This window comes from Leuresthes tenuis, unplaced genomic scaffold (genome assembly GCF_036924035.1).
Source record: "Leuresthes tenuis unplaced genomic scaffold, fLeuTen1.0.hap1 SCAF_21, whole genome shotgun sequence".
Taxonomy (NCBI): Eukaryota; Metazoa; Chordata; class Actinopteri; order Atheriniformes; family Atherinopsidae; genus Leuresthes; species Leuresthes tenuis.
The window spans coordinates 29,269,878-29,414,056 of NW_027325375.1; the positions used below are offsets into that span (position 1 = coordinate 29,269,878).

The window sequence follows — 144,179 nt, forward strand, 5'->3', positions numbered from 1 at the left end:
GCAATATAACTGGAAGTTTGGTCTGTCACAGTCGGCAGATCTTTTATTTTGACAACGCAGTCTCAACACAAGGGTATTTTTTGCGTGCCTTGACTTTGATACAACTATAAAGTCCATCCCACTGCAAGCACAGACATGCTGTTAAACAGTAAACTGTCAGCAAAGACCAAACCTGCAACGACTTATATTGTTTTAACCACGACAATCATATTCTTCATGTTGGTCTGAGCAGCCACATTTCTTTTTTTTGCAGACAATAACTTCCTGTGTACTAAGTTTGATACTTTGAGCAACTCCTAATCACAGAGCAGCCACCGACAGTTTTCTGGTCGTCAGGGACTCCGGGGATTTGAGCATGTGCAGTATGTTGGACTCCAATTAGGGTCCAGAAAGCTGAGGTGTGTGTGACGGAGCAGCTCATTGCTTTACCTGATTCACGTGCAAGCCTTTCGGATAGCTGTTTTAGGCAGACTGAAGTACATTCTTCAACTCTGTGGGGGGAAAATGGATTTTACGTGATTAGCATTGATTACATTATACACTGGTTATGATGCATTTCTGCTACTTCAGTCGCCATTTCGAGGTTTGAATATTTTATGACATCTCCCCCTAAAATGTGAATATTCCTTCTGCAGCCAGTCATTCTGACCACATTATTCTTTAATGGCAGACATAACATTACCGATTCATTACATCAGAGTTGTACCCCAGCCTATTTTCTCATTTAATTAATGGATGTTTTCTTGGGGGAACTGAATGGAATTCCTTTTTTGAAGAAAATCTGAGAAAGTCACTGGCATGAATAAGAAAAAAATGCTAATTTTAAGTCTAAATGACAAAATGTAAATAAGACATTTGCAATTCAAGCCGACTAACAAGGCCGGACTGATGTTTAATTTGGAAGAGGCACAAACGGGACTTTTCTGGGGTAAAATTGTGTTGCCATGTTGATTTTGTAATATCTGTAAAGCATAAGAAGTGATTGAATGGAGCTTGCATCCTCAATCTATCCTGTTATCCATCCTGCTGACATCACCACAGGCTATTGCACAGAGGATATTGTACTTCTCCAAGTTCTACTCATCCGAGTAAACAATGAATCTCAGAAAGTGAAACCTGAAAATGAACAAACATCAGATTATGATGGATTCTGTATGAAGGAGATAACAAACGTTTTATACCAACATTTTACACAACATGCTTGTCCCTGCTGGGAATATTTTTCTGTCTTTTCTGAGAATCAGAAACCAATTGCATCAGTTGCGCAATAAATATTGCACAGCAACTATTTGTAATACCTTTTGCACTCTTCTGTAACAACCGTCGTTCATTATTCTTTCCATTAGATTGCTCATAAGTCAGTGTGATGTATAAACAGACAGAGTCAAAGCAGCATTATTTAAATTGTGCTTAGGCTTATTCAGCTCACCAAAGCTGTCACATATACTGTATGCAGAGTGGGAAAAAATCTTCTTTATAAGCTTTAATCATGCTCTGTCCTTCAGCTCTGGGAAGCTGCAATAGGAGCTTCAGCAGGAAATAACTGTGAAACAAATGAGACTGAGAAATGTCTTCAGGAGGTTCTTTTCTTTTCCTTCACACTAAGTCTACAATTTGTCGAACCACGTGTGTGTGAGATAGATGAGCTTTGGGATCAGAGTGACCTGCTAGTGGGAGCACAGAAGGCTATTTGTGAGCTGTTTGTGCACACTTACTGTATATATTTTTGCAGCGGTTGTGTTATCAGATCCCAGAATGTCATCCCTGTTTTACTGATTGTCACGTAATGTTGAAAGCCTGTAAGAAGGTACAGCTTTGTGAGGTCGTGTGCAATTCTGTTGGTTTGTTAGCTTTAGGTGCAAAAAGAAACCTGGAAGTGGTTCTTTTGGAGTCACCAGTGGATCACTCTGATTACGGTGTTGCTCTTACTCTTCCTTTAACACCACATTCAGATCGCTCCTTTCTCTATCAAAAGCCATTGATGCCTGGTGGGTGTATCGCAGTGAGTTTGCTAAGCTCCTAACTAACTGACATCAGCATTTAGCTAAAAGAACTGTTCTGCCTGAGTGAAGCTTCAAAGAGAAACCAACACAGTTTTTCAAAGCATTTCCTTTGACATTTGGGTTTCGGTGTTTTGCTAAAGCATGCTCCGACACAATGGGCCAGCCACTGCACCGCAAATCATCCTGTAATCAATGGCCCATCACCTTCTAGTTGAGCTACAGCTGGCCCATTAGGGTTTGACCATGTTGCATAGAAAGGTGGCTCTGTAGCTGTAACAGCACACTGATTTATATCTCAGCGCATGGACCTTTAACAACCCTAATTTACAGACAGAGAGACATGATGGCACAAGGCATGTAATGAGCTGAGTTTGCAATTTGCACCTCTGGAACAACTGGTACAAACAGTCATTGACAATCTCTCTGCTAAGATCTTCTGGCAAAGTGATGCAGAAGCTCCTATCTCGACTTATTACAGTCTCCAAACAGGTTAACTTCAGCTTCCATTCTGTTCTTTTTGCTCAGAGACAGCACAGTTGCTCCTGTTTCAGTATTTTTCTTGATCTATTCTTTTCCAGGAGCGCTTATTATTCCTTGTGTCTTTGATTTTTGGAGGCATACCAGTGCTGACGAAGGTCATCACCCTAATTCTGGGATGATGATACCTTTGTCACTGCTATGAAATGAAAGTATGCCTTTTGCCCTGGTGACATTATGAGTTGTCATGGGTTAAGCTCTCTTTTTGCACATCCAGCTTATAATGTGACTCTCCAAGGTTGCCTTTAAAAATCGCAGAGATTCTCTCAGATGATGTAACTCTGATGTACAAATAGATGAATGGATACCTCTTTGAAATGTAATTTTTGATTGATTCAAATACATTTAAAGGTAAGAATGAGATAACATTCCTCTGTGTGAAACATGGATTTCTTTATAGAACTGGCATGTGAACAGAGTTTTTTCATCAGACATAAATCACAATCCATTTTATTTCCTTCTTACGAAATGTTCTTTTACAAATATTTTGTTGGTGTTGCTGTCTGCAACATGCTGCTTCAGTAAGCCTTTAAGAGTCAGAGAAAAGCTGAGAAACCCATTAAATTTATCCACGGGAGCAGTATTATCTTGGTTCTATGAATTTAAGAAGACAGCTGTTTTCATACCAGCACAAAGTGGCATCTCCACAGCAGACTCCTGCACCACACCCTGCCGAATACTGATCTGAGGATGCATAGTCTTATCTTCATGCAGTCAGTCTGATAAGTGGATAAAGAGCAGGAAAGCAGACAAATTGTTCAAGTATGTGGTAACATATGGATCCTTTGAACAGCTGGGCAGCCAAACAAGGTTGTCCAGCAAAAATAGCCTGATGTTAGCCAGGGGATGGGGAACTAAAACAAGGGGAGAAAAGAATAAGAGAGACGAAGCCACAGCAGGCTGAGCTGAATAATAAAAGATGAACGTTGGAAAGGAACCGTGTTTGATCCTCCACTTCAGGCTGTAGCTGTCATGTTATAATTAAGGTAACAAATGACACTGACATCTCTTCTGTCTGTTGTCAGTTTGGCAGTGAGACAGACAAATCTTGGAGAGTCTGTCACTGCCTAAATATATTCTGTGAGGTTTGTGAAACTCCAAGGTGGAAATATCCCTGCTGGATAATCATCCGCTTGTAAGAGGATTACTTCAACCAAAGAATTAAAATCTGCACAGAAGAATACAGGCACACCATTCTTATAGCTTATGCAAAGGAAAATATAGATTACTTTTTTTGCAAAGGCAATGAACTGTGAAAAAGTATATAAAGCAACTGACCAAAAGTTTTCCTCCGTGCCACTGCTACTACAACTATGATCATATTTTCAACAGGGCCACAATACTTAGCTGAACTGAAGTGAGGTCTGAACGAGAAGTTCAAAGAATGCACCAGGTAATGTGCCTTCAGGTCCACTGACAATACTGGCTTTGAGTTGTGTGAAAGCTTATGTTGTACTGAAATGCCTCACTGGTTCCTCCGCACAAAAGACATAGAAGTTCTGAAATGTCGAGGCTGCTTTGAAATCAATCTGAGGTGAGTCTTCTTTTCAACACTCACATGGCACACATGTCAGCTGTTCTTTCATCCAGATCCAGCCCTGTCTCTGCAGCTCTGGACCCCAGCAACAGGAAGTAAGAGGTATTGCTCCAGTGTTAGCAGACTGCCATTGATTGCTAGTTATACAGGACCAGGACAATTACTTAGATCCCATCAAGACTTGTAAGATCAAACAGTTTGACAATTAATCTCATTCTGCCACTTTTCTCCTTCATATCTGAAGTGAAATTTGATGCTTATCACTTGTATAATTAAATGATTCTATGAGCGTTCATTCCTAATTCCTCTTTCATTCATAATGACTGCCCTTCCTGGCAAAAAGAAAGGATGAGTGAGTCTTTGTACATCTGTGAAATAATCAGGTTCAAGATTCCCAAAACACGAATCACTTAGTGATCAAAGACAAAATTTAGAATTTTAATTTAGGAGAAAGGATATTACTTTGGCCATTTTCCCCCCAATAATCCATCTGTCAGGCATCTGTCTTGCTGAAGGATCCAACTGTACGGTCTTTTGCCAGCGTGTAGGAAGACGCATTGCAAGCCCTGGTACATGGGCTGGACATAATGATGGATAGGAGGATAACGGGATTGTGTGAGTGGGAGAAAAGCCCCACCAGTGTGTGGGTTCTGATCCTATATAGGACCTATGATGGATGTTCCCCATTCGTCCCTTCTGAGTCTGTATGTCGCTGTCGGTTATTACAATGCAGCATGGATAGATCTCAAACAGATGGATGATGTTCTGATTTTAAGTAGCAAAATAACTCAGCCTGCCCACAACAGAGTAGTTGGCAGAAAAGTATACGGCTGATCTTAAGTCATATAAACAACCAGACATACCGCAGATATTTTTCTATGAGTGAAAAGTATCTCTTCCCACTGTTCAGAGCCTCTGAACTGAAGCTGCATTGTGTGAGCAGAATGAAATGTTCAAACCCAAGACAAGACGATGTGCCGACATGTTTGTTCAGTCAAGAAGAAATGGGGGGGGGGGGGGGGCTATGCGCAACCAAACAAAAGTTCAGTGGGTTGTTTGGTGGTAGGAGTTGGTTACAACATGCCCACATCTTAAGATCAGTTGTAGATTAAAAGAAGAAGAATTCCTGAGCGTATAAATAAGAAGTCAGTATAAAGAATTTAAAGACTTCAGGTTAGAGATCATTTTATAACACGGATGCAAGCAGACAGCCACAGAGATCCTTTGCTCAACTAGACCTGGTATTCAGAGAATAATGATTTATTTAAGTTTGAATGATAGATTTAGGTTTTAACAATTGTGCAGATTGTACAAATTTGCTTTAGGCAATTTTCCAGAATGTAGGATCCCAGAAGCTATAAGCACAGCCTGAACGCCTGCACATCCGCACGCGTGCACACCACAGCACGACGCTATCAATCGAAATGATCCTCATGACTGTCTGCTTTCCTAACAAGAAAATGGTTCCCCCAATGAGGGGTGGGGGTTGTGGGCGCCACCAGCAAATAACAGCCCGAGCAAGTCTGTGCAAGTGCGGCTGAGACGAGCTTGTGTAAGCGGCTGAAAATGGAGAATGAGCGCCCTCCTCTGGTCGTGTTGAGGCGCTCCACCTGTGGAGCTGCAGCGGGGCACCAAATCATTAACAAGGACAAACGAAGAAGAAGAACAGCAACAAGAAGGCAGCTGAGACCATTTTCAGAAAGCATTTTTAAATTAATTTTATTATTTTATAGCTAATTTACAACAAGCGCTTCACTGAACTGGAACATCTTATTTTGCTTCATATTGTCATTATTGAATATATTTTTCTGCATCAGTTGACTTTGTTGTAACTTTGTAATTAGTCTTTTCTGTAAAAATTCATATACTTTATAAGGAATATCACACTATGATACGGATGGCTGAGAGAGATATTAAGAAATACACTGAATCCTCAAAGAAAGAAATCGAAAACATGTTATTCAATTTATGAATGTGTTGTTGTCGTCTCTGTGGTTCCATCAGTGTGGAAATGTTCGTGTGGACGTGCTGATATTTTGTGTGTGTGTGCATGTGTGTGGTGCCCAACCAGAACCAGAACAGTGTTGGAGCGGTTAGACTGGGCTGTGGCTCCAATGAATTCCTGGACTTCAGTTTAGCGGCGACTGATCTAAAGCCACACGGCACCCCAACATCCGTATTATATTTACAGCATTTGTGGCCAAGACCCAAGAGCTTTCTCTGTGTGGACGATTAAAAAAAAACAAAGGAAAGAAAAGAAAAACATAAATGGACCCGATGACAGCTCTGAATAAATCATAAATCAGAAAGCAAAAACAGAAATTGATGCTTGTCATTCTCAAGCCTCAGTTGTTCCACCATGAGCAAAAATAAACAAACAATAAATATGAACGGTCACTTCCATCAATACGTCCACCTTCACTCTTATAATTCAGAACATATCATAAGTGAATACAAACACATGCTCTGGAAACCTTCATCTTGACTCACTGTCGCCGTCCCACTGATATCTTGAGCATATCATGCTGTCAGTGCAAACTTTATATAGATACTGTCTTAATCTTACACAGAAAACCATCTTCGTTGCATAACATCATAGCAGTATTGCACTACATCTTCATGTGCGTGTCTCACTCTCTCACGCATGCGCACGTTGCCCATTTATGTATTACACATGATAACTACCATAAGCTGTTATAAAGTATGGATATCCTCATATAGTATCATCTATATTTTATACATTAATACACACCTTCTTCCACACAAACGCACGCACGCACGCACGCAGTCAGACAGACACACAGCTGCATTGCACGTGTTTTTCAATTGATTTTCGAGCATAAACATGTCATATACTTGAGTTCAAAGCTCTAGTATGAGGTCTGCTTTACATCAGCTTGAATCTTTTTGCTGCGGTTTACAACAATAAAATGGGAATGTGAGTAAATTCAACAACCAAAACGCAATATTACCCAAAGAAATCAATGGAATATTGTTTGGAAATGCTGATTTTTACAGACTTAGTCCCGTTAGAAATTGTCATAAAAAAGATATATATTTATATATATATATATATATTTATATATATAGGCCATAGATTTTTTTCTTTAAACATGACTTTGTTTTATTTTTGTGTGGACTCAAGAGGGAGAAAGAAGCAGAGAAAAGTGGAAGAGAGAGAATAAAAGAAGACCTACCCCCCCCAACACACACACACAGAGGAGTTCCCACACATGAATGTGCACGCTTGTGCAGAAATACGCACACACTTACACACACAGACACATACACACGTGCCATGGCTTTTACCACCGGAAACAGTGTGTACGTCTGCGGCTGAGGGGATCATTTGGAAGAGTGACCGGTGCGTTGAAGCTAAGAGCTCTGCTGTTTGTGCCTGGAGAGATAACATTCATCCTGGATTCTGACGGGCAGGCCAGAACAGCCAGTTCCCCCCCGTAGAGGAGTGGGTCAGGTGCACAGCTCGGGTTACGACTCTACGTGTGTGCGTGTGCATGTGTGTCACTGGATGGGTGTGAAAGTGTTTGTCTGTGCATAAGAGAGTAGAGGCTAAACTGTAAGTCAGAGTATCTAGTTTGCTCGGGACCAACCTCTCACCATCATTTCTCTCTTCTCCTCTTTCTTCATGAGACATGCTAAAACACTCCTTCACAACAAAGAGGCGGAGAAGTAGAACACACCTCACTCGCTTTTTTTTGTCTGAATTTTCCATAGTTTCCATCTCCTGGCTTCATTGTCCTTGAGGATGCATGCACAAATTCAGCATAATGAGTTTTTAATCATTATAATTATTTGAACTGCCTTTAAATTATGCCTCGCAATATTCAAGATGGGTGACAGAACAAATGTCAGTCTTGGTCACTGAGGTGCTATTCTGAGTTCACACCAGGAACCAAGAGGAGAGTCCCAAGAATCTCAAGAGTCTGCTGAGAAAAGACTCCGTGTCAAGAGGGACTCAGCAGGGTCTGAGCCACCCCCCGTTCTCAGTCTTACCCTGTTCCTGTCCTGAAAGAAGGCAGAGCTGACAGGAGGAGGAGGACAGAGGCCGAGGAAGCAATAAAAAAAGAGGGGCCAGCGTCTTTTTGAGCACCTCCATCTCAGGGGGCGCATGGAGGTGTTCGCTGGGGTCATGAGACTTGAGATAGGTGGAGAGGAAGAGGTCTTACTACCTCTGGGTCCATCCCTGCATCCCCTGTGACCCACACCCTCTGCTCTCTTTCAAGCCCTGTTCCGTTATATCTGGACTGTGTGAAGGTCCAGAGGACACGGACTGCAGTTCACACCTGGCATCAAAATGGTGTCAAAAATGGCTTCACTTGTGATTGAATTTCACTTTGTTTGCTATTTATCTGGTGGGAAAATACATCGTAACATGTGCTGAACACACACTCAGGTTATGTAGCAACACCAAAATGTTTAGGGCTTTTGTTCCTGCACGTTTGGAGGCGTAACAGCTTGTATCCAAAGTGCATTTTAATGCTAAGTGTGAACAGGGCCTCGATATTTAGTCCTGCTTCATAAAAGTGGAATACTGATTAGATCTTTTCTCTCCATCTCAGTTTAATTACACATCACTGTGTTTACATCTGTCACAGAGTCTCTTTTTTTTGGTATCCTTCTTTGCCTCGCTGTGTCACTTCCCGTGTTTGTCTCTGTCTCTGTGTTTGTACGCATTCATCTCTCTGTGTCATTTGCAGTGATTGCCTAAGCACTGACTTCGCTGGAGGACAGACAGCCAGGCGAGGCTGGCTTGGCTGTGAGGGTGAAGGGTGGTGTTGGTTGGTGGCGGTGAGGGAGGGGTGGTTGGAGGGGTGCAGCATCACAGCCTCTCTCGAGTGGGGATCCAGATGTAAGGCCCAGATTGCTCCTCAATCACTGTCTTTACTTTGTGATAAACCTCCTCAAAGCTGTCCCCTTCCACGACAGCTGCAGCAGGAAACAGCATGCATGAAGGAAGGGGGAGAACACAGCGAGGGATGAAGAGAAAATGGCACAGAAAGCAAAGAAGAAGGAGACAGGGGAGACAGTAGGAGGCAGAAATGGAAACATTGGGTGGGAAGATAAAGAGAGACAGATGAAAGGGTGGGTGTTTATCAGAAATGTTTTCTCGACAGTGTGGGGAATAATCAATTATGAACATTTTTTGTGATACATCAAAGAACAAGCACATTTCCTTTGTGTAAGCATTTCTACACATTCTCCCACATATTTATCTTCTCAGTGCTTTATAAAATAAACCACAGCTGTTAGGAATTGTTGACAGCACCAGATTTGGGAGGAAACCTGGCATTCATATTTTGTCTACTGCTGAGATTTGCCCTAATTGCATCTCTTAAACGTTCGAATGCTCCGAGTCCTCCCAAAAGGCATTGTTTTTCCCATTAAACTCATTCAGTTTGCAGAGGAAGCTTATCATTAGGAGGAGGATTATTTTGTTATCGGTGCATGTTGGCATCAAACAGTGACAAACAAAAAAGGAGAAAAGCCTGAAATACTGAAATTATCAGCACTTGAAGTGTCAAGGAGAACACAAGCAACAGAAATATAAACAACTTGTTTCTGAAATACCGTTTAAGTGGAAAATGTACAATTACCACCGTAAGGTTTACGCCTTTATGGTCATCAGGACATCAGAAAATTAAAAACCTTGTTCTTTTAGGACATGATTATTGCACCGTGCCATTATCTATTCAGCAAAGCCTAAACAACATTGTGTGAATAACTAATTACCCCCCCATGATTCACCTGACCATTCAACCATTCAACCAACCACAGTTGGCAACAATAACTTGAACTAATTATTTTCTGTATGCCTCTCATCATGGTGGAGGAATTTTGGACACTCTTCTCTACAAGCTTGTTTAATTTAATTGACATTTGCATGTGCACTTTAATGCACATCTGCCCTAAGGCCCTGCTACAACATTTTAACCTGGCTGAGGTTTAGGATCATTGAGCTTTAACGGTCCATCAGATACTTTGGCAAACAGAGGAGTTCCTGGTCAACTCAAGGTGCCAGGTCCTGTAGCTGCAGAACAAGCCCAAATCACCCCCCTTCCACCACTCTGCTTCACAGTTGGTGCGCGGTGCTTGTGGTGATCTGCTGTGTCTGGTTTAATCTGTCCAAAGGACATTGTTTGCTTTGCAAACCTAAGCTGTGCTGCCATGTTCTTTTTAGAGAGAAGAGGCTTTCTCCTGCAGCCCTTCCAAACAGGCCATCCTTGTTCAGTCTTTTTCTAACTGTGCTGTCATGACCTTTAACCTTTAACATGCTAACTGAGGCCTGGAGAGTCTGAGATGTAGCTGAGCTGTGGATGTTTTACAGTTTCTCTGAGCACTCAGTGGTCTGACTGTGGGGCTGAACTTGCTGGGATGCCCACTCCTAAACTATGTTTAATGTTTTCCTCTTGTGAATAATCCTCATAACTCTTCCCAGATTGATGCATAGTAACAACTGCTTGTGTTAACACACACCTGAAAGCTCCCCGACACTCACACTTGCTGATGATCGGTTACGATAAACCTCCTGTGCTTCTGACTGCTTCCACCTCCTGTGGAAGCAGTCAGGGTGGACTTCGGGTGCACATTGGCTTAAATTTAGTTAAATAAATAAAGAGATTGTATTTACCTGTAAAACCTTAAAATCAAGAGGACGGGATGTCTTTTTATACATAGTTGTCATTCCATTTCGAAGGGAGCGTGAGCTTGTGTTTGCTAACTTGTGCTGCCATAATTAGAATATAAATCCCTGTGTACTGTGCAGATACAGTGGTGCTTGTAAACTGTTTACAACTGTCTGTGCTGCTGCGTCAGCGTTTTCAAAAACACGAGATTTTAACACCAGTCCTGAAAGTAGATGATCCAGCAGTCCATATCTGATGGTGGAGGAAGTATTTCAGGTGATGTAACGCAGCGCTGCTCAATAAAATGTCTCTAAAGTGTTGAAAAAACATTTGAAGACAAAAGAAAACTGCGTTTCACCACAAGCACCTTCTTTTTCCAACACGTCAGACATAATTAAAGCCTGTTTAGCTGCAGGATGGTTTGCCATCACTGATGGCAGGATTTATTCTGACTCATACCAGGGAGTTAGAAAGGAAAATGTCAGGGTATATTTGAACTGTGACTCAAGAGAAGTGGGTCAGGCAATAAAACAAATACCCTCAGTAATCTGTTCTATAGCTGAATTCTTGAATATATTCAAGTTATTGTTTTAGAAAAACATGAACTTTATCTACTGGAACCCTTAATGTAGAAATTAATCTGAGGAAACCCGCCAACGTCTGAAAGTGGAAGCTGTCCTTTTTCGAGGAATGACTTAAAAAGCTGATGTGCACAACTGATCAGCAGCTACTATTTGTTTAATTAGAAAGAGCAGCACATGCAGTTGAACCGTATGTGTTGCTGCGTAGATTTCCTCCCCTTTAAAGACATGTATGGAAGGTTAATTAGTGATTCTAAAGGAATTATTTAGACCCATGCATAGATATACTTTTCTCTGTGTAAGCCCTGTAGATGACAACCTGTCTGGAATGTACAATAGACTGGGTATATATGGGTATATATGAGTATATATGGGTATATATGGTATATATGAGTATATATGGGTATATATTGGTATATATGGGTATATATGAGTATATATGGGTATATATGGTATATATGAGTATATATGGGTATATATTGGTATATATGGGTATATATGGATATATAGTGGTATATATGGTTGTGTATGGGTATATATGGGTATATATTGGTATATATGAGTATATATGGGTATATATTGGTATATATGAGTATATATGGGTATATATGGGTATATATGGGTATATATGAGTATATATGGGTATATATGAGTATATATGGGTATATATGAGTATATATGGGTATATATGAGTATATATGAGTATATATGGGTATATATCAGTATACATGGGTATATATGAGTATACATGAGTATATATGAGTATATATGGGTATATATGGGTATATATGAGTATATATGGGTATATATGAGTATATATGGGTATATATGAGTATATATGAGTATATATGGGTATATATGGGTATATATTGGTATATATGAGTATATATGGGTATATATGGTATATATGGGTATATATGGGTATATATGGTTATATATGGGTATATATGGGTATATATGGTATATATGAGTATATATGGGTATATATTGGTATATATGAGTATATATGGGTATATATGGTATATATGGGTATATATGGGTATATATGGGTATATATTGGTATATATGAGTATATATGGGTATATATGGTATATATGGGTATATATGGGTATATATGGGTATATATGGTTATATATGAGTATATATGGGTATATATGGTATATATGAGTATATATGGATATATAGTGGTATATATGGTTATGTATGGGTATATATGGGTATATATTGGTATATATGAGTATATATGGGTATATATGGGTATATATGGGTATATATGGGTATATATGAGTATATATGAGTATATATGGGTATATATGAGTATATATGAGTATATATGGGTATATATGAGTATATATGAGTATATATGGGTATATATGAGTATATATGGGTATATATGAGTATACATGGGTATACATGAGTATATATGAGTATATATGAGTATATATGGGTATATATGGGTATATATTGGTATATATGAGTATATATGGGTATATATGGGTATATATTGGTATATATGAGTATATATGGGTATATATTGGTATATATGGGTATATATTGGTATATATGGGTATATATGGGTATATATGGGTATATATGAGTATATATGGGTATATATGGGTATATATGGGTATATATGAGTATATATGGGTATATATGAGTATATATGGGTACATATGGGTATATATTGGTATATATGGGTACATATGGGTATATATGGGTATATATGAGTATATATGGGTATATATGGGTATATATTGGTATATATGAGTATATATGGGTATATATGAGTATATATGGGTATATATTGGTATATATGGGTATATATGGATATATAGTGGTATATATGGGTATATATGGGTATGTATTGGTATATATGGGTATATATGGGTATATATGAGTATATATTGGTATATATGGGTATATATGAGTATATATGGGTATGTATTGGTATATATGGGTATGTATTGGTATATATGAGTATATATGGGTATATATGGGTATATATGAGTATATATGGGTATATATGAGTATATATGGGTATATATGGGTATATATGAGTATATATGGGTATATATTGGTATATATGGGTATATATGGATGTATAGTGGTATATATGGGTATGTATGGGTATATATGGGTATATATTGGTATATATGAGTATATATGGGTATATATGGGTATATATGGGTATATATGGGTATATATGGGTATATATGAGTATATATGAGTATATATGGGTATATATGGGTATATATGAGTATATATGGGTATATATGAGTATATATTGGTATATAGTGGTATATATGGGTATGTATTGGTATATATGGGTATATATAGGTGTATATTGGTATATATGAGTATGTATGGGAAACTGATGAATATCTTATTTGGTTCTCGGTGCATTCAGAGTCTTTTACAGACTTGTGTGTAAATCCACCATTTTGTTCATATAATTCATTCAGAAATATAGAATACTCTAAAGAGTTCCCAAACTTTCAAGCAGCACTGTACCAGTTCAGTACCCTGATTTTCCCTCTGTAGTCAAATGACATCTCTGTGCTTTTACCTGAGAAACACTCCAGGAAGTCTTGCTCTAGTTTGAGGGCTCGGTCCATTCCTTTCCTGGCCTGCTCCTCTGTCAGGCGAGTGTTAATTTCTCTGTAATGTCACACACAAAATACTCATTACAACACCTGTTTTCCTGATATAGAGGAAATCCACTGTCTGATAAGCACACATTTATCATGAAAGATATTTCAGTACATACAGAACATTCTCCAGAGACTTGGGACGGACGAAGATGGCGATTGGATGAAGCTGGGCTGCTTGTAGTCTGCGGACAGCGTTGGCCGACACATCCAGGATGCAGTGTTTCCCCTGCTGCTCGAACACACGTGCAAAGATAGAAATTATGTTAAAAAAAACGTTATTTTAGTAAGAAATAAATCTACAAGTTAATTAGGTTATAAGTCACAAGAGGTTGCAGCTTGTTAATAGTTTGTTGAAGCGTTAAAGACAACATTTGCTGTCTGTAAATCCCATTATGACACATTTCAAGAATTTAGGATCACTAATAACACATCATACTTTAATTATATCCATGGGTCTCATCTTACTGTATAATGGATGAACAGGCAGCGGGTAACTTTCCCAGTTTTTATGACGGATGTGAAAGCAGTTTTATCATTTTCTAATAGAGGATGTTGCTACCCACTTGCTCAGCCACCTCGCGGACACTCTGGACACTGGTGCCGTACAAGTGACTGTTGTACTGGCCGGCTTCGATGAATCGATGGCTCTGGATGTCCTTCTCCATCTGTTCCCTGGACGACACAAAATGATAGTCTCGCCCATCCACCTCGTATTCCCTCTTGGGTCGCGTGGTGTCTGTCAAATGAGGAAAAAAACCAAGAAAAACAGAAAGCAATTAAATCCGCGTAGACGTCGCCGAATTGCTGCAGGTGGCAGCAGTTAAAACCAGAGAACAGATCAGTCTCTATGAGTGACAACGTAATTACTCACGAGGGACACAAGATCCAAACTTATCAGGGAACTCAGACAACAGGTCATCATTTATCCTGTCCTTCACGGGACCCAGAATGATGATGGGTCTCGCATAATGCACTTAAAGTGAGAGGAAAGAGAGCCGGGTCAATCACAAAAGAGAACCAGGAAAGAAATGGATAGAAATTTGGTCGTCAGACGTGGTTTTGTGCGCTCTTACCTTCCACTTGTGTAACTATCTCATAACTGTGTGAGATTTTATCTCTCCCTGGTGACAGAACAGAGAAGCGTTCAGCCACACGTCTTTTCACATTCCAGCATGAGATTCAGGTTTGTGTCTGCATGTGAGCATCTGTGTGAGTCTGAACTGAGACTTTAGGGTTTTAATGAATAAGTAACAGCGTCAGAGATGATTTTAGTTACACTCTGGAGGAAAATATCAGTGATGTTTTAATCCATCTCACATGCAAAACTCTGTGACTATCTTTTTTTATTCATAGAAACACATTATGTAATTAAAACAATATACTTCTTGTGCTTTGAGTGTGCAAACTGTAAAAAACCTTCTGTCAGGTTGTTGTTTTCACGGTATTTTGTGAAATACGTTGTGTTTGTGGCTTTATTGTTGTGTTTCATCGTGTATTTTGTACCTCTGGGTCAACACAGTAATCAGTTTAAGTCAGTATGTGCTGGATTTTAGTGTCATCTAATTACCTTGAGTGCTCAAGCTGTCTCGACCGTGGTCCTGAAACCGAGATGAGATCAGAAATGAACACACTTGGAAACGCTTTAAAGGTAGCAGCCTTACTTAAACAGTCCCAGTGAATGAACATACCCTCTCTTTGGTGTTACCACGAGACCACTCTTTCCTTTCCACCCTGTGCAAATGACATGAAATTATAAAAAAAAGTTATATTTACGCATGTAACCAGAAATGAAAAGGTTTCCCTTATCAAACACAGTTTTCTTCTCACAGATAGAGTTGTTCCGTTCAATTGTGTTTATCAGAGCCACAGAAATACCCTTCCCTCACACATATTCACAGTGTCTGACCTGTGTTTGCTGGGGATAAAGCCAACCTCTTCAGCCTCATTCTGCGGGCTGACCTTACGGGCCTGCCACCACTCTTCATCCCCACAGTCCAACACGTGCAGCACGTCCCCGAACTTAAAGCCGAGGGCCTGACTGAGGAAGCCACAGTCCTCAGTCTTGTCGTAGTCGAAAAGAGCCCTGAGTGATGGAGAGATGGAAGAGTTCATGACAGTCCTTTAATAAACTGACTTAATCCAAAAGAAGATTCATGAGGAGATTCCCTTTTTCCACACTGGCTGAAAACAGTATGTTGTGGCTGCTATTAATGCTCTTTAAATTGAGCACATTTTGATCAAATTTGAACAAAAAAGTATAGCTCAGCTCATCAAATAGAAGGAATGGGGCTTGCTCACATTTCATTATTCAGTGCTGTTCATAAATGTAAAAGAAACAATTATTCTACTAAAATAAGACAACATACAGGGTTGAAATATTGGTTACAGCCACACATAGAGCTCAGAGCTTCTGTGCCACACTTCAGTTAATCAATGGATGAAAAAGGAAGACTCACAGAGTTTGGTTTACTCGTTATGAAATGACAGCTCCTGGTTTCCAAAGCATGGGCTGTGAGCTTTACATACTTCTCACACTGTTGCAAAATGTGATGAATTATTTATTGAAAGTGTCACTGTTTGTTTCTGGAACTTCTGTTCAGCAAATTTGTCAGTGGTTTCAGCGCCAAATGCTCGTTATGCAATGGCTGCTCCTTCGCCGCATGTAAAACTTATTAATTCTTACTTCAAACAACTGACACTGTCAACAAAGACCCTGACGGAGCTCTGAGCCAGAGAAAAAACTTGACAAACACAGCAGCAGGTGATAAAAATGGCTGATTGATATTTACTCGCATTTTGACACACTTAGAGGAGCCGTGTGCACAGAAAAACTCAGTATTTTATTGAGCCTGTCATTCGATTCAAACGTCATCCCGCAGAATGCATTCACAGACAGCTATAAGGGCAATAAATGGGCTATAAATGGACTTTATATGGACTTTATATGGACTTTGATCACACATGGTGACCTGGTGAATCTGGTTGATCGTCAGTTTATGTATGAAAACAGTGAAGACGCTCATCTAACGGTAAGACCCACGTCTCTGTTATTCTGTTCTGTGTAATATGTTTAATTCAATTCAATTTAAAAAATGTTATTTATATAGCGCCAGATTACAACAATTGTCATCTCAAGGCACTTAAGTAATATTCAAGCCAATTGGAATTCAATTCATTGTAATGTTTAGCTCCTTGAACAGATGAATGCAATTTTTCTTTGGATAGACCTAAGCTGGGAACCTCCCATCAACTTGTAGCTGGTGGCAGGTTTGTTGGTGTAATGACTTTGTTTTAAAGTCGATGTGATGGAGGGGAAGACGCTGCATTATCATTAAAATGTACTGAGTTGTATATATATATATATATATATATATACATACTCTCAGTGATTACGTACAGTGAACACTAATGTATTTAATGTATGTAATCAATTGCAATGTTGCTTTCTAGTTGTCACAGTCTATGCTCTGTCACAGTTTACGTTTTGTTTTCAGGTTATGTTCTGGTCATGTTTTGCCACCTAGTTTCACTCACATCACCTGCTTCATTGTTCACAGCTGCACCTCGTTCACTAATCACTCCCTCCACAGGATTTAGTCTCCTGGTTTCCTTTCATTCACTGCAGAATCCTCACCAACCCTTCAGGCCGCAGTCACTGAAGATAAGGCTGGTTTCCTGCCTCATAGTCCTGTTCATAGTTATTTATTCACAGTTAATCATAGTCTTGTTTTGTTTTTCATAGTCTTGTTTTTTTTGTTAACGTCAAGTATTTCTGAATCCGGCTCTGCCGTGACTTTTGTTCTTGTTTTTGCTCCCTGTTTCTTGGAATAAACCTTTTTTTGAAAATCCAAAGAGCTGCATCTGGGTCCTACCTCTCCACCAGTCCGTGACACTAGTGTTGACAGTAAAACTAATAGTAAAACTGTAGATAAACACACCTAAAGCCACACTTTGAACATCTTGGTAGGCCTGTATAAGATGTCCTCAGCTGTGTTGGGACTGGATATTAGTTGGCATTTACAGCATTTGCATTTCTTTTGTAATTTTCTTCCATACGCTTTTGTGTCTTTTCATTCTTTTCTCTCTTGGTTCACATACGTAAACACTTAATGTATTTTTTCTCATATTAAAGCTCCACTGTGGACAAATCGAATTCCTGCCTCCAAAAAGTCATGATTTTAAACAGGAATATTACCTACGATGTGAATACAGCAACCACGGTTGCCCCCTAATGGGGCTCCAGTAGATGGCAGGCTGTGCCAAAATGAAAGCTACATGCTGGCTTTTATGCACGTGTGCATGTGCAACATGACTGTTAACAAGCTTTCATCAAAAGTCTGATTCAATAAAAAGAAAAGAAACATAAACACACATTGTTCATTAAAAGCGAGGGACTTCTGCTTTGTTGAGTTCATTCGAAAAGGCTCGTCTTGGAGCATCTTTAACTTATGCATGAGAGAAACTACTTAGACCTGATGTAGAAGCCTCTCTTTGGGTTACTCCGTAGCGTTGTGGTCCCAGAGCCCATGCTGCTGTTCATCAGCTGTTCCCTCAAGTCATGGATTTTGGCCTCAAAACGGCTGTACTCTGGAACAGGGAAAAGACAAAAATGTGAAGACCTACCGGCTCACAGAGTGACGCATGGAACCTTGCAATGAAAACAGAATTATACAAAGTGCCTGGATTAAAAACTAGAAAACTGAATCCTGAGTCAGTGGTTAAACTATGGAAGACTGACTGTAGCTGTAGGTTTCCAACACTGTCCAGATTACATAAATATCCACCTTATATTGCTGTAATGTGTTTGGAGATAACAGTGTCAGAGGGAATAAACCAAAATTAGCACTGGATGCTACTCCTCTAATGAAACTATGAAAAAGAATCTTAATAATAAACAGGTTTTAGAGGAAAATTGCTAGAAAAACCTGCTGTAAATGTGTTTAATCTGTCAAATGCTTAATATGTGTGAGAACTTGTGCGATAGTTGTGGTTTTACCATCGGGTCTGTACTGAGCAATGATGGTGACAGTCTGGCCAGCGTTCTTCAGAGCCGCAGCAGCCTGTTCATGTGTGGCCATACGTAGATCCACGCCGTTTACCTGAGTCACACACACACAGCAGTCTATAACCACATCTGAAGCCACCCTGAAATACGTGTGTGTGTGTTTCTGCGTGCCAAATTTATGATGAAGAAAGTGTCATTACACTGAGGATCTGATCGCCCTTGTGAAGCTCTCCGCTAAGGTCGGCTGGTCCTCCTGCCAGGATGAAGGAGATAAATATTCCTTCTCCATCTTCTCCTCCAACAATGTTGAATCCCAGACCCGTAGATCCTCGGTGGATCAAAACCCGACGAGGCTCCCTAAAAAGTTGAGTCATTGTCACCAATAATGCAAAGTGAAAAACAAAGTAATACTGACATTTATTCCACTGACTCTACAACTTCTGCCGTTACTGATAAAGCTGCTAGTACAACTAATGAAAAGTCATGCTTCAGGAAAAATGTCAAGTCAAGGATCATTGCTAACAAACCTGGGGATGTCATCATCTCCCATCATGCCGTGCAGAACAGGGGAAAACCGACTTGGTGAGGTGGGAGTGAGGGCTTGTGGGTAATCTGATCCAAGGTAGTTAGGGTGGCTGAGTTCAGTGTCCATGTGGGAATATGCTGGAAAAATGAACAAGAAACCAAAAGAGGTGTAACATACCAGGGCTGTACTGTAGCGATACATTATTAATCAGATTTCTAGTCTTTTCTTTTGAGTTAGTGCACTCATGCTGTTTGCTATAATAAAGTCTCTCTGAGTATCTGAAGAAAGCCAACAGCAAAAAGAGGGTCATATTCCCCTTTTTCAACCAAGGGCAGATATTCATCAAAAGGCTGATTCAGGTCAAAGGAAATGGAAAAAACAGCCCTGATCCTGTGCTATTTAGCTCTTGGTTTTCACAGTGCTCCCAAGCTAACCTAAAGTGGATTTCCCTCTATCTTTGACCACATAATCCAAATTACTTTAAACAGAAAGCCATTGTGGGGCCAGACCTTTGGCTTTATTTGGGCCAAACCTAAAAAACAAACAAGAGAGAGAGAGGCTTACTGCTCGTGAGGTCTGGAGGGTTGTAGGAGTTGGTCAGAAACAGGTTGTTAGGCTTGGCCACCCTGAGGTACACCACTTCGGCTGTGTTCTTCAGTGCCCCCACCGCATCCTCATGCATCACATCCTCCAGACATACAGTGTTCACCTGATCATTCACGACGAGCGGGGAAACACAAACAGGACAGAGCGGTTTTGACTCTTTAGCACTGAATTTACAGTGTTAAAAGTAGAAAGTAGAAGTGAAATTGTATTTATGTTAGCTTGTAAACAGGGAGCCGTACACACATGTTGTAACTGTATTAGACTTTTTCCCTGGGCCCAGAATGGGAACATGAATTACCAAACTTAAATCTGCGTTTAGCTGTAAAAGAACAGGTCTAATTAATCATTCATCCCTAATTATCACCCCAGGTAGAGCTGAATATCAAACTAAAAATAAGACTAGAACTTTAATTTGCTACATCCCACCCGTAACTGAAGCTGTGCATCCAAATCATGGACACCTACAGGGAGACAGATGTGGAATAACATGCAGCACAGGTCCAGCTGAGAGTTTTGCACTGAAAATGTAAGGTTATCACGCACCAGGGTGACTGATATATCTATAACAGATTTGCTGTAAACGAAGGGATGCTGCCATTGTCCATTTAAAGCTAAAACCTTGGTTCAGACACCATTTAGTGACTATCAAGCACCATTTTGAAGTCGCTGCTACGAGGTTCTGGTGTTGCCCAGCAGATGGCAGTAAAGCCTCTTGGGAAACATATTTAATCCATCCTCCACATGTATTAACCTGTTAGTGAAAGTAATTTCAGACCATGAAAATTACAGCTGTAATTATCTTGGCCCTTGATACAGCTTTCCTGCATAGACACACAATATGCGAGGGTGCTAATGTGTGAAAATGTGTCCTCGTGCGTTAAAGGTGAGAGTCTGAAGCTGTCAATGACATGTATGTGTGGGCGCTTTTATCTGCATTCGAGTGTTTTTTTATATTCTAGTGACCGACCGCTAAGATCTTGTCTCCGATCTGCAGTCGCCCGTCTTTATGAGCTGCCCCGCCTTCAATGATCTTGGTGACATAGATGCTGTTATCTCCTGGTATGTGCTGGTTTCCCACCCCTCCAGCAATGCTGAAACCTAATCCTGAGAAACGGAAGAGATGAGAGAAACTGAGAGTGAGCAAAGGAGGTGCCTGTTAACATGGAGCAGATTTGCTAAATCCAGAGGGTACAGCTTAGCTGGCTACAAGGCATCAGTAAGCCCACACAAAAGTATTGATGCTGTACACCAGCACACACTTCTACATACCTTTAGGCCCTTTGATTAGCTTGATTTCAGTGACTTTTTCAGCTGCTGGCTTTCGGCGAAGAACATAGAGGCGGACAATAGCACCTGCCTCCTTGAGAGCCTCTACAGCTTGGCTGTGTGTCACCTCCCTCACATCAACATCATTCACAAACAGGATGCAGTCGTTCACACTAAGAAACAGAGAGAGACAGTGGGTGGGAAAGAGAAAATACAGCATAAGCTGTTGTTTTGGTGGAGATATTGGCTGTGGTCCTCCACCAGTGGAGGTCAGAAACAGTTAATTTCCTGCTACAGCTGTTTTTGGGATCCATTTTCACCTCACACATCTGGCATGCCCCCCCAACTCTGTATGTAAGCATAAAGCAAGTAAAATTTCTCCCTGAAGTGAAGCTAACACCAGAGGAAAACTCCAACTCCAAAGGAAAGCAGTCCACCGTCTGAGCTTCTTCTTCTTTCTCTCTTTTGCACGCAGAGAATAACCTATCATAGGATAACATTTCTTTATTACAGGGATACTTCTATCATGCACTGACATTTCTGTAACTCTACTCATAAACTCTCAGTCTCTGTTAAACCAGAATCTTACATGCTGGATAAATTGTTTGAAATCAGCTTCATTAAACCACCACCTCAGATACTCCAGTCTCTTTGTTCTCATTTTCAAAGAAATATTTTTAACAAATTTCTGGAGTTATTAAGACTTTGGAAATGGACGTATAACCTCGACAGAGGGCATATTTCTCTTTAATTCTTCTTATAATCAAACAGAGACTGGAAATCTCTGAAAGCAACGTGGGTTTTATGCACACACATTGAAGGTTTTTATCAAGTTTTTCATTTTCATACATGAGGAATTGAAAAATTCCGAGTATTTTCCCTAAAGGTACCTGAGATGTTTTGTTTACAGAATACAGGAAAGTCCAAGAAAGAAATACAAGCATTTTCTACTTTTAAACAGACATTCTGGGTGGACATTTTTAGGTTGGCTGTAACACACAGAAAGGCAAACCTTTCTGCATTTGCACAAGTAGAAATAAAATGATATTTTATCACACTTTCCCGTAAAGGACTGATATGTTTTCCCTCCTTTGGATTTTGAACCAAGATCTAATTTACCACGGTATATTTGGTATTTGTAAGTAAAATCTAACCTCTACACATTTTGTTCAATATAAGACTCACAGTACAACCACAGCTTGGAGTTTTGGGTCAAACAAAACCAAAGGTATTAACTTTTATTTTCATATTGTCTGAGGAGGGACAGAAACAGGTTGTTTCATCATCTTTGGCAGACTGTAGAAACAAAACTTAAAATCAGATGGAAACAAGCCTTTTACACATTTTAAGAAAAAAATCTCCCACCTGCTGAGCAGGATGGACAGTCATTGGCTGTATTTTGCATTTACTGATAGGGATGAGAATCTCCCAGTAGTTCGATTTCGTGGAATCGTTCGTCCGCCTGCTTAACGATCCCGTTTATAGGTTCTGCTCACGTCTGACGCATTTGCGCGATGACGTCATACGCACGCTTCGTATTTTGGCTGAGAATGTTTCCAACATGGCGTCGAGGCGGAAGTGCACTAAAGTTTGATTATATTTCACCAAAAAGGACAACACTATGGCCAGTTCCAACACATGCAGAGCTTTGATCACATCAAAGGGGGGAAATACCTCCAACATGCTGAAACATTTGACCACACAGCATGCAGTTACTCTGCACCCATGTAAAGTCTTTGAAAGGCTCTTGCAGGGGAGCCTGTGGCAGAGTATTTTCCGTCTGAAAAGTCCCAGGTAACGCAAGGCTCTCACGCATTTTCGGTCTTTTGTCACGCACTCCCGCCACACATTGTATTTCTCACCCTGAAAAAAAAAATTAATATGAATTTCTCTGGTGCTGCTATCGCTATGGAAACGGCAGGAAACAAGCACGTGTCCCATGAGTCTGAGCAGAGCAGTTATTAATAATAACAATACTAATGATATTGGCCGCGTTTCCCAGATTCGCTAAGAAGCTCTAAGCGAGATCGATAATGGAACCGGAATTGCTAAATTCTTAACAATTCCCATCCCTGTTTACAGATAATATGGGAGGTTCTACTGTGAGCTGGTACAGTTCAGGTTTACTGTGGGACCTTCTCTGTGTGTCCAGCTGCAGGGACATGCATGAATGTGAGGTTGCTTTGCGAGTGTTGGAGCTCGGTGGCAGTGAGTTTACCTCAGCCTTCCATCCTGAGCTGCAGCACCTCCTGGTATGATTTTGGTGATGAAGATGCTGGGGTCGTCGCCCACATGAGGGTTGTCTGTTCCTCCTGCTATGCTGAAGCCCAGGCCTGAGTTACCCTGCAGCAGCAAATGTAAGTAAAGCGCAGTAATCATTTATCACATCTCGGGCACCTTATGGCTCCTTTAGGGACGAGCCACAGAAATTACAACACATAATTGGATGTTACCACATGCTGTTAACGGAGAATAGAACATAGAAAGAGCTGCTCAGACTCACTCTTTCCAGTGTGATCTCTTCATACTCGATTTCTCCTTCTGTCCCATTCACCTGTCAGAGTACGAGGTTAGCTTGGTCAAAATCAGGAGAATAGGTCATTATATCTAGACAGTTTAATACAATTCAAGAAGTCTAGTCAGCTCATTTTGTTCAGCATTTCTCAGCTGGGCTCGATGATCACATGTAGAACATCTATCTGGTCGATTATGGCAGCACTATTCTTTTAGCCTAACCTGACCTCTTGATGAATGACTTAGCGACGCATGTAAAGCTGACATCTGCAGTTTAAGAAGTCCCGGAGGAGGAGAGAATTGAAGGTGCTTCAAAGTTTTAGTGTCTGACCCAAAAAGCAACTATTCTTAGTCCTGTAGTGGTGCAAAAACTGTGATGGCAGGCTTTTCCCTGCAAAGCCTCATTCTCTCATCCCACACAACTCATGATAATGTGTTCATAACTTTGGTCTTTGGAAAGGCATCGTTATATATAATGTTTCTTTTATGTCAACTGCATATCAAACAGAGAAATCTAGTTTAATTAAAAATGAGTGAAAGTAATTACTGTTGCCATTCATACAAGATCTACCTGGTTTCCTGGGAAAGAAATAGTACTGTACTGATAATACAGGCTGCATATAAAGTCTCTCCTAATAATTCTGGAACAGGAAGATTAAAGTTTATCCTTACGTATGGGGAGCCATCGAGTGTGTCGGTGTTCACCACCACTGGAGGAGTATTTCCCTGGAAGCAGAGAGAAAAGACACTCAGCAATCACGTCTTTAAGGCTAAAAGCTTCAGTCAAAGCCAAGACTGGTGGTAATTTTAGCTCTTAGCTGTGATAACAGAGTTCTCACTGAGCTATAGTTGTCACCCTGCTAAAGGATAGAGAGAACTAATCCAGAGCCATTAGTTTTTATCCATCCATAATGAACACAAACATAATTTGTGCTGTTTTTCCAAACTCTTGGTGGTTACTGTATTTTCCTCCCGCTTCAAGCGTAATTAGAGTATAGCTTGTATTATTAGTGCTATAAATGACCACCCCGTGAGTGCTGTGGATGTTAACGTCCGCCCCCTGCCCAGCATTTGCTTCAAAACCTCTTAGTAAATTATATTCAGCCACACTGACATATGCTGGCACTGGCCCAGCACACTCCAACCAGAAGGACACACAAACTCGGTAACATGATAGTGACGGGCTGTGAGTATAATGAGCCGATGGTGATTTACCCTCGAAATTTTGTCCCGAACCACAATGTTGCAACTGGAATGATGCAAAGTAAAGCCAGACTGAATGTTAGCATTTGATAAAGTTATTAATCAGAAACTGAATGTTACAGAAAAGGCTGTAAGTCAGTGAAAGGACAGCGTTTTTGGCACTGAATTGTTCAGGTTTACTTGCCAAGACTTCCTCTGCCAGCTTGTTTGCATTAGGGTGCTTTTCATTGTGCTCATTTCTCTCACTTAAAGCTCCTCCCAGTGAGGACGAGAGGGAAGAGTGTGAGGCTGCATAGACTTGTGTCACTGCTCCAAGCTTTTCCAGGGGCCTCTGTTTCTTCTGGAAGATGCTCCATGATTGCAGGGAGGGAACAATTTACAGCAAGTCATAGAATGCAAGGCTGCACAAGCGCTAGCATAATAAAAAGGAACGCTGCACACCAGTCTTAGTCATCCTCTTTTAACTCCCTCTTGTTGCATTTTTTCATTTGTTCAAACCTCTCTTCAGAATTTGAAACATCAAGGTAACTGATGTTGGAAGATGTCAATACAGTCTTACGTACATTGCTCTTTAGAGAACACAGTCTGCTCTTTACCACGCTGATTTGCATGAGAAAGACACAATGCATCCGAAGCGCTTACAGCAGCAATAAGTAGTATGAAGTCAGCCCGTTGACCTTCACAGACCTGACAGCTCACGACACACACAACCACAGCCATTCAGAGCTCATTTTCTCATCTTCTTAGGAGAATAGTTTTACACAAAGGCTGAATAACACTGTGTCTACACCAAAGTTTGTGTTTTTAAACTTTTTTTTACTTTAAACTAGTCCAGTATACCTTCACCTCCCTGAAGACAGGCGTGTGGCTACACAACATGAAGGTATGGGGTTTAAGGTCCAGCTGTCTTGACTGCAGGTCAGAAATATATGTGTTGTTCCCTTTAATCTCTTTCTAGTTTCATAGCCTCTATGTGAGACGTGACAGTTGGTAAATGGCTGCTTCTCTAAAGTAAAAATGAGATGTGGACATTATCGTTGGCCCGACCGCATCATTTTAGTGAAAATGAATGCGTGTATCAGGGTGTTGTGTTGCAAGTTAAGAGACCTTTAAAACCAACGTCTGCAGTCTTCCTCATTCAACTCAAGGTCTTAAGTGACACAATGGCAAGGCTTCCCACACAACTGTAACACCTGGGTGGGAGAAACTTGTAGACATCTTTTCTGAAGCTTTCAGCATCTTTTGGCCAAAAAAAAGCACCCTTTGGACAAACCTTATTTACTTTCTGCCCTTCGTGCTGCACTTCTCTGCTTCAAGCACAGATTGGGAGAATTTATATTACCAATCATTACCAATCAAAAATACGGAATCTCTTCATGGCAGATTTTGCAGTGCAGAACAAACATTGGCCATTAAGGAGGAATCGTGAATATGAAACAGTAGTCAAGCTGCATTAATATCTGCACTTCCAAGTTCTGAAATGTCATAAAGAATAGTTTTATGTGGAACATTATGTCCACAAATTGTTGAACATAATTGGGTCGAGCAGCATCTCACTAAGTTAGACGTATGGCTTGTGAAGCAAGAGGAAAAACAGGGAAAAGAAGGTAATTTCTCTGCTGTTAAATGTGCCTCCCCTCTAGTGACTCCAAACCAGAAAATGTGGGTCCAGTTTGAGATTTTCTGTCTGTGGCATAACTAGTTCATTCTGCATGCACAGTGGAAGTGTCGCCTCAGCAGTTTTGTGCTTGGTACAGTGTGGGCTAACCTTCAGATACATCCAGGATAGTCTGATTCACCACTTCTAGCTGACTTCAACTCTGAGAAGCAGATTTATTTTCAAGTCTAAATTTCCAATTATTTTCAGATAGAGTCCTCTTTCAGTGATGCACTGAGCTTGTCCATGGGGCCACAGCTTGGGTCAGACACCATCACCCCCCCATAGAGGGCTGGGATGATGCTTTTATGGCCTGGATTTAAAGTAAGGAGTTATGTCAGCCAGTATTTGAAGCATAACCTTCCTGTATACCCTTGAATTGATGGTTTTAAAAGGGCTCAGAGGAAAACCCGTATCTAAGATATTTGAATTAAACTGGAGAAAGAAACTGTCCTTGTTGTGTCCAGATTTACTCTGATCAAACACAACATTAAAAGCACCTGCCTAATATCAGGGTTGGTCCTTCTCCTGCAGCCAAACAGCTTTGAACGGTTGAGTCATGGGGTGCTTTGCATATGTATCTACTCGCTTCCCTCAACTGAATCTTCCTCGTGAATTAGCTCCTCACTACAAGGATATAAGGGGCACATCCAGAGGCCTCTTCTTTCCTTATCTGCACAAAGTGCACGGTTTTGGAAGATCCTCCATGATGGGAGAAGGAAGGAATCAGAAGCTTGCATACGTAAATCACTCCACAAGATATCAAGCACCAAGATCCTCTAACTCCTGTAACTTTTAGGCGGCGCCTCCATGGATCAGATCTTTTGTTTAGTGTAATTTTGCTATTCAATCAAGCACATCCCACAGATGTCCTTCAGCATGTTGTCAACTGCCAACGTCATCACAGAATACGATGCTTTAGAGCTGTGTTTATAGCCTGCAACAATGTCAGAATAAGAAGTGTTTTCCAAAGTAGCATCAACACAAATGCAAATGTGCACCTAGAGCTTCACCCTGCTGTCTCTTCTCAGTCCAAAGGCCCTGGTGCTAGTTAGATGTCCTTCCTTGGACTGCTTATAGTACTTTAGGAACTTTGACCCCAGTAAAAAATTGTAATGATGAAGGAAAAGCACAGCTGCAGCTAGATATTAGAAGTTATTACCTCTTCACTACACATTACCACAATCCTATGCTTTCAGCTCCCTTTGATATTAGAAATAATGATAAAGTATATCCACTGTTATAACGTGAAAGCTGCCACCCTTGTGCCACAGGATGCCAGAGTGCTTTGACAGCACTCCGTTCGATTATAACGGTACATGTGCAGAGCTTCAAAGCGTAGCTGTGTCCAATGTGTGGTGTTGCTGAACACTTTGTCAAATGCATCCTTATCTGGAGAAAGAAATAATGAGTACAGCCAGCAGAAATCTAAGCCTCGTGCAGACAGTTTCCCTGCAGGGAATTTGACAGAGCCTTCTCTCCCACTCTCTGCACTGTGAAGTCTTTCAACATCAGGGCTGTGAGGATTTATTGTATTTGGCTGCACTTGCCCACCTATATTTTAGCACCACCTATTCAGCCAAGCTGTCCTCTGGCATGTCTCTACAGGCAGCACCGATGTTCCTCTACACCCAAACCTTAATAGATTTATACACTAAGCTTAGATCCAGAATTCACACAAACAAAACAACCAAGAAAAGGCGTTTGCAGGATTTTATGTGGTGCTAAAATGCTATTTTCTTAAAAACAAAATCTTTATTCTGACTGTTGAAAATCAATTCCCTCTCTCTGCTGTTGCATGTGCATTTTCAAGCTAATCAGATGGGATCGTTGTAGGTGTGATCTGGCAGAGGATACAAAGCAGACGTTGCATTAAAAAATCTGTAATGTTGTATTTCCCCTTTAAGATGTAAAACCCATCCATTTGCAAGATGGTGACCTTGTCTTAAACACACCATAATCAACTGTAGTGTGTTTCTCTCTGAGGTATAAACAATAAACCAGACTGAAACTGAACCAGACAAGACTTCTGTGAGTGTTTTATAGTAATTAGCTGTTATGGGAGTGGAGTTGGATGAATGGTGATTTAACTACTTATGCTATTGTGTGTGTGTTTAATACAAGATGTGATGAGTAAATCTAAAGGCCGCATTATGCACGTTGCTAAATTATTGACTTCTTAGTGAATCCCATGGTTATGCATTAATAAACTAGTGATACTAAAAGAAAAATCACACCATTTGAGCAGGGTTTTAGCATCTATTCCCAAGTACTCAGACTGGCTGTATTTAAAACAGCAGCCGTAGGCTCGGTCTGAGCTCTCTACCAGCGCAGACCAAACAAAACAGTCACAGTACCACAATGAGATTATTCAACATATACTGAAGTGGTAAAATAAGTCAGTTGGATGTATTTAAAGCTTGCCTACCGTCTTATGACGTCGATACTTCTTGGCTTTCCGTACATTGTTGAGGAATCGGCAGCCCATCTTTTTGGCATACCACACAGACATGAACATTTTGCCTCAGTTCCAATACTTAAACTGCTGTGAAGCAAACTCTGATGACCTCCCAAAATAACGTGCACAACCACAAAGAGTGTGCTAGAGTTCACTTCAGAAGCCTTTCGAAACTCCACAAAGTACCACAAAAGTAAGATTGCAAAGGGAGCCATTAGATCTTGGCCCTGCCATAACTTTTGGTCTGAAACCACAGAGAGCCCCAGCTGCCTCATTTAAAAGTTATCCGCTTCAAATAAGCTCGTTGCCTTTGAGCTTCTACTCCGTCTAAATAAAATATATGACCAAAAAGAACATGCATTAAGACATAGGAAACTATTTAAACTCCAGAATCACAGAGCACATCCCAATTAGGCGTCTTCTTCGTCCTGAGATGTGGCTGCAGACTTAGTTTGAGAAAGCCCCGTCTCATCCAGCAGTTTCTGAGTGATTAAAAACGACCTGTTGCTGATAAGTCTCATAATTATCTGAGACGCACACGTCCTTTCTTAGAAATGCCCCATCCAAGTCTGTTCGTTCCTTCGGTCTCTGGCTGGGCGCAGCGATGAGGGTGCCTCCCTGCTGCTGGTCTGTCCTCAGTGAGAATGCAGTTCATATTTTCTGCTGCCACTGTACCGTACCCCTCCCATCCCTGCTGCTGAGGGAGAGAGGAGCGAGCAGGGAAGTTGATGGTGAATTAATTAGCTGTCTCTCTGTATAATGTCTGCGCTAGTGATGGGGGGGGGGGGGGGGGGGGGTTGTTCTTTGACTGAACTTCGAAGGACGGGCAGCTCAGACTGGCCCGACTCATCCAAGAGAGCATTTGAAACTGAGGAGGGACAGGGGGCTCGTAAGCTCCAGTTTTACAGTGGAATTTCAACCACTGGACTGACAGCGAGTGCTGAGATTCTGATCATTTTCTTCTTCATGGTTTTGGTTTCAGGTTTCCGAGTTTGTTTTTTATTCCCATTTCTTAATTCTCCAAAAACAGTTGATAAAGCCAAGAACAATTGTAAAGCTGCTTCAATAATTCGATGTGACCGCAGGGATGTTAACCCCAGACCTGCATAGATCTTCATGTGCTCAGCTGCCAGTGAGGTCGGCACCAACAAGAGCAAATCTCTTTAAAGACGTGGTCAGAAAATGGGTAGGATGGTCAACGTTTAAAAGTTTATGGGTTCGGTTATTTTTACCTTGAAAAAATGTTCAATGATTAATGGTGCCTGGCTGTAAAGGCACACAGTGAATGGGCTGGGCGAAAAGCTCACTTTTCAACAGAGCTGTCCTGCAAAACAGATTGATCGACAACTATAAAATACATATTCACAGCACACACAAGCATGCTGACAGGCCTGCACAGCAGAAAAGCCTTATGTAAGGACTTGCTGAAGGACGAGCCTGTCAGCTGATGCTCTCGTTCTGTTGAATAAAATCATTCCATTTAACCCACGGTATCTAATTTTGTCAGCCGTCCAACTGCAAGGATCTCCAGCCGGCACTGCGTCACTTAGCATGAAACGCTCTCTCCTTCTCTATCCGAGTGCATGGTTTTTCCCTCTTTCTCGCTCCCTGCTCCTTCCCAAGAGACCTGAGCTGCGGCTGCACGGTAATTACACCAAAGCTGCAGGGATATATTTAAACATTTATTAAAGAAAAGTCAGGAGGTTAGAAATAAATGGAGATTGAAGCCAGATACCGAACACAGAAGGAAGGCTATCTATGGAGAACTCTGGGGGAAACAGTACTGGAAACACTTCTTTTTGCTAAGTGTCAAACATCATCTCAAAGGGGCTTGTCTGAGGAGGATTTGTGAAAAGAATGCAGTTTTGTGGTTGGAAAGAAAAAACATGATATTCATGAGACTGAGTATGAAATATAGAGGCTGGTTTAAGTTCTCCATCAACTCTTTTTGCATGCTGGTTCTCATCCACCATGTGAGTGAAAAGAAGCCCTGATGACAGGATATACCTTTCACATAATTACAAACAGTCCTAATCTGACTTTTTTTAGACAACTGGCTGAAACATATTCGCCGTTGCTGGTAGCCTGAAACTGATAACATAATGTTGGCATTATATTGGCCCTGCTTCCTCACAATGAGAGCTGTAAAACCCGAAAAAAAAACGGTTTAGTTCTGCCTCTGGAGAAGTTAACATGTCAGTGATCTTCACCCAGAATATGCAGAATCGGGGCTTGACAGTAATCACTGCCTGGGGCAAATGAACTCTGTCTTTGGGCAAGTTAAACGTCTCATACAGTTGTCTGATCGGGAGGGAAAAATAAATGTGATGCCTAAGTCTATCTACCAATCACAAACTGAGTTAAGGAGCCTGTTGTTTTTTCACTGATATTTACGGTCTTTAAATTCTTTAATAATAATAATGAATTTTATTTGTATTGCACTTTATATTGAAACATTTCAAAGTGCAATATAAAAGATATTTTAGCAGTAAGCTTTCTTAAAAAGGTGAATTTTAGGTCACGTTTCAAAGCCTCTGCAGTCTGTGGGGCCCTCAGGTGGTCGGGGAGGGTGTTCCACAGCCTCGGAGCTGCAGAGGAAACGGCCCGATCACCCATAGTGAGGAGCACGAGGGTGCATGAGGAGGTCTGGAGGGTGAATAGTCCTTTTAGGTATTTGGGGGCATTGCTCTGATGAGTGAGGAGGGAGAGCTTGTCCTCAATTCTGAGTGGGATGGCGAGCCAGTGTAATGGTTTCAGAACTGGGGTGATGTGGTCGTGTTTGCGGACTCTTAGCAGGATCCTGGCAGCGCTGTTCTGAATGTTTTGTCTGGAGGAGACAAAGGCGTGGACGAGCTTCTCTGCATCTGTCAGGGTGAGTGCTGGACGGAGTTTGGCGATGGTCCAGAGGTGATAGAAAGCCGTCTTGCAGAGGTGTTTGATGTGGGTGTCAAAAGTGAGTTTGGGTCCATTTTAACACCGAGGTTGGTGACGGATGTGGAAAGAGGGATGTTTTGACCAGAGAAGGCGATATAGGTGATGGTGGAAGACCACCTGATGTGGTGTGCCAACTGACTTCTGTTTTTTAGCTGTTTTGCTGAAGAAAATTGAGTTTCATCCGCACCTCTATCTCCTCCAGGCAGGTGGTGAGTGTGGATGTTGAGAGGGAAGCAGGAGAAGTGGGGGTTGTCCTGAGGTAGAGCTGTGTGTCATCAGCATAGCAGTGATAAGATACCCCATGCCTGCTGATGATATTACCCAGGGGAAGCAGATAGAGCGTTGGGCCCAGCACTGAGCCCTGAGGGACGCCGCAGGTGACGTTGTGGGTGTATGATTTTGCTTTGCCCAGGGTAACATATTCCGTTCTGTTGGTCAGATATTGGCCTGAATGATGGGGTAGAAAGTTATATCCCAGTATTTTTATACAAATTGGCTGTGACATTCAAATATGACTTGGGCAGTTATGCTATTAGGCTAACGATTTGCATTTTGCCTTCTGTGAAGCTTTACAGGCAGTTGACATCTGTTTGCTTCTCTCTGTCTCTATTTTCATATACAACTGAATATCTAATAAAGTAACTGTGCACAATGACAAACACCCCCAGAGTCAATTGTTAGTCTGGTTTGTCATCCGATGGCAGCTGGGATAGTCTGCAGCCCCCAGCAGAGCTCTTAGATCCAAGGACTCAGGTCAGCTGGTCCAGTCCAGAGTCCAAACTAAACCTGGAGAAGCAGCATTTAGCTGTGATGCTAAATTAAGGAGATGAAACTGTCACCAAATGTAGAGATTTTTAAATCCAGGTTAAAAACATTTCTTTTCTCATGTGTCTATGCATGAAATCTGCAGGATATCTGTTAACTTATCTCAACTGTTGCCTGTTTTTATTAATTCAAATGATTTTATTTCTTTCTATTTATATTATTTTACATATTTTAATGCTTTTTCTGCTACCTGCTGCAATGCTTTTATTTTATGTAAAGCACTTTGAATTGTTTTGTACACGAAATGTGCTACAAATAGATTTGACTTTGACTTTGACCCTGAACTGGATTAAGTGGGTATAGAAAATGGATGGATGTCTCTGTTATCAGTCTGCAAAACTGATCGGAAAAGGCAACTGAAAGTTAGAATAACGAGTTAAAAGCAAGTTGTCTGAGAAAATCCCCATTTTTTTTATTTTGGATGAAGTTATTGTGAGAATGTTGGTTCAAGCTAACTGCCAGGCTGCAGAGAGAGGTGAAGCTGATAAACCTGAGGAAGCATGGACTGAGGAAGGGATTTCCATTAAGGTTCCCTGACTCAACAATCTGCACAATGACACAAACTTCTTAATTACTCAACATTAGATCAAAATGAAGACAAATTAATCAGCCAACATATTTTGGGACTTGTCAGGTGAATGATGGAGTTTACATGATGTTATTAATAAACTTATTAGCAATAAGCTTTGTAAAAACAGCTTTACTATTTCAGAAATAACCAGAAATAACAGACAGGTTTGGTGTGAAATACAGAGGTTGTAGTAGAAGTTAAGTGTAAGGTATTAGCATAATGTTCATAAAATAGCTTCACTTCACCATCAGAACTGCAGTCTTTAAACAGGAAATATACCAACCTGCTTTTTAAAAAGCAGAGTTGAGCCTCTTCTGAGGTTTAAATCAGGTGAAATATTTCTATCGGCCTTCCTGACACTGCTTTGGTTACACAGATAGAACCCGATTGATATGCCTTTATCTCCTCTATAAATAAAAACATCTACCAACTTCTGGATAAATGCAGGTTTTATAAATGTCCAAATGCTCATGTTGATGGTCTTTTTTTAGTACAATGTACTTGCACAAATGATCCAAATCTCTTTTTGTTCAGTCCTATATTGATTTGTTTGTTTAAAATGTTGCCTACTGGGCAGGCTGCTGTGTTAATGAACCCACTGTATCACACTCGCACACAAAGGGAAGCCACGCTTCCAGAGGTCTGTTGCATTGAAAGGTGAAAGGTTTCTAATTATTCCTTGTGTGGAAATCTTTGTTTTACATATAACACACAGTGGGACATTTTCAACCTATTTCTTCTGAACTTTGAGACAAATAAGAACAAAACTCAGCACATAATGTCATATCAACTGTAATTATTCAGACTTAAAGCTTATGAGCAAGAGGAGGATCAATATCAAAAGTTCTAATTGCATTACATGACCAGTTTTAAAAAGAACTGATGTCATACAAAGCTAAAGCAACTCTTTGCTAAATCATGTACATAACCCAAAGACCTCCTTTCACTTGCCAAGCCTTTGCAGTGCTTCCAGAGACAATCCTACCCATAAATCAATGGGGCCTGGAGTGGTACTGGCAAACCCCACACCATTAAAGCAATAAAGAGACAGACTGACGGCACCGCCTACACATCAATGACATCCACACGGGCACTGTGCTGGCTGCAAAGAAGTCAGGCACACACAAAGGCATTACTGCAATGCATCTTGCAGACAGTACACACTTTACCCAACCAGTGTGGAAAATTGAATGCACACATCTGCAGAATGAAATAATTCAGTGTGTGTGATGGCAACGTGCATGAAGTTTTCTTATGGATGACTCTATGCTGAAGGAGGCAGGTTCTCACATATGTAAAGCAGTTCAGTTATAAGCGTGCACGATTAGACGGCATCTGTCAAAGTTAGGCCAAGCGCACAAACACAAGAAATGATGCAAGAGTTCAGACTGAAACCGGATCCTGTGGCCCGCTCACTGTAATGATCTCTCTTTCTCGCTGCTTAAAATAATTCTGTTCCAGCGCACTTCCACTTTGCTTTCTGTTCAAACTTGAATATATTTATCAATGCTTTCTTCCTCAGGTCGTTACAAATAAGTGATAGCATGGCACAGCATGCCATTAAACACATTTGGCTTTGCAACAGACACACAGTCGCAGCATATGATGCCAACGCAACCTGTCTGATCAGAAAGTTATTACTGATGCAACATCGCCGTCTTCTCAAGGTTATAAAAGTCACTCAGTGCAGTCTAACACTGACACCTACAGGTTTCAGGCTGTGCTGCAAAAAGAAGGCATTTTTCCACCGGACCCCATGCAACCTGAAGGTTTATCAGTGGCACATGTAAGGATTAGTTTCACCCCGGAGACTTTTCAAATTGGAAGGTAGGTTTTTGTGTGTACAGCCTGAGAAAACTGTGAGAAATGCACAAGTGCAGAGCTACCGCTTGGCTTTAGAACATGTGAACAGCAACATAATCACAGTGGAATTGAATGAAATTGGATATTCAAAACATTTCAGTTTCAGTTATGTAATTTAAGACAAACATTCATCACAAGCTGAACGAATCTGCAAGACGAAGGAGACTCGGATGGCACTGAGAATGAATATGATGGGCAAAAAAAATCCAAGGCATCATAAATCTGAGAATACAGACTGAATGGGCAGCTGTCTTTGTGAAGTGAGACAGAAGCCACAAAAGGACGAAAAACGAGGGTAAAAATCACACAGTTGATGATGATTGATGATGATGATGCTGCAAGCTTTAAAGTTGACGGAGCAACATGGATCGCTGTGCTCTTACCAGAGTGGAAACAGCGGAGGTGTACATTGGAGTGTGTCCCGTAGACATCAACACAGGCTGCAAAACAACAGAAGGGAGAGGGGTAAATGTGCAGGGGGGGCAGATAGGCATGAGAGAGCAACAGTGGGTACCACTTTAGTTTGTTCCTTCAGGTGTGAGTGCTGCTGGTGCACATTGAGATCCGTGTAAAAGGGAGTAACCAGATACTGACACTGACTGTACATCGCTGTTCACTGGCTATATCACTTACTGCAACATCACTTCAAACATTTAGAGCTACCTTATCATTATCTTTTTCATCACCTCATGCACTAAACCACACATTTACCTGATGATTGATGAAACAGATTGAAAAGACAACAAAGATTGCTGAGGTTTTGTTTGCCTCGGTTATAGATGAGGTAATGGAAAACTGATTCCGAGACAATAAACAGTAGGACTGTTTACGCCTGTTAAATCTGAATGTATCCCTCTGCACAGCTGGCACTGTTGCTCCAAATAAATCCTGCGCCTAATGAATTTTAGAAAGGGGAGCAGCGCAGCCTTTTCACTTGACATGTTTCTTCCATTAGAAATAAGATGCTAAAATCTAAACGTTTAGACAGCTTTGTTTTCTGAGTCCAGTACAGTATCTTGGAGGTGAGAGCATGCTGATCTTTCTATTTACAGACTAACTGTGCACTCCTCTCATGTACAGACATGGCCTTGTATCGAAGGCTCCCTTGGAAACATTTCCTATCCTGGCAGCTCGTGACTCTTTGTGGCAAAGTAAAGCTTTTAACTAGTTCTAATACACTAAGCCACACCATCTGTTTTAAGACTTCCCTTGGAGCTGAAGAGTTTAAATGGGCCAATGTTGTGCTTATAAGTCAGCTTTGGTGAAAGTTCTGCTGCTAGCACCCAAACACAAGCAGGGAGAGGGGTGCTGGGGGGGGGTGTGCAGGCTGGGTGGGGACAGGAGGCGTAGAAGCATTGAACTAGTTAGAGATGAAACAAAAATCATTTTGGAAATTGGTTTGTGAGGTTCAAAAAAGAAGGGAGCAGTGTTATAAAACATCAATGTGAAAACTAAGACACCATGAAGTCTTCATGGTACTGCGTGGGGGGGGCAGTCCAAGTGCAAGCAGCAACACAAAGTGTGGAAAACCCAAGCAGAATGATAGTAGTCATTATGACATCATCATCATATTCATCATCATCACTGACAATATTACTCTCAACATATTCATCATAAATGTCAACAGCTCAATTATCAAGTGATAATTAACAATAAATAGCAAGGAAAAAGAGAAAAAAAACCCCACTTCATCTTTCCTCTGGATGAACAGCATCTGTTACTCATGTGTTTGGTAATAACACAGAAATAAGGATGAGTGCATGGCTGCAAACAAGATGGCGGACCTCAGTGGTACAGCCAGCAGGGGACTCGTCACAAATGGCAGGAAATGATCACTGCATTAGTGGGACTTTATCTCCTTTGATTAGCTTCTGCATGAACTCTGCCGGGTGCGTGCACGTAGTGCACTGGTGGCAGAGGGAGCGTAAAGACTACATATTGGTGGGATAAAAGAGTCCTTCAGAAAGTTTGTCCAATGATTTATTCAGCAGCCTAATTAATCTGCAAAGTGGCTTCAAGCATTTAAGTTTGAAATAGTTTCCACGCTGCTGAATACAAATGTTTTGAATCAGCAGAATCTGTAAACTGTTCAGATTTAACTACTGCGTGAATGCTGTTAGTGTTAACCAGTCTGCAGCAATCATGCAATAATCATTTATCACTAACTATCTCATGAAACAGGCTGTTTTTTATTACAGGGTTACCACTTCAATCCTGAAGGACCAACCCGTTCTCAGAGATTTGACTTGGGATTAATTCTACATCGTTCTGTCAGCTTTCATTACTAATGACTAATCTTTGTCATTTCCTTCCTCTTGTGGCAGAGCCGTCGGGATCCACCATCTTGTTGGAAGCAACAACATAAGCATTTCTTGTGATCTACGTCACAGAGTCGGAGGCTAACTGTACAGATAGCTTTCAAAACGGTGTTCAGTTGCAACAAATCATCTCCATCTTTACCGACACCACAGAAAAGCATGACTCATTAACCCTGGAAGCAGTTTTCCTACATTTTATTTTTCATTGACCCAAAACTCTGCTTGGTTGTGTTCAAAGTCTGTGGGACAAAAGCAAAGTGGCTTCGAGTGTTTATCCGCCGTCCTCCATCCATCCGCCAGGATTGAGTTACGTTTTTTTCTATATTTGTTTTTAAGACCATTGAAGGATGCAAACCACTTATGTTACATGATGCAGGCAATTCACTTTGAGCTGAGTGAGTCCAGACCTTTTTCACCTCATAATGCATTCAGCTCTCCCTGATGAAAAACACCAAACTTCATGAATAATAGCAGTAATCCAGAAATAGAAATAGGGCCAATCCTGGTTCCCCAAACATCGTGAACAACATCAACATCCCTTTCATGTGAGGGAGAAAATATCCTCACAAAAGAGTTTTTCTTGTCTTAAAAACAATCTTATTTCTTTCCACCGCCTCACATGCTGCCTGTAGCTTTTTATAAGACTGTGTTTTTATGCCACATAACTTTGGTTCTCTGTCTTGTGCTCCTGAATTTAATTTGTGGGAATCCAGGTGTCCACGGGACTAATGGGGGACAGTTCTCTCAGATGCAGTCGAGCTTTACAATTTAAGTTTTTATAGAGGTATAACACACTATTTGTCTGAGGAGATAATATGAAGATTTAGATCACATATTCCTCATAAAACAAGTGCTTTTGGTAAAAAAAGGCAAAAAAAAAGAGGAAGTTTCGAGATCTCATGATTCTCTTCACAGTCAAAACTGTTGAAACTTGTTTTTCATTCGTTGTGTCAGATTTATCAACATATAGATAATGCAATGCTTTAGATTTAGACACGGCTGATAATACAGTATAGTCACCAAATAGATGAAATGAACAGCGCTCCGCTGGAAGTAAAATAAGTACATTGTGAACAGAAAACAAATAAATGACTCATTATTGTGCTATAATTCAGGCAAACAACGTCAGAGATTGAGAGAGACCAAGATAAACTAGATAAACATGAATATTATGGAGGTACCTAAAGGTATAAAGTCATGTTATGCAAATAGGACTGACTGATGTGCAAACAGCCATCCAGCAAAATGAACTTTGTGCTGCAGGGTTGGTGGCTGTGTAAAGATGTTACGTTGCTGTCATGTCAGGGACCTTGCATCCTCTGCATATTTACAAAGCCTCTGCTTTCGATGCCAAGTGAAGGTCCTTGACTGAAGTCTTTGCCTCCTGCTGACAGATTTAGATGCAAAAAACAGCAGACTGCCCACCGCCTGTATTATCAAGATCAACTGCAGTGTACATGTCATGTGCCGTTAGATTAAATGACCAGGAAACCAATCTGCAGGAGCCCTGAAAGCACAACACACGGCAGTTTAAGAGCATAGGAGCAAGGAGAGGAAAGCAGGAAACCATGTTAGTCATATCAAACCACACACAGAAACACAGGAATTATAGATTTATTAACTGGTTATTAACTGGTTAACACGTTTCATTGTAACCGTAAACATCTGCTGTTAATGTATTAAGGTATCTCAGCATGTGTTTCTGTTTGTATTTGGGACTTTATATTTTCTAAATGTTGTGGAATAATGGCTGCACACTGAATAGATTTTTTTATCTGGAACATGAAAAATAAGTGCTCCGCCAATGGAAATCAGTGCTCCCTAAATCCCAGTTTGACCCAGATGTTGCCCTAAACTTTCTCTCCATCAAAATGACGAACAGTAGAACTTTTAATTCCACATAGCCCAGCTACTTAATAGCGTTTAATTGTCAGAAACAGTCAGATGAAAACAACAATTATCTATTTATAAGGCCTTATGAGAATAAATGAACAGAGACACTGACTGCGCTCTCACTTTTATGCCAACGTGACACAAAGCAGATGAATGATATATATGTAGCCTGTATTTTTGTTCCTGCAGTGGCAGCAGAAGGCTCAACAAACACTGCAGCCGTAATGCCTAAAAAGGCAAATATAGCAATGGATTGTTTTCAAAATGGCACAATTACAACCAAATATGAACAAGCAGTTTACAGGTAATTAGCTGAGACTCAGTTAACCTGCTGTGGGAGAAACTGAACTCAAACCAAACACATGTGGACAGACGGGTGCAGAGGTCTTTGCCTAAATCAGATGGCTTAGCATGGCTGTTTTAACAGGAGCTACCAACACTTTGTGAGTGATTTCCTGACTCTGTAAGCACCCTCTTCACCTACAGCAGATCCCACAGCACACACCCCCTCTGCATCCTCCTGTGCACAGCAGTCCCAGCGGCTCCAGTCCATTTATGTTTAAAGTGCAGTCAGCACCAGGTAGTGAGATGTGGCCTAAGGTGGCACGTTTAGCGATAATGTCCACGTGGGCCTATTAATAGCTAATGATAAAAATGCCAACTCACGATCTGGGTGTGCTTTGCATAACACTATGAGGATTTTCTGGCAGATACTTTTATCCACAGCGACATTGTGCAACAATGTGAGGTTCAGTGGTTTGAGGATACATTGACATGGAGATTGGAGAAGTTGAGAGTTGTACCAGCAACCTTCCTACCCCTCATTACAGTTACAGCCGTCCACATTAGCAAGAATGTAACACAACACAGATGTGGAAGAAGCCAGTTAAAATAATCACAATAAACAAACATGATTTCTGGTAATCATTTTCTTCTTCTATTAGCACATGTTGAGCTGTCGGAGCCACAGTACAAATCATTTGGAAAGAACAATACTGAACAACAAGAAGAAAACATTGACTCATTTCCTCATTCCTCCCTGTTTCTGGATGATATTCACAAGCCTCTTTTTTCCTACTGAACACACACATCTGTGGAAGCAGGTCACATGTACATAGCTCAAGCTGGAGAGAACAACACATCTGCAACAGCAGCCATTTTATGGCAGCCACAAAGTTTTCTCAGGATTTACAGTGACTGAAGATAAACTAAGCTGATTGTGATCATTATAATGACAGGACATATCACCACCTGATCGTAGACGGAGAGGCACAAACCCAGAAAGACTTTGGAAACTTATTTGGAGCTTATAAGTACATTTATTGTTGGTGAACTTTTCAAGATATTTGTCAACAGAAACAAATTATAAATTTTATTATATCTTAGATACTTTAGAATGTGGAAGTGCTAAATGATGTTTCCCTCTTACACAGATTCATTCCACAGCTGTCTGGATGAGCCAAATAAATGATCTGAAACACTGAATAGACCTCATGAAGACTGAATTTAGAGAAAAGAGTTGGTCTCTGGCCCTATCGCCTTAATAAACCTGACTAATGACTCCCCCATCAGCTGGGAATAGGGGCTCCTTGGATGACAATAATCAAACCAACAAGAAAGAATAAAAAAGGAAAACAGATGTTTTTACAGATGTGGTTGGTGCATCTGTGTAAAATATCACCAAAACTCTGGTTTAACAGACTGGCATGCGCCACATTTCTGCTGACATCCACATTTTGTCTGAACAATAACATCCTAGCAGAAGCTAACATCAGCAGAGGCTAACATCAGCAGAAGCTAACATCAGCAGAGGCTAACATCAGCAGAAGCTAACATCAGCAGAGGCTAACATCAGCAGAGGCTAACATCAGCAGAGGCTAACATCAGCAGCATTGCTCGTCTCCTCGGGCTCACTGTGAAGTTCAGGCTGCTGTTCGTAAAGCTGATTTTTACATGCATATAACCTGAAAGCAGAGAACGTAGTTGCACAGAATTCGATGTACGGTCACATTTGTCTGTTAGCCAGGTGAAATACTGAGTTGATGCTCGTTAAAAATCTGTCTCTGGAATAATTTGTGTGCACTTTGCCTTCTAATCAATTGTTTGCAGTGCCTCATATGATGACTGTGAGTGCACTTTAAGGCCTCTGCGCAGGGTTGCAGTTTTACAGTGTTCTTAAACTCTGCACCCTCTCAGCATCCTTAAGGAGAATTCTCCCAGCCACTACAACTCATACTGAAGAGGAAGCTGTATATTTTAAACAGCTGCAGTAAAGCACAATAACTCAGCTTCTCCTCTTTGCTTGTTAAAAGACGGCGTTTTAATGGGCATATCTGGGGACTTCAGTCTACACTCATGTGGGAAATAGAGACACCTCCAGCCTCAGAGCAAATAAACACAGGAGCTCTGGAGTCTTAATAGCCAGTAAAGCTGTTGAATAACATATGTGGGCATATGAGACGGCTCATCGTTAAGTGGCCGTCATAGCTTACACCTTTACATTTGTAGCTGCAGTAGGCAGCTGTTAATGCACTTCAGGCGGGATGCTCATGTTCCTCCTGATGTCAGCTGTGACTGGTCGCTCTTGTGCCGTCGGTCTCAATGTCTCCTCGTGATTGAAACCTGCATTAGAGCTGCTGAATACTCTTTCCACTTCCGACTGTAACCTTTGTCTCATCGTAGCATCACAGCGGCTTGCCGCCGGCATCAAATGGGGGAGTTGTTGATTGAACTTTGCTGGTTGGAATCCTTATTGGCTCCGGTTCCAGTGTTCAATCCTAAATGGATCTCGTGTTCACTTGCACTTTGATTGCCTTTCTGCTCAGCACTGATATCAGATTGCCCGACATCCATATTCATACAGGTTTAAAGTTGACTCTGAGAGGTGTAAGGGCCCTATGTTTTCCTCATTATTACATTATACTCCCATTAAACGCACTCATGTGGAGAAATTAGGACCTCAAGCAGACAACTTATGGTGTTAAGTACAAAGTTATAATGGATAATGTGTTTGTATGTTTTAAGTGAAACTAATATGATAAATATAGAGCATAAGAAGAAAGCTACATACGTTACCATGACTTTATACTTATAATTAGGATTGCTGGTTTGCTTACTGGTAACACATAGTCTGAAATATGTTTTATGTATTTTTATGAGCCTTCATTATCAAATGTATTCGTATAATTATCCGTTTCCACAGCAGATGCACTTTGTGTAATTAGTACTGTGTAAACTGAGGTTTTTTTTTAAGATCTCTTCTTTTCCACTGCTCACATTATATCACCCACAATGTCACAATTACTTCGAATGTGAAGCCAAGTTCATCACACTGGTGTCACATTGAATATTCAGGACTGTAAGTATATCATTGTGATCCGCTGGCTGTGGAAACATTAGGCCCTGTGCTCTTCTCTTGGGCTCAATCCTGCATGTTGACAACAGAGAGTATTGTGCTGCAGTAATGATGCTGCATATTGATCAGCCGTGTCTGTGCACGTGTCCTACCTTAACAGGAGAGATATGTGTATGTGGTGTGTAGCCATGTATGGCCTCCATGGCAGCAAGGTTCTTGTCGCTCATGTGAAGCATCTCTGCACTTTTCCCTGGAGCCAGATGTGCCGGACTGTGCTCCAAGGGGGGCGTCTCCTCATCCTGGTACCTGTACTTCTGCAAATACACACACACACACAGGAACAAATAAGGTAAGTAGTCTTTATTGGTATGAGCAACAGCTACTGAGGGAGTGTATTTCATTAAAAGGCATTCAGGGTTGGTAAATTCATAAATTCTGTCAGCCTCTTGTTCCCCATTTTGACCAAAGTGGTTCCAGTGCTGGTTCAGGGCTGGTAATAGAGTCAGCTCTAAGTTTTAAATTTTAAATAGTCTCTTCACAACATGCTTGAACTAGTGTGGGACAGTTTATTTGCGCTGGTCACAGAGTTTCTTTGGTCTTTCCTGCAAACTGAAGTCTTAATATCACCATTTTAATTATAATCACTGTTCTGGACAACAGTCGGTGATTGGGAACACGGAGTCGCATTTCCAAAAGCTTTCAGCTGTTTTCAGCAGAATACATAAATGCCAGCTGACAATATTAAGACATAGAAATTCAGTTGCTGCTTATGAATTCAACCTTAAATGGCGATTGTGAATATTCCTGTCTGTGGTGCATTGGGCAGTGTTCACAACCTCCATCAATCAGCAGGGAGAATGTAATGTAAGCTCATTTCCCTCCTCTGCTGCTTTAAATTCAAGTCAGTGCTGGAGAGAAGTTTTTAATTGTCCTCTCTTGGATTATGCAGATTAAATGCTACACTGGGTCGAAACTGGTATCCGAAACTCCACCCACAGCCCCTGATGTAAGCAGTGCTTTGCTCTGGCCCAGTAAACAGTTAATACAAGTGTAGTTTTCAGCCTCAGAGTCAGCAGCGCTCTGGTTTGACGACCATGTCAGCATGAACAGATTGATTGATTTAGGCTGATTTTTCTTTGCATTTGTGCGTATCGCCCACCTGCAAATTTAGATTATTTACTGACTCTGACTTACTGTCTTTACTGACTATTTACCTTTGTTGACATGGCAACAGGAATCTTTCTTAATGCCGCTTTTTCCATGTTTGCACATAAACATAAATCTACCCTGCAGAGCCACAGCCACCACTGTCCCAAGGCTGAATTAAACCTGCAGTTGCCAAAACAACTTTGTGAAGACAGATTTTGTAGAGACTTGCTTTGCCTGTACACCGAAACAAAAATGAAGAAATTAGCTGTTGGTGGTGCGTCAGGCAAGCAAATATGAGAGACTTTGGAAGTATTTCCGCTTTTGCCTTTAGCACATGTGGATCTTGTGGTGCTCTGGTTGTATTTTGCCTTTCGGTTTGGATGAGACTCTCTTCTGCAAATGCTGTGGATGTGATTTATTTACATTTTTTAAGGAATTGAAGATGGAAACACCCCGTTTTTTTAAAAAAATCATGTGTTTGTGTCCACGGCCTAAGTTTAGCTCTGGCTCTGAATCACCACTCGAACCGCATTGGATGAAAAATCCTAATTGATGGCTCGTCAGTTCGTTTTTGGCCTATTTCAGACGTAACCTTGTAAATCACACGCCCCCCTCTCTTACTTAACACACGAAGCAGATTGGCCTGTCCAGCCAAATGTGGGCAATCTATATGCACGGCTTGTATATCATATAGCACATGTGACGCCTACGAGTGCAAAGCAGAGTAATCATAGAAACAAAGGCCTCAAAATGTTGCCATTTTGAATTGCAAAGTTAACGTCCCCCACAGCCACATGGAACAACTAGAGCGGTGATTCATAACGGTTTTGAAGTAGCAGATCATGCAGCTTCTTCCTAGTAACCTCACTCCCCTACTGATATCCCACACCTGGGCAACCCGCCAGCAGCCCACTGTTTTAACCACACATGGCAGGTTTCATTCTAGGCGTGATGACACCAAATCTGCATACAGCATTTTCCATCACAATCACATGAGAAGGTGGGCAGCATCACAGTGGAGATCTGCCATGCCGTCCTGTGGCTAAGAGCTTGTGTTTTCTACAAATTTGCAACCCCTTCCCCCAAAGCCCCCCAGGCTCACAAAGCACTACTGTGCTGCACTGCAGATGTGAAGCAGCTCATTCTGAAAAGAGAGAAATTTGGATGGATCCTCAGAAGATTGGCTGGTGGCTTGACAGCCAAAACCTGCCACCCTCACTCTTTAGTTTTTAGGGAGACAGACGGGAAGAGGGAGGTGCATCACCGAGCCCCGTCTCAGACAGGCTGCCTAGCAACCAGAGCAGAGCAGAGATTGCAGTGCCACAGTTGGGGCTGGCAGCATCGGTCCTGGATCACATTACACTGAGACAGCAAGAAGAAGCGGGAGTGAAATAGAGATGAAGATAGAGGGAAAAGTGAGGGGGGATGGGTAAATATGAAAAAGTGAGACCATCGGTAAAGAGAAACAGAAAACAGCAGCAGGGAGCAGAGCAGAAAGAAAATGAATCGCTGTTGATGCCACTGGTCTTAAATTAAAGGTTAATACGCAGAAGTGTCTCCCACCAACTACATACATGCTGTATAATTCTGATTAATGAATCTTAACCCTAATGAATGGCAAACTCAATCTATATAATAGGATTTGCATTCAGAAAAAGAAAACATCAATCTAGAACCTGGAAGTATTCGTACGGTTAACAAATCACTGCTGAAAGTAGCCCTGAGCTCTTCGGTGTCCACTGCCTCCTCTTTTCCTGCATGTCTTGCTGCCATGCCGCCTTCTGTCCTACTGGTGGGGGATGTGACTTTCAATTCATGTGACAAAACGTCCTTCTGGAGAAGGGCTTAGGGAAGTGTGATGCTTGATTGAAAATTAGGTTTAATTATTCAGAAGCCGATAGGTACAAATGACACCAAATAATGGTTAAATACAATGTAGTATTGTAAGTGTACTACAGCGCCAGCATGACTGAGGGGAACATTTTTAAGTTCACAAGCTGTAAATATAGCCACTCATGACTATATTTACCTGCTGTTCCTGATTAGCTGATCCTGATATCAGTCCCTGATTAGCTACTGAAGATGAAAGCCGGCAGTTCTCAATCCTGAGTATAAAAAAATGAACTTTTGCTCGAGCTGCTGTAGAGCAGCAGTTGTCTTTTTCCAGTTCACGCCTGAGGCCTTTTACACAATTTCACACACTCTGACTCATTATAAAATACTTTCTGAATGCCTTTTTAAGAGAGCAGCACTGTTTCAATCTGATGTATCCGTATTTGAGTCAGGCACACCTTATAATATTTCCACTAGTGTAAGAAACTCGCTGAAAAAGCTTTGTCTTACATGCTAGTGTTGTGCCAATAGTGGGTGACCTGAGTTAATTCATTAAAATGCAATTACTCACACTTCTCCTAATGTCTAAAACAAATTCATTACACAGTGCAGATCATATAATTATATTTAGCTGGTAATGTGTTTTGTATGACCTCAGTTCTTCCTGAACTGTGACATTTCTGTGTACTCCATCTGAATACTTTAAAGTGCCTTTTCTGATTGTTTGAGACAAATGTTTCAATGAGCCTGCAGTAATATTTATTTAGTCATACAATGTGCTGTGCTTTGCCTCAGTTTGGTCTCATGTAACCCTGAAAAGATCACACTAAATAGACTGGTTTCCAGTAGGGGTGTGACGAGATCTCGTGCCACGAGATCTCGCGAGATTTAATTTGACGATATTTCGTCAAGGCGAGATTTGTGAGCTATCTAAACTTCTATTTGTGACCAGTGGGGGCAGTAATGTGCCTTTGCTACATCTAGCCTGCCAGAACCTAAAGAAGGAGAAGGAAAAGAAGAAGAAGAGGAGGAGAAAGACGGGAAGCAGCCAGAATATACCGGTATTACCATTGAAGAAGCCCCTGTCACTTTCAAATCGTTTGTTTGGCAGCATTTTGGGTACAGAAATGATAAATGGCAGCAGAGTGACTGATAAGGACAATATGCAAGCATTGTATGAAAATAATGTCTTACTCCGCGGCAATTTAGTTTTTAATTTGTGGAAGAAGAAGTTTATTAAAAGCTCATGCTTACATAAACTCGGTTAAATAAAACTCTGTTGGTCCAGTCATATATTTTGTCATGGTAGTTTTCTTAAAATCGTGTCTCGTCACACCCCTCGTCTCCAGTGTTTTATATGCAAGGCAAACATAACAAGGGTTAATGGTGTTAAGTGTAAATCATTTTCCTTTTTCATCCAGTGTAGGATTACTGAAAGTATACAAATACATGCAAAACCTAAATGGCATCATCTGTTTTAATGAAGATAATTGGACAGCATGTCACTTAAATGAGCTTTCCTCGGTAAAGTTATCACAGGCACTAGGTGCTGCAGCTAATCTGTTTCCAACTGTAGAAGAAGCAGTCCAGAAAAAAATTACCTTACAAATTCCCCCGAGTTCCTCAAGTTTTATTGCATCAGTATATCATAAGGCAAAGAATCCACCACGTCTCTGAGAAATTACTCTGTTGCATAGGTCATTATAACGAGGGCCTCATCAATTTGCAGGAGGCCGTCTTGTAGAGTATTAAGAACTGCACAGCGTGCAGCTGCATCAGATGTTCCTTTAATGGCAAAATGACCAGTTAATGTGGACCAAATTATCAAATGCTATTGACCATCATTTAAGTTTGTAATTCACGGACATAGCTTAACATTTTTAATAACTCTTCCTTTGAATAATGCAATAAAAGCAAACCATCTCTCAGGCATAAATATTCCAAGAACCTCAGACTCCAGGCCCATCAGGTGTAGATTAAAGGTAAGAAATCCTAAGAATTTGAGAAAGTTCATCAGCTTACATCTGCTTTAATGATGATAAATCCTTAATTTTTATCTGTAATGCTCCAAAGAATAACCCAGAGGCATTTCATGCTGGGTGCTAAATCTTTGAGACATTTTGCAGAGCTGTAAGTATGAACTGCATGCTGGAATTTAGTCATGTGCAGCACAATCAATCTCATCAAATAAACCCAGAGAGGCAAATGTGTTTGAATTTAATCAGTTTCTTAAAGGAACACATAGACAAAGACTTACTCAGGCAGCCGCTAATTACACCTCGTTTCCAAGCAGACCTCTTATTCGAATAATAATCCAATATATGCAAACTTGTCATAACACATAAATGCTCTTTTTTATAAATGCTCCTGCGGCAGACAATCTAGCCTATATTTTACCTTTGAGCTGCCTCGTGCTTACTTTGTAATGACATAATCCGCAGTCACTGCAATTAAGATTCACTGAGACATATTTTTGGTAAACAAAATACTTTCACTGTACGCTTCATCCTCTCACATGTTTTAACAGTGGCCCAGGCTTAAGAATTAGCTCTTCTATCAGCACAGCTGCAGAAATGACACGTAAAATATCCCTACACATAAAATATGTTGGCCAGAACACCTGCTGGATGTTAGCGAGCAAAGCCCTACACCAACCCACTGTAACCTATAAACCAGTCACAGTTCTGCTGTGGCTTTTACTGTCTTTAAAGCCAGACTGATGACATATGAGCAACATAATAGGAAATGCTAAATGAAACATTTTCTGTCTGGCTTTGTCACTGTAACTTTGATCGATCATAGAAGTAAAAATAATGTTTTTCTTTCTCGGTCATCTGAGCTTCCTTTTCCCATGACAATCCATCAAAATGCAATCATTGTTGCCTTCTCAGTTGATTTTCACTTGGAAGTGTCTTCACAAGTGATAAACCTCAAGCACAGCTTTCATATCATCCGCAGTTTCACAATTGATGGTGCCAGCCAACACCTACCAGTGTAGCTGTTTATTTCACGTATATGTAAGCCTCAGAAAACAGAAGAATTCACCCATCCACTGCCAGCGATAACCTAAGGCTGTTCTCCAAGGTGTCTTGGCACAACACTTTGACAAGTGTTAGTACCCTGTAGCTATGTTCACTTCAACAATAACAACAGACTTTACATTTTCCATGGGGCAGAAGGCTTAGAGCTGCAGCAGGATGTTAATGTAAGACTCCATCTAGCCTGAATCTAAAAAAGGAGCTACAACAAAGAAGAGCTGCTTTATCCCCCCATGGAGACGGTCTAGATTCACCATCTTCCCCCAAATTTAAGTCATATTTCAGGCGGAGTCATTCATCTCTTTGCAGTGCTGGAATTCGAGAGCAAACACAAAGCTTTTACACAAATAGTTGATAGCGTTCCTTAACTATGTATAAAGTATGTGTCAAATTAAACAAAGATGAATAAGAAGTAGAAAGAGTTCTTCTGTGCAAGTATCCAAAAGAGGCTCCTGGACCGCAGAGTGAAGAAGCTTCACATTGAGCCTCACCTGGACTGCAGCTGCTCCACAGGGAGATGGAGTTGGTGCTCGTCTTACTGTGTGAACGATACCCAACTAAAAACTTTGAAAAATGACCTGCAACAGCATATTTTCTGAGGCTTATTAGTGTCCCAGACTTTCTCTAAAAATCTATATTTCTAAAATGGCGTTGGGCTTTTCTCAGCACCAGAAGGCTTGTTTTAGTTAACACAAAAAGTCACGAAGAATAAATAAAAGGTTCCTTTTCTTCTACTCGGGGTACAGATGCTCAGTCCTGTTCTACGTGTCCTTGCATTTCAAGCTTACATAGCCATTTGTTCATTTATGTTCTTCTTATCTTAATGACATTCTCAATCCTCTTTCTGTGGGATGACTCATCATTGATAAGAGACCCACAGATGCATCATCCTCAAATTTAATAACCAGATTAGAGTCATAGATACAGTAAATGGTTACTTAGTGGGTGCTTGCCTGTTGTTCTTCTGCTGAGGGTTGGGGGGGGGGGCAAGTTTCCATCCATCTCATGTGTCTGGAGCCACTTTTTCACAGGAACTTTATACTTGAGGCAAGAAACATTTTTAGGAGATGCCAAATCACCTGAAATAGACTATCATATAAATTTATAAGAGGTAAAGAATAACACACCAGTTGGCCCGAGCTCAAGGGAAACATGAAGTTTGGTTAAGTAGGAAGAAAAGATACAGAATATGTGATGAAGACATACTCTTAGAGCCTAAAGCTGACTAGTTTGAGATCACTGACAGCTTAAAAACACCACCTTCAAATGTGATGTTTCACTGTAGCAGCAGACGGAAATCTTAGCCTGATTGAAGGCTTTGCTTCATAATGTGTCAAAACCAGAAGAAGGTTGTTTAGTTTAAATGAATGAATACGTAAGGGAAGGAATGAGGGGATTTGAAGTTCAGGTGCAACCTCAGCCGAAGCCCAGCGGCCGCCATCATTTCATCCCCTCCCCCCCTGTCCGCTGAAGCATGCACACACCATTTTTATGCTGAGTACATACATTTTTATGTATGTTGCACATGTAGTGGGGGGGGGGGATTGTAGTGTTAATCCTCACCAGTCGTCTGTTTTTTTTATTCACAAACACAATCACGCAAGCAGAAGCCATTTCTTGCCCAGTACTGCAAGACTGTTTAGTGGTTTCAAAGAAATGAACATGCAGCAGCAGCAGTGGGTCTTCCATCATATCAAATGATCGTCAGCCTGGCTTGCAAACACAGCCTTCCAGATGCAAAGGGGTGAGGGATGTGGCAAGTATTTTAAGTAACTATCATCTTCTAATTATCTTGCCTTGCAATTAAAAGGTGAATCAGGGATCTCTCAGGCATTACAGCAGAATCAGATAGTGTTGAAATTGAAAATGAATATATTTTATGGCTGATACTGGTGTTTGGCTTATGGAGAGAAATACTGACTTTGAGCATATTTATGTGTTTTCTGTTCTTATGAACAACCAAGACCTGGAGGGTAAGTAACTGTGACTTTGTTTGCACTTGACTGAAGCTGAGAATTGATTAAATTTCAGAAGTTGATCATGCACATCTGTGTGCCAAATGCCTACTGAGGTGACTTCTTGATATATTATGCTCCACTCTGCTTCTGACAAGAAAAGGCAATTAACAACCAGTCCACTATGGACCACTGTGTGTAACAAAGACCTGTAATGGTTTCTCTCATGAAGCACCGCCATTTATGTGGCTATGACGCGCTCAGTAGGTAATCCATGTTGCTGTGGTGTGGAGATCTAACTCTGGTGGCTTTGGCATTAGCAAAGGATCATGTTGGTGAGTTCTTTAAATTAAGCCAAAGTCTCTCTTGTAAAAAAAAACAAAAAAAACATATGTTTTGCTCTGTAATGCCACAGGAAAGACATACAGCTACTTATAACTTGCATCTGTTTTCTCGTAGCTGTAATGTGCCAAGTTCTGTGTAATTACCGGCAGCTATAAGCTGCACATCTTTTGCTCTCAGGTGCAGACAAGCAGAGAAGAAAATGTAATCAAGGTAGTATGGACCATAAATGGTTTTAACGTTAAAGAGCATTAAATCCCGGCCACTTCTTATTGTTGTTGCAGCATTTCTCCAAACTTAATGTCGGAGCTGAGGTTCAGCTGAGGGGAATTCTGCAGCCGATCCCCCAGATAAACAAAGGAATACAAGCACTGCCCTCTTCTTCGAGAGCACACTTATTTTCAGCCATCTCATTGGCCAGCTGTTAATGACCGACAACAGGCTGTCTGTTTACAGTAAGAATTGATTCTTGGGATGAGGTGATTATCGATCTTGATATTGAGATGAAGGCACACTGATCCCTGAGTCCTAAATCATTCAGTACATGAAGACTCCCTTTCAATGTGAGCTCACTGCTTTGGATATGGTTCCGTGTTGCACGGCCTTCAGTGTAAATACTGCACTGAATCATAGCCTGAAGACAAACTCCAGCAAGGCAAGCTGTTCTGATTAAATGTTGTGAAGCCGTCGATGTGCATTAAGCATAAAGCACACATTAAAGCACTGATGAATGCTTACAAACACATTAAGAGATTCTTTAATTAAGATTTTGAATTTAGGATGACAAAGTGGAATTGTGCTGGGCTTTCTCTAACAACAAAGGTTATGCAAATGCAATACCTTTGACAATGACCTGGGGAAATAACCGGGTGTGCTGTAGCTCTCGTAACATAATAGTTTAGTAAGCACGGCCCTCTCGAGAATAATAAGACCTGGAGGAAAGAACCTGTGATATATAGCGAGGCAGGATATACACCAGAGGTGTGTTAAAAGTACAGTGTTGCACTGTACGGTTCATTCTGAACATCCAAATGAAATACTACCAATAACAACCTCCCATTAGACTGCGAGCGACTGAACATAAGCTGCCGGGGCTCCATGAAGCTGTGTGCAAAAGGAAGAAGAATGCAGAGGCTGATCTTGACTCATTGGACATAATTGTAGCATCACAGAGTGGTACGGCTGTTGTAAGAGGCAGGGAATGCTGTTCTTATTACAGAATACATATATTGTGTGGAGTTATATTTCAGTGGTGTGTCATGACGACTTTAGAAGCAGCTTAAATGCTGGAGAAGAAAATTCTGATGTCTTTCATAATGAAGTGTCTCAGATTAATATAGTGAGGAACATGGTAGGCAGGGGGGGCGGTGCAGGGGACGCATGGAACAATCTCTGCTCGTAATATTGAATACTGAGCACAGCAGGACCACCCTCTCAGAAACATAGAAAGCAAACACCCCTTACAAGCTGCTCCTTTCACATGCAGAAACTCGTCTCAGAGATGTCCAGCTGTGTCAAATTTAGTACATAACTGATCAAATGCAGGAAGTAGAGCAGGCTGTAGCAACAAAACTGGACACAAACCAAAATGTTGCGACTGAATCTACAACCACATTAGCTGGAGCTCCGTATACGTGTGCTGAACGCATCATTTTGGCAAGTGTAGCGATGATTTCTGGCCAGAGATTACCACTGTGATCAAATTTGGCTTTTGAGTGCAAACAGACAAGAGTGCCATGTGGAGGGAAACTCTGAGCTGGCTGCCATGGTGGAATCACCTGAAGCTGAGCGGGAGGCAGGAAGAATCTGGGATGTGATGGACAAACAGTGAATGAAATCTCATCATGACGAACCCCAACCAAACACAAATCACACAGCTTAACATAAAAGCCTGTTTTTTTTGCTGATAAGCAGCTGACAGCTTGGTTCTGATTCAGCTGATACAAGAAATCAGCGGGGCACAATTTATGTCCCCTAATTTCAAAATGGGATAAAGCCTCTGGTTTCTCTGATGATGAATGATATTTAAGTGGCCCTGAACAATAAAGTGCATTCCCCAAGGTCAAAACCATCCCATGCAGCTTGATTTGCTGGGTTCAAAGTAAACATATAAACCTATGGTATTCTTAGCTCTGCTGTGACCAGATAAGGAGGAGAAATCTGATAGCGACCAATGTTACTTGTGGTAAACATTAATAGTAAAGAATCGCTCCCACTGAACACAGCCATGCCTGCCAAGGATGAGGTAGCCTGCTGTTTTTAAATCGAAATCACTCATCTATGAGCATGAAAACCCGACTTCGCTATTTAAAGGTAATACGTTATCAATCCGACGGTACCTGGAACATATGGACAGCAGAGGAAGGCGAATGAGATCTCTGCGGGTCATTAATTACAAAACTGAAGAAAGCCGCGGTTCAAATGAGCCATGGGCTAATCAGCCCCAGACAAAGGCAATATTACCAAAAACTGAAACAAACCCAAGAGGCCTTCTTCTCGTCTCTTTTTTCTTCTATACTCGCACAAATTGCTTTTAGATTACAGCCGCATCTGCATCCGCCACAAGCTTACCTTGCACCCGAACATAAGAGACAGCGTCCGGTTGCTGCAGATGACCTTACACTGGCACATGACCGGCGACAGACACTTCAAATTCCTGATAGGCAGAGACATCAGTCCAGAGCCTCACACCGGGCAGACAGCACAGAGCAAAGCTCGTCGGTCCGCCGCCACTCTCACTCAGAACCACGATACAATCAGACGCGAGCCGCGGAAGCTGAGCATCGTGGGAGTGGGAGGAGGGGGTCTGTGGTGCCTGTTAATAGGCCGGCTTTGAAATGTGACCGTAGTGGAAGCGCTTCTCAGATCCACTCTATGTGTAATTGTTTAACTTCCTTTTTTCCACGCTGCAGCTGTCTGTGCACTGCCACGCTGTCCTCAGGTTTAACACCGGCAGCACCGTCTCCGGCTCTCTGTTACCCCGCTGTCTCTGCGAGGCTGCCCCGTAAAGTTTGTACCCAAAGCGCAGGTGTAATCGGGCTGAGGAGAGAAAAGTTGCCAATTATTCCGTGAGACTGCTGAAATTATGCTGAAAAATGTCTAAAACAAAACAAACATGACATTAAAAAGCAGTGGAAGCTGCAAAGCTTTGCTTGCTCTCCACCACATGTGACCGTGTGATCACTGCGCCCCCTGTTGGACTGTTAGAAAAGCGCTGCTGGAGCTGTCTGAGGTCCTGAAATCTTTTAGTGAGGGGGGGGGGGGCGCTAAATGTCTTCATGTGAGGGTCACTAGCAGACACGTTATTTTAATTTTTGGTATCTTGCAGCATTGTATGACTAAGGCCCACAGTCAGATATGTGCAGAATTCCTTCATTCATTCAAATAAGGGCAAAAATGAATGATCCACATGTAAAAGAAGCACATTCAGCCTTTCACATACTGATAGAAACTGAAATAACATGCTGGAAAGGGACGATCTCAGTGTTTGTGAGTATCATTCAATCTGATAAGCTTTCCATATTTACTAAATCACTTCCAGCTGTGGTTCACTCTCACCGTTGCTATGCAGGTCAGTGACAGAGGATCTATTTAAAATATTCAGCGTAAAAACAGATCTTTTAAGAATTTAGAAGCCTGCTTCATAGGAAATAGATTTTAGGAATACATTTAAACAGCTATGTTGAACAGAAAGAGTTCAGTGGGAAGCTTATTTTTTCCTATACATTTCCTAGCTGTTCAAAGAAAATCTCAAAGAAAACCACTGAACAATGGCTTTAAAGTATCGTAATTATCTTGGAAAATCTCAGTATTTCTTTGACTTTCATGTAATAAATGCCTCTTTTGATGGAATTTATTTATTTTACCAACATAAATGCTCTTTTTATAATCACTGCTAGCAATTCTCATCAGTTATACAGGATATTACGTGTCTGTTCATTTAATATGTTGATGTCCCATGAAGAAAGTGATTCTTCTACTCTTAAGACTTCTTACTGGGATGCCATGTATCTCCACTGGTTGAGCAGTCATGTGTGGAGGCTAAAGTCCTCGCTGTGCTGCTAAAAAAAAGATTCTTATCACACCACTGATTCTGTAAAACTGTCAGACTGAAATGTAATTGGTCTGGGACTCAAAACAAATGATAATGATGATGATTATGACTGTCTTGACGGGAGCCAGCAGCTGGGTGAGCCACAGTGATGAGACCTGTGTTGATAAAGACTCCTGCTCACAAACATTCTCCAGACTGAACCTGATATACTGCTGTGTTGTTCTGGTTTTCTCCGGAAGGCCCTGCTCGGTGTGTTTTGTTACTGTTTGTGATTGTGCTGCCACGCTGAGCCCACAGGGTGGAGTGAGAGAACCAGGTAGGCCAGATTTAAATATTGTGCATTCATCTCAGGACCGACTGCGGCGCAGGGCTCAGTGCTCCTGGGTGACGTCAGCATTAAACCGAATACAGAGACCGTTCCCAGCACACCAGTGTCCTGCTGATAGTTTTCTTTTGATGCTAGCACCCTCCCAGAAGGTTGGGGGATATCCTGGGAAACCTGCACCAGCAGATTTATCCCGTAACTACACTGAAATTTAAACGCCACGTGAAGCAGAGGAGCTTTGGTTTCCTCTGAAAACATTTGAAGCTTCTCTAAAATAACAGAAAACCTCAGGTAAAAAATGTGGTAGAACAAGCCTGCATATACAGTAGGACCAGATGTTTTTATTTAACTACATTAAAAATGTACACATCTGTATTCATTCCTCTGTATAGATTCTTATAACATCCTCTGTAACATCTTTGACCACCACACACGCTGTAAAACATGCAGTTATGATTTACAGTAAGTGGTTTTCCCCTTCAATCCTGCATTATGTAAGTGTGGGAGTCACATGGAAACCTGAACTGTTGTGTGCTGAGCGGAGCATTAACATCCTAATGCTGCATTGTATGAGAGAGAGCAAGAGAGAGACAACCCCAAAAGAGTGTTTCCATGACAACATCTGCAGGGGGTGGCGGTTACCTTACGAATAGCCCACTTACCAGCAGATTTCTGGTCACTGTGTCTGTAACAGGACTGTCTACATAAAATCGGTGTCTCATTTTACAGCTTCGTGGGACTCAAGTGACTCCAGAAAGATGTTTTTTTTTTCTCAAAGAGAGAAGAAATATTAGGAAGCTACTTACTAATCCTGCTGTTGTCAGAAACTGTGTCGTGTTGCTTTGTCTTAGCATTCCCATTAGCTCCAGTAGCCATTTTTCATGCCTGTTATTATCAGCGATGGTTATTTATCACAGTTAATCATTGGATTAAAGATAAGAAACTAAAATGTAAGACCTAAATGTAAATATTTGGCTTAATTTGGCTTTAATGTGTATTGATGCTACATATCTTATTATACATGTCTTATTTCTGATCTGGGCCCCTTTAAATCAGGGCTAAAAACATACTTATTTCAGATGGCTTTTAATATCCAGTAGTATGGTGACACTTTTATATTATCTTATTCAATTTTGCTGTATTTTATTGCATTTACTGTTATTTTATTGTTTTATACTTATTCTTTTCTTTATTTATTATCTGCTGTAAACCGAAATGGATTGTTGTAAAGGGCTGTATAAATAAATTACATTTACATTTATATATCTACATATGCATTTGAGTGTTGTCTCCCAATAGTTTTAGATGATCTAAGTTGATTCTTTTAAATTTAAAGTAAGGAACTGACCAAAATTAAGGGTTAAATGTTAAATTACAGAAATATAACCCTCATTTTAACCATTTAAATGCAATTTAACTGGTCGTGCTCGTTATACCAGGGGAACTTACCAAAAAGATTTGATTTTACGGTAAATCGATAATCATGGTAAACATTTCTTTGCAAACTCACTAAAACTCACTAAAAATGAGATCCCAGTTCAACCAGTAGTGATCTCCTTTGGATACAGAACAGCCAGTGACTAAATGACCCTGCATGTTCATCAGAGCACACTGTTTCTGCTTATTCTGTCTTACTGGACAGTGTGAACAGCTCAACGATATATTAGATTACTCTATGGACACAGTTTTGAGCACCTGTTTTACTTTTTACTTTTTATTTATGTGGATTGGCTCATTGACTAAGATTAACAATTCAAATTATGATTGTAAAGGACTGTCATTGGATGAAAAAGAGACACAGCTTGCTTCCATGTTATGTGACTCCATTCCCTGACATTTTTTACAGGAACTGCTGCCACAGAAAGAAAGCGAAACAGCCAGAAAATCTGAACATCTTCCTTGAATTGGGGGAAAAAAAACGTGTATCACACTTACGCAACAAGTCTCAAGACGTCAGCATTCTGTTACCTCCGGCACTCAGTGGAGTTGACACTGAAATAGTGTAACTAAAGACACCTGGGAGTCTCCCGAGGCTCCTGAGAGTGCCTTAGCTCTACTTGGAAAACACCAAAGGTGAGAATTATTGTATTCACACCTACACAGAACCTGCATTATCTGATTTTTGCTTCTGTATCGATTTAACTTGTACTCACTACTCCTCCAGATTAACTAGAAGTGGTGTCCATTCCTCATAGAACACGGCCAGCTCCATTAATTAGCTGCCTTTAAACTAAAATCACTCTTTATAATGTCTGGGAAAAGGTGCTGGACACATGTTCGTGGTTATAAATAGTTTCCTCCTTCCCTTGAATTGGTTAAAGGTTATTTCCTCCCACTACTATAACCAAAGTAATATTATTATGAAATATGGATATGCTGGATCTTTTGGAAAATGATAGCCCCAGATCAGCAGCAGATGCTGTAACAGCACTCATTTGGTTCTCTACATGCAAACTGTAATGTTTCACATTGGATATTCCTGCTCTGTCTCTGTCAAAATCAGCCAGCTGTGTAAATTTTACATCCCCAAATGGAATCCTCACCATCAGAGAAGACTGGGAGGGCTGCATTATGTATGAAGTTTGGTTGCAACGTCACAAATGCACTTTCTTTCTTCTTTTGTGGGGGACGGAGACAGGCAATAAATAGTTAAACTGAGCTTTTGGGCTTTATTAGCTCTACTGCCATGGAGTGGGATAAAAACATCTTCACCAATCACACTTATCACGAAAGCACACAGATGATTCTCTCTCTTTGCCAAGCAAATAACGTTCACAGTAACTATTGGTATGATTCTTTATAGCCGTCACAGATGGGTTCTTCTGAGCGTCCTCCCACATTAAAGACAACAATAGTGAAGCAGGCCTTTGTCAGCTGTCCTCCATCTGAGACTGAAACATGCATCGAGTGTGAAAAATGTGGACAAAGTGCCACCGCAGTCTGTTAACTTAGGCTTCAACCTGTACCAAAATCTGTCCATTACATGATCCAGAACCACCCACAAAATAAAAAAAGCCTTCTCTCAGCCTGTCTCTGTTAAAGCAGCCATCATGGGCCTTCACTTTTAACCTCATCAACATGCTACCACAGTGTCAGGTTCTGCCGCATAAGCCATTATATAGAGAATGTTAAGTTGACGTCTTTTTTTCATGCATCATATTTTCAGAGCCTTAAGAGCACACAGGCTGTCTTTTGTGTGCCGAAACCCTACACTCTTACCGTAAGAATCATATTTTCATGCACATAGCCTCTAAAATAATGTCTCAGTTAAATTAGCAAACATATGTCAAGGAAAATATGAGCATATCTGCTCAAAAAGAGATGTCTCCAGATTGATTTACTTGGCTGAATTAACAAAAAAGGGGGGGTGATTTTGCAGTGAATCAGATTCCAGTCTGTTGTTACACACAAATTTTGCACACAATCATTGCAAATTGTTATTGTGAGTTTCTTTGGATTTTTAATTTTCAAATTCACACAAAGTGCATCCTCTTATTCCTAAAGTATAGTTTGTAATGTGAAGAGAAGTCTGAGTGGAAGCATTGCCTCAGGGTCAATAATCCAGACCAGCGTATGGCTCTACAGCCAAAATACACTACAACACTATATGAGACACTGCAACATGTTATTATCTAACTAAAACAAGCCAAAAATACAGACGTGGTGGGTTAAAAACTAAGTACATCCTTAAAAAATGAAAAAGCAGAAGTTTTTGCTGGTCTGGAACATTCAGGTGTGTGTTAATGACACGTTAAGGAGGAAAGACATCAGCAATGATCTTAGAGAAGCAAATGTTGCTGCCCACCGAACCAGGATGGGCTGCAAGGGCATTTAGAAATAATATGGAGTCCATTCGTCAATAGTGGGAAAGATTATTCATAAGTAAAAAAGTATTTAAGACCACTGTCAATCAAGTTCACCTCGAGGTCAGACTATACAACCCCAGGAGCAGCATCTCAGACTCTGTAGCCCCCAAGCACCATGTTTGGTGGAAAACAATCACAGCATATCAAGAACAACACTTGGTATTAACTGTCAAACAAAATGATGGGGGGGGGGCTGATGATCTGGGCTTGTTCTGCAGCCACAGGACCTGGGCACCTTGCGGTCATTGAGTCCACCATGAACTCCTCTGGATACCAAAGTATTCTGTCCCAAAGCTGGGCTGAAACTGGCTCATGCAACCAGATTAGTATGAATACATCCATTTTTATCATATTATGATGCAAGAAATGTTCTCTGTTTACGTTATAGAGCTTAATAAGTCTTATTTTTGTGTCTCACAGGCTCTTTAAACAATGTCCTTTCAGACCTTAGTTTAATGTCATGAATGCAGTGAAAACACAACTATCTCTGTAACACACAAGCATGTCACCGTTTGAGAAGGATGTTAACGATTTTAGACTATTTTTTGCTGTTTTTTCCTTTCTACTTTTCTCTCCTAACCATTGAAAACATGGAACATATTTTCATACAAACATGATCGAGGGTTTGAGAGATTTGGCCATTTGATGCAGCTCCATCTATCAGTAAACATTTGTTTACTCTAGTTTATCTTATTCGCATTTAAGTATTTCAATCATGGGGATCAGTCATGATAAAAACTACAATCTGAGAAAATGCCGGCTTTAACTAAAAAAAGACTTGATGAAACACTTTGTCCATGTAGTGGTTCAATAAAGCTTTGTTTTCATGTAGGTTTCTATAGAGTGTTGCTGTGGTTACTGTGGCAACTGTAGCAGTAAGATTCATAACTCTCTGTACTATTCTGGTAGCAGTAGATAGTAGTGAGACTGCAGTTTGATTCAAACTAATTTGGGTTTTCTTCGCCTTGGTAACCGACTGCAGTTCAGCTTATAATGAGAAGATAAGTGTGCATTGTTGGATTGTGCAGACTTTCTCGCTGGATCATGACCAGGACTCTCCAGAGTTCATGTGGTGAGCAATGCATCAAGTGTCAAAGTATTTTTAATTTCAGCGTGACGACTAGCTTTATCTATTCAGACAACATTTAAAGCTGGAAGCGCCAGTGTATGACTTTATATTGAAGGCTACCAGTATTTTCTGGCCAAGGTGCCATCTGCGAAGGGCCCTTAAACCAACTTTTGTTTCTATCTAAGATGTTTGTTGTAAACTGACTCTGGCCCATAAACACACAAGCTCAAAGAAATCATTTCCAACCACATCTGCAGGATTAATTGAGTCTGCTCATCTGTCCTCTGGTGCTGACTTTCAGACAACTTTCAAGCATAAATAAGCAGTTGTCATTATGGGCCGTAAACACCTGGTAAATAAAGCATTGTGTATGCGAGAGGAGTCTCATGCCCGACTTGAAGCTGACGCAAACAACGATTCATTCTTTTAGCAGTCAAAGCAGTTCTTTTGAGCCACCAGGCTAACACTCATAGATAGTCTAGTATAGTTAGTCTGGCCTGAAACAGTGCAGGTAGATCTGACCGGATGCTTTAAGGCTTCAGTTGCCCACCATTTCCATTTAAATAGCTCGTGTGAGTCACTGGTAAATTGCAGTAAACATAACTGACATAACAGAGAGGAGCTGCCCCAAGAGAGTTAATGCACATCTGATAATATAATACTCTATATCTGTGTGGTGAACTGCATATTGAGCAAAGCTGGTAACAGTAACCAGTAAAATATTGTTCTGCTTGTTCCCTTAGAGAACCTCACATTCTTGCTGGTGCTGCACAAGAAAGCTCCGTTTGTTTTTTAAATATAATTTCAATGTGCAATATTAATTATTTAGACAGACTGAAGTAAGTTAGCTGCCTGCCTAACAGTCACTTACGAATGCTGGTAATTAAAAGCTTGCTGTAATTGCACAGCACGGTAAGTAATGTTCGATTCAGCGTGGGTCATTATCACAATTGCAGAAAGCAGAATAAGAAATAAACTCAATAAAAGGAGTTATTCCTTTATGAAATGGTAATTAACTGAATTGATCTGCTTTATGGGGGTTATAAGCATTTTATAGAAAATTGAAAGCTTTAGTAAAATGTAAATAAAAACAAATCATCTAAAACCTTTATTCGTTTAAAAAGATAATTTAACCAATTTTGAAATGCGAAATGTTGTTTAATTATGCTCATTTTGAATATTATAGCAACTGAAAATGAAAGCAACAACAGCCTGAAAGAACAAAGCAAAGAGGCAGTGGAATAACACCCCCGACCACTTGAAAAGAGGCCCTCTTGGTCGAAGGTCTCGTATTGGGTCCGCTCTGCCATCCCCACCTCCTCACTCTGAAAGAGTTGGAAGGTTTTATTCTTCCCGAATAGAAGGACAGAATTTGTTCAGCACAACTAAGCTTCTAAAAGATTTTTCATGCACTTGTTTTTGGTTTATTTTTCGTGGTGCTGGCATGTAATTTTAACTCATTACATGTCATAATGCTGCCGTTATGTGCCGCCACCACGTGATGTGGTGAAAGAGATGGCAGGAAGTCTTTTCTTTTACCAGCAATACTTCTTCTTCCAGCCTCTCTCTTTTTCAGGGGTCGCGCATCATGAATTTGACACGTTTTTTACGCCGGACGCCCTTCCTGACGCAGCCCTCACCATTTATCCGGGCTTGGGACCAGCACCAGAAATACACTGGGGGGGGGGAGCCGGAGTATCCGGATAGAAGCCACACATAGACGGGGAGAACATGCAAACTCTACACAGAAAGGCCCCAGCCGGGAATCTGGGAGTCAAACCTGGAACAACATAACAGGATAACATCACACTGGAGCCACAGCTCTCGATAATCATGGCTCTCCGATATAAATAGGCTAGTTTGCCACATTTCCCCTCTTTGTGGGGCCAATGTCTTGCTGTGAGGCGACGGTGCTAACCACCACACCACCGTGCCGCCCTCTTTTACCAGCAAAGTATCCGAGTTTCAACTCTTCATGTTACTTTTTAATGTTTCTATTCAAAATGGCACCAAAGTGATGTGTAAATCATTCCATTTTTACTTGTTTTTTACACCGCGGCACAAACACCAGCATGTTCAGAACATCGGACCCGATGAATACTGCGCAATATTACAACAGCAATACGTAACCATGCAGGGACATCAGCATCCCTTTTATCTAACAAGAGTTTAGACAAGTCTGCTAATCACACAGAAATAAGTTTTAGTCTAAACATCAGATAAAACTAAATATCAATGCTGTCAAGACAGGATTGTTACAGAAAGATAAATTACTAACAGAAAGTCATTATTTTATCTGCCAAGCTCACATTTCGCGTTCTGCTCAGAGACTGACCATTAAAGCAAGAAAACGTGCCAGTAGGAGTTACATGGGCCCCCTCAGTTATTACTCAAAAAACAACAGCCAGTGTCACATAAGTCTCACCATGAACCAGTTTCCGATATTCAAATGTGTTGAAATGTTATTTTTACAATAAATATCAACAGACGTTACCTTAACGGCAGCAAAGTACTTTCAGCCACAACATCTGGGGATTAGCATCTACATCAAATGAACCATGAGGGAGTTACAGTTACTTCTAGAGTAGTGAATTAAAGGGAAATATAACCAAACAAAACCCACTTAATTCATGACTTATGGCTTAAAATCCTTCATAGTCGATGCATGACTGATGATAATGACCCAGAGACCCCAACAGCCTCTTCCTCGGTGGTTCTCTGAGCTCCTATCTTCACTTCTGGCTTGTTTGGGTTTTTTTCTCTGTTGACCTGAGGTTAATGACTCAGTTTCACCGCCATGTTTGGTCATTTTTGGTTGGGAAGATAGAGCATTGGTCATTCACTTCGGTACTTAGTCAAAAGCCATTTTTACATTGGCCTAAAAACCCACCAACATCCAATGACTCTGCAGTACAGAAACAAATGTTTAGCTGCCACAACGTCTCATGTGGAGGCTCAGCAATAACTTATGAACAAAAAAACCAGAGACTGACTTATTTTACCTGGCTGCAAGCGAGCTGGCAGCTCACTCTTCGTGGGGCCAACGTCTCGGTCTCGTGAAAAGTGGCAAACTAGCCTATTTATATATCGGAGAGTCTTGATTATCGGGAGCTGTGGTCCTACATAGGCTGCAGTGTAATGTTATCCTGTTATGTTGTCATACAGTCCTTTCCCCCGGGAGGTAATTGTATACTGGACCAATAAGTAACCCTGAGAGCATCAAGGATAAACACACTACTCCTGGCAATGGGAGAGATTTAAAGTGGCTTGCTTTGGCAGGTGTTTTCAGTATTTAAAAACCTGTTTAAATATGCTACTTTTCCTACCTTTTCTCCTCCTCTTGCAAGAGGAAACGACTACCACGAAGCTAGCAACCTACCCACTAAAAATGGCAGTTTTTCTATGAAAGTCTGAAGTAAAGAACCTTTTTTTTACAACATTTCCTCTCTAACAATCACTTTCTTGCACGTTTAACTTCCAAATGAAAGTTTAACATTGCAGATGTTGCAGTAGCATCAGGCTTAGTGCTGTATAAGACAACAGGGACTGTTTTAAAGAAGCAGAAGTCTATCTTTTGCTTTAGATTAGGGCAGTGCAGCCAGACCCTGGATATAGGCGGGGCTTATTCACCTTTCTGCAGCCAGTATCAATTAAATTATCACTAAACTCCAGGACCTGGCGTCGCCGTGTTTAATAGGTGAGATGCCTTGGATTATGCGCAGGTCAGTCTTCTGTCTCGTGTGTTTGTTACGCTTTGATCCCAAACTCTAAAGGCTTCCTGGAGTGGTTCTGAGGTTTGCAGCTTGTGGTAAAACCATGTTAGGTGATACTGACTTGTCCTGTTAGCTGTCTTATTTTGATCTGTTGCACGGTCTGACAGGCACTTCGTTATTCCTCACGCTACCCAACAAATGCAGATGTCACAAATAGCATCAACTACAGATCAAACAAAATCACTCTTTTCTGCTTTTTTTAAAGAATGTTTTACTGAACTGGACAATATTTCTGTAAACTTCCTTAAATTGGAAAAGAGAGTCAGATCTTTGACTTCTGCCATTGTTGCCTCACAACATACAAGTAGACAGAAAATAAAGAGTTTTTTTCCACTGTTTACTGACTTTAACACGGTTTGTTTTCATGAAAATGATGATTCTCCTTAATTCTCCTACTTTCATATTAATATTCAGTCTAACATCACCCCTAATAACCCGTTCATGGAGCTGTTTGACCACAGACACACACACTAATAAACATACACCCTGTCATTGTTTCTGGCTATGGAGCTGCATTAAGCCAGCCAGAGTAGATGCTCAACATCTCGGCTAATTAGGGCTGGAGGATCTTTGGGCTTCCTGCTCTGTGTTTTAATTTTCACTGACATGAACAACTGCTTTTTTATTCTGCATTCAACATAACGTGACTAACTATACATTAGACATGGAAAGGAAGCTCATCCATTTGTCTCTCACACCAATCTGTGTCCCTAAGTTACACTGATCCGAAGCATTTGCTGTGACCCTAAAAATTAATCGACGTTCTTCAAGTGATGAATACTCTTTTCTTCCTATAAAGTGGATGATTTTTCATAATATTGGACACTGGTCTTGTGCCCTATGGTCCTTAGGATGAAGGCACACAAGCATATTAGTTATGATAAATTGTGTAGAGACAAAGCGAGTTCTAGCAAAATCCCTGCATACACAAACCTGTGATGCTTTAATCAACAAGTCTGCCAGAGTTTTACTTCTGCTGCATTTCTGAACATGCTCCCTGACACACACGCACACACATGTGCTCGGCCATGTTCATACGTAATACCCAAAGTAGATGATTAAACCTACCCAGAGCACACAAAAAAGGAGGGCAAAAAATCCTCATCCACATATTTCTGATTTATCCTTTGCAGTGGTTCAGATCAAAGGCACGTTCGATGAAATATCCACAAATGTAGAGACAGACCTCCCCTTAACCTGCCTGAACGATTAGCAGACTTTGAGCTAACATGCAAAACAGAGGCAGCAACAGAGAGATGGAAGGAGAAGAACGACACAAACACAGAGGTGCATTTACCTACCACACACGGGCAGAGAGAAGGGAGCTTAGTGCGGCCCTTCATGAGCAAGAGACAGAGGAAAAACAGCCACCCAGACACCCGCAGTAGAGGAGAGGGATGGGGAGAAAGAGAGAGGGAGAGATGGATGGGAGGCTGGGGAAGGGGACGAGGAAATAAAAAAGAGGGAGGGGGGGAGAGAGGGTAGACAAGGGGGAGGGGGTGTCGTACCAGACGAGGAAAGGGAGTTTTCCTGGAAGCCAGAGTTGTTGGTGTTGGATATATCTTGATGTTAAAGGCAAGAAAAGAGAGGATGTCTGCTCCAGCCGTGACTCATAAAATATGTTTGCCGCTGTCGGTGAGTGAGGGAGGGAAGAGGGATGGAAACGCAGAGAGAGTGAATCAACCTCCTATAGTATAATGCTTTTTTGCGTCCATCCACGCTGGTTTATGCTCCCTCACTGATATGTTGTCAAACACTTAGTCTGCAGCAAAAGCACATCAAGTCAAGGTAAAGTGTATTATTCTGACACAGATCATCAGATCGTTCTCTGTTATGTAACCTCTTATGTATTTTTATTTTTATACACACTTCTTCGCAGCAAGTATTTTAACCGTAAGCAGGACATGTGTTCATTTTGTAGGTGAAAATTCCTGCCTGTGATGCTCCCTAATAATCTGAAACGGCTGCAGCGTAATGCAAAGGAACAATTGTCTGCAGGTTTTGCCACTGACAGGCACAGCAAGGGATTCCTGCAGACATCTGCACGTCTAACGTGTAAAATAAGTCACGGAGGAGTCTCCCACTAAAATCTCACGGGGGGTGGGATTGTTGAGGGAGGACGACACGGCGAACGTGAGTGACGGAGTCGTCCAGGGAAAAGTGGAGTAAACATGTTGGAGCTAGTCTGCTCGTAAGTCACAAAGTCTGGCTTACTGTTATTCAAATGACTGAAAATTTCTCATTCGTGACAACAAACGTTGGCGCGTTTCATGTAGTTTTTCAAAAGCTACATTCGGGGGGCTGGGACATGCTGAGATTGTGGCTGGTTGTGTTACAAACAGACGGCAACACCGCCGCTTTTATATTTCCCCTTGAAGACGATTGAGTTTGCCGCAAACATTTTTTCCTGGAATGACTACTGCCAGTCAAATAGGAGCACTTTAGGGGGTAATTTTATCAACAAAAGCAATTTTGTTGACCTGGGATCAGTAGACAAGAAAGAACGGCAGGATAACAGAAAAAACAAGCACTTTTACTCTGATGCTGCCACATGAAAATGCCTTGTATCAATGTTGCAGCTGTTGGATGTAGCTTCCCTGTAAAGCCTTAATAATGGAGAATAATATCAGATTTATTTAGCAGACCCTTTTGTCCAAAGCTTCTAACAAATTACTAACACACTGAAACAGTGAGATGCATAGGTAATTAATTCTGCCTTTCAGTATGTCTTTCAATATTGACATCCTGTAAAGTACAAGCGTTTCAATGTCAGAGCGGATCTCATTCTCAAGTATTTCACATAAGAAGCCATGATGTCCCAATAGGGGGGAAAGAGTAGGGTTGGATGTCACATCTCTGCACTGTGCTTTCTGTCATTGGCCTTTGTGCGACATGAGATCAAGACCCACATCCTCAGCATGGCAACACTTTACTAAAACATGTATGTGTCGCTTCCTGGTTGGGTTTAGACAATAACAATACTTTGTTAGGGTTAGAAGATGATTAACGGGTCTAAAATACTTGTCTCTAGATCGTAAACTAAACCTCTAAATTTGTTTTTTTGGTTTTTTTTTGCCAGTCCCAAAACAGGCGTGTCCTTAGTCATAACCTGTTTCATCATCTACTTTACTTTGAAAATAATAATTATTTATAAAAAGAACTTCACGTTTTATTAAAGAATAGTGGAAAATAGCAATTTAAAGCATAAACCGATGTATCAAATGTTCTTTGTGGTTATAAATCAGGTGAAAAAAGTAAATTATCTTGAGGAGAATCTGACTTCTTATTGCAGTTAGAGGAGATGTAGCCCCCTGCTGGCCACGAGGAAGACTGCATCCAAAGGTTCAACGCTGCCATACACTGACTTCACTTTTCAGACTCAGGGGTTACGTCCATCTGTAATATACAGTCTGCAGAGCTACACACTGCCCAGACAGGGGCTCCATTAACATCAAAAAGAAAAGATTATGGTTTATGGTGTTACTAGTCTCCAGCAAAAGGAAGAAAACAAATGCTAATGTAATGTGGAAAGACATTTAGCTAAAGCAGCCTGTCTGTAGTGCTCCATACGAGTTGATCTGTTGAAACAGCGTCACCAAATCATTTTCAGTCCAGTTAAATCAGCCAAATTACTGGATATTAAACACAATGTTGTCTGCTTGGGCTGATAATGTGTTTAACTAATTAAGGTTTTAGGTCAGGTTTGGCTTTATCTCTGAGAAGAGAACAAACTTTTTATTTAACTACATATATTACAAGTATTTGTATGAATATTTATCAATTGAATTGTTTATTAGATGGGTATATTTATTGATTTGCACCACTGATTTTTGTGGTTGAACTGAATAATGGAAACACCTTATTATTTGATGTTGAATTGAGCCATTTGCACATCAATGATTTCTCCTTTTTGAAATCAGTAAGTTTTCACCATTTGACACAAACTGGTGCAGAAATTGGTTGAAAAAGCAAACAAACTAAAAATAAAATCCAATATGTGATGCATGCATGTATAAAAGATGTCATTAGTATAAGTAAAGGGTGTGAAAGGGTTTACTGCTGTCCATCCCCTTATATTATTCATATATATTTGTTTCCTTAAAAGGCAAACCATCTTGAAAAGGCATCAGCGATGTGACATTATAGTAAAACTCTGTCAGTGAGCATAAATGATGCTCACCAGGAAAGATCATCATACTCACAGTTAAAGAAAGGTGTTTTAATTTCACTTTAAACGTTTTAAAAGGCCTTTTCTATTATTTTAAATGAGTTAGTTGACAAATTGTCAAGAACACAACACAACACTTTTGTCTTGATTTCCAAGACTAAATGCCAAGAAAAAGTCCATCCATCCATTTTTTATACCCTCTTATTCCAATTTTACAAACGAGACACACAACCATGCACTCACTCTCACTCTTTAACATTTAAGAGACACCAGTTAACCTAACAGGCATGTTTTTGGACGATGGGAGAACCCAGAGAGGACCCGGCCGGGAGTTAAAGCCCTTTTACTGTGAGGTGACGGTGCTGACCACCAGGAAAACGTCTTAATATCACCCTCTAACACTGTTTATGCCCCGTAAACTATTTACTTCACTATTATGCTCCGTTACCATGTTACCTTTGTAAATGCAGTTCGTGCTCATTTTCTCTAAAAAAAAAGATGAAACATGTGATGTTAGAGTGGTTTGCATTCATAACGCACCTATGACTGATATTGTTCTCTGTAATATTGGTTGGATGCTTGGTTTTCTCTCTATAAAAGAAGTCTTCTATCCTTTATGCATTTAGAAAATTGGGAATCTGGGACAGCCTTTGGTTCAAATGAGTTATATAGTCTAGTGTATTTTTCCCAGTTCAAATGACAGCTTGTAAAGTGGCACATTGAAAACACAGGCGATAAAAGAAATGTTCTTTTTTTAATGCACTAAGTTCTTGTTAAGGTTACACAATGTTCTATTGTTTTGACAACAATATGCTTAATTAGAGCAATTAATTACAGCAGCGCATGTTTCTCACGGTGAGGCGTCACCTCTTCTTTAAACATCTTTCTGCCAGTGTGTGGGAACTGAGGAAAGCAGTTGGTGGCTTTCAGCTTTTCAACAAATCCAGGAGTCATTTGTCAAGTTTTTCATTTCAGAAAACCAAAGATTCTTGCTGTGGTTGACAGATCTGTGGTCGTTTGGCCGCTGGACTCTTGCACAGAGCCTTGCTAACTGTATGATGTGCAGATGTTAGTTTGGGATTGTCTTGCTGAAAAGAATCAAAGCCTTGCCCAAACAAAACATTGTTGCTCCTAAGGCTTTAATTGATTTCAGCACCTTCAGATGTGGAAGTTATCCAAAGCACCCCGTTAACTGTGAGCTGATAGCAAGACAAATCAGATCCAAAAGAAGTTGGGTCAAGAGAAGGTTGTGTTATTAATCTCTAAACAATATTATTATTCAGCGTTGGTGATGAAATCCTCCAGATTATTTGGTTTTATGGTGATTATTCTTAGATTGTTGAACCCTTCGTGTATGATGTTTGAATCATTTTCTTTGTAATAAATAAATTTTCATTTTACACATTGTTTGGATGCAAATTGTGTCAGATTAGATTAGATTAGATTAGATTATGGTATTGCTTTTGTTAGAGGAGTGCCGATGGAGCTCTCACACTTCCTGTGTGGTCCTGATAATCCCTGATTATTGATGAATAAAACACTGTACAGAAGCCTGTGTGCAACAGAAGTCCCTATTTCCTGTAAAGCCACTGGAATTCCTGCCCAGTAATTGTCATTGTAATGAGTGTATTTTTGTGCAGCTGCAGCACTTCTGAGGCAGTGTCTCCCCCTGCTACATGGATGTATTAACAGGAAAGTGGAGCTGAGAAGGGAATAAACAGTAAATGCAGCATGACCCCATTGGACTGTTTTACAGTGGACTGCTGTCGGGTGATGGATGGGTTATGACACCTGCAGAAGATAGGCCCAAAGCCCTCTGGACCTCGGCGACACACTGAGCTGTGGCTTCTGCTGCAGCTTCACTGTGAGTAACTAAAGAGAACTGGAGCACGTCGTGACATTTCCATCTGGAATGAAGCCTGTTAGAACAGTGTCAAACGCTGGGTAACCCACAGATCCAGCCACATAAGACCAAACACTAATTTTCTATTCTCTGCATTCATGAGCATTCTCTGCCGCCGCCCACTCAGAGGTCATCCTCCTACCTGCACGCTGTGGGCTTCACATTATCAACACCCTTCAATGGCAGGACTCGCTCTATCTCTCCCCATCTCTCTTTTCCTCTCCTCTCTGCCTCCCTTCCTCCTTTCATCTCTATTCTCTCCATGATGATACCCCTGCCATGTTGTCATGGCAACAATCCGGCCCTGATTGCTTGGTTGCCAGGCAACTGACATCACCTATAAGGGGAACATGAAGATACAAAGCCAGAGACAAACAAGTCGCACACAGAATCCGTGCGCTTGTACATTACTGTGTTGAGTGTGATCTGTATTCTCCTGGTGTCATTAGCCTGTTGTCAGTCCTCACAGTTTCCATGATTTCCTTGATACAGACATCAAGGTGCGCGTTATCAATAGAGATGCAAAGCGTGTCATTGAAATGGTGGTACTCTGGGTTGCGTTGTGCTGCCTGCCGAAGATGAGGCGAAAAACCTCTGAATCTGTGACCTGAATTTCAGATTAGAGCACTAAAGGTCTGTGACAAGGGGAGGGGGGGGTCATGAATAACTGATACAGTAATTCAGCTGCATGTTTCCTGTTGATAATAAGGAATCACACAGAGATGTGTCCCTCGTGAACACAGACCACGGCACTAAGACATTCAAGCACCAAACTGTTTGCATGGCTGGCAGCAGCAGCTGAAATCTCAAAGTATCCCAGAGCCAGGTTGTCTTGAACTGGATGTGCTGTAATTTTAACTATTTACCACAAGGTGTCATTGTGTGCTGTACTGGGAAAAAAAATGATCACAGCTCTCTATGAAAATATGATCCCATTTTCAAAAGCAATGCAAGTGCTATTCATATTAATGATATCAGCGGTGCCATTCTAGCTTTGGTGCTTTTCTTCTGCTTTGTGCTTTTCTAGACTACATCACATCCAACCCCCCCACACATGACACAAGCTGGTGAGGCACCAATAGAAGATGGCCTGATCAGATACTGAACTTCTTGGCCTGATGAGATTGATTGAGCCTGCTGCACTGAAACTATCTCTACCTTTAAACACACATCACTGTGCTACAGACTTAGATATTTCATTGTCTCGTTTACAGAACTATTTGTTGTGTTTCTAGTCCATTTAACGCTCAGTCGCTGTCAGCCACCGTCCTCCAAGTGTGCCACCACTGCAGGCCTGTGTTTTGCCATTAGCCTTCTCACTCAATGTGAGACGACAAAGTCTCCAGCCCAAACAAGCCATGATGGATCTAATTTGTCACCTGTCATATGGGCAGTTTCAGACTGATGCTGACAGCCAAAACACTGAAAAACACACTCCTAGCAGGCTCTGCATCCTAAGAAAGAGGATTCAGAATGATTTGGAAATCATTTTATTATTATTCCTGCCATCTACCTCACATTTTGTCTTCATTAAATCAGCGACAAGATAATTGAAGATCAGGCTCAGAGCAGAGGGTCAGTTGAAGCATTTTGATGAGTAATAGGTCGAAAGATGCAGAAGGAGCGGTGAAGATACAAATGGAGCAACAGGCCCTTTTCCCTCAATACTGTGGATCAGTGTGAAGAGAAAGACAGCAAGAGAAAATGTGTGTTGTGTGCATTTGACAAAGAGAACAGCCTCCTCAGTGGCTAAGGCGCCTGCTGGCATTATGAAGCAGCTGAAACATTCACACATAGCCCAAATATGAAGTGAGCCTGTGTTGACTCTGAAAGCCCAGACTGATGAGCATGTATGACGGAGAAGAAGTGTTGTGAAGTGATTTGGCTTTCTTACTCATCTCCATTTTGATAAAACTGTCTGGTGTTTAACAGTAACACCACAAAGCAATCTTCTACCTCCTCTTTATCTGAGCGTGAAGAGCTTCCCTGCTTGAACTCTCACAATTTTCTTTAATTGAGTAAGGCTGCAGTCACAATGCGCAGCACAGAAACCACTTGTGCCAGAGCAAGATGCTCTGCGGTTTGTGTGGATTCTGGCGGATCGTGTAGGTGTGCGCCTTTCTTTTGGGAGAGCGTTTCAATGTGTGGGTGAGTGGTGCAATTTGTACTTAGAGAAGAAGCAAAACCACGGCTAACCCCAGTCATTACCAGTGTTCCTTTAGGAGCCCCGTCATTTGAGCCGAGGTGATGACATAGAAATGAGGAAGGAGAAGAAATATTTATTGCTTTTGTGCATTTGTGAACCTCAGCACTGTGCAGCCATGGCATCAGACTCGCACTGGGGGTAAGCCCTGCGTCTCCTATTGTGCTCTGGGAGTAACTTGGCAGGATCAGTGTCTCTGTGGCTGCATACAAAAGCCTGATGGATGTCCATGCCCTTGAGTGGAGATCATTTGAGCTCTCCACTGGATCACTAATCCGAAAGCAGAGCACACTGTTCTGTATGTCACACACTCATGCAGAGTTAAACGAGAATCGAGAAGGCCGTGCACATGGTTTAGTGTTGGGGAGTCTGAACACTACAGCAAGATGCAGCAGCCACAAGCTTCTCCTTTTTGTATGCACACGGCAGCATTTACATTCAGCAGAAATAAATATTCATAGATGTTGAGGCAGAAACTGGGCTGACAGCAGGAAATAAGAGGAAACGTGAAATTCATTCCAGCAAGGAGCATGTTCATGCTGGAGCATGTAGCCATACATGAAGCCAGTAATGTGTGCACAGGGCTGCTGACTTTGACTACATCTTGTCACATGTATAATTCATATGAAGAAGCTCTAACCAGAGTAGCCTAAAAAGTGCTGGAGAAGAGGGCAGAAGGCGAGCCACAGAGTGGAGAGTGAGCAGGAGGAAGTGAAATGAGATAACGGAGTGATGAGGCTGGAGAAGAGGAGCGAGTGAAGAATTACAGAGGTGAGGGAGGCAGGGAGGACAAAAAATTGCTGGAACTAGAAACGTAAGAAGAGAGGTGTGGAAGAAGAGGGACATCAGGGAGGAGAGTGATAATCAAAGGAGTGTAAGACTAGCTGTGCAGAGCACAGAAGAAGAAGGAAGCAGAAATCTACTTTACGCCCTCCTTTACACACAGGAAGACTGGATTTTGTTGCTAGACTTTCCTCTAAGATAGAGTTAAGATGAGTGGCCGTTAGTGTGCCATATTTGTTATTTCCTCTCAGATATTAAACCACCCTTCTGTGGCTCAGCAGGGAGGCAAAGTCAAAGGCACAAATATAAATCCTGTGACGTCTCTTCAACTTGTCCTAATATTTCAGCTCCAAATGTTTGTGATCCACTGGTCTCATACGGTGAAATGATTGTTTCTTCTCTCTTAGATTTTAGTGTAGGAAGAAGCAGAATTACATAAGCTGTTATAAAGTCCAGTTTAAAGCTCAGGATGATCTATTTTCCGGGTGTTGAACAGTTCAAGGTGGCTCCGGAGCACCTTCTGCTCTGCTCCAGAGACGATTGGAGGGGGTTTTCTGAGTTTTTTCTTTTCTTTTTTTGCTTTAAAGCTGTTTTTCAAACGATAACAGACAAAATAACAAATATCTCAGGGGTATTTTAAAAGCTTTGGAAGACTGAAGGCTATCTTGCGTAAGATTTTCACCACGCTAAATGTAGGGGTAGCAAAGAGTAGGCAGACGTGTGAAGATACAAAGAGCAATATTTTTACAATTTTACCTCGAGGGTGAGAAGCTATTATTGCTTACCTTAAATTATTTTTAGTTTTCCTCACTTATTCTGGCTCTATTCTAAAATAAGTCCTCACTTCGAAATTAGAGTGAATTTATCAGCTGAATACTCAACACAGTGGCTCAGCGGGAAAGCCATTTAAGCCTTGTGGACAGCTGGAAACTCTCCGTTGTATCACATTCATTTGACCGAAATCAGCTCTTAGCACAGTTGTGCTTTAATTTATTTGTCACTCAGAGGTTCACTGTGGCTTCACCCACACAGTAAAACTTTGTGCAGAGACCTGCACAGGAAAGCATAACCTGTTATACAGTATGTGGGTGTCAGGCAGAAGCTCACTCAGGGAGCTGCTCGACCATCATCTGCTACATGATGGCAAGCCACAGTCTTCACCTGCAATGCAGCCAGCTTCGATCAAACTTTAATGAACCATGTCCAAAACAATATAGCAAATATTTGGCAAATCCAGCCAGAATTCATGTTGACTTATGTGTCTGCTCATCTGAATGTCTTGTTCTCTGAACGGTGCTGAATATCTAATCCTTGGCTCAGTTTAGCCCTTAAATTGGCCATGATAATGTGTTCACAGTTGCATGCCGGCACTGCATGAAATTGCAGCCGCTCATTGCATTGGTTGATCAAAGAGTCGCTTGTTAACTCGGTTTATGTGCGCTAACTTTCCCTATTATAAACTGACCATCTGTCCCACAAGTTCTTGGCAAAAGTCAGAGCTTCTGTGCCAGCTTTACAGTAAGTCTTTTCTCACTTTGAGAGGGACGCAAGATCCTGGAACAAGTCTGGTGAAAAATCTTTAAACTTTAAATCACGGCGTTGTGTGTTTTTAATGTGAATTTAAAATTCTTTTAAGCTACATCCGTGAGTCACACTCAATGAAAGCAAGTCAAGGATTCTCACACTCCAATGTGTTGGGTGACAAAAATAGGTTAGCAGAACCAACTGACACCTACGATGGAGTCGGCTCATCAGCAAAAAGATGTGAGATCATTTATCTATGAAACACAAATACTGTATTTAACTGTGAAGCTCTACAATGTGTCTCCAGCCTCGTCTGACTGCACCTACTTGTCTGTGTTTAAATGACCAATAATCTCCGTTGCCACGGAAACAGAGAGCTTGATAAGCAAATGACTGTGCCACAGTTAAACACCAATTTACGTAATGCATCCGAAAGCACCAGCTGCACTCACGTCTGTGCCACAAACAAAAAATAAGTACAAAGGAAAAATTTATGACGTAAAACTGTAAAACTTGCTGTGTGTTTGTGGATCTTTCTATTTGTTTCCAACTTTTTTGTCATCACTTCCTGCTAAAAATGGCATTCGGGCGCAGGTGCTTCAGTATTATGTTCACCTGCTTTTTAATCTGTGTGTCAACGGGATATTTGAAGGTCTAGAATAGATTGTAGCTGTCTGAACAAACAGGCTAAGACCCCCAGAGTGCGTCAGGTGTCATACTAAATTAAAGCTGTATTATTTTCTCTTTATTTGCCAATTTTGTCTCTAGGACTGCCTCCACGTACAAGTGGCCTGACTGCTGACGGTGAGCACATGTGCGTGATATAACACGTCGCTCTTTCTCTGTGTGATAGCAGCAGATGTGTGCAGTGGGTAACTTCACTGTGAGGTAAAGAGAAAGCAGAGGAGAAGATGAGGATATATTAGCATGCTGGGTGTCCTCCCATGGTCTCTCCCTGACATATTCTGCAGCCCTGGCATGACACAAAGCCTTGCACTGGCAACCCAAGATCTGGCTCTCTCCCCGCTATTACTACATCCACGCAGGTCAGCCAGCCTCTGTTTATACGCTCACAAAGCATGACACAGAGTAGGAGATGCTGAGAGAGTGGGAGAGGGGGTCATGCAGAGAGGAAGATATCAAAGAGTATTCAGTCCACACACCTCTTACTTAGCTCACCCCTGAAGATTTTCCTGACTGTTTAAATCCCCCAAAAACGAGCTCAAATGTTGAAACATTTTCCCATCATACAATAAAAGAGATGACATGGCTCTAAAATGAAGAGATGACAGAGAGAAGACGGCTCATTTCTTCTGTGTTCATGTACAGTTGTGGCACCCAACAGCTCATACACACCAACACACACATCGAGCTTGTGCAAGGAACAACAGATAGGCTTACCTTTGTAGTCACAATGCAGAGGCAGTCCATGGTACTTAGAACAAAATATTGGGGTGTATCTCAATCCCCCCAACCCCCCACGACAGAGGGCTGAGACCCCACACCCCTCTCCCCAGCCTGCCCCACTCCTGCGCTCTCACTCTCGTCCTGCCTTTCCCCCCTTTTCTCTCCTTCCGTGAATCTCTTCTTTGACTAACTGAACCAGCGAGGGAAAGAGAGGATGGAGGGAGGGGGAAACATGAAAAGGGAGGGGGAGGGCCACAGGGAAATAGAGAGAGTGAGCAAAGAAAAGAGTGATGAGAGAAGAGAGGGTGGTCTTGGAATTTAGTATGAGAGGGAGAAAGAGTGAAGAGATGGGAAAGTGAGAGTATGTCCACAGAGGAACGGTGGAAAAGGAAGACAAAAGATGGGGTGAATATGAAAAGAGATGGAGGAAGGGGAGGATGGAGGTGGAAAGCAGAGGTGGTGGGATTACCAAAAAAAAAAAAAAAAAAACGGGATGGGGGGGTCTTACTGTGGAAAGGAAGGGAAAAAGCGAAACAGATTAAAACGGCGAAACAGCAGAGGATGGACAGGAAAAACTGAGGGAGGGGACAGTTAAGGAGAGAGAAAAGGAGAAGGAGAGTGGGTGAGTGAGCGTGCGCGCGCACGTGCGTGTGCATGTGAAGACAGAAGGAATTAGACCGAAAGAAAATGTGTTGAGTAGGAGAGTGTGAATTACATATGCATCACAGAGAAAGACACGAAGCACCGCGAGAACGTCCTGAAAACCAAAGAGTTTCTATCAGCCGGATGTGATAACGAGACTAAAAGCACATCAAGGTTTTTCTGCTTGTTGTAGCACTACTCTGCAGCTGTTGCCTTAGCAATGGTGCAGTTGTTGCCACGGCAACGGTGGGAGGCTTGTTGTTGTCATATGATCAGCCCCAGCCTCACCGAGAGACTGAGTGAGGAAATCTGCATCGGATTAACGCTCACGACTGCGCATCCGTGCAGGAGTCCAGCTGTGCGTGTGCAGACGTCCGTTCAGTTTCAATGACAGAGGCCGGGGAACCATGATGGGCAATCGGATCTGAACAAGTTATCATTTAGCTGAATGTGCACATCGCTGTAACTTTCATAGATAATATCACACTCACACGTATTTTAGATTTCTAGTGCGTTTTATCAGTTTGTCGCGTGTTTTCTTAAGTTTCACCAAGACTATTTGAAAGAAAAAATAGAATATGGATCCTCTCAGTGCACTCTACCTTTAAGACTTTGGACTGTACCACTCGGATCTGTTTAAGGGGGAATGTGTGCTTTAGTGTCTTTACATCATCAGTTCTATAATTGTACAAACCCACCCCTCGCCCCACCTCGTCCCCACTTTCCAGCTCCCAACAATGCCGAGCAATGGTGCAGCAATAAAGCAATTCTAAATGATGAACACACATTCATTCCCTGGGGTGAAGAGTAAAAGCTTTGATCAAAATGTACAGTGCAATGCAAACATACTCATCCACAGATGGCCACAGCCTACAGATGGACACAAATACACTCACCAGTGACTATTAGAGATGGAAAAACTCAGTTATTCCACTAACACTCTTTTAAATATGCCTGTTAGCATCCACTCAAACACCTGATTGTCAACATTTGACTCATTCTGAACTTTTTAGAGACAGCAGCCGGTGTTTTAATGAGGCATTCAGGGGAGATTCCAGCAGAGGTGGCTGAAGTAATATTTCACATCATCATTATATAGCATTTAATGATTCCCACTAGCTTTCAATGCTTTCTGACAACTCCATTTATTAAGTATTTATGCATTCAACGTAGTGCATCCAGAATTCTTCCTAATTGATCTTCAGAGAGAGCACCTGTGTCTGTTTTAAATGCGTTAATTCAGAAAATTCAAGGGCAAATCACATCTTAGGAAATTAACGTGAGGTTGTGTTTCGTCATCTCAAACAAACAAACAGTTGGGAACATAATGTAAATGTAAATGTTGGCTTATAAAGAGAAGAGAAGAGAAAGGACAGATGCTGATCAGCCACAACATTAAAACCACTGACAAATTAAGTGAATATAGAATTGCATCACAATGCTGTGCTCTCTCACAAAGCCTCCTGGCATTCATGTGGATACCAGTGAGACTCGAGCCACCCACCTACACACTGTTGCAGACCAAGTATAACCCCCTCATGGCAACAGCACTTCCTGATGCCGAAGAGCTCCCCTAGAAGGACACGATGATTCCCTGCAACGCTCAAACAGCTTTGAAACAGCTTGGGGAACACAACCGAGTCCAAGGCTTTGCCCTCCAAACCCTCTCCAGATTCCAGTTCAATTAAGCATCTGTGGGATGTGCTGGAACAGAGTAGATCAACAGAAGGCCAGCCCCAAAACTAAAACTAGCCCACAGCGCCCGGAGGTTATACCAGACACCACAGGAAACGTCCAATGTTCCGTGTCCACGCTGCAAGGCCCAGTGCCGAGCAATAGACTTAAGTCTCCTCATTTCTTTATGTATTGCCAGGAAATGGGAAACAGATGCAGCTATTTATTGGAATATGTATAGATATTAAAAGAAATGCAGAATATCAGGGGATAAAAGGGGATATTCCAGCTTCCTCATAGATCATGCTGTTGATTGGTGATTCAACAGCATGGGCCTTTAGCCCAGTAGCAGCTGGGATAAGCTCCACAGATGGCTAGAAGTCTTGAGTGATAGTTATCGAAGCTCCTTTAAGGACATTTTAAAGCTCTTTTTTTGGATGTTGGCTGCCTTTTTTTCTCTTCTTTGTCAAGAGGATCGTACACTGCTTCAATAATGTTGAGGTCCGTGTTTCATGGGTCAGTTTTAAGTAGCTTAACAAACAAAAAGACACATTCCTCTGTAAAGGGTCAGGTAAAAGGACTTCACTGGAAATATGTGAAAAAGTTGCCAATGTCCAAAGAAAAACTCCGAAAGGCGATCAGAGATCCTGGAGAACTGTTGTTCAAGACCGCTTTAGGCTCTTTGGGAGCGAAACGTAAAGAAATGAGGAGTCGCTCGAGACTTTCACACAGTACTGTAGCTGTTTGGGTGCCGGGAGGCAGAACTGTGTATTATTTAGGCAGCTGCTTCTAATGTTAAAGCTATTTCTAACCCACAGACGTTGCTGTGTGCCATCCCATCTCCCCCCCCCTTTCCTGCCCATCATAGTCACGTTTCTAACTGTCAACCCAAAGTGTTGTCTTCCTTTCTCACTGTCTAACGAACAGTCGTATCAAACTAAATAATTAGCATGAAAGAAACAGACATTGGGCGATTATTACAAGACTTCAAGGAGATGGTGGGCACAAGAATGGTGGTGATTGTTTGGTCTTTGCTAAGTGATTACTGAAAACTAGCTTACAAATCACCTGCAAATGACCCAGACCAGCATTTCTGCTCATAATATCTGTGATCTTATGCTCTTTGTGTTTTTCTTTGAATTGTTTATGGCAGTCTTTGTTTTGCCAACAGTTCGACTTGCTTCCCTTTCTGCCTTAAACATACATGAAGGTGAACACATTGGCTTTATATTGCAGAAGGAGATTGAAAAAACATTTCAGGTCTGTGTAAATATTTCAGAGGAAAACTGGGAGCACGTCATGTTAATGCGAGTCCATTAGTAATTAATGTAAGCATATATGAGCATCTGCGTGAGATAAGCAGGTAGCTGTGACAGCAGTTAAAACACCTTTTCAACTGCAAGTGGAAAATATTCTCAAGCTAACAGCCACGGACTGTGCATCATGCAGGTTTTCCTCACAGAAGAGGATCCTAATATGGCTGACCTGTATACACGATTATATAATTACGCTGTCGGGTAGGCAAACAGCTCCGTGCTCACATTTCCTTTGCGAGAACTTAAGAGTTCTCACATTTTCAAAGTTTCACTTCTTTCGGTGCAAATTGTGAACAGTGTGAGCTTTAACTGAACAAAAACCGGTTTCAGGAAAATAGCACAATACACATGATGATGATGATGTAGACGAGGAGAAAAGTATATATCTTGCACCGACAAATCTTTCATTGCTCATACAACACCCACGCATGCACACAGGCACACATACTTACACATGCTGTTAAAAATACATCATGCAACAAGAAGCAGAGAAAAAGCTCTAATGCTGAGAGCTATTCCACTGCTGAACACAAACCTCCATTATTATTGTCCTTTAATAAAACTTGAAAAGCACTCACCCATAAATACGTCGTCTCCATCCTGCTGGGCTGCTTTGCTTAAAGACTTCAGTGTTTTGGCTCAGATGCTATGCCTCTGACCAAAAAGTAGGCCAAGGACAAGCACTGGTCATCTAAACAGGCTAAGCCCAAGCAGAGCATCCAGATCATGGGACTGCTCCTCGAACAGTGGCCTAATTTATCTTTAGCACAGGCCAACGGGACAATCTTTATTACATCTGCCTTTCTCCAGTCACTAAACAGTGTTTATATACCTTTTTTAGTTAGTTATCTGAGTTGTTTTGATTGAATAATGAACATTTTGTCATCAAGAATACCTCAGAAGCGTCTTTGTTAATCTCTGTTAAGTGATGCATTTCTACACAATGTTTATTTTTTAGAGAGTATTACTGCTCTCACTGGCTTTTCCCCGCAGACTCTAACTGTCCTCGGTCCAAAAAATATTCAGCTGGCGTTAAAGTCTAGAACGTTCCTGAGTTGTCAGGGAAAAGAGACACCCACAGGTGTCTGCACACTTGCTTGAGGAAGTGCCAATTTTTCAGTGTTGTTCAGGGGATATTTTTTACAGCAGCTTTCCTGAAATAAACCATCCTGAGTGCAGGTGATGTGTGCAATACGCCCCGTGTGAGTTCCTCAGGAAACAGGCTGCCGTTTGGAATCTGGGAGTTTTGTGTGTCCCAGGGCAGATGGTTACCAGTTTAGCTGCTGCATGTGGCGTTAGTTTCTGCGGGATGAGGCAGAAACGAGTTCTTTTTGCATGGTTAGAGTAGATGCGTGTTTGCAGGATTTGGGGTTTGTTCGTTGAGGAGCTTTACACCTGCTGAGCTTTAACAAAGGTGAAAATAAGACCCAAGTATTTATTTGTGCCTGAAGAAAAACTCTGCAGCTCCTTCCTTCTGTTAAAGTGTTTATTATGCTGCCTGGTTTCTGTGAAAAGCTTCTTAAAAGACAAGGAATGTAGCTAATGCTTTGTCTGCTGCTTTTTACATAAATCAGAACTTGTTAGTCCTATTTGACACATAGTTTGAGTCAGATTTGTCTTAATGCTGATCAGTGAACAAAGATGCATTTTCCAGCTCAGCCCCACCCATTTAAGACTAAGAGATGCACAGACAAAAGCATCTGTTTCTCCTCCCTGTTTGAAAGAATATGTCATATTCATGTAGGCCAAAGAGTAAAATGGAAATAAAAACAAAATGCAATGATTTCCTCATCAATCGTTATTTATTTTGCAAAAGAATCAAATGTTGAAAGTGACACATATTTCTATTCAATGCAGATATTTGTACATCGATGGATCTCAGAAACACTGGTACAGGGTCAAGTTTACCACTGTGTTGCATCTATTTCTTTCAACAAAAGCCTGTAAACTCCAGGAAATTGAGATCAGCTGCTCGACCTTTGGGAGAGGAAATGAGGAAATAAGTTATTAACTGCTCAACAGTCCTGTTAATGGGTTTTATGTTCCTCTCCACTTTAGTACTTTGGACACAGCATTTAAGATCTCACCACAGAACAGCTTTCAAGTTTCCGCTCTTTCAGATGAGCTTTGACCCAGAGGCTTTTCTGGCTCATGTTCACATGATAGAGCTACTTACAAATGTGGATTGCACCGTGAAATGTGTTTGCTGACGATCATTTCTGTGAGATTCCTGAGCCCATGCAGTGACATAATCAGGCCTGTTTTTAATGCACTGCTGCCTGAGGGCCTGAAGACCTTTGACTTCCAATATTAATTGATGGCTGTGTCCCTTGTGAACGGTTCTGTTTCCAGATTCTCTGAATCTTTTGATGATTTTATGAACTGAAGATTAAGAAAAATTCAGAATCTTCACATGTTCATGTGGAGGAAAATTCTCCTGAAATTGCTCCACAATTTGTGGGTTTTCTTGTAGATTGATGAACTTCTGCCACATCACACCTGAGAGACTCTGTCTCTTTAAGGTGCTCTCTTTTTTAAAAGATACCCAATCATGTTATCAATTAGCTTAATTATTTGCAGCTGTTTCCAGCTATTTGTTAATTTCGTCTCAACTTTTTTGATTGTAGGTGAGAGAATTAGATTTTTTTCTGGCCTTAAAAGTTGACAATTAAGAAAAATATCTTTGCTAATTGCTCTGCTCTTTTGTGGAGTTTTGTGTACTTTACAGCTTCTCTGGGGTTTCTTTTGCTACCTGACTTGCAGACATGCCTCACAGAGTGGTGAGTAACACGATATGTCAAAATGCTTCTCTGGTGATGAAAGATAAAGCCATTAACGCTGGTTTTTATTGTTCAGGATATGCAGCCAACGTGTGTGCTGTCATGATCCTGAAACAGCTTTGTCACCTTGTTGATTTAGTTAAGTCGATGAGAAGAATCAGGGCTAACTTGACACTTCTGCTGTCAAGTGAGCACGAGCGGCAGCCAGAGGCTCATCTTCTCTTTGTTTCCTTTCCTCAGCTGTTGATCCACTGCTTTGACAGCATGTTACAGAGTGACAAATACTCCACAGTTTTCTCTTGTTCAGACAAGCGGCAAATGATTCTGACCGTCAGATACCACCGGGCAGAGCGAAAATGAAACTCAGGCCGTCCCTGTTGTCCGTGATACGTCAGCGGAGGGTGGAAGCAAATCAGACTGCTACCGAGAACACTGGCAAAGTGTTGTGGGCGTCATACACATGCCAACAGCATGACTAATGCATTCAAATAAGGCCGAAAATCACTGAGGGGATCATTTATGTTGCAGGTGCTTTGCTGGTTACACCTAGAAGAGAAATATGTCAAATGCAAACAAAATAGAGAAAACAATTGTATGTTTTTTCAAGCAATCAGATGGGAAGTTCACATACTGTACCGATAACCTTTTGTATTAGCCACCCAACCTGTTTAGAGAACCGCCCAGTAAACTGGCATTTGGCACAAAGATGAAGCAGCCAGACACAAATAGAGGAGCAAGATACTATCCTCACTAACTCCAGCCTTGCTTGTTAGCTTGCGGTAACCTTTTCTTGCTGATAATTCCCACCAACCCACGGTTTGCTAATTAATAAGCAGCTGGGGACTTCTAAGGGTGCTAATGCATTCACTTGTCCACTGCAGCATATAATGATATAGCTCACATTCATCCTCCTGGCATATCAGCATGATTAAGTAGCTGGTGGTGGGAGTAAAGCCCTAATGTTAATCTGAAAAACACACTACAGTAGGAGAATGTGACTGGGATTATGTAACCTTGTGGGCAAAATGTATGTATGTTTTTGTGCTGATGTGGGAAGCCTTAAAGAATTAATTATGCCCATAAAGTTAGGACAGATGTGGGTGAAATATTAAGGGGGTACAGCCCTTTTTCAGATGTTGCATCCTTTTCCAGTGATTTATCTTTGTAAATTGGTAAATTCACCTTGAATCCTGGACTTTTATGCACTGATGAACATGGAAGATGTTTGAAGATCTTGCACACAGTCTCACTTTTAACATTAGGACCTTTTGGTGCAAAGTGACATTTTAAAGGCTTTCTAAGATGTTCAGTCAGTTGAGCTCGATGTAAAAAGACACATCGGCATCTTATTATCTGGAGTTGAGCACCATCTGCTGGTAGAATTTTGTGCTACTACTAATAAACTGACCAGAGTTGCATACTCTGAGTTACGTTATAGCGAATAGTGCATTTTAATCCTTTGTAATCAGCCACATGTTTGTATTGAGATCACTGTAAAATCACTGTGATTGACTGTTCAACCTCCCCCTTAATTTACCTGCTGTGGCATCACAGATCACAGTGTGATGCAGATTAAAATCACTACTTAGCAGTCAGAAGTACAAAGGAATGATTTTCAACTTGTTTGTATTTAGAAAATATAAACAAATGTAGAATTTGATGAAGGATAGAAAAGTAAGAGAAACTAAGCCACCAAAGCTAAGGTTTTACCAGCAACGATGGGTCCGAGCCCACCACTTTGTGCTAAACTCGGCTGGAGAATCATGAATCAGCTCAAAAAATTCCCAATGCAATGCAAGTGGTGGGAATTTTTTATTGAGTAGAGGCCAAGACTGTAAATCCCTGTTGGATGCCTGTAGCCCTTTAGCGCTCTCTGCGTGAGATAACCATCACGCCATGTCCACCAGTATAGCCACATGGGAGTCTGGGGTACATTTGAAACACTTTTCATCTCAATACAATCCTCTGTTGTATGTAGAAATGTAACCGAAAACTGTATTTTCCATTTATCAACTCTGTGTGGAAACACAACCATGTTCTGTGGACTCATCTCAGAAACAGTTGACATGTGTTCTGCGGTCAAAAGAGTCCTTTTGGGAAAGAACTTACTCTTGGTTTGACATATCAAACTAGGGGACAAAAAGCAGGACTCAGACTTGTTTGTTTTCCAGAGTTGAGCTCCTAAACAGAGATGACAAGGCGGTAAACTTTTTAAATCATCTAAAAAGATGAAATGGAAATTGTTTCGAATTCCAGGAGGATTACAGCCATTTGTCAAAAGCAGAAAAAGATGGATCCAGGTCGGGAAAAGAGTGGCGGTCCAAACTCTGCAGTGCAAAATGCATCACTCTGATCCGGCGTCACAAGACAAATGTTTAAAACTACTCAGAGAACATAAACATATGGATCTGAGGATTTTTAAAGGCATTCGGGGACATTTTCGGTGACGTGTGAGGCCAGTGCAATTACTCACTCAGAAATATGACAGCTAGCTTAGTCTGGGACTTTGACCGGAACAGATGACAATGTGAGCTCGGACCGCACAGTTTATGCCGATAAATGCATCATCGTGGACTGCTGGGAAAGTTCTTCTTGTATAGCGACAATAAAGGAATTTTAATCCAACATGCAGAGGAATCCAGATCCTAAATCTCCTCCTGACTGTGCTGTTGGAGCCGTGCAGTCATTTCTGTTGGAAGTGGCTGGTTGTAAAGTCAAAGTCAAATCTATTTGTAGCACATTTCATGTACAAAACAATTCAAAGTGCTTTACATAAAATAAAAGCATTGCAGCGGGGAGCAGAAGAAGCATTAAAAATATGTAAAATTATATAAATAGAATTAAATAAAAGAAATAAAATGAATAAAAACAGGCAACAGTTGAGATAAGTTAACAGATATCCTGCTGATTTTATGCATAGACACATGAGAAAAGAAATGTTTTTAACCTGGATTTGAAAATCTCTACATTTGGTGACAGTTTGATCTCCTTAATTTAGCATAACAGCTAAATGCTGCTTCTCCAGGTTTAGTCTGGACTCTGGACTGGACCAGCTGACCCGAGTCCTTGGATCTAAGAGCTCTGCTGGGTTTATTTTCTCTGAACATATCACAGATTCTGGGATTTAAAATCTATTTTAAAAGCCTGCTGGAAGCCAGAGTAAAGACTTTAAAACTGGTGTGATGTGTTCAGATCTCTTAGTCCTGGTTAAAACTCCAGCAGCAGCGTTTTGGATGAGCTGCAGATTTTTAAAGCTCTTTTTGGGAAGTCCAGTTAAAAGACCATTACAGTAACGGAGTCTACTGGAGATGAGTGCATGAGTTTCTCCTGGTCTTTTTGGGAGAGAAAACCTTTAATTCTGTTGATGGTTCTGAGTTGGTAAAAAGCTGCTTTGGTGACAGCTTTGATGTGGCTGCTGAAAGTCAGATCTGAGTCTATCAACACTCCAAAGTTACGAACTTGGTGATTGTAAGGGCCCGAGTCTCAAGGTATTTACCAATGCTGACCCTCTTCTCTTTGCAACAACTTGTTGTGAACATTATGAAAGGATGAGCCCAGTGATAGCCGTTAAATAAGGAGGAAATAATCTCACAGAAGTGTTGTCAGCCCACATTTTCCACAAGTCTATAAAAACTCTGAACTATGAAGTGGTGTTTTATGATTAAGTGGTTTTATTCCTGAGTCAAGACTTAAAAAAAACAGGAAAATCTATGTAAATAAAGGAGGTTTTAGTATAATCCTGTGACTGCCAACCCCAGTTTTGCCCTCTGGATGTGCTCACATCCAGTAATGTTGTGTGCAAGAAACCTTTCTACACACAAACCACAATCTATTTTTGTTTCCTCTGCCCATAAATATTTAATCAACGCAAATACGGCTCATCTATGTTAGTTTTGCAAACTTCTGGACCTTTGTGCAGCCTTTATGAATTGTTGAAACAGGGATTTCCTCTCTTGTCTTCACTGTTGCCCAAAAGAAACGAGAAACAATCAGCTTCTTCCAGATAGTAGATAACCTGACTTTATCTTTATAAAACAGCAGTTTCTCACAAAGATCCCGCCCCCCCGCCCACTCACTGATACCGTCACTTTAGTGGATGGGGGTTACTGGATTGATGACAATCCATACTTTTTACATTTTTGGTCTGTTCTCAAGTGAATTCAGGATTGGTTTTGGGTAACAACTAAAAATCAAACACCTACTCTGAGCTCAGCAACAGAAGTAAGTAAAGATTTTGAATTTTCTGTATATTTGAATTACTTATTACTCATTAGTTGTTTGATAGTGACCCGTTAGATTATCCTGTGTTAATCCAGATGTGCAGGAAAGAATATTTTATAATCCTGTGTAAATAAAGTCTGCCATGCTGATAGATACTGCAGAATAATTAAGAAGCTTCTGTGTTTTACTACAAATATTAGGTATTTCCTTTATTTCTTTTTTATACTCCTCAAAATCTTCTATAGTCTGTAACTTATAAATATAGAAAATTGAAAAAAAACTTGTATAAATGTGTCAGATGTTACATTTAAAGGGAAGAGGGAGAGTCTCATACTGCAGTTGTGCATTAAATGTTCTATTTCTAACACCAGTGGGCTAAAATATCTGAACATTTGTGTACTTATTTTATCCCGAATGTGTTTTCAACGATGTTCACTAACTGCAAACGTTGTTTACGTCTCTAATGGAGTCTGACTGTAACACCTGTGCAGGTACCACAGACGTCAGGTAGCCTTTTGGCTAGCTGGTGCAGTTTATCATTTCATAAAATCAAGTAAAAGATAAATAATGTTAAAGCCCAGAGAAACTGTTAAATGTTATTGAGTCACACAAATTATAATTATTGTAATGGTCGATTAAAGCAATTATACAATTATTGTAATTATAGCTAATTCTAAATAATTTAGCATAAAAAAGGGACGTTTTCTCAAATCCACAGGTAAGAAATTCTGATAATTTATTCGTGCATTTGAACTCTAGATTTAACAAAAATTTAGTATTTAGAATTTGACGAGAGGCATTTTGTTGTACAACACTTACACTTAATTACACTTTGAACAGATCATTTCGTCAGCACTTCTGGGTCGACGTATTTTCTCTTCTCTCTCTGTTTTAGTTGTACCTTTAGACTTATTTTGAATGTAATTTTGCCTCCTTTGCTTGTTCCACATCTGCTCTGAGTTCTCTGGAGCCTATGCCAGCTGTCATTGGGCAAGAAGCAGAAATAATCATAGAAAATGTGAAAGAAATCAATGTTTCTGCTTTTATTTTAAACTGCACTCTGTTAATGTCTCTATTTATATACTTTGCCAATTTAATTAGTGATTTTAATTATATTTAATTCCTTTCTTTGTTGATTTGTTACTCGTGTATTTGTTTCTGTATTACTTTATATTATATTGATCTGTTAATTCCCTGTTAAGAATGATTTATTTCTTCATTTTGTTGTGATTTCTCCATTTAGCAGTTTATCTAATTCATAGATACTTTACAGATGCTCTCTTCCCCTTTGCCTTTTCTCCACATTTTCTCTTTACATTTCTGCCTCATTATGGGATAAAATTCAATGGGAAAATAACAGAGAAGTAAGTACATCTATGAATGAAATAATTTACAAATATTACGTTTAAAAAATATCTGGTGAAATCAAAATGGAATCATTTTGAGAGAATTAATAAAGCAATATGATATAAAGTAAATTAATACAGAAATAAGAATTTTAAAAAAGTTAATTAAATACATTTTAATTAAGATCAAATATTAAATTGAAATTTTAGCAGCAAAGTAAATAAATAGCGTCATTTACGTAAGCTTAAATTTAGCATGAAAATTCTTTTTTTTATTTTTTTAAATTTGATTCTACATTTTTTTGTCTGCTTTAGTTGCTCCTGTTATTATATAAACTTATTTGATTTAGCCGTTTTGCATTTATTTGGGATTACGGCAGCTTCAGATCTCCATAGCTAACAGCCTGGGTGATCTTTCTCATATTTGGCACATAGAACCAGTGATTTTCCATTCGAGATTAGATTATTTTGAGAAAATCAAATGGTGCACAAAGCGGTTATGCGGCTCCCCTCTTCCCCAGTGCAGTTTCAGGTTACATTTCTAGACTGCGTTGAGTGACGATAGTTATCGAAGGCGCTCCCGAGTCAGCAAATGGTCAAAAATGTGTAGATGCTGTGATCTCTAGCACTGAAAGCAGAACCAGAGCATGAAACGAAGAAGATCGCTCACTCTTTTCTGCCTGTGTTAAACTATTTCAGACAGATTTTATAGATGGACTACCCTCAGACAGAAATAAAAAGCAAGTTACCTCTCAGAGCCCCCCCACAGCTGACAGCAGGACAAATGAGACGATGTCAGAATCTGGGCTTTGAATCGCTCTGACATTCCTTCTTGTGCCCACAACCACCTGCCATGGCTCTGAATGCCGGCCAATTACCTGTTCGGTCATTCAGGGTTTTGGCCCAGCTTCTGACAGTGCAGCCATTGAGAGATGAACGTCCGTCCCACCTAAGGAGACACATTTTCCCCTCCAACACTAGGAATCTGCTCACTTGAGGAGCATCCGTAGCCTACTGGCGAGCTTCCCGTATTCTTTGGAAGAGTTAGTTGCTGCTCTGCTTCGGGCAACTTATTATCATGTCACCCATGAAAGCTTTCAAGAGAGCGCTGAGAGACCGACGTGGTCAGAAGGTTTCTGGCTTCCCCCTTACTGGCAGGATTTACATTTTAATGGAGAGGGTGAAGTCGTTTCCAAAAATGTGAAAATCCCCTTCGTGTGCAATCTGTTCCTCAAAATATTCATAAGAAAAAACCAAATGAAACACAGAAATAGCATCTTTTTGTTTTGTCTCAGGTAAATTTGACTCAAAGGAACGCACTCTGCCTCCAGGCAGTTTTCAATAAAACGCTGCATTCGTAATGATCAGGGCAGAGAAGAACCTCTAAAGATCACAGCAGGATTAAGGTCATGAGCTGCTCATTCATTACTGATGCAGTGTTTCCCCGAGCTTGTAGCACACAGAGGTGAGATGACACATGGAGCACAAAGCAAAGAGATGAGGAAGGATCCGCGGAGGCTAGTGGCATGTTATTCTTATATCTCAGCTGCAAGGCGGACACTGACAGGGGCCCTTGGGAGCTGAAAGACTAGAGAAGAAGCTTATTAATCATTTATAGCATTTGGGCTGTGTTCTCGGAAAGACAGCCTTGTGATAACTCATTTATGTTAGCTCTATTGTCTTTCTAAAAGGGACTAGTAAGGCTTGTTAATGTCTGACATTACAAGAACACATCACTCACATGTATGGAAATATGCAGAAATGCTGCATATACTGGTGCTGTTTGATGTGATTTTGAAATTGTGAGACTTGAGTCTGAGTAAATTATTGTGCTTTGGAGGTTGATAATACCAACCAAGCTTTACTTTTTTAACAAAAGCCGACTCCTGTAGTGAGGCCTGTGCCGTATCACATCACTTATTCTTCTATTTATATGCAGTGCACAAACAACTCCTCGCTTTGCTGTCAGAAAAGTGCAAGACTGAAGCACGGGGAGAACTCCAGGCTGTGTTTTTAAGAGTTACCCCTTAGATAAACTGATAGGGTTTTCGTTCTTATTAATGAAGTCCCACCTTAAACAGAAAGAACCACACAAGAGATCAATATAAAGTTCAGCTTTTGCAAAAGGGGAGAGCCGTTGATGCTTCAGCCACAGGTGCATATGTGTCTAAGCAACCTACAACAATCTCCAACTCCCTCCCTGCAGCAGCCTGGTTTCATCCAGAGATAAGAAAGGGGGAAGAGCTTTACAAAAACAAAGGGTTTCATAGAAAATTCAGAACGTAGTCGTTTACGTATGCATTTACGTATGGAGGCACATCTGCCAATTAGAGTGTGAGACCTTGACGACAATCATACAAAGAGAGACATCAATGAACTAGTGTGAATCAGCCATTGTTGGTTTGTAGTGTAAACTCTTCACCCGAGTTTCCACTACAAACGGTTGACCTCTGGAAGACTCCGTCCTGAGGCATCTTCCTTTGTTCACAAGCACCCTTATTTCCTCGCCACATGACTGGAACTAATGCAGTATATGTCATATAGGATATATATATGGTATAGCGTAGGAAATGCAATTAAAGCATAGTAAGGTATTTGTAACACAGGGTATATCATGAGATAAATGTTAAAAACCCTAACAGACAGCCTTGTGATAACTCCTTTATGTTAGCTCTATTGTCTTTCTAAAAGGGACTAGTAAGGCTTGTTAATGTCTGACATTACAAGAACATATCACTCAGATGTATGGAAATATGCTGCCCTTAGCCGCCCGCATCAGATTCAAGTCCCTGATGTTAGCTACAAAGAGCTTAATGGAACGGCTCCCATCTACTTGAATGCTCTTGCAAAGGCTTCTGTCCCAACTGGGTCCCTCCGTTGGTCCCAGGATTGTCGTCTAGCAGCTCCTACACCACGCCTAAGACAATCCAAACTCTGTTCATGTGTCGTCCCACGATGGTGGAATGACCTACCGAGCGCTACCAGAACAGGGGCGTCCCTGTCTATCTTCAAGAAGCTCCTGAAAACCCAGCTCTTCAGAGAGCATCTCCTATCCCAGCACTTACCTTGTACTTCCCTACCCCCTCTATCTCTGCACTTTATCTTTCTGCTCTTCCTTCTATGCCTGCACCCTATCTCTACTCTGTCACCTCTGACAGAGTCGGACTCCTGGGTTCCTTCTATGTAGCTTATTGTTAGCTTTATATATCTTGTTAAATCTTCATTTGTAAGTCGCTTTGGATAAAAGCGTCTGATAAATACAGAAACAGAAACATATGCAGAAATGCTGCATATACTGGTGCTATTTCATGTGATTTTGAAGTTGTGAGACTTGAGTCTGAGTAAATTATTGTGCTTTGGAGGTTGATAATACCAACCGAGCTTTACTTTTTTAACAAAAGCCGACTCCTGTAGTGAGGCCTGTGCCGTATCACATCACTTATTCTTCTATTTATATCCACAACTGTAAAATCTTGACAGTATTGCAGGTCAGTGCACAAACAACTCCTCGCTTTGCTGTCAGAAAAGTGCAAGACTGAAGCACGGGGAGAACTCCAGGCTGTGTTTTTAAGAGTTACCGGTTAGATAAACTATTCTTTATTTGGTGTTGTTTTTCTCTGAAATCCTTAAGTTCAAATGATCTGTGACTCCCGGAACAGTTGGCGCTTCTCTACAGAGCAGAACCTACAACATTCGGTCCACATCAAGTGCAGTTTTATGCTTTCGGAGCAGTCAACATGCAGTTCCAAGCAGCTCCAACACTGATTTTGTGTCTTTGATCATTTCTCATGAGTTTCTCGGTAACATGTAATACTAGTATTGTCAGTGACATACCTCATCGCCAACAAAGCAGAGATTATAAAGCTAATTACAAACATATCTGTCAGCAATCTGCCTCCAGCCAAGTTCCAGAGGTGTGTCGTTTTTAAAATGTTGCACGCTTTGGGCAGCTTGTAAGTCCCTTTAAGTGTTGTGTCCATTCATTTTTATCTCTCACAAAAACATCAAATGTCACAGGGGCAAAACAAAGATGTTGTCTTTGCTGTTTTTTGGGGTTTTTGTGGATGAAAACGTGTAAAAATGTTGAGGAAATAGCATAAAAGGTGTGATTTTTACAGACACTTGTATGTACAGAGCATGTAAATGAGGTGATAAAGTCACTGCAGGTGACGGCACTGTTGCTGTTAGAACAGGTCGCGCTTTATCAGACGTCACCATGAATAATAACCTAATCATCGTCAGAAATTCACCTTGAATCATCACACTGACTGAAACTTACAGTACTAAGGCGTGCCTCACCTTTTTGTGCATGAATAATTTGATCCCTCTCGATTTCCAAAGAGCTTCACTCAGCACATTCACCTGATTGTCCAGATAACACAGAAACTGGATGTTATACAGTAAGATTTCATGTTGAAGTGTTGGAGCCGGGTAGAAACTTTAAAAGAAACTGACACCTGATACCGCTGTTGTCGGTGCCATACTTCATGGCCGCATGCGAGTTATTTTAGGCCCAGTAATTGACAAATCAAGACCAAAGACACGGTTCCTAATGTTTGGGGAACCAGTTGCCACACATTTATTGAACACTGCAGGTGGGAAAAACGTCATGGTGAAGATGTTCTGTATTCCTGCACAGACTCATCTGGGGGGGATACATTGACACACATGTAAGTAAAGGCCTGTATATTGTTTCTTTGTGTTATTATTCCACATTACTTGCTAAAGTTTGTCTTGCTGAAATAAAACACGGCCCAAATTTATTTTTAAAGCTTGAAAACTGTGCGGTATCTTGAGGATATAACAGCTTTGAAACAATGAAAAAGAATCCTGAGATGAGAAAAAGACATTTGTACCACCTGGGCTTTAAGCAAAGCACGATTAGGAGCAGAAATAACATTTTAATTGCACTTGCTCTAATAGGTTTGCAGACAGTTAGTTGTCATGTTTCCCATAACGTCGTATCGAGAGACTGTCTGTTAAATTAATAACCTGTGGGCCATTCATTTTGTGGAATGTACTGAAATGGAAAAAGACACAAGGACAAGGCCTGCGAGTGCATTTGTAAAGTACTTTTATATCTTTTATATACAAGTACTGGGAATATTGATCTATTCTGCGCTGAGCACTGCATGGGGATAACTCACTTTGGTTGTTTTTAGCCCCAAATCCTACATCAGTTTTTAAATGGTCAAAGTGTAAGGTCCAACTATTAATAGATAGTCGATTCTTCTGTACAAGGAGCCAAGTTAACAAGGAAATTCTAAACTGTATAGAAAGACACAACAGAGAATATTTGCATATGACCAACAATCTGAGGCAAACCTTCTATTTGAATAGGGAAAGGCAGCATAAAAAACAAATAAATGACTAACAGAAGGAGATAAACGAATAATGTCCTGACAGATAAGTCTCAGTGCTGCCCTCTGTTGGTTACATTTAATGCTGAGTGGGACATTAACATGTCAATATAAGAATATATAAGAATATTCCTGTTTGAAAAGTGGCCATTAGCTGTGACAAAGACACGTCTGTCTGCATTATACCTTATTTTCAAATTGGGTAAAATATTAATCATGAATAAATATACAAAGTATTCCCTGAAATATTTTTTTTACGGCGGCCAGTTAAAAGAGAAAGCTGAGGTGAAATCAAAGCCAAATTTGACTGAAACATTTCTCTTCACACAGTGAACAATTTCACTGCTGTGGGTTTTTTTTCTGGTCATGCTGATGACTAAAGACAAGCAGGAGGAAGTCCACCTCAGTATTTCCCTCTGCTCCTGTCAGAATTCCCAGTCACCACATCCATTACGTCCACTCAAGGCAAAAGTTTCTGAATTGTACTCAAGCCGCGAAGTTAAAATGGAATTTTTAAAAATATATCTCACAGTATGTGCCACAACATTTAATTACCTTTAAGCTGAAATGTTGAGCTCAGATAAGCTTTTATTGAGAGTGAGCGTGGAGGGTTTTCAGTGCAGAGACGTTGTTGTGGGATGATTCAGCTTTAAAGATAAGACCTTGATTATCTGCTGCTCGTTCAACGCTCGGGTCGGTTCACTCTTGAACTTGCACAAACACGTCTCTAACTAGTCTCTGAAACCCCTTTTTTCACTGTGTAAAAATAGCAAATATTATCACTTTTATTTATATCTTTGTGCATTTTTTTTGTATGATCTGAACTCCTTCATAGCTGTGAAAATGACAACATGTAACACATTTCCAGGCTGTCCTTTCGGAAAACTTTGCCAAACAGAGGACACTTAGTTTTCTTTTGTTTTTTTATCTGTATTGAGTGTGTTGACAAGTTAATTATTGCTAAATATTATTTATGCTAGTACCAAGCTTCTCTGAATTTTACTCCATTATGTTCCACTTTGTTTCATTTGTCAGGAACATGAAAAGCAAGTAAAATGGGTGTGTAATCATAGTGCAGTTTATGATAAATTATTTTAAAATATTTGTAAATTTACATTAATTCACTGTATAATTAAACTACATATAGATGTAGTAATGAAGCAAGCTTTTGGGCATAATTATTGTGCTAAATCAGTGTTTTTGCACCAGTTAAAGAAATATTAACGCATAGAACTGCTTTGGTTTTTTTGGTACAGAATATTATCAGAAAGACACGTCTGGTAAAACATCCAAAGCACTTTGAGCCGGGACAGACACAAAATGTTCTGTACGGCGAATCCTCCCTGCACGTGCTGCCGGCTGAGCCTGCTAATCAAGCGACTCCTAAACGCTGTTCCGGGAACGTGAACACCACGCGGAACTGCACGCGGACAGTTCCTGACCGTGAAAAAACGCCATAATTCTGACTGTTATTTAACATGAGATGCGTTTCTGTGCACGCTGCGTGCCGTGGGGATGCAAACCGCCGCGTTAAGGCCGGCGGTGGCGTTCCTGGTTAATGTAGGTCAAAGCGGTGACGGAGGGGTGTCCTCCGTTGAACCCGCGGTATTAATCCTCATCTCAAGCCTGCAGATGGCGCGCACAGCAAACCGAGTGCCCCGGGTGCTCACCGCGGTGCTCACACAACAATATCCGTAGAGAGATGGCGATTGTCTGAAGCGACACCTCTGACTCCCCTTGTACAGCTGGAGGGCTGTGCATGAAAAGTTCAAGAGGGCAGCTTTTCCAGGGGGAGCTCCTTTTTTTCCCAGCAGCTCGGGGCCCGGTTGATCTCACCGGCTGATCGAGCGTCACTTTAGGTGGCCTCATTGTCAGTAAAAGAAGACGCACAGCTGCTTTCACTGAGATCCTCTCCATTGTTTACCACGCAGTAATAACACGTGGGTATTTCATTAAAAGTATTACAATCCACAACGTGTTTTTAAAAAAAATATATATTATTATTATTATCAGAACTACGGACGAGCGTGTGCGCACACACGCACACACCTGTCACTGTCTAGACAGGGAGGTGGTATTAAGGCGGTGGGCGCGCGCGCGCGGGGTGGAGGGAGGGGGGTGGGGGGGGATCCCACATGACCCATTACTGCTTTTTTTCCTCCACGGCCAGAATATATGTCAAGGCACTGGACAATGGCAACAAAAAAATCAACAACAACAAGAGAAAAAAAGCTACCAAATCTGATTGGCCAGCTGAACCGACACCATTTTTTCCCCAGCTCGCAAACTCGAGGTCAGCTCGGGACGTTAAAAAATAAATAAATGAGAAAATAGAAATGCGTAGAAAGTGGAAGACACGGCAGACAATCTAGCTTGTTGGTGTCGGAGATGATTGACGGCTCCGCTGACCAATGAGCGGCCGCGGCGCAGCTGGCTCGCTGTACTGGCAGAGGCGGCGTCCAATCAGAAGTTCAGACGCGTGATGGACACATAACTGACTATTCCCTTGTCCTTCTGATCCAAACAGAGGGCTAGATTTTGAGACTTCATTCACGTTTGTGAATGCTTGTGCTTTTGTACAGTAGGCGTTGAGCCCCACATATGAAAAAAAAAGGATAATTTGAATAAGAAGGGAGGGATTTATGAGGGGGGGGAATGAAATGCTCTCACCGAGCAGGTTTTAACCCGATCATCTACGTGCTTCGTGTCGTTTCGTACCCCGACTACCGCTTTAATAAAACGACTGTCTGTGTGAGGGCAGAAGCAAAGTTAAACAGTTTCAGACTGTAAACCCGCGCCACTATCAGCACAGCTACAACCACTACGTCTCCCACCACTTGCAGGGAGCCGTCATGGAGCCGGTTTCACGGACGCACTGAGCTCCCTGCGATTGGGGCACTATAATGTTGACGGCTCTCTGATCCAACCCAAGACAGTGCACTGTTCTTCCAATCGCAGCTTTAAGTGAAAAGGCGTGCCTGCCTGCCCCCCCACCCCACCCCCTCCAACACCACCACCCCTCAAAGTACTCGATGTATAGTTAAAAAATGGGAGGGCACACTTGAACCGAGCTGCTTTATGAAGGTAGGCTGCAGCGTGTGTTTATTGATGAGATGAAAAGAAGATGGAAGTGAGAAATGAAACAAAGTAAAGGAACATATTAAAAAAAGCAAACTAAACGCTCTTCGTCGGGGGAACACAGCGGGAGCCGTGGAAACGCTGTCGCCACTTTTTAAACGAGCTTCGAAGTGCAGGTAAGAAATTGAGAAAAAGTAGGAAAAGGGATGGGTCTTTACTACAGCTCCAACGCTATTATTTTAGGAGACAAATACAATGAATTTGCCCATATCACGGATTAAAACGCGATCGCCGACTTTAGGCAGAAATGCATGATTTGGCACAGACTTCCATGTAGTTGTGGCTGGCTTTATCAAGCAAATTACAAAGCCGTACATAATCGGAAACTTCATTTTTTTAAGAGGATCGCGGACGTCCAATAGCCTAAACGTGACGCCACCGTAAGAGATGTGATTAAACGAGTCGCTTGTGTTAGGGGACTCGGCTTTGGCTTCCAGGGGGTTTTGTTGTCCATTTATATTCGACCACAAAAACGCGTTGCTCTGGCGTGACGCAAGTTTCCCATCTGTCATTATTGTCACCGTAGCCCTTTACCTTCAGCCTTCCACTTTCGGATTTACCCCAGAGCCGGGCTGGGGGGACACTTGAGAACAATACTACTCTGCCTCAAAGTGTTTTCACAGGTCTGTTTCTCTCAATCAGCCAAAGCCTCAGCGATGCTCACATTTTACACGCTGCGAGCCCGGAACAACTGTGGCAGCCGACGTGCGCATTTGGCTTTTAGGTCAGTTATTTGAGTCAGAGGAAACGCGTTTCTTATGCTTCAGTTTCTGCGATAAGAACCAGGTCCACTGGGACTCAGGTTTGGATTTTAGTGCCATGTTTTTTCTTCTCCTCCCCGCACCCCCCCCCCCCCCCCCCCAAAAAAAAAAAAAAAACCTTCCAAAATGAATTATCACTTTAACAGTCGCAGTCCTGCTTTTTTTTAAATATATTTTGTACATTTTAAATCCTACCCTACAGCATGGTAAAATATTTGCGGGGCGATGCTGTTTTGGTAAAGGCTGGCCTAAATATGGAGCCACGCTCTGGTGTAATTAAAGTTGCACGAGACGCTGTCTCTGTGCCTTTTGAGACGTTTTGATGCAAAATATTCGCGGGCGACCCGCGATTCCCTTTTCCCGGGCTCCTCAAGGTGTTTCACCTCTTTTCTAAAGTTAAAATATTCCCCGCAGGTGACGTGTCTCCGCCGTGGAAATGCGTGGGGCAGCGACTTCCCAAAAAAAATCACCGAAAGGGTCATGGGGAGTTTACCCCGAGCGACATGTCAGTCTTGCTCTTCAGGGATCATTTTATCCGTGCTCCATCGAGCGCACGCGCATGTGTGTCAGAGAAAGGGTTCGGGGCTGAGAGCGTGAGTGCGTGCACGTGTGTGGCAAACAGATGTCGTCCCAGAGCGCACGGCTTTGTCAGATAAAGGGGGCAACACTGTATTGTTATTAGAAATGCGCCCGTGGCCCAAAGTTGCGCGCAGGTATGAAGCTTCGCCTCAACGCATCGGACATGTCAGAGGTTGGCACTGGTTCGGTCATTGTGGGTTTTTTTTTTTGTTTTTTCCTCTGCTGGCCGCGAGCACAGCGGGGAGGACGTGCACTTGTGTTATCTGTGTGTGTAGGTTTGGTTTTTTTTGTTGTTTTTTGTTGCCCGTAATTGCGCGTTCACCCATTTTTCGTTTCATTGCGATCACTTCCTCTCTCCGCCTTCATTCACAATATTCCTCCACAACGTAAACGGGTTGCAGCCCTATAGGCTTGCTCATGTAATTGGTAGCTGCTCTGGATCGTTAGTTTTCTGAATGGACACGAGGAGAAAACAGAGCTGAGGCAGCTGCACGGTGGAGCAGAAATGCAACCTTCAGCCTGGCGTGGTTGCATGTGTGTCCCGTGAATTGCAGCATATTGATTTGACAGTTTGCATGTGGGTGAGAAGTGAGATTAAAATGGATTTGTCTCCACCTGACTGGAAAAGAAACAGAAAAAATAGGCATTTTTAAAGTCGTTGCATTGCTCGGTGTCTTCAGGGGTAAATTATCTGTTGTGTGGTGGCTTGATGTCAGAAACTCAGCACAGAAGTGTACAGTAGCTGCTGAAGGAGAGTCAGCCATTATGTGTCTTGGGAGTGTTTGTAGTTGGAGTATCAGGTGCCCAGATCCATCTCATTTAAGCTGCTAATGAGTATTTCTATGTATATATTCCACTTGTGCATTAATATTCACATTGCTGGAGCCATCGCCATTTGCCCTTTTTCTGTGTCACGGCTAAAATCCACCCATGACTAATGAATATTTAAGAGTGCCACTGCAGAGCAAGGAAAGTCGTTCTTATATGAAGGAGAGCCGGCAGATAAACTGTGGAGCTACTCACATGAGGCAGGGGGTGGGGATGGGGTGATCAGTTAATCCACACTCGGCAATCAATCCCAATTTTCTTTTGGCTTCAGCATAATTCGCCCGTCACCAGCTTTCCACGTTCAACAATTTTTCATTGACCAGCAAACTGTCCTGATGCGTTGGCAGGAGTTCAGTTTGGAGGCGTCACACTCTCACAAATTTCTTACACCAGATTATTTGGGTTTACTCAAGTGAAAATGTGTGAAAATAACATTTTACAAATGCATAAAGTGCTTCTTTGGAAGGGACACACACATGAAACAACCCCCCCCCCTCCAAATGAAAATAAAAAATAAAAATCTTGTACTGAAGAGGCTTCATAGGCGTAAATTTGTGGTTGTTTTAAACACTCAGGCCATCTTCCTGCGGCTGCTGGGTCAAAACTCACCTTAGATAATTAAATTCACACACAAAAAAAAAGGCTAAATAAAAATAGGCCTGAGTGGGGGTGTTCCACCCTATAGTGGGAATACTGGGAGGCCATAATGGACATGAATGGAATTTAACAGCGTCCACCGAGTCCCACGGAGCTGTTAATTATGCAGGTTGAACATTTTATTTACGTGTCATTCAAATTCAGGAAGTCTGCATCCTGTTGCAAATTACAGCACGTGCCGGCAATATTATAATTAAATAATTTATCAAATAAAATTCCTTTCAGAAGAAGTTAAACTTGTGCTCTAATTCAGGTTTTTCAGCCGTGTTTTTTTTTCTTGCTCCCTTCTAACTGTCATATGACAAAAGATTTTCACTGGAATCCATTGTTGCACTTTGTCTTGCCCAGTTGAACATATTTGGCAGCCATTTTGGAAATGCAGTAGAGATCCATCGATATAACAAGCCACTTTGTGGATTGCATCCAGAATGTCACAGTGCTCGTAATCTGCTCGGCCCTTTTGTCTCAGGCACACTTTATCCTTTTTTTCTACTCCTCAAAAGGAGCAAAACTCATCTTTGATTTGATTGCCAGCTGAGACGGTTCTCAGGTGCACATGTTGAAGTTAACAAGTCTTGAATTTACTTTCTTAAATTACCTACAGAGCAGCCTTTAAGCCTTTAATAGACTTTGAGCTTAAAGATTTGGTTTTGTTTAGGCGGCGCACAGAAAGATTCTTCCTGGTGTTTATTGCATAGACTTGTTTTATGGCAGTTACAGCTTGAACCTATTCAGACCTGAGGCTTTGTTAAAGGAAGCATTCACATCCCTGCAGGGGGGGGGGGGAGGTTCTGGAAAGCTGCAGGTAAACTGTCTTCAACCACCTTTTGTTTGTTAGCCTTTAAAAAAAATCCACAAATAAGAATTAAAGCCGTGTGGACAGGTTAAACCTCTGGCAGCTTTATTTTTTTTAGGGTCCTGGGAATGATGACGCGTGTTTCAATGGGTTAATCCGGCATTTGGGTTCTCTGTTACCATGACAACCCAAAACAACTCAAGTCAGCGCATTAGGTTATAAGAAATTGTTGGTTGTCTTGTTCATGGTGAGTGTTTTAACCGGCTCTGCCTCGGTGGATTCTTAAAAATGTGAAATTATTGGCAGGCTAGCTACCTCCTGGATTATTGGCCTCGATTCCTCTACCCACAAACCACCTTTTTCCACACATAACACGCTTTTCTTGGTATTTTTAGATTTTTTTAAAAAGTGAAATAAAAAAAAATCTCACACTAACAAAACCAGTTGCGTGTGGATTCAGACGCTTTTGTAATTTCTCTGTATTATGCAACACAAAACCCTGTTTCAATGAGTTAGTGTGAAATCCCCTTCACACAAAGATAGAAGTTAGTGTGCTTTGCATAAGGGAAGGGAAATTGTGTATTTATTGATGTAGCCAAGCCCAGATAAAAAAAAACAACACAAAAAAAGGGAATAAAACTTCGGTTATTCTAATTAAACCAACCGATACTATCCACCCACGGTGCTTCAGGAGGACTTGTGTGATAGCTTTAATTCCACCGATTTTTATTTATTTTTTTGTCTTTTCAGTTCATTGAGAAAGAATTTTTTTGAAATATTCCTCATTTTTAATTAACTGGTCTATCGGATCTAAATTACTGGTCATGAAAAAAACAACAACAAATTGAATTTACAACCTTCAAACCCTCGGATCACGCTGAGAGTGGAAAACTGACAAAGTTTATGGCGTGCTTTTCACTTTTCAAAGGACTTTTGTTTTGGAACCTTCTCTCCCTGCAAGTATCACAGGAATGCGTAATGAAAGCACACATTGAGAGTGAATAAGTATTTGTGAAAGTGCCAGGCGGTTGTCAGGAAGCTTTTGTTCGGTTATAAAACCTTATGGAGTCTTATGAAACACTGTTACTATCATTAGTTCTCACATAGCTTGATGGTAACTACAGAACCTCTTTCAGATGTTTCCAAAATAAAGAAAATTTAACATCCTCCATGCCCCAGTTGATCTGTTTTTGATATTTTCCACCCTGTTGGACTCTGGCGTTGTGTCGTTATCGTGCACGTTTAACACATTTCATCATCCCCAACATGTGCTGCGCCTTCTGACATGAAACTTTCAGCTGTCACTTCATGTTGGGACATTTATGCCCCCGTTGTCTGATAAAACTCACTCACGGTGGAGCAGTGGGAGTGAAAATGTGTTTTCATCATATGCGATGAAATTGCTAACAGACTTGAATTGATTTGTGCTTCTTTTTTATCTGTAGTGCTGCTTTCATTAGCATTCAGGTCATGTAACGACTTGACCAGAAGATGCCTCACAAGCCCAGACATTTCTTATTTCTTTTATTTTTCTATTTCAAAACTAGTTCTTTTTCATCCTATTTTTGCATGACACAAGCATTTAAGCCTGTATTTTCCCCTCTTTAAACACACATGCGGTCCTGGGTATTCAGCTGATGTGAAAAATGTATTCTGGATTCTAATAGCAAAGTTGTATGTTTGCCAAGGTGCATGTGTGTCCTCAGTTAACCCTGCTGCCCATATGGTTTTCTACAATCAGGGTGAGATCATTGCCTAGTTGAAGGGGGAAAGTCAAGGGAAAGTAAAGACAGAACTGAGTGATTAGAAAAGAATCGGAATACTTAGTGAGTTTTTAAGCTGTCATACAGACAAAAAGTGCTGTAAATACTCCACCTCCGTCTTGGCATCAGAGGCTATGACAGTAAACAGAAGTCCCAGCAGCCAAAAAGTTTAGATCGTCCCTCTGAGTGTGGATACGTGCACGCCGTGCCACGGGGTCATTTATTTACACAGCATTATTTGTGTTGCAGCTGAAAAAATGAAGAACATGACAGGAGTTTCTGTTGTTTAAAGCCCTGAAATGTAATAAAACCGCATTTCAGAATCAGGAAAGCTGAGACTTATTTTATTGAGAAAGATATAAAAAAATAAGCTTTTTTGGTTGTGATTTATGGCAGTTGGCCCAGGTGATGGAGGAAATGCATTCCTAATCAAAAACCAAACTAATGCCAAGGCAGACGCTGAGCTTTTTTCAAACCTGCTGGGCTTGTTTCACAATAGCTTTGACATTTATAGGTAATTACGGAAAAAGAAACACTGTGATCGTCGGAGTGGCTCTCACGTCACCTGCATTGCATTTTCAGCCCATGTGTGGACCTCTGAGCCATGTTTAGGTGCTTGTTACACCGGTATTATAGCTGTCAGTTGTGGCTGAGGTAACACGCTGTTTTTTCACGCTGAAGAACTCTGAGTAAAGTGTGGCAGCTGCTATGTAAACTGACATTAAGCTTAGTCTTCTTTTATCATTTCTATGAATAGGTTAATGAATGGATCTTGGACAAAATGTCCTTTACAGCCTTTGACTGTAGTGGGCTTTGCTGCTGGCTTGTGTCTCATCATTCATTTATTCACTCAGTATTTTTTCTTTTTCTGCTTCTTTTCAGGTTCAGTCCAGCGTATCCCAACATGCATTTAGTGGAAGGCAGGTCACTGGGCTAACGCACACAAAAAGAAAGCAAGAAAAAAGTGTCACAGAGGTAACAGGAACTGGCTTTGCAGCGTATACTAATAATGTTGGTTTACTTAGCGTTAATCCCGCTTCAAAGTTGAGATGACTGAAAAATCTAAGTCAAAATAAAGCATAAACCCATCTAAGCCTTTCCACCTAACTATGACAGTATGAATGATTTAGAAGTATCATATTTGTGGTATGACCTGCTGAAAATACTCACAGCCATGTGGCGTGATTTTTATAGTAATGTTAGCAGAAACAGCTGATCGGCTTAGGTTACACTCCAGGGTTTATGAGCTATAGATTGTTACCATAGAAGATGATGATTCTGCTCCATTCAACAGACCGCACTGACCAACAATTCATGGGCATTACCAAGGCCAAAGGGCCAGTTGGTTAGAATAAACAGCGCTGGTGGGTGGTTATATTATCTCGCCACTTTGTGAGGTGACTGTCTCCGTCCACAGAACAGATCAGAACCTAAACAGCAACATGTTCAGATAGCAGCAGGACGTGTACTGATGGTGAACGGACAGGCATATCTTGCATTGCCGGTGGTGACGTAGAGAAAGAAGCAGTTGGTACAGTGCGCCACAAGGACGGATGATTGTTTCTATGCGTGCATTTAATAAGAAGTAATAGAACGAGTTGAAGCACACCACGATGAGCCCAACATTGTTTTCTCTGGCGTCACCAGCGCTGTGCCTGGTTATTAATTATAGCCGGTTAAAGCAGGCAGAAGAATCCATCCCAGCAAAACAAATATGAACACAATGCTACACAATAAACCAAAAACAAATGCCCCGAATAAAAAAAGGCCTTAACCGTAGTCTGTATTAAGGAAATATTTGCTGAAGATTGTGACCTTCAGGTTAACAGCTTTGATGGAAGTGTTACACACACACTCACCGTGAACAATGACTCTGTGTATATACAGTAAATGTGACTCATGTGAAGCTCCTCGGCAGCGTTTTTTCCTACTTTTGAGACTCTACCTTGGCTTGCTTTTTGTCATTCGTTTTCTCCAAGGTGTATTTATTGACTGACACTGTGTCTTAACACTGAGAGTTACTGTGCACATCAGAAAAGCCCAGCGAGAAGTGACTCACTCTTTAAATGAATTACCCTATTGTCCTCATTAAAACCAGATTTTCATGGCACTTACTTATCTGCATATTCAGAGTGCGACACGGATATTTCTCTCAGCTCAGTTTTCCAAATGATCCATCCAGCGACACTTTTGGCTTTGCCTTCACAACAGTAAGATTGACACAAAAAGGGCAGAAATCTTTTCTGGCCTTTCTCTCCTTTCTTGTGAAACTCAGTAGTTTTCTTGCCTAAGTTTGTCTTGCAACACAGTATTGTATGGATAAAGTTTCCCAATGTGGTTAGATTGCCCCGCCTTGTTGGATTAGCAGAAAACCTCACCTTTGTGCCAACTTTTGTGTAATTCATTAGATTTAACTCATATTACTCAGTGGATCAGCAGGCTGGATCATACGGACCAGCACTTGGTGATAGTGTGTATAGGGAGCTCTTGCCCTCGACTGTGTTTCAGTGCGTCAGCATTACATTTTTAGATGGGTCGTATGTCAAATGAGCTGCGGAGACATATATAATCTGTATTTACTACACAACAGCCTGCCATACTATAAATACACTGAAACAGCGCTCGCATCTATAGGGCTCAAAATGAACAGTGCTGGTACAAAATCCTCCAGATTTAATAAACTTACTCACATATTGAGGAATATCTGCACTTGCAATGACCCATTTTATCTGTGCCGGCTGGAATTTGTATAGTTGTAACAGTAGCTACAGGCTGGAGAAATGTGTTACATCAGAAAACCTTCTTTTCAGTGTCCTTTCTCACTGTTTCCTTAGTGTTTCTCGCATTCAGCCAATGAACAGTTCTGCTGCACGTCATTTTTGCAGCTTGAGGAATGCCTTTCAGTGGCAAACATTGAGGCTGACAAACTCTTTAAGGGAGGCCAGATTGCTGAACCTGCAGGGCTCGGCTGAACTGCTTAAAGCGCCCTTGTGCATTTGTGAGAGTTCAGCTACGTGCCAGCAGCTGCACGAGGATCCACCGGCTCGTGCGCCCTCGTGCAGCTGCTGGTGAAACACATGGTCCAGAACCACTGGGTCTGCTCACCATTACATTCCCACAGGTTGGGCCGTAAACCCGGCGTTCGAGGCTCATTTGCTGTGCTGATTTTACACGTGCACAGAGCATTTCACAGAGTGCGATGTGTATTAATGTTTTAAAACAGTCTTAACTTATCTTCGATACGGCTGTTTGACCACATGTGTGAGACAGAGATAAGTACAGAACCGTGTCTCTTTTAACCCTGTGTGTCTACAAGAGTTTTTTAGTTTCCTGAGCTGAGAATAAACATGCAAAAGTGTGGCTTCATTCTGTTTATGCTCCTCAGTGACCGATACATACACTTTACCTGCTGTTCTCTACAGAGTGAGATGAGCATGCTTATTGCCAAAGGCTCCTCACAATTTATTCTTTTAAATCAGCACAAAGTGCCTTTTCTGCTGGTTTATCTCTCAAGGACAGAAAACTGGGCGACACTGTTTTCTTTGGAGTGCAGAAAGGTGCTACAGCGTTTCTATACCGTGCGCTTTGCCTGTTGAGATCTTGTTTACATACTATGTTGTTCATTCATTGATTCAAGCGTTTTTCATCAAGCTGAATGTATCAGCCACTCAGTGCAGTAATAGCTAGTTATGGACAGAGAACGTGTCCTATGTGAGCATCTGTGTAGGTTCATGAAGATCTCTTAATGGCCTGTCAGGTCCTATTTTGGAGGGGCAAAATGTCCTTGACTTGTGTAGTAGTTGTAAAGAGGCAGTTGCTGCGGACTCTTGTGTCTAAATGATAACTCTTGAATTAAGCATTATCTGCTTCGGGGGTTGAGGTGTTTTTCAGACTATCATATGAGTAGTCAGATGGTTCCTTTTTGGTCAAATGCTCATTAACAAAAGCTGAGCCATTTGCCAATTCAAAGTTATTTTTCAAAAGCTTCAGTTCTACCACCAAAGTGACGCACAGCCTTTAATTTAGATGGCCATACGCCAGCCGTGGCTGTTTGTTTCTTCCCTGTTATGCTGCTGGCTGGAGGAAACTTCATTAAATACATAATGGAAATCTTTACCGATAGCACTAATTCCTGAGTGTTTGTGTGGACTTTGCCTGAAAAAAAGTATATTAGAAGTAGATTATCCTCCCATCTGTAAAAGCACAATGGATCTGCTATGGATAACGGGTGGTGGGGGGGTGCCTTCCTGCCAGAAATGATGAAGTTGAACAAGCTGTCCTGTCAAAAAAATACTTTAACTGCCCCCAACTTGCGTAATGGTATTGCAGTGTTTATTGTTATTTGTGTGCTGGAGGAATTTATTTGAAAGCCGCACATCCTGTCACATTGAGTGGCTTTCTTCTGGACTGGATGTCTTAGCAAATTAATCTGCTGTGCTATTTGAGACATTTTATCGGGAGTGGAACTAATGGTGAACAGTCAGATTAAATTTGGGGTGCTATAAGGAGTTAACAGATGTTCCAGTGATGCACAGAAACGCATAAAGCACTTATTCAAGCAAACCCAGCTGAGCGGGGGTCATAACATTTCTCTGGTGTAATTACTTCACGACGCTTTGACCAAATAGGAGGGGAGCATTCGTAATAGGAAAAAGTGTTTTAGTGAATCAGTAAATTCAATTTGATTGTGTTTGCATGATTTTTACTTTACTGCTCCCGGGTTCTTTATCGGTAAAGCGCCGGTTCAAAGGTCAGAGATATGTCACATGTAACGGTCGCCAGGGCAACGACGTATGCATCAAAATAATTTCACCCATGTTATCATTACAGTTGCCTTTACATATAGAGACAGTTGAAAGCGTGCACCCTGACAAGGAAAAGCACAAATGAAAAGATGTTGCGTGAAAATCTTGGCTGTCCCCGTCAGCAGCCTACGTTACGTGCGTGTCGATGGTTTTCAGTGGCTGCCGCAAAGGCAAATCAATTAAATCCTGAGACCGTGATGTGTTTTCTGCCAGTTTTCCTGTACTGTAGTTAGATGCATTACTTGCGTGTTAAGTGCTTCGCTGCATTGTAGAGAAACACTCAAAGGTAATAAGAGACATGCTGCTCTGAATTACTTCGATTTAATCAGCAATCACAACTGTGTTGGTCAGAGACTGATCATTTTTTTACTGTGTCGATGGAAGAAGCCATGAGACAGCGATAGTTGACATTTAATTTGATTTTTTTTCCTCAGAAAAGTTATTAATGAGGAGCTGTGTGTGTACGTACTGTGTTGTGAGAAGATTGAAGGGAACAAAGTGTAATTTATCACACACACCCTCAGTTATCTCTTGTCAGATCTGCACTTCATCACTTGATTATTGCTGAAATTATCCCCATGTCCTCTGTTCATATTTATATTGTGAACTGAATTACATTAGACCGCATACTATCAAAGCAGGATTTCTGCTGTTTACATGCTAATGCACTTGGGCAGAACGGATGACGGAAATTAATTATTGTAATTTGGACAGTGATCGTTAAGCAGCTGAGATTTCAAACAAACTTTCTGCTAATAAGGCGCAACACAATAAAGCACTGTTGATATGTGCAAATCTGCGTCAGATTCATCAAAAGGCTGCATGCACAAGCATGGACATGAGCTTTTCATAATGCCCTGTGGCCCTTTTGTCTCCGGATTTAAATGTACCAGGGGCCTTGGATGTATGCTTGTAGTGTGTGTTTTAAGCATTATTTGCATATTCAAGATGTACATTATTCACATGGCTGATGCTGCTCCTTTCATAACCGTGCCTCTTGTGTCTGTTCTCAACCCCATCCCCCATCCTCACCATTTTAACCCCCCCACCCCCCACCCCTCTTGATTAACTAATGTCCAATTCGATGCTGTGTATTTCAGCAGCTTGTCACCTAATGCAGGCAGCTGATTAACCTGGAGTCTGGCTGGCGAAGTTGCAGCCTTCATCTCCCTGTCTTAATTTCTCTCTCTTTTTTTAACCCACTCCACCCTCCACCCCCCCACCTCTTCTCCTTCATCCTCCACCCCTCCTTGGTCTTTTGTTGTGGCGGCAGCAGCGAGGCATGCATTGCATTGGCGGTCTGAAGCATTGTGTCTGATTTCCAGCAGACAAACTGACCTCTGGGGATTTATTGACAGTAAACTCCACAGAGGCAGACACAGAGCTGGGAGCAGAGATGCAGCGAGAGAGGCGTGGGGTGGGGGGCGCTCGGGAAGGTTTGTAAGGAGGGAGGAGGGGTGCGCAGACGGACAGATGGATGTATGGAGGAAAAGACGGAGAGAGTCTCAACGTGATGAAACAGGAAACAGGTAGACAGAGAAATAAAATCAATATGGCGGGAGGCACACACATGGAATTTAGTTTGATATAGAAATTAATTTTTTTCTTGGAGTATTAGCAAGTGAAAGAAAATGGCCGCCTCCTACGAGGATCTAATTAATTTTGAAGGATCATCAGCCCCTTTAGTCCAAGGCAGGGTACAGGAGGGAGGGAGGGAGGGAGACAGACCCCTGGGCTGATTAGAATTCACTGCAGGTAGGCGCTGGCTGCTGCTCACCCACTGTGTCACGGCTAAAATGGAATCACTGTTGTGAGTGGCAGTCTGGGCAACGGAAGCCTGCTTCCTTTGGCCTGCTCCTTTGTTGCTAGCATTCACCTCACTTTACCCCACAGGCAGGTGGATTTACATGTCTGGTTGGGAGAGGGAAGCCGTGGAGGGAGCATATACACATGTTGGCATTGTCTAAAAGTAGACACGAAAACGGCCCATGGCAACAGATACAGTTGCATTTCTAAGCTAACCCCTGCTGAAAGAGAAAAAAGGTCAAATATCTGCCATCGTAATGGAATCAAACCCGAGTGTGTGGAGTCTGATAAAGCAGAAGACTTTGAAATACGGCGTGCTCTTTATTTTGATGAGGTCGTTTGAGAATTATTCCCTACTCGGGGTGAAGTGAAGGGAAAGGTTACACCTATAGCTGGAGATGTTATTGGTTGGATACAGGATCCAGGCTAATGTCTGCCTATGGGTTCAGACCTTAATTGAAACCAGTATTAGATGGCCCATATGAGTTATTCTGGTTGATTAGGTTATTTTTAAGTTTATTGCTTCGAAAAGAGAAGGGGGTTAATGTTTAATTTTAATGTGAGGGTTAAGGGACTTTGCTCAGAAATTAATTTTTATGTTGACCATGACAGTGTGTGTGTGTGTGTGAGATCGTGTGCTGTCACACACTCATTCGTCTCAGTGTTGAGCGATCACTCTCTGCTTCTAAACATGCCATTACTTGTCCATATCTAATGATGAAATATGTTCGATGACATCTCAGTCGCTGCAGTACCTCTCAAACTGGGGCCTGTGAACCCAAAGAAGTATGAACACAGCTGCGTGATTTATAACACCTTAACTCCGCTCTTTTTCCGAGACGTTGTGCTCCCCGGCTCTAGAAAACAGATAAAATCGTAAACTTTGATCGTGGACGGTGTATCTGTTACCTTCGGATGAGGGTGCACACAGAGAAAGATCCTGTGGTGAAAATCCAGAGGTCACTCGTTTAAAATCTCACAGTTTGCATCTGTGGATTTTACGTTCGTGTCTCTTCAGAAGTTCTTGAGAGCGGTAAAAAAAAATCATTTGTGTCAACACTAATATGCAGGTCTGGTCAGATCCAAGCCCTGTTCTGGTTATTCAGCGGCGCTGCCTGGTTACTGGCATTTTACAGAAAGCACTTGATGTTCGTCTTGTAGCAAAAGGAGCTGATACTAAATGTCTTTTACTGAATTTACAAAAAAAAAAAGCTGAAAGTATTTAAGAGAAGTCAGGTCAAACGTGGAATTATGTTTGAAATTCATAATAACGACGAACATGTGGCATAATTTCCAGATACTTCTAAAGGCTTCAGTGCTGCTTGACAGTATTCTTAACAATGTGGGACTAATAAAGGGGGATGTTTTTAAAAAAAAGGCTTTTTTCCAGCTTGCCTGACCCTAAATGATACCATGAGTGTGTGACTGAAATGTGGTTCATTTTACATTATATTTGTTGGCAGTTTGTAAGTCAGACATTTAAATACTAATGTGTTTTGTACAGTGTAAGAGCAATTGTGTTAGGCTTCCCCAGCATCACCAAACCAGCACATCACATGCCTGATGTCGTTGAATGCCTTTTTTGTGTTTTTCACTGAATGCCTTGTGTATTCAATATTTAGCTCATTTCTATTATTGTAACATCTAATGTTGCTCTATATCTGTGTAAGACATTGTGTGGCTTAATTTTTTGATTTATGAAATGGCAAAAAAACTAGAGAAATGCCCACACACACACACACACTCTCACACACACATGCGCATGAGGGTGACTGAGAGCTCTTCTAAAATATTTTAAAAAGATCTTCATGTAAATTCATGAAACATTGGAATAATTTTCCCGGGAAGGGTGTGGTTTTGTTGCTCAGCAGCTCAGATAAATGTTGAGAAAAGAAGTGGCTCCAACCATGACGCTATTTTCAACCTTGATTTGTAATTTTGCAGTCATGTGATCACAGGATCGTCCATTCGTCTTGCATTAAAAACTCTTCACACATCTGTTGCAGCACGCATGTGGCAGATATTCCTGTAACTGTGGCTCCGGGTTCATTAAGGGAGTGGCAATATCGACGAGGCAGTATGTGGCATTAAGATTTGTCTTTGTCTTTTCTCTCCCCTCCAAACACTGTGGCAGAACAACACATGATTTGAATAGAGAGGACTGACAGCCTTGCCTAGCACCAGGCCTCTGATCAGCCATCTCCACCAGCAAATTAAAGCTTGACCCGCACTTCATCACCAGCCTCACAAGCATCTTCATTACAAGGCGTCATCTAACTGTGAGTACTGGAGCGCTTCGGTTTTTATTTTTGGTTCCTTTAGTAACTTTAAGTAACTATGCTTTGTGTAACAATTAGTGCCTCTTTTTACTGCTGCTGCAGAATTTGAATGGATGAACCCATCTGTCACAGTTAAAGACAATTTTATTGTTAGTACCTAAATATAATTGTGTTCGACAGGTTTCTTTTCACTTGTACAGTAGTAATCTCCTCCACACTGCCAGACATTTTGTCAACAAGAGGTTTTCATAATTGAATGTTTCATTCATTGAGTGTAAATTAATTATATATCATTTTTATACATGCCGAGAAGAATTTTTCCAAGATCAAAAGCAGCCAGATTGTTTCCAGAGAAGTGTTCAATAATCATTCAACCTCAGTCATTACCTAAGAATGTTTATATGAAAACTAAATTCATTTCATTAAAATCTACAATTTTAGGCTTTCTGTCCCTCTATTTAGGTTCAGATTTAGATTTCTTTTAACACCCAAACGAGCAGAGAAGCTCCTCAGGATATCTTCCACACTGCTCAGCCGGGTCAGATTTAGTGTATTCCAAGGATAGTTTGGAAGCGCCATCATGGTGAACACATGGCTGACAAAAGAGGCCTGTTGTCCTCTAAACCCAGTGCACCACCTAATGGTGGTTGGGGAAATTTCAGAAATCTGCACTGAGCGAAAGGAACTTGGAGTAATTAGATGGGAACCATCTTAATCATCCTTGTGGAAGTTTACAACGGCTGCGATGTCGAAATTGCCATCAGAATGGGCTGAGATGTCGCTTTAGATACTTTAAAGCTTGTGATGCATCTGAACTGATTGTTTGAGGGCAGATTTCATTTAAACAATAATTTCTACGCAGGTTTAAGCTTGTATGTGAGAACAGTTTTAGTGCGACTGATATATCTTTGAAACCAGCAGTGACTTTATGTTGTTGTTTTATTTAAATTCAGCTCAGCAGAGGAAGGATTGTGTTTGTGGAGGTTTTTCAGCCAGGTGTGTTGCTCCTTGCCCGCAGGTAACATCAGTTGCAAGGGGATGACCGAGCGCATTCATAACATCAATCTTCACAACTTCAGCAATTCTGTACTTGAGACCCTCAATGAGCAGCGCAACCGTGGGCACTTCTGTGACGTGACTGTTCGGATCCATGGAAGTATGCTGCGAGCTCACCGGTGCGTGCTGGCTGCTGGAAGCCCATTCTTTCAGGACAAGCTGCTCTTGGGCTACAGCGACATTGAGATTCCCTCTGTGGTCTCAGTTCAGTCCATCCAGAAGCTGATTGACTTTATGTACAGTGGGATTCTGCGAGTGTCTCAGTCAGAGGCTCTGCAGATCCTTACTGCTGCCAGCATCCTTCAAATTAAGACCGTCATTGATGAGTGTACCCGCATCGTTTCCCAGAATGTGGGCTTGGCCGGACCCGGGGGGTTTCCTGGCATACCAGGAGATTCTGGTCAGGAAACACCCCGCGGAACACCAGAGTCTGGTACCTCTGGGCCCAGCAGTGACGCAGAGTCAGGTTATATGCAAGCAACATCACAGTCAAATGTAGATCGTACATACACATCACTGTACTCCTACTCTAGCCTGTCTCTGCAGAACGGCACCCGCGAGCGCCCCATTTACATCCATAACCCTCAATCGGCAAATTATGATCCCAGTACTCGGAAGGACCAGCAGTCTCAAGATCCACCCTGGATAAACCCTATCCAGGAAAGATCTCAGCAGGTTGACCGCTTCATCTCCACAGCAGAGTCTACTCACTGCCGCAAGCAGCCCCGACCGGTACGCATTCACCCAGAAGGGCTGCACATAAAGCAGGAGGTGGAAGACGAGTACTGCTACAACGAAATGGGGGACTGCCGAGACGATATCGACCACAACGAGGGTGTGGAGAGTGAATCCAAGATTGAAAGTTTTGACTCAGGGGTGAGCTCCTCCATCAGTACAGAGCCAGACACCATGGAGCAGCAGTCGTACCTGACGGGCTTCAGCCGAGACGGGGGCGGGGAAGTGCAGCAAGGCGACGGAGCTCTAGTGCAGATAGAGGTCAATGACTCGTCCCCAGAGCATGTGCAAAAGACAGAGGATGGGGACACATCCCACAGCACTAGTGACAGTAGCATGATGCAGACCCTGCCAAACTCAATTAAACTCAGTCCCATGTCCCAGTACTTGCGCCACGTAGAATCACACACCAGCAATCTGAGGATGCCGCTCACCGTGACCAGCAATTCCCAAGCGATGGGCACTGCTGGAAGTACCTTCCTGCCCACACTCTTTCCTACACAGCCGGCTAGAGACCACAAGCCTTTCCTTTACCTTCCTGGCCAGCAGCAGCCCCAGTTTGTTGCAGTGCCGCCCCCTGCTATGCCATCATTCCCGAACCCCATGTCGGTACCGCAAGCGCCATCTCAGCAGCAACAGGCTGCAGGAGGGATTGGTCAGGGGGAAAAGAAGCCGTATGAATGCACTCTCTGCAGTAAAACCTTTACTGCAAAACAAAACTACGTCAAACACATGTTTGTCCATACTGGTAAGTCAAAATTTGTCATTTGAAAGACTTTTTTTTGTACAATTTAATGACTGTTTAACCAATAGTTAATGTAGGAAGTATCTGGGCTTGTGGTTTTGTGAAATGCTATAGAATGGACCTTTAGTCTGTAGTAAGCAGTGACATATACCAGTCAACTGATGTAGATCAAGGAATTCCAGACCTGAGTTAGGCAGCTTTTAGAAAACAGTAAAAATATAAAAGAACCAAACAGGCCTGTGTCATTTCCATTCACAATTAAATTTAGGCTCCTGCAACTTGAACAGAAGTCATCAGTTTATCCTTTGAAATCACTTTCTTTTCCTCATCCTGGTTATGTGACTTTCTTTTGGAGGAAGAAACCAGAGAAAAAGCATCTTTTTAACAGCGTCTCTCCATGTGATCCACTGCTGTTTGTTAACTGTAGTAACGTGTTCCCAACTGGACCGCAGCGTTTTCACACTTTACCCCTCACCAGCGCTTCTTGGCAGCACATAAAGTCGAGCACAGGCAGCCGAACTCGCATCTCAATGCACCTAAAGCAAAATGACCAATAACAGCACCAGCACAACCAAGAGCAGTGGATAGTTAAGATTATATCGCCCTCAAGTTTATTGCAACTCGCTGTAAAATGTGGACAGAGAAACTATCAGAGAAAGGTCCTCAAAGTATGTTTAAACCATAACTCAGCTTCCTTTAAAAGTCAATAATTGGTCTTATTTTCTTCGTAATGACACCATTTTTGGTTTAAAGGCCAAAATACTTCTTAACACCACCTCCCAGATTGTTTGGTGTCACGACTGCCCTTTTAGGGTGGCTTTGCACACCAGTTTTCTCCATTTTAATCACAAAGTGGAAGACATCATCAGTAATCACTACAGAGCCTGTGTTCTGAAGTATTTACCAGTAATTTTTTAATTCAATTGGGTTTCTGGAGTTAACAATTTCCCCACATTCGAACAGATGTTTGAACTTCAAAGAAAAAGCGACAGCCCCGTACTGTATTCTGTGTGCTCCCAAACTACAGCAGCTGTTGGAACAGCAAAAACTTTGAAAGAGCTGTTCATTGTGTTTGGTTCGTCCCTCTTTGGCGACTGCAGGCTGCTGCAGCATGAATATAAAAGAAGGAGGGCTTTTCCACTATCCATACGGGCATTTTTGGATTTATTTCACCTGTTTCTGGTTTCTGAAACACCCAATATTATCATCCTGAACAACTAATTTGTTATATTCCATTTCTGCCAATAGGTTAAACACACTTTAACATCAATATACATATTTTATTGGTGTGGAATTTAATTACAGCATGAAAACTTGTATTTATTAGTCAAAATGGTGCTATTATTTACTCTTACTTAAACGGCAGTACAATAATCTGTTCTCCTTTAACGTGGTGTCATCACACATGTTTTAAGGTTGTAGTTTATGAACCGAGTGAGAAAGTATTTAACTGATGACCACGTTCCAGTCCTACGCTGTGTTTGCGTCAGCTCTGAACCGAATGTGCTGAGATCCCGTTATGGGGGATTTAAGATCCCAGTTTTCCTGTTAGAATTCAGTCCGATAATTTATAAAATTCGGCCTGAGAACCAAATGTGAAGCAGAAGCCTGTCGCCACAACTACAACAGTCACATTTCTTCCATTAACTAATAAAAAAAGTACCTATTAAGCAAATTAACTTAATTACAGCCTGATAAAAACTATCTAAAAATTACATTCATTAGGTCACAGCTGACGAGCATCAATGTTATCGTTTGTATGTGACTTACAATGACAGAAGAGTTCTTCTGCAGCACATCGTCTCTCTGAGCGCTGCTTTCTTCTGGAAACGACGGCCTTATCAATCACATACTGGGGAAATCATTATCACAGAAAGAAAGTATTAGATATCATATAATTAGATGATTCCATAAAAATTGCCTACTCAAACAGCCATTATTATTCATTACAATCCATTTCATGCCCAGAACCACTTGTTTTATGAAGGTTGTTCACACAACTGTGTGCAGCACAATGAGGGTATATTGAAAAGGGAAAATCACTGATTGATCAGTCGTCTCGACTCGATCTGAACATCCCACGGCCGCCAACGATGGATTACAGTTGCTAATATTGTAAAAAACTGTAAAAAAGATATATATCTCAGCAGATGTAGATATTTTTCTATCATTCAGAATCTAAAAGGATGTCACTGTGATTAAGCACGACGTGGTCTTTCTGTCCTTGAGAGAATATTAAATATCATACACGTCATTTACTCCTTTTATTTGCTGAAGAGAGTTAATTAAGCTGAGCCTTGGCGAGTGTAACATGTTGAATGTTACATAAATGGTCACAGAACACCTTATGGAAGCACAAAGTAGGGAGAAAATGCCAAACACAATAGCTGCGCTCTGTGCTGCAGAGGTAATGTGTCATTTACCGCGATCAGAAATCTGTTATGGCAGCTTTTCAGTGGCATGACTCTCATTTCTGCTACAAACTGCACCTTCCTGCCGCTGATGTGGACGAGGAGAGGAAAGTAACAAAGTAAAAGTATTAGTTATTGGCTTCATTAATTCAGTCGGTGCAGCAGAAAGCAACAGACACACGGAACTTCATTAGCTTGCATGGATCAACGAGCCCACTGTTGTATTTGGGGTAATTCTAGCTTCTGCTTCTACCTGTTACATTGTGTTTCCTCTGATGTGCTACCTGATATGTTCCCGTCCGATATGTCAGCAGATGCAGTTATTCAGTCATCTGACAGCAAAATTGGCCGAAATTCCAGATAGTTTCATGAATTATTTGCTTCAGAATAATGCCGCTGTGTGTGTTTTTCGAAATTTTGCACCACTTTTCTGTTTCTATGAAGAAATTTCTGCTGGATTTCTTAGTTTTTAAGAAAAAAAAAAGGTTTTAACAGTCTGAGCATTGCCCTAACTCCACAATGAAAAGCTCCCCAACACTGTTGCAGCATGCTTCTCTGTGACAAAGCAAACGCAGGTTTGAATAATTCCAGCCGGAGGTATGTTCCTGTGCTGAAAACGTAACATTTTTGGCTTTGGGCGTCTGATGTTTCAGCACAAGCTGAAGTCAGATGATCCTGCCAGTGTCTGTGTGGTACTAAGAGTCTGTTGGCTGTGTTTCAGGAGAATTAAAAATCTAAATTTGCCTTGATTCAATTCCAAACAACCGACTAATTTGCTCCATTTTTTTTTGTCTTTAATAAACAGACATGTGCTGATTTACACACAGCAGCATGAGGACCCTGAAATCTTTCATTAGGAGTGACCGCACCACCCAGATTTTGACATTTCAGAAAATGCCCTTATCAGGCTGGCTGTTTACAAGATGAACAGATGGTGCTAAATTAGCTTTAGAAAAAGAAATAGAAATCATACGGGGAGGTTAAGACTCGCCACGGTTCCCCGGAAGTAATGCAAATAAGACGCATTTTTCTAAAACTGAGGCATAAATTTACTGCTCAGCCTGCTGAAGCTCGTTGGGTTTATGTAAAGAAGATTTGCACGCATGGCAACAGAGATACATCATGAGATTTCAGACGTTTGTTCAGATGTGATCGTCCAAAAATAGAAAACAAATGCCAAATTTTGTTTTTTATTTAGTTTGAGGCGATTTTCCCCTGTTTTAATTAACTCCTAAACGCTTTTTTTTGTATGTACATCCAGGTGAGAAGCCTCATCAGTGCAGCATCTGCTGGCGCTCGTTCTCCCTCAAGGATTACTTAATTAAACATATGGTGACACACACAGGGGTGCGAGCCTACCAGTGCAGCATTTGCAACAAGCGCTTCACCCAGAAGAGCTCTCTTAACGTCCACATGCGGCTGCACCGTGGAGAGAAGTCCTATGAGTGCTACATCTGCAAGAAGAAGTTCTCTCACAAGACCTTGCTGGAGAGGCACATGGCCCTGCACAGCACAGCGAGCGCCATCACGGGGCTGTCGGGGAGCGCAGGTACCCCGGGCCCAGTCTCCATTCCCATGCCTATGGCTGTCCCTGAGCCTGGAGCTGGAGTGGTGGCCCTTGCCATGCCAGTAGGTGGAGGTGCTGGAGTAGGGGCCGGGGTTGGAACAGGAGTGGGTGTAGCTGCTGAAGCAAGCTGCCAAGAAGGGACCACCTACGTGTGCTCCGTCTGCCCTGCCAAGTTCGACCAAATGGAGCACTTCAATGACCACATGCGAATGCATGTCTCCGATGGATAAGTACAAATAAATAAACTTCTTTGAAAAAGAATGACATACAAAATGGCACTAGATTTTCCTTTAATTATTTTGAGGTATGAAGAGTAATGAGTATAGACACTGGCACATTAAGTTTCCCAAAAAAAAAAAGGTTTCTTTCTTTCTTTTTTTTTTCTGTTATTCTAAAAGAAAAAAAAAGATGGTGGCCTTAAGGCTTAGTAGTTTGATATTGATCTACTGGATGGATCCTAACTACAGGCCTCTAAATGTATGCTTTCCTAAAATACTGATTTATGTGTTGAACACTACCGAAAGGCCTACGAAAGAAACACGTACACACAAACACACCTTTAGTGTAGATAAGTCTGAATGACTATAAATGAGCAAATATGTTTGAGGATTTGTGTATTTGCATATGTCTATCTGTTGTCTTTGTGTGTGCGTGCATGTGCGCGCGCACACGCGTGTGCGTGTGTGTGTGTGTGTGTGTGTGTGTGTGTGTACACTGCCATGGAACAGAAATCATGGCGGTTGTGAACCCATACTGACCAGTTTGGAAACTAGATGTCCAAGCTTACTGTGGTATAATTTACGACAATAACAAAAAAAAAAAGAAAAAAAAAAGTCATCTGGGGTTGGGCTACATATTCCCTCTAAAAAAATACTGATGGTCACAAGATTGCCTTCTTACATCAAATAAAAAAGGAGAGTAGTTAATTTGACACTGGGTTTTATGTGTTCCTATGGTATTAAAGGATTATAATGCAGCTGTTGTCAAGGTACCAATTTTAATCATTTTACTGAAATGTGACTTCCTGTCAGAGGTGATGGGGACAACTATTCCTCATAGGTTCTATGATTATTTTCCATGCATTTTGATCGTCAAGATAACGTTTACTAAATTTGGTGTGTCGATGAGACAGTATTTGAGCAAAAATATGTTTCTTTTTTTCTGAAGTTTGGAGTTTAACTCATTTGCATACACTGCCACTTAATATCTTAAAAGACTGTTAAGGCTATTAGACCTTCTTCCATTGCAAAAAGACAAAAAACGATGGTTCCTTTTAGCCTTTTACACTCACAGTTTGGCAGGCAGGAATATGCGACTAAACTCTCACCTTCATATTTGCTGCTCCTCAACTTGCACCCGACTGTTATGGGACACAGATTTGAAAACGAAAGGATTTGTCACTTCAGCTGCTGTTGAGTAGCCGGCATGGTTTTGATTTTATAATTAAATTACAGTTTTGTGGGAGTTTAGCTGTTGATTGGAACAATGTTTGAAACAAAGAAGGGGTCATTTGATTTGAATCAAATTTAAAATCCAAATGATAGCCGCCCCGATCCTAGAAAGCTGTATAACCGGTTCATTACAGCTGCAGAGCTATTTCAGCAGGTGGGAGCAGAGTGCATCACTCTGTGTGTGTTGGCTCTCCCTGAAGGCTCAAATGGCGTGCTGCGTTTTGAAAGGAAATACAGCCTGAGAGCAGAACAAGTTGCTCATTGCTCGATGGATGTCACACTGTTGCATATACCCCGAGTTGCAGATGGACTGTGTAGAAAATTGCATGCATTCCTGGTTTTTCTGATACCTAGACACAGCATGGACAGAGTAGATGTGGAGGCTTGCGTGTGCAAGTTGTCATCCGTGCATCACATCACTTATGGCTAATTTCTGATATTAGAATTCTTTTTATATTGCTTTTTATCCACGATAGGTCACACACACACATGCACACACACACACATGCAACTGCTTGCAACTGCAATCTGAAGGATTTGCTTTTTTTTAAGTGAGCAAACACTTCCGTAGTTGAATAATTAAGAGAATAACTAACTGCATACGGGGGTCTTCAAAAGACCTGCTGTCATTTTTTTTTTTTTTTTTTTTTTAAAAAGTGCTACTTTGCACATTTTCTTAAAATGCCTGTGCTTAATATTTAATCATTTTTCCTTCAATGAACTTTCTTTTAATCAATTTTAAAGAAAAAAAACATTTTTTTAAGATCTTGATAAGTGGACTGCATTATTTTCTTGCATATATGTTGCACTGCTTAAACCAATAAGTGCACTACTGTTAACAGAGATGTTATAGTTTTAGAAAAGAGGATTTTCTTTCTTTCTATATATTTGGTTGTAGAGTTCACATGTAACAGAACAGCTTCGTTTCAACTTCTTCATCAGTTAATTAAAGAAATCTTGGCTTTTATTATCGCTTGCTGTTACCTACAGTATATTCTTGTGCCGTGTTAATGCAAGCATTTATTTTTATTTAAACCATTACGTGTGCTCGTCTGCGTTTGTTCCCTATAAACGATTATTTGATTGCTTTTCTTTAGAAACAGTGCAGAATTTTCCTATGAGAACATCCAAGCCAAACAGCATAAACAGTAAAACAACAGCAGCGATAATAAACAAACTCCCGTCCAACTCCGTTGGCGGAGGTAATAATGACTAATATAATATTAATAATAATATGTGTGCGTGTAACGTAAGTGATATGTGTATCCTAGAACAACTTTCTGTGGGTTAAAGGTGCGGGAAGGTGATAGAATGCAGCTTCTTTGATATCCGTCTGTCACTTGTACACAGTCGTGTCCCTTCCTTGGTGTTTGTATGTCTGTGAGTGTCTGTGTGGTAAATAGCCTAATCAAATCGTTGATAAGTGGAATATCTCAACTGTAGGGCTTCCTTTACAATATGCAGCGCAGGTACTATGAGAAGCAGCTCTCCAAACCTTTTGGGCTAATAAGGCACCTGAAACACTGGTTTAGAGATTCGACCGAAGCTTTTGGTCAAGTGCCGTCGACTTCATCGCACCAGTTTGGAGAAGTTAAGTCAAGCATTTCCATGCTTTCAGAGCCATGTGGAGTCGTTTTGAAAATCTAAAGTTTTCTATCCACTCTTGACAGAAACACTTCAAAAGCGTGAGGTTGGTCCTCAGTGAAAGTGGCACATTATTGAACGTTTGATTGGGCCCGTCTCTATGGTGTGCATATATGCCTAAACTGTTTGGTTCCTGTTTGTAGCTGTTGTTGCCTGGATGGCAATATTGCTGCATGCTAGTGCTACATTTGTCTCTACACAGCACGTGGAGGGTAATCTCATGCCTTAACAGACAATGCACTGAGTAGAATATGTAAGCAACTGCCGACATCTCTTTCCAACAGTATTGCCACATGTACTGTACGGCACACAGCTCGCGGCGTCGGTGTTCGTTGTCCGTTCAAGTTAAACACTGCCAAACTAGCATCATCACTTGGTCAGCAGCAGAGGCAGAGACGTTGAGTTAAGCTGTTTCGGTGTAATAAGTGTATTCAGTGATTTAGCATTCCCTCATGGCACCTAAATTTTTACATATTTTGTGTGAACACATATATCAAATGCACTATTGACTGTAGCTAGATGAGTACAACCAGCTTTGTGGTATCATTGGTCTGAATAGTAGGTTAAGTAGCTCGATGTTGGTTTTTTGAAATTTTTTGATTTCACAATTACACTATCAGTCGTTTCTCTATCACTTCTTCTGGGGTAACAAAAGTAGCCGATCTTAACGGGATTTGGGTGAGGGCTAATAACTCGTCCCATCGTCAGTTGACTTTTGTATCATAGGGTGTTTGATAGCAGACCGGTTTTGGTAGGGAAAGAGCCTTCGCTCAAGTGTGTCAATGTGCTATAGCATTACCCCCCCCCCCCCCCCCCCCCATCCCTCCCCTGCTGCATTAGCATCACACGCTCTTCACTGTCCATAGTTATATATTCTTATATTTCCTCAGCTTCTCGTGGTTGGTGCTTAATTCTCTTCTCTCGGTGTTGCAGAAAGTCGACTGAAAGTTGTTGCAACATTATCCAGAAAGAAAAGTCATTTTCTCAATCGTGCTCCTTCTAGTCGTAGCTCTAGACTTTATGTTTGCAAAGTGTGCCGATATTTTCCAGAACAAAACATTTTGAAAAGTAGATGCTAGCCTTTGAGCCTGCAGCTGTTTGTGTTGTGTTTCAACTATATTCCTGTTTATGTTTCGTTTATCTTAGCCTAGAGACACAGGGTCTAAAGTACATTGTTGTTCTTCTTGCTGTAAGTTTAATTCATTGTTAAACTTATTTATTTTTAGAATTCCTTACGCTTTTCTCTGTTGGTCATTATGATGTTGATCACAGCTTCACGCAGTGAGGATAAAGGATTGTTGAATATTATTGCCGTGTACTGTATATTTGTGCACATATTTATAGGTGTATGTGCGCACATATGCTTTGCGTTGAGATGAATACGAGGACATGGAGGTGATGAGGGTCATTTTGAGTGAGGAACAGGGTCGTTTTATCCTGATAAGCATGCGTCTGTCTTTCAGTTCGTCTTTCGGTCTGTCTCAACACATTTTAAGTCAGATTATCTTTTCCTTTAGGCAAGTCACAAAGTTAAAAGTAGACTACAGAAAACACCACTCAGATGATACTTGCAATTGCATTTTTGTCTTACTACAGTACGCAGAAAGAGTGAAATAGATAACTTCTTACAAATGCTCTATATATTTTAAGTATCAGCGTCTCCACACAGAGAAAGAAATACATTTTCAGATAGTTTGATAAAATCGTAACTGCAGCTAGAGTATACAATACCTTGTGGGATATAGGGAATATGCCTATCAAGTGCCTATCAGTACATACAGCAACTATACAAAATATTCATAGTTTTTCTCTCCTACATTGCACAAATACAGTATATACACAGTGGACTATTAAGAATATACTATTTATGCTATTGATGCTAAAACCCGGTGGTTGTGAGTGCAGCGTAAGAGAACCCTTTAAAATACCTTAAAATGAAATATGTTTTATTTATATACAATAACAGCTACGTCAGCAAGTTTTTCTTCCTTTTTTTTTTCTGTACCTACATTTATACCATCTGGAGGATTTAAAGATTTAAAATGCAATCACGGGCTCGCGTGCAACAAATCTGTGAAGTTGTTTTAGTTTAGTTTCTTTCGTCTTTTGCGTTGCTGTTTTGCAAACAAGCCATAAAGTGGAATGTACTGCGTGTCGGGGGAGAAAGGGCGGCGGGTGCAGGTCAACAGCGGCGGGAGCCACCCAGCAGCTGCAGGGGGGGACGTACGCACACCTGCCTGAACAAAATCCAGCAGCTTTCTCCATCTCTGCTGCAGGAGCAGGAGAACATCTCCTCCAGCTCGTTTTAATCACTGAGCTGCATGGAGGAGCAGGAAGCGTCTCGGTGTTAAAGTACGCTGTGTGTGCTCGGATAAAAGCCCCCCAACCTGCGAGCCCTTGCCCGATTTCTTTCTTTTTCACAGCGATTATTTAAGTTTGATCTTAGCAGACAGCCTTGTGTGTTTTCTATGCACAACTTGGAGATGTAAGGGGAGCGCGTGGAGCAACGTGTGGGGGACAAAAGGAAGAAAGAGTAAACAAATGCTCCACTTGCTCATTTTTATAACCACAACTTGGAGACTAAATGAGATTTCAAATTGAGTGTTTTGGCCTCAGAAAAACACAGCTTTGCAGGCACTACAGTCTGTAAATGGTTGGAAGAAAACATGAAAACAAAACCGAGAGAAAGTATGGCAGAATAATAAAAAATGAAAATAGATTGAGTTTCAGGACTGAGTGGCTGTGAGACAAAGGGTTTTGGGATGACTTGTTATTCTGTCCCCTGTGGACTAATTACCACAGTTTTCTCTCAAGCCTTCTCCAGTTTAGCTGCCGTGCCAATATTAGGGAGGCGTGCACTTTTAAATTACACCACTACTGTTGAATTAGCAGCGAGAAACAGAAAAGCAAAAAACAAAAAAGAGAGAAAAGACCTTTTTTCTGAAAAGAAAACTCAGGCAGCAAATGAAAAGCAAGTGATTGTCCTCATTTTGAATCTTTCAATCCTCCATTAAGCATAGTTTTCAAGTAAATAGGAGAAAACAGCTATGATTAACAAATACACACTGAGTCTCATTTAGACATTTAATGTTGAAATAAAGCATTTAACATATAGGCAATGTGATATAGCTAGTCCCTGTCATCCAACCGTCGCTCTAACATTCAGAAACTGTTCAGATTTTACAGATATCCAGATTCCGTTTTGGTTCTGAGCTTTACAGACCCTGAAGCAGCAGATTGTAAAGTACAACACAGGTATACTGAGCTATAGTGGCATCTAAATGATATTTGCTATGATACTTTCTCAGAACATGCAGTTATTACACTACCGCTGATGAGGTTTTTAACAGGACATCATCGTCAGGTAACAACCACACATCAGTCCAAGTGAAGCATGCAGTCCTGTCGCCACGGCGCTCTCCTGCAGGGGAGCGCTTGTTTTTGACAGAGCACAAACAGTATTTTCAGCGTCCCCCCGATGACGATATCTTTTCTTTATCACAGCGATGGGGGGGGGCCTCAGACATGTTTTAGCCTCTGAAGACTAAACACTGAGAGTCTTTGTGCTCTCCGTCACTGCGTCTTTTTGGCTCAGTTCAGCTTGATGAGACAATTAAGTTTTAAAGTGAGCAGCCGCTTAACTAAAAACATGCATTCCTGTGTAAATCCAGCACATTCCAACTCCTAGTCTGGCATCCGTTTTCCACACTGAAGTCACCTAATCTTATGCAGAATTACCAGCACTTAATGGTTTTGAAAATCTGTTGCGTATTTCAGAATTTTTTAATCACACTCAAGTTGAGCAAAATTTGTACTTCCCCTCAAAATGCATTTTTTAAACGATCTCATCTCGCTGCTGGTTGTGATTCTGCCACGAAGTCACACAGCTTCTGCCCGTGTGAACTGGTTTTTATAGACGACATGCACCGTGATATTACTCTGTCTCTCTTTGTGTGTTGGTTTGCTCTTTTATTTTGAGCAGAAATTTGAGAAAACATTCAACATGAAAAGAAAAGTGGAGGCTCTTTTGGCGCCGTCAGCGCCGGGTTCAGCAGCGCGTTCAGAGGCCGTTTCTCCAGGCAGGGCCACGCTGATCATTAGGAATTACATTTGAAGAAAAAAAAAACTGTTCTAGACAATGTTTGTTTTGACAAACCAAAGAAGGGTTCGGATCATTTACGTTTCTAGACTTTTTAATGTGTGTGGGGGTTCCTGTGATCGGGCTCGATTGCTGTAGTTTTGACTGTTTGTTTCCTCTTTGTTTTCCTTCTCTCGGTTGGGTGCTTGTGAAAATGCGTATGTGTTTTGTCACTTGATCAGTTGTTTATATAGTTTTGTGGTTGTGTTTATTTGCCTATTGTAGACCAAAATAGATTTTTTATAAGAAATGCAACAAAACATAAAAAATGAATCCGACACAGTAGCTGTGATGTAAACTATGGCATGTTGAAACATGTATAAGATTGTAAATGTTGCATTGTCCCTCCGGCAGAACATTACACTCAGTACTCATTGCTCATGTCTTTTACACACATTTACCAAATTGGTGTACACCTTTTCACCTTCACTTGGGATTACATGGAAATGATTGTTTTGTTGGGTTTTTATTTCTTTCTTTGCTACAGTTCAAATATTTGGCACTGTCTAATGTTTTAAGGCTGTCCCTAAAAAAAAATACTAATCAAACGTTGTTACTTGGAGTACATTCAGCCATTTATACTTGAGATGGACCAAGATGTTAAGTTTGCACATATTTGTAAGTTGTTTATTTAAGCCAAAAAAAGAAAAAAAAAGAGGAAATTGAATAATAATAATACACAGTCTCAAATAAAACTGAGATCCAGCCGTCTCAACGTGATAAAACCAAACTGTAAGATGGATTTATCCCTCACAATCAGGGCCAAATGCGTGATCAATTTGGAGTATTTGCTACAGCGCATACGGTCCGTCAGAAGAATGTAAAGCGTAATTTGGCTTTGGACAATACTGCATTACTGTAAGCTCTAATTCTAGGTGAATCTGCTGTATACTATTCATCCTGTGGTTTCAAAATAGGAAATTGAATTACTGTAATGGAAGCAATGTTTATACCTGGGCCGAAGATATTAAGCAAATCAGAAATCTAATGTACCCGATTGCTAAAAAGCAGCTTGATATTTCTTTCTTTTTTTTTCCATCAGGCTTTTTGCTGCCATATCATGTATGTAGATGCTTTTGTAAACATGCACTTGAGTTCAACTATGAGATGTGCTTATAAATATGTGTATATTTTGTTTGGCTTTTCTTTTCGTTTTGCCTATATTAGCTTGATATTTTTATGATTTTCCCCCTACAAATAATTTCTCTTGATAGTTCTGAACTTGGCAGAAGTGGAGCTGTTGTAGTAACGGTAGTTAACATCACAACTAAGCAACCCTGAAATATATGCTGCAGTAATGTGTTTTCAGTTTGTTTTTGATAATTTATGCTCCGAGTTGGTTTGTGTTTTATTATTATTGTTGTTTTTATGAAACAAGCTTGTTTGAAATGTATTGACTGCTGTTTTGAAATAGGGGATAAAGATGATTTTCTTTTTTTTCTTTCTTTTTTTTTTATGTATGTGCGAGGACGTTTTTATAATATGATTTGTCAAACACTGGACTGGAGTGAGTTTTCCAACATTTCCAAGTTGAGAGATGTATTTGACAGACATAACTGCACAGATGACACCCGTTAGCACACGTGAGCAGACAGATGAAGCACATCCTCCCGTTCAAAATAGGAGTCATTTGCATGCAAAGGGTTAAGATTTGGACTTTGTGCTGGTAATTGCATTCACTGGATGAGGGGTTATTTGTAATAGGAAATATTTATTGGGGTTTTTCTTCCAAATTGTTGCAAGGCATCGGCTGGTGACAGAGTTTATGCGTTTAAGCATTTAAGAACGCTCTTTTAAATCTTCATTAAAATCATAAAGGGACACCACCTCACAGCTTAAGCAGTTGTCACAATCACCTGATATGTTCTCTCTATGGTAGAGCAGATTGTGTCTCATCACACCAAACACCACTTCTCAAACCAGAAAAGAGATTTGCACTAGACTGATTTCGGTCTTCTATCAAAAAGCAATATAATTCACTCACTACACCTGTCTGAACCATGTTACTGGACGGTTGTCGCTGAGTAAATGGTGATGTTTGACTATCTTTACTCGTGGTCAAAGGTACAGAATCAGAGTCCATGTGTAGTTGTCTGTAGCAGGGTTTTTCCTTTTTGTTTCTCTTTACCCAGCACTACCCCGAGTATTAGCGGCCAGAATCGAGGGGCATTAAACCTGCTGTTTCCTCCTGTGATCGTTTAGGACAAATCAAGCAGCTCTGAAATGGGAGACAGGATATATTGCGAGGAAGAGAATCATTGACAATGAGTCAGCGTCAGTCGTCTTCATCCCTCTGCCTGCAACATGTTAGAAGTGAAACACAAATGCCAAAAGATGAAACCCAGATGTCCACTGTCGCGCACACCACTCCTGTACAAACATCTCTGCACGTTCGGTCACTCCGGTGCGGTTTTTTCCCCCCTGAGACGTTACAATAGATGCTTTAAAGTGAATCAATAATGAAATACTTCTCAGAGGAAAAAAACCGCATCATTTGGCTTCGTATGTAGAGCGTCTTTATCCACCGAAATGTATCATATTTCATCCTTTTTCCAGCAAATTCATCCGCAGTTACAGCAGTTAGTGACTTTCACGTCATCATTTGGTTGATGGATAAGTGTAAATTTTCCAATAATTCACAAACAGCAAAACTTCAGCGTTTTATCTGGATGTAGTGGCTTTCCTGTTTTCACCGCTTTGTGGTGTTGTTGAAAGATGTTGCGGTTTGTCTAAATATGTTGCGTGTTAGAGGAAGCATAAGTATGTGCCTTCTTGTAATCTCCTTGGTGAGCTTGTTATTATTGAGAAGCTGAAGCCAGCCAATTGTGTTTGCACTAAAACCAAATTGCTTTTGTGATGTAGACTATTTAAGCAAGCTTGTTGCGTCACTTTAACCGTACAGTATGCATGAGGGTGAAATTGGTAAGTCTAGGGCTAGAGCTCTCATCTGTTGACCTGTAAACCAGTGCAGCTTAGAGGATCTTGTGAATATATCTTGGCTTAGTTTTGCATTTAGTTCATCTCCTTATTCATCAAGTTTGTTTGTTTTGTTGTTTTTTTTTTGTTTGTTTTTTTCACAATTTCAGCAGTAAAAAAATGAATAAATAAAAATGTTAAAAAGAAAAAAAATCAAATATCACATACCATAAATACAGCTTTTACTTTCACATGCCACAGTTAGAGTTACACAACTGCAGGAGAGACGTTCATTTTTCTGAATCCATGGGAACGCATGAGTATACGAGGTCGCCTCAAGACTATTGGTCGAATTTGTTTAGGTTGCTTTTAAAACTTGTATTTATTACACACTTCGTCAACATCTACGAAAGGCCTACATGCTTTGAGTCTTACAATTGCACCTTATTCATGTAAGTCCATGTGGGGGGGAAAAAAAGAAAAAAGAAAAGGCTGGCAGCGTAATATCTCTGATTTAGCACCTTACTACACAGCATGTTTTCACTTTATGCCAGTTTAGCTATTCTTCCATGTGTATGATTTCAAAATTAAATCTCATATTTTGTGAAATTGTTTCATGGGATGTGCCAAAGTTTGGAGGCGATCTCCCAAGTGTTTATGCTTATCATTTTCTTTTCCTCCTCCTTCAGTTATAGCAACGGTATGTCAAAACTTTCCTATAACAGTGTGTGGAATCAATTTATCTCAGCAAACAGTATCATTACTTGCCATTTTACAATAAGCCCTGTATTTCACATATATTTACCAGTGATGTGTATTTGTTATTATAAAGAAAATAGCCGTAAAAGCTTCATTATGTTACATAATATTGTGACTTTTTTCGAAAAACTGTGAAGACTTATCTTGCATATACTTTATAAAGAAGTATTAAGCCTTAATACAAAAGACTAAAAAAAGTGTGGAAGAATAAACTGATTGTTGCTAAGTAAGGATGATTTTTGTAAATGTTACCAGCACTTTTTTTGTAATTTTCACTCTCTGAGGTATTGTACAAGTTCAAGCTGTTTGTGAAGTTTGATTATGAAGGAATAAAAACTAGTACTTTCCTGTACTTCACAGAAAGTCTTGTTGCGGTTTTCTTTTTGTGGTCTGTCTCTCGATTTGTGCTTTTTCTCATTAACATCGAGACTAAACAATCGTGTCTGCGCAAAGATAAAATCTATAACATAACCCTTCCATGTGTGAGCTATCAGGACAGGGTTTATAAAGCTAATTATATAGAAAATAACATGCTACAACCGAATATAATTGAATAAATAAGCAGTTGTTGCTAAAATTACCCCATAGATAATAGTAGTCTGGTGATGGCGGTTTGTGTTGTGTACAGTTGGAAGAGCTGATACCACGAAGAACAGGCTGGAATGTATCCCAGAATGCACTGGGCAGAAGGCAGGAAACACCCTGGACAAGCTGTCAGCTGGTGGCAAATCTAACAATGATTAATAAACTATCATTCTTCACACCTACAGACAGTTCAAGCGTGCAGACTCACAAGTGTTTGGACTGCGGGCGGAGACTGAGACATCCGGCGTAGAGTCTACACAGAAAAAACCACACGAGTAGGAGTAAGGTCCGTCTGTGAGGCTGCACTGTAAGACACGCAGGCCATGATTACATCTCAGTCAGCTGATCTGGTCTGAAGCTATCAGTCGGCACGGTTTAACCCGAGCCACAGAGCTCTTCTAGCTGCTGTTCAGCCAGCGAGTGGCGAGCAGAACTCCTGATGAATGAATTAAAATCACCGTCACGGCCAAAGGAAACTGAAAGCTGACAATGTTTTTTGGTTAGTAATTTTAGTCAAACAATAACACATTTTGGGTGGAATTAAAATTACCCCAATTAGAGCAAATCTTCCCATTCGTAATTTTGAATTTAATCTTTTGGGAAGACAATTCTGAATCTGAGGGAACATTTAAATGGTGCAAGATAAATAGTTTATGAGCTTTCTTTGGGGGGATTATTGTTGGATTCATACAACATTAGCTCTTTATTATGTTTCAAATAACACAAAGCTCTATATTGTCTGCTTTTTGGATGCAGGAAGCTGTTATTAGACACCGAGGACATTGTAACACATGCAGAAAGGACACATTAAAGTGCATTTACGTACAAAAACAACAGGAGATCGGTTAAGAGCACAAAGACAAATGATTAAGAGACCAAATCTCTTTTTGGCTCAAGCTTTTTCTCTTTAAGTGTTGACGTCTTTTCCATGCTGGTTGGACTGTGGGACGTTTTTGCATGAATCAATGAAGCCTTTAGTAAAGCATACACTCAGTCTACTGAATATAAATGTACCAAAGAAGAATTACAGATGTTCAGACTGTTCAAACAGACCCATATATGACACGCAAAGGGATTAATTAACCATAGGCCTGCGTGAATTGCTTGTTTTTGCGTTTGTTATTGACTGGGACACAGTTGTATTGGACCAAACCAGACTGGAAGGCCCAACCTCAGAGACCTGAGCAGATGATAAAGGGTAAGTTATGCAGAAATGTACCCCACGGTGATGGGGGGTGATTGGTGCTCTCTATTGGCTGAACACTGGTTGAATCCAAAATTCATCAGTTTATGCAGCTGCATGTTTATTTCGCTGTTTCTCTTTATTCACTTTATATAAACTCTATATGATCTCTCAGGAGCTCATTTGCTCCGTTTTTTTCTGGCTGCTTTATTAATCGTAATAAAACTAATCACAGTCTGGTTGTGATTTGATGCCTTGTGGGTAAATTTGTCCTCAGATTAAAGCGCTGCGTCACAGACACAAACAGTCACTTTATTAGCAGCTTTAGATAAAGATAAATAGTCTTCATTTAGCAAAGATTTTGTTGTGAGGTGTCAGGGAATAACACAATAACTCAGAATAGCTTTATGAACTTTCCTTATCTCATAAAGCCAGTAGGATTTGTTGTATTTCACTGCTTTATGTAGTAATGAACCACGTGTTTGTGACAGTTGTTTCCACCCGTTTGAACACATGGCACATGCTGTTTCTCAATCTTTTAGTCTAATTAATCTCAATAAGGAGAGAAATCTTTTTTTCCTTCTCTTTTTTTAATTTTTCAAGCTTGCTTGAGCTTCAGAGGAAGCGCGGAAATCTCACGTTTCCTTTCCTCTGGCGCCCCCTGCTGGCGCCCATCAGCTCAGGCCAGGCCGCGGGTTAATTAAACCCGCGCGCTGTAAAACTTCCACGTCAGTGTAACCACCACTAGTTTGATACAAGCGCCAGTTTCTTTCACTGTTAAGTGTATGCAGATCTGCAGCAGCTGGAGCTTTATAATCAGTTAATGCCCCGTTTTTTTGTTGTTTTTTTTTTTAAATGAAATGCAAGGCATCGCATCACCGGCTGTGACTAATTAATAAAACATTCTGCCAAACCACTCCACTGTTCACTGATACTTGCACGCCACTCCCTGGAAACAGAGAACGAAACTAGATATCAAAGCTTATGACAGTTTATGGACCTATTTCTCTTAAAAATGTGTATTTTATATGTTCTATGCAACACGGTGATGCATATTATTTAAAAAACGTTCCTAAACTACATCAAAACAGAGACTTTTATGACTTTCCCCAATCTGCATGTGCCTGCTTTTTCAGTTAAGAGCGAAATCCTCATAATCACGTTGATTTCCTGTGCGCAATAACCTAACAATCCTCATCTAAATATAAGCTTAGAAGCACTACAAACCACTTTGTGCTCTGTAAATAGCGTGTTCAGACACCCGGGTGTTCTACTCTACAATCCTAGAAGTGATCACGGTCAGACCAGGAAGGCTCAGAGAGGGATAAGCATGAGTAAATATAGCAGTTGGGTGTAATCCACTTCGTGCATTTCAGAGTGTTCATCTCAAGCTATGAAGGTGGAGGAGACAGTCGACATCAATGGTTAAGTTTGTTCCCCAGAATAGATTTATTCAAATTGGGACCATACAAACCTAGTGAATGACAGGAGGAGGTATATTTCTTTTAACAGGAATGACATTGGTATAGAGGGTGTGGAACGTTTTGTTTAAAATCAAAGATGCACAACGTACAGCCATCGCCCAACAGCTACTGGTGAGACACTAGTTTGTTCCCATAAATAAGGCAGAATGCAAAGTCCATAGAAATGGGAAGTTAATACATTTAGCCAAATTGAACAGTGGCGTGACAACATGGAGAATTACATGCGCTTCTTCAGCTCATCGTACAACACAAGCACGAAGGCGCCACCCATGCCCCTGAGCACGTTGGACCAGGCTCCCTTGAAGAAAGCCTTGCCACCTTCATCGCGTGCAATCTTGCGCCAGCAGTCAATGGTCCCGCTGTACATGATGTCAGCTGAGTAAAGGAAGAGGAGAGGTCAAATTAGACGAAGGAAGGAGACGAAAACTTGCATCAAATGAGAGCAAATGCGAAGAGACTCACCTCCTTTGCGTCCCGACTGCATCATCATACGTCTACGGACAGTATCGAAGGGGTATGAGGTCAGGCCGGCAACAGCTGTTACAGACTGTGCAATCATCCAGCTCACCAATATGTGGGTGTTCTTGGGATCTGGAAGCATACCTGTAAAAAGAAATAAATAGAAATTAACATCCACAAGATGCACGGAGCACACAAACAAGTGAACATCAGCGTGTCACAAACTTACCCTTAGCTGTGTCATAGATGCCAAAGTAAGCAGCCCTGTAGATGATGATGCCCTGCACAGACACGTTGAAGCCCTGGTATAAGCCCTTCACACCATCAGACTTGGAGATCTTCACCAAGCAGTCACCCAGACCGTTAAACTCTCTCGCTGCTCCTGCCTTTCCCACATCAGCTGCCAGGCGGGTACGGGCAAAGTCGAGGGGGTACACAAAACACAAAGAAGTGGCTCCGGCAGCCCCACCGGAGGCCAGGTTACCGGCGAAGTACCTCCAGAACTGGGTGCGCTTGTCAACGCCATCAAGGAAGACCTTCTTGTACTTGTCCTTGAAAGCGAAGTTGAGGGCCTGGGTGGGGAAATATCTGATGACATTGGCAAGGTTACCTCTCCAGAAGGAAAGGAAGCCCTGCTCTTTGGGGATACGGACAACGCAGTCGACGATACCCTTATACTGCATGTCCGCGGTGATCTGCTTACTGGCATGTTGGACCTGCAACAAAAAAAGAACAAACCGGTTAAAATCAGGAAGCCCATTAATCATTGGGCTCATGACAATCACAGGGTCCCCTTGTTGTGACCTTGGTCCCTGTTAAAGTTGTAAAAGTTGAAGAAAACTCCCCTTGCCAGTGCTCTTTTATCAGAGCCATCAGTGTTTAGTCACAACCAATGATAATGGCTGCTTTGAAGGGATTTGAGATAACATTGATTAATCTAACACAGATTTTAATAAACACTTAGCAGTGCGGTAACGCAAGATAAATTGTGATCAAAGATTGGTTTAAATCCATGTCAGTATACAGGTTTAATACTGAGGGATTTAAAACTAGTTGTAACCAAAGTGAATCACTACTCGAGGCCTTATCGCTGACATTAAGCGGAAAATGTCGCCGGTTTCACTGAGAGTATATCGGTTATACTTTCTTGTTACAAGTTAAACTGAAATGCAAGAGGTTTAAATAAACTGGAGAACATATCATAAGCTTGTACACAGTGTACCAATGTCACTACCAGCGTTTGTCCTTTGTTAGCTACACCGGCTAAGGTTAACGCGTAAAGCTAGCGTTAGCAGCCGGGCTCGTGTAGGTCATTCCCCTCCTGCAATGACCTATCGTTGAAATCGTTTAACTCGTTTAAGTCAATTCAATATTAACACGTACAGTAAGCAATGTTAAACTTTAAGCCTGTGGATGTGCTATGACCCAATGGGGTGATGCATAACTGCGTCCTATACTGGGATTATACAAGCTAGCCGGCTAACGCAGTGAGCCTTCCGGAAGACCGCAGTTTTACCTGAAGGAGAAGCTTCACTCTCTCGATTGGAGCAACGGCTGTTTTGGAAATGGCGGCAGAGATGCCACCAGCCAAGAAGTCCTTGGCGAATGAAATTGCTGTCTCATTCATGTTGCGATGTTTTTGATGTTTCTTTCAGGTAACCAGTAAACGAGATATACCCCAACTGCCCTCTACAGCTGATGGCCTGCACTGACGAAATGGCCGATTGCGAAGCCGCGTTATGGATTTATCTAAAGAAATAAATCGCGATAATACACGAGAACTCGGGCGTTCAGCCATTGGCTCAGCCCTCAACGTCACGTGGTTATCAGCCAATAAACCGTCTAGGTCACGATGGCGTCACTTTGCATAATTTCCTTTTCCCCCAAGAAAGTAAATCCTTATATTAAATTCAACTGGAAATCAAATGAGAGACCGTGTGGACTTAACTCGTCCTTATTTGGTTTCTTGTTCAGAGTCACAAACATAAAAATAAACTGCTTGACGGATACAGATCTGTACCCTGAGGAGAAATCATTGGTACATACCGTACTTAGTCTGTCAAGGACTCACAGGGGACGTAGTACTACATGCACTAACTGCTAATTACTATTAAATAACGCTTGACCATGGTAAATAGGCGCTATTTCGACTATTCCGACACTGTATACACATTGAGACACTATATACATATATAAGTATGTAGAGTTTAAAATGGATACTACAGTATGGCCACCCTGTTTTTCAGTGAGGTGGATTGCTGTTAGATAACATGCCTAGTTTTACATGGCTTATGAAGGCCTATAAACTTAGAGGAGGGTACATATGGAGATATCCTCAACAACGCTTCGATTGATTTTTCTCCAGACTCTGACAGATGTTAGCCAGATGTTCAATATTAAATCAGTTGTGCACCTGTCAGCCCACCACAAGGTAATGAGCACATCTGCTGAAAGCCACAATGTGGGAATCTCAAGAGATACCTGCTACTATGATTGTAGAGCATTATTCAACATTATTCAAATATTTTGGATACGTATCACTTCAAAGGAGTTTGCCATCATGAAAAATGACAAATCCTGTAGGTATTTTAACTCTTATAGGGGCTAAAAAATTGTTTATTTTTACCATCACTGAATTTGAAAAAGACCTCAGTGGGGAATGTCTGTATACACCTTACATTAAAAAAAAAGTAAAAACTTTATTGTATTCTATCCTTATTATATTCTACAGGTGTAGCTTTGCTGATAACTTGAATTGGGGAAATATTTTAACTTTTCCATACAAATGCCTCATTACTAGTGGAACAAGGGATGTTTCCTTGAAAATTATGCACATATATGTTTTTGTGGTAATTTTCTTTGTAAGTTTGTATGAGCAATGCATCCACAGACAGTGCTGCAACTGTTCTGGCAATGTGCCAACTCTACTAAATTTAAGAAATCTCTAGCTTGTTATTATCATCGCAATAAGTGCAACAAATAACACCTGAATTCCCAAAATAAATGAAAAGTATAATTCATTTAATTCAGTATAAGTCTAAACTTAAATACTGTGTCCACCAGGGGGAGGCAAAAGACAATCTACAGCTTCAAGCGATCAGAAAAGAGACCACAAATCACAGGGCGACACAAGAACAATCATGAACATGCAAAGAGAAAACCCCGAAACAACCGAAAAGAGCAATAAGACTGTAAAGAGAAAGAAAACCAACGCAAAGACTACAAATAAAAAATAAAATGACAGAAAAAGGAAAGAATAAAAGGATTATTATGAATGTCTTGGAGGGGGGTACTATAACACTATTAATGACTTATTCATATGAGTCTTATAAAAGGTGTAAACATCTATAATTTTCTTAAACTACTTTGCATTCAATAAAAAAACAGCATCTTAAATCTGATTTTAAAAAAATATGTGAATTAAATTATTTTTTTCCAGCATCAAAACAGCTGATGAGGCTTGACATTCTGCAATTGTCCATTAGCGAGTCACGTGCTCCTGTTATAAATGATTTGTTATGTAGAAAGTATCATGAAAGAATGGATCCGGCAAGTTTTTAGATGTTTTAAATCAGACAAGTTGAGAGATGTAAATGTAAATGTAATTTATTTATACAGCCCTTTACAACAATCCATTTAGGTACCAAAGTGCTTAACAGCAGATAATAAATAAAGAAAAGAATTAGTACAAAACAATAAAATAACAGTAAAAGCGATAAAATACAGCAAAATTGAATAAGATAATATAAAAGAGTCACCATACTACTGGGTATTAAAAGCCATCTGAAATAAATATGTTTTTAGCCTAGATTTAAAGGGGCCCAAGTCAGAAATAAGACGCATCTCGGGGGGGAGCTTATTCCGGAGCCTGGGGGCAGCAACAGAAAAGGCTCGGTCACCCCAGGGCTTGTATTTTAACCTGAACACTTCCAACAAAAGTTGATTTGTTGACCTCAGAGCTCCACCAGGGTTACGGAGAGTTAAAAGCTCAGATAAATACGATGGGGTGAGGCCGTTAAGAGCTTTAAAAACAAACTTTAAAAGTTTAAAATCAGTTCTATAAAGGACAGGAAGCCAATGAAGGGAGTTAAGAACAGGAGTGATATATGCATATGTCTGTTAGTGTTGGTTATAAGAAGGGAAGCAGCATTTATGTGATGTGGACGTATGCAAGGTGACTGTTGGCGTGATACATAATCATGTTCATTTGGAGATAGTTTAAAACACACAACTGCAAGCCGATGTTAACACAATTGGTCTGTTTAGACGCGTCTGACTGACGGTAACCTGCAGACGTCTCAGCTCATGCGCAGTGTCGGCCACAGGGGGGCGCTGTTGAGTTGCTGTGCAGTCGGTGCCGAACATTTCTGGACAGACCTACTTTAGATCAACTTGAGAAGATGGAGGAAAGAACAGTGAATTTAGACTCTGAAATCTGAAATCACACTGGGAAACAAGCTGTTAGGAATTTCGTCAGAGACGACAACATTTTGTTTAACGCTCGAGGCAAGTTCAATGTCATTTTAGTCTAAGTTTGAGTGCAAGGTTACACGCTGCCATGGTTACTCTCACAGTGTCACATTAAATGCTGTGCTTTCTTGTTTTTGTTCGGCTTGATGTGTATTTTAATGACAACCACTGTCCAGTTTTTCAGTCACTTGAGTGTGCAGTTAAACACGTGTGAATGGATCCACTAATCCCTCTGCTGCCTTTTAATTACAGCAAGGACAGTAGGTCAGTGACATGTGCTTTACAATTTGAAATTGCCTTACTTTTTTTCTCATTGAAAAGCAGCTGTGGGTTTATTTAATCATCTCTCAAGGGCAGTTTTTTTTTTTAAATGCGCACTCGGGGATTTTAAGGACTTTCAAACTGTTAACAAACACTCTGAATAGAATATAGTGAGTGTTGAACATTGTTTCTTTGAAAAAAGTTGATGGCAGAGACAGAACTTTCATGGAGGCCACTCTTAACTCTTATCGTCTTCATAAGGTGCAAATAGAGAATGATTATGAGAATTATGCACAAACAAAGCTGAATTGTTTTTCCTTGAAATGTGACTTGATGTCAAGCTTTTCCCTGCAGTCAAAGTGGGCTGAGAAGACGTCTTTTTGTAAATTTCCCTTCTTGATCAAAGCCTTTTTGGCCAGCCACAGATTTCACATTCTCAGTTCAGCTAAATGCTGATATATCCTTGGAGGATGCAGCCTCGGGGCAGTGGAAAGGACCTATTTAATGTAACATTTGATTACTATGGAAGACTTTTAAGGCACCAAGGAGACAAATTACTATTATTTGTACTGATAAAAAATTATGGAAACGTATACTTTAGCTCAAAATAGCAAAGACACTTTTGGGGTCAGAGTTAAGGTCAAAGTATACATATGTATACGTATGTATGTGTATTAAATATCGACAGAATGTTCATACTACTTATGACCCACAATATCAGAGAAGGTATATTTTAAGTGGTATGAAAAATCTGTCGATATTCTACCTAAATGTAACCACTTAAACGTAATGGGCTTTTCATTGTAATGCATAGGTCACAACGCCTGTCATCCATCAAGTTGATTTCCTAACTTGGCTTTGTGCAGAAACCCAGCCCGTCTCCCACGGGACACATTTTACCATCTCACGGGCGTATTCAGCCTTTTTCAGGGGCCAATCACATTGTGGCTTCAGGAGCCTCAGCGCACAGGTCTCAACTCCGGCTGGACAACTGTGGAGCTGCGGTGGGAACGCGCACAAGTGCAAATGCGACACGACGCACAGTTGGAGAGTGGCGTCTGGCAGTTGTTGGGAGCGCACTGGCGATTCTCCGGAAATAAACTTTTTAGATTATAGTTTATTGAATTCGCCGAATACCTCCAATAAATCTAAACGGGATACGAGAAAATAAATGGGACAACGTACATCGCGAGCACTTAATTCGCCCCGGTTCTGTTTAGTCAACTTAGAGTCGTAGACCGTCTCGGTGTCAGTCGGTTCGGGCGCAGCGGTCACAGGAGCAGCGGAAGAGGATGAGGAGGAGGCGGGTTGATGAAGCAGGAGACGGGTCACTGAGCTGCTGCGAGCCGCGTACGAGTTTCCCACTGTCCAACTCTTCAATGTCACCAGACAGGATGCTGATCATCGGACTTCTGCTCAACGTTTTCTCTCATGGTAAGCACCACATTTCCCATTTCAATTTCAACTGACTGTAGAGGATGAGCAGTCACCAGCTTTTGAGATATTACTGTTTGTCTATTGTGTTGAGAGTGACATTGAGAGTTGAGGATGCCCCAAACTTAACCAGGCACGTCTGCACATACAGCCTCTATTTTCATGCAAATGTCTGCTGAATAACAATAGATAGATTGTAACAAAAGCCTGATCCAAGATGCACAATGAAGGCAGAATGATTCAGTTTATGGAGCCGATCATTGTGATGAGTTGAACTTTTTTCTAAATTAGCTATAGATTTGCTCACTCAAATCATCTTACAGACTGTAGATGGTTCAGAATTAAAGTAAAGGAATAAAGGGAGAGGAGGGAAATGCTGGAAAAACAGGAGATAGAGACAGAGTCTTACATTCAGGGGCAATGATAACAATTCACTCAATGTTTGAATTAAACTCAGTGGACATAAAATCAAAGAAGCTTATTAAATCATATTTTTTTAAAAGCACTCTTGGATTTTATATGTGGATGACATCATGGATTCAGGTCTGTTAGGATATATCTGCCTTGGACCTGTTCCAAATAGAGCTCTCCCAAGTAATGAACAGACTGTCGTAGGTCACGCAGATATCACCGTTAAACTGAAAAATGTCCTCCTTTGCATTTTACATTAAACACAGCTCTGACTGTGATTAAGTTAAGGGTTCAATTTGAAGGCTAACGCTCATAAGTTCTGGGCAGACGCATGAAGGATCAGTTCGTTGTGTCAGTGCTTTACGAGTCTTTGTCTCTGCTGACGAACAGATGGAGAAAAACCTCTCTGGAAAATCTCAAGCCTTAGTAGATGGATTTGTATTTCTCTCCAACCTTGTGCACACGTTCAGCTTCCACCAAATGAGTTCTTACAATTGAAGTTATATTGATTTTGAATGATTTCAGTTTGATCATCCTGATCTCTCACTCAGTGCAGTGGTTGTTTATAGGTCCTGATGTTCTTCGTGTGAACCACAACCCCTTCAGCAGAATATTTGTTGCTATACTTGTAAGGATTATGCCAGGAGAGCAGGAGGGACAGGCTTCTCTGCATCCAGGAAAGTTCTGATTATGCCGGCTGAGGCTGCACATTAGAGATTATATGGCAAAATGAAAAATGCCTTCTTGTGATTGTCAAACCTTTCAGGCACCCAGTTCATCACGCGGAGTGGCAAACCTACCTGCCAGCCACTTAGATGGGATCACACCAGGAGAGGCAGTTTTTTCAAGTGCTAATTAATGGAGGTCTGAATCATTACACATGTAAATGAGATACTCTGCTGTGATGCTGAGTTCTGCCATTACACCTGATTGCAAAACAATTTTAGGACTTAAATCTTGTTAACTGACATCCCTGATAAAAAAGAACAAGTTGCATTATTTTTACTTGTCTCTCATGGAGCTGCTTTGTTTCTGCAGAGCAGTTTTCTGCACATAGGTGTTCGTAGACTGACGTTCCCTGTCCAGCTACAGCTGCCGTATAAACAGGCCAGGCCATCAATTTCAAGCAATGCTATTCCGGCTTTTAATTTGTCTGACCTTGTTCAGCTCTGTGACCTCAACAATGTTGGCGGGAACTTTAGAGCTGTAGACGCCAGCCTTCCCCACATGTCTGTCACCGAGACAGAGACATGAAACAGGAGAGCTGGATCTGCATCTATGAGTGACAGATGTTTCCCACTTGAAACAAAAGTCCCACATCTGCCTCAGGACTTCATTCGTTAAAACACATTTGTAAATGTATAAACTGTTAGGTCACCAATTCTCACATGACCCGCCTTTTATTCTGCCCCAGCTAATCTCATTGTATGCATGTGAATTTGCCCTCATCCGTTGCTTCTCTATATTTATTGTGCACTGGAAATACATTTTAAACTGAAGCATGAGCCCCCCGCAGGATCTTTGCCCAATATATCAGTGATAAACTCTTGCTGCATGACATTTAACCTGACTTTGACCCGCTGCTGTCAGGCTCCTGTGGATTATTGCTGAAGTCCCAGTGCAGACTGCAACTGCTGATTGAGTGTTGCTATTTCGGTACCTCATTAAGTGGACTTGATTGAGCTGTAACAATAGCTGTCAAAGATTTATATGGGCTCAGTTTGAGCCTGTGTGAAATTACATTGGTCTTTGAAGGTCCAACAAACTTGACCAGCTTCTGTTCGACTGTTTGCGTTCGCCACATCTTTATCTTCTTCCTGGCTTCTTTTTTTATCTTTCCCTCTGTTGCAAAGACCCTTTGTTCTCCTCTCCTTATGCAGAGGGATCGTCTTTATGCTGTCTGTGCTTGCAATTTGGTTGTTTGGGACGACAGCACACAAAAATTAAATTGGCAATATGCCCATTTAACATTAGATAGATAAAAAAGACATGAAATGCACCGTCTGAGTGTGCTTTTTTTTCACGTTTGAGTTAAAAGTAATCTTTTTAATTAAAATGGACACGTTGAGTAAAACTTCAACATGAAAATGTGCATCCACGTTACACCTGATTTTTCTCTGTTGAGCTCATTAAAAATTATCTCTTGAAATGTAATTTGTGACACTTATCTGTCATGGCCAGTTACCCAGTTTATTTGAGTGTCTCTGCATCTTGATTGTCACGTGCACACACCAGATCGCACAAGCAAAAATTCTCCCGTGGCTGCGTCTGGCCAAGAAATTGTTTGATATGTTGAAATTTAGGACTGCGCTCGGCAGCAGAATGCAGAAGCCTGAAATTTTCACACTGGCTACAGACACCGTGACCAGTTTATATGGCAACTGATGAGTTTAACCTGGAGTACAGCAGGGAAATGTGGCTGTGCAATCCACCAGCACACCTCATTAGATAAGAGATTATCCATTCAATGCATGTGCTGTTTCAGAACATGAGATGTTTGTTTTTGTGCTCACTGGCAGAGGTGTTAGCTCTCAAATCGTGAAGCTTTAAAACATTTTTTCAGAACACCTATAAGCTTTATTTGTCTCAACTTCACTGGATCGTTTCTGATGCCGTCATGTTGGAAATGCTTTGGACTTTCACATAAACCCAGACTGGAGTTTACTCTGTTTGTTGCCCTCAAAACAAGAGTCACTCAGCTTACATAAAATGGAGCAAAATCAATTGTTTGTCCAAGTGTGGAAGACAGGTTTAGTAAATTCTAGGCTAGTGTTTGTTCAACTGTGAACTTCTTTGGAAGAAGTTAGCAGCAAGGGAATGGATTGTTCTGGACACAGGATGTACAGTATGTGGATTTTTTCTTTCTTAGATGCAACATGTCATTGCTGCTGTCAGTATGGTCCTCATGTGACCATGCAGTGTTTAGAGGAGGGGTGAAGAGAAAAGATAAATCCAGTTGAATGAAAGAACTGAGGTAGAAGCTACAATGTTTCGAGCAGAACAAGGTGAGGGGTCTTTGCATTGTTAATACAATTATTAATCTTTAGTCCTGTGCCTATTTATCAACCTAAACGGCAAAGCTTATTGTATATGAACATTTATAATTGGTGTATTTTTCAGAGTGGTTAACACCTTATATCAAGGTGTGCAGGGAGCCCCATTACCCCAGATAAAATGGACCACGGTAGAGATTTTACAGACAAAGAAAAGCTACTTTTCAGACACACGCAACACTTTTGATTCAGCTAAATTAGTTGGACATGGAAAAAGCTCATTTAAGCATTTTGTCCACAGGATCATGGAAAAAATATGTAGAAAGCAGAGGAAAAGGTGCAAATAGATTCAACAAACCTGGGAAAACTTTAACATTTTGCAACCAGTTATCCTCCCGTGAAACCATATTCCAGTACTGCAACATGGATGAAGTGTCCAGGGGTACAAGTCACCAGGAGCTCAGAAATGAACCACAGTGTTGTGCAAGTTCACGCTTCATGGGAACTAGTTCAAAGTTCAGTTCACATAGATTAAAACTGAACTAGTTCACGCTCATAGTTCACCATTTGAATTTCTTATGACCTCCTCTGGTGTTAAACTGTAGAGTGTTATGAATTACTGGAATATGTTACTTATCTTATCTGTTTTAGTAAAGACCATCAAGATATTCAAAATCAAACTGTGGAAAAAAGCAAATTTTTATTGCATAGCTTCCTTTATTTGATCATTTTTGCACAGCAATGAAAGCGTATCAATCACCAAAGCTGGCTAACCTAAGGTAACCTCAACAGCCATTGGACAATAATACGACTTCAAAACATCCAGCATGAGCAACATGCCAAACACCTGAAAGAAATAAAGCAATGAGAGCAGCAGCTCTGTAACAAAATCTGGTGAGAACCATGTCAGATAAATTTCTGCTTTGTGACAGCTGTCTGCACCAAAGCCAGAACAAAAGTTCAGCTCTCCTCTAACTTTCTGCCGTGCCTTCGTTAAATCCTTCAGATTCAGCTGAAAGGCCTCTTTTTGTTTTTGCATGCCACTTTTTGTCAGTTTCTGTCATTCTGCCCGCCAATAAGTAAGCATGTTTGTAATTACTGTTGCATTACACACATATATATTTGTCTATATATACATATTTATGCTGGTAAATGGTGGAGAAAACATTGTGGAGCACACAAATGTAGCTGAAATGAAGCATTACACCATATTTGTCTACAAGAACGTTCTTCAATGTTGCAAAAATGAGCCGTGCTCACATGTTCGGCATTAAAAACAGCCGGAAAATGTCTCACTAAGCCAAATGTGCCTGTTGCAAGTGTGCAGAAATACTTGGATCAACCTCTCTTTCATCAGTTAAATAAGATAACGAGCAGAAGTTGGAGCAACAACGTGGATGTTTGTTTGTGAAGTGAATTGAAAATGCTTTCTTATTTATGAAAAACCACAAGATGAATATCATAAGTCAACAAGCAAGTTTCAAAGTTTCTGCCTGTATGTCACATGAGATTCTTTAAAACTCATTAAGTGGGATCAACTTCTTTCATTTTAAATGGTTTTGAAGTTGATTCCATGCAAAGGCAGCAGGATTTCCAAATTCAATTCGTGCTCTGGGAAGGAGCAACATGAATAAATCCTGAGTATGAAGTCAATAACTGAGCTTTTTTTGTGTGTTTGCTTGTTTTTAAAAAGTAAGACGGTAAATAAAGAGAAGACAGACCTTGTAGACATACCAATGGCTGAGTCTACACAGAGACAGAGATTTAGAATTTGTAAGAAAATGTGTGTGTGTCCATTGCATGTGAACATTGTGAGGGGGCATGCATGCGAACTATGTCACCATTATGCAGCACAGACATAAAAGTAGCAGCTACATGCCTCTGTTTGGCCTTGAATGGAAGACAAAACCTTATTCTGAAAGAAAAACCTAAAGCAAGGATGAAGTATGAATCGTATGAATAGAGGTGCATACTTGTCCACAAAGTCTGAATCACTTCACATTTATTTTGCAGATAGAAGCCACAAATTGACCTTAAATAAGGCCGGAACTCAACCACCACTGAATGATATTCACAAGATGAGACATTGGGTTTGGCAGAAAAATAGTTGACGGTCGATTTTATGGATAGATGAGATGAGACTGAGCTCGTCTGGACCCTTCGGCCGTATCAAAAAACCCCCACTTTGGCCCAATCACGAGTCTCCCCCTTAGTCTCGCCAATTGGCCCTGACATTTTGCAGAGGTATGGTGCATATTTTCTTTAAGGGATAGTTTTTTTCCTCCCAATAAGAAATGGAGTACCTTACCTCTGCAAAGAAGATGGATAGGGCTAGGTGATAGGTGCCAAAAGGAGGAACAGGGATTGGGCCTGAGATTCAGACACCT

At 41.1% G+C, this 144,179-nt stretch overlaps 4 protein-coding genes across 9 annotated transcripts in view; 2 read left to right on the plus strand and 2 right to left on the minus strand.

Moving 5' to 3' along the window:
- Positions 1 to 5,782: 5,782 nt before the first annotated feature.
- On the minus strand, positions 5,783 to 76,425 carry LOC140280434 (disks large homolog 4). Of its 5 annotated transcripts, none has more exons than XM_072375782.1 (22): positions 76,334 to 76,425; positions 43,100 to 43,261; positions 35,765 to 35,821; positions 24,543 to 24,596; positions 23,860 to 23,910; positions 23,575 to 23,699; positions 21,360 to 21,529; positions 21,058 to 21,194; positions 20,049 to 20,193; positions 19,486 to 19,621; positions 19,159 to 19,315; positions 18,950 to 19,052; positions 18,426 to 18,540; positions 15,860 to 16,036; positions 15,642 to 15,684; positions 15,521 to 15,551; positions 15,027 to 15,074; positions 14,825 to 14,926; positions 14,517 to 14,689; positions 14,070 to 14,182; positions 13,869 to 13,960; positions 5,783 to 9,024 (listed from the first exon to the last, which is right to left on the minus strand). In XM_072375782.1, exons 1-22 carry the CDS (start codon positions 76,361 to 76,363, stop codon positions 8,918 to 8,920), a joined length of 2,328 nt encoding a protein of 775 aa, XP_072231883.1. In that variant the 5' UTR covers positions 76,364 to 76,425; the 3' UTR covers positions 5,783 to 8,917. The 5 variants fall into 5 exon arrangements, with proteins under 5 accessions (XP_072231883.1, XP_072231882.1, XP_072231880.1 ...); XM_072375781.1 differs by lacking the exon at positions 76,334 to 76,425 and adding an exon at positions 65,653 to 65,720; XM_072375779.1 differs by lacking the exon at positions 76,334 to 76,425 and adding an exon at positions 53,836 to 54,020.
- Positions 76,426 to 96,688: 20,263 nt separating this feature from the next.
- On the plus strand, positions 96,689 to 128,878 carry zbtb20 (zinc finger and BTB domain containing 20). 2 transcript variants are annotated; one of them, XM_072375785.1, is made up of 5 exons: positions 96,689 to 96,932; positions 103,083 to 103,175; positions 110,946 to 111,090; positions 112,109 to 113,629; positions 117,299 to 128,878. In XM_072375785.1, exons 4-5 carry the CDS (start codon positions 112,129 to 112,131, stop codon positions 117,832 to 117,834), a joined length of 2,037 nt encoding a protein of 678 aa, XP_072231886.1. In that variant the 5' UTR covers positions 96,689 to 96,932; positions 103,083 to 103,175; positions 110,946 to 111,090; positions 112,109 to 112,128; the 3' UTR covers positions 117,835 to 128,878. The 2 variants fall into 2 exon arrangements, with proteins under 2 accessions (XP_072231886.1, XP_072231885.1); XM_072375784.1 differs by lacking the exon at positions 103,083 to 103,175.
- A 2,946-nt stretch (positions 128,879 to 131,824) lies between these two features.
- Positions 131,825 to 133,956, minus strand: LOC140280438 (ADP/ATP translocase 2). Its single transcript, XM_072375788.1, has 4 exons — positions 133,740 to 133,956; positions 132,453 to 132,939; positions 132,227 to 132,367; positions 131,825 to 132,139 (listed from the first exon to the last, which is right to left on the minus strand). Exons 1-4 carry the CDS (start codon positions 133,848 to 133,850, stop codon positions 131,982 to 131,984), a joined length of 897 nt encoding a protein of 298 aa, XP_072231889.1. The 5' UTR covers positions 133,851 to 133,956; the 3' UTR covers positions 131,825 to 131,981.
- Positions 133,957 to 137,968: 4,012 nt separating this feature from the next.
- The window catches only part of LOC140279628 (GDNF family receptor alpha-4-like), a 27,875-nt gene continuing 21,664 nt past the window's right edge, over positions 137,969 to 144,179 (plus strand). The window contains exon 1 of the mRNA XM_072374783.1: positions 137,969 to 138,388. Within this exon, the coding sequence (XP_072230884.1) occupies positions 138,247 to 138,388 (142 nt within the window). The 5' untranslated portion in view covers positions 137,969 to 138,246. The remainder of the gene's footprint in view (positions 138,389 to 144,179) is intronic.

Bases quoted from the DNA above. Each gene is read 5' to 3' on its own strand.
- LOC140280438 (XM_072375788.1), bottom strand. From the start codon at position 133,850: ATGAATGAGACAGCAATTTCATTCGCCAAGGACTTCTTGGCTGGTGGC. The intron at 132,940-133,739 runs GTAAAACTGCGG...TTTTTGTTGCAG, and splicing joins GAGTGAAGCTTCTCCTTCAG to GTCCAACATGCCAGTAAGCA. The intron at 132,368-132,452 runs GTAAGTTTGTGA...TTCTTTTTACAG, and splicing joins CATCTATGACACAGCTAAGG to GTATGCTTCCAGATCCCAAG.
- zbtb20 (XM_072375785.1), top strand. From the start codon at position 112,129: ATGACCGAGCGCATTCATAACATCAATCTTCACAACTTCAGCAATTCT. The intron at 113,630-117,298 runs GTAAGTCAAAAT...ATGTACATCCAG, and splicing joins ACACATGTTTGTCCATACTG to GTGAGAAGCCTCATCAGTGC.
- LOC140280434 (XM_072375779.1), bottom strand. From the start codon at position 53,937: ATGTCTCTGCCTATCAGGAATTTGAAGTGTCTGTCGCCGGTCATGTGC. The intron at 23,700-23,859 runs GTGAGTCTGAGC...TTGCTGCTGCAG, and splicing joins AAGAGATCACACTGGAAAGA to GGTAACTCAGGCCTGGGCTT. The intron at 14,690-14,824 runs GTGAGTAATTAC...CTCATTTGACAG, and splicing joins GTTTGGATCTTGTGTCCCTC to ACACCACGCGACCCAAGAGG.